This window comes from Alosa pseudoharengus, unplaced genomic scaffold (genome assembly GCF_046254945.1).
Source record: "Alosa pseudoharengus isolate Yale_2024_CS ecotype anadromous, Long Island Sound unplaced genomic scaffold, YU_APseudo_1.1 YU_APseudo_1.1_scf_24, whole genome shotgun sequence".
In the NCBI taxonomy this organism is placed as follows: Eukaryota; Metazoa; Chordata; class Actinopteri; order Clupeiformes; family Clupeidae; genus Alosa; species Alosa pseudoharengus.
Window position 1 is genome coordinate 32776999 of NW_027468689.1, and position 131415 is coordinate 32908413.

The 131415-nt window shown below is 40.1% G+C and overlaps 2 protein-coding genes and 2 long non-coding RNA genes across 5 annotated transcripts; 2 read left to right on the top strand and 2 right to left on the bottom strand.

The window, feature by feature from the left end:
- The first annotated feature begins 6922 nt into the window (after nucleotides 1-6922).
- LOC143142065 (uncharacterized) lies at nucleotides 6923-8048 on the top strand. The gene is made up of 3 exons (XR_012990877.1): nucleotides 6923-7110; nucleotides 7654-7750; nucleotides 7958-8048. It is a non-coding gene; the product is annotated as an uncharacterized LOC143142065 (long non-coding RNA).
- Nucleotides 8049-8147: 99 nt separating this feature from the next.
- LOC143142066 (uncharacterized) lies at nucleotides 8148-9557 on the bottom strand. Its single transcript, XR_012990878.1, has 3 exons — nucleotides 9389-9557; nucleotides 8457-8604; nucleotides 8148-8241 (listed from the first exon to the last, which is right to left on the bottom strand). It is a non-coding gene; the product is annotated as an uncharacterized LOC143142066 (long non-coding RNA).
- Nucleotides 9558-32511: 22954 nt separating this feature from the next.
- On the top strand, nucleotides 32512-70747 carry fdx1 (ferredoxin 1). The gene is made up of 4 exons (XM_076303760.1): nucleotides 32512-33193; nucleotides 35080-35204; nucleotides 61558-61687; nucleotides 70226-70747. Exons 1-4 carry the CDS (start codon nucleotides 33030-33032, stop codon nucleotides 70329-70331), a joined length of 525 nt encoding a protein of 174 aa, XP_076159875.1. The 5' UTR covers nucleotides 32512-33029; the 3' UTR covers nucleotides 70332-70747.
- Nucleotides 70748-72962: 2215 nt separating this feature from the next.
- On the bottom strand, nucleotides 72963-117355 carry arhgap20 (Rho GTPase activating protein 20). Of its 2 annotated transcripts, none has more exons than XM_076303762.1 (15): nucleotides 116718-117355; nucleotides 111204-111289; nucleotides 98385-98555; nucleotides 95404-95553; nucleotides 93670-93711; nucleotides 93468-93552; nucleotides 93293-93370; nucleotides 92534-92600; nucleotides 91902-92090; nucleotides 91525-91703; nucleotides 90646-90810; nucleotides 82664-82779; nucleotides 79021-79210; nucleotides 74849-74963; nucleotides 72963-74719 (listed from the first exon to the last, which is right to left on the bottom strand). In XM_076303762.1, exons 1-15 carry the CDS (start codon nucleotides 116814-116816, stop codon nucleotides 72963-72965), a joined length of 3489 nt encoding a protein of 1162 aa, XP_076159877.1. In that variant the 5' UTR covers nucleotides 116817-117355. The 2 variants fall into 2 exon arrangements, with proteins under 2 accessions (XP_076159877.1, XP_076159876.1); XM_076303761.1 differs by having other exon boundaries at nucleotides 91525-91706.
- Between the last annotated feature and the right edge of the window lie 14060 nt (nucleotides 117356-131415).

Genomic DNA, 131415 nt, shown 5'->3' on the forward strand with positions numbered 1-131415 from the left:
ATGCCAATTTCCTACTGTGTCCTCACAATCAGATACCAAGTCCCTGTACCAAGTTTGGACTTCATACATCAAAGCGTTGCTGAGATACAAGCTCACTTCCTGTATTGCAGCGCCCCCTGTAGAGGCCAAATGACGCCAATTTCCTAGTGCATCCCCACAATCAGGTACCAAGTCTCTATACCAAGTTTGGACTTCGTACATCAAAGCATTGCTGAGATACAAGCTCACTTCCTGTATTGCAGCGCCCCCTATAGAGGCCAAATGATGCCAATTTCCTAGTGCGTCCTCACAATCAGATACCAAGTCCCTGTACCAAGTTTGGACTTCATACATTAAAGCGTAGCCGAGATGTTAGCCCACTTCCTGTTAGGCGGCATCGTCGCCATGTGTGATTTGCTGTCACGGGCAAATAAACTTAAAATTAAAAAATCTGACAAGTATCGTTTGTGCGGCTCGGTCTGAAGATCATCTCCGCCAAGTTCTGAGAAAATCGGAAGAAATTTGTAACCGCTGAAACTTTTCGTAGAGTTTGGACTAAATCCAACATGGCGGAGGTCCAATATGGCGGAAAGTGACGGGATAGGGGTCGATGAACTTGGGATGTTCCAAGGATTAAGACGCTACCTCAATTGTGAAAATCAGACAAAAGAGTCAAGGATCACGCGCATGAACGCATGTCCAGCATTGAACTGGTGGTGGCGCTAGAGTGTTCAATGTATATGCATAAAAATTGCTGTGAGTGATTGGGACAGTGTCCTGACTAATGGTATCGAGTTTTGTTATGTTAACTCAAAGCGTCACGGAGATGTTAGTCCACTTCCTGTTTGGCGGCTTCATCACCATATTTGATTGGCTGTTACAGGCAAACAAAAATGAAATTGAAAAATCTGACAAGTATCGTTTTTGCGGCTCGGGCAGAAGATCATCTCCGCCAAGTTCTGTGAAAATCGGATGAAATTTGTAACCGCTGAAACTTTTCGTAGAGTTTGGACTAAATCCAATATGTCGGAGGTCCAATATTGCAGAAAGTGACGGGATAGGAGTCGATGAACTCGGGATGGTCCAGGGATTCAGACGCTACCTCAATTGTGAAAATCAGACAAAAGAGTCAAGGAATACGCGCATGAACGCATGTCCAGCATTAAACTGGTGGTGGCGCTAGAGTATTCAATGTATGCATAAAAATTGCTGTGAGAGATTGGGACAGTGTCCTGACTAATGGTACCGAGTTTTGTTATGTTAGCTCAAAATGCCACAGAGATGTTAGTCCACTTCCTGTTTGGCAGCTTCATCGCCATATTTGATTGGCTGTCACGGGCAAACAAAAATGAAATTGAAAAATCTGACAAGTATCTTTTGTGCGGCTCGGGAAGAAGATCATCTCCGCCAAGTTCCATGAAAATCGGATGAAATTTCTGACCGCTGAAACTTTTTGTAGAGTTTGGACTAAATCCAATATGACGGAGGTCCAATATGGCGGAAAGTGACGTAATAGGGTTCATTGAAATTAGGTCGGTCCAGGGATTCCAACGGTGCCTGATATGTGAAAATCGGACGCACCGTTCAATGGTCACATGCGTGAATGCAATCCAGGTTCGACCCATTGGTGGCGCTAGAGTGTTGGGCATAGAGTTCTGTAAATTGGTGAGAGTCATCATGGGACAGTGCTGAATCAGTGTGCCAAATGTCATAACTTTAGACCCAGCGGTTCAATTTTCGGCCAGATTTTGACCTGTTGGTGGCGCTAGATGGCTGGGTTTAGAGGTCCGTAAATGAGTGTGAGTGGTCAGTGGAGTGTCCCGAAACTTTCTGCCAAAAAATCTGAACTTTTTAGCCAGGCGTTCTATGGGCTGCCATAGACTCCAATGGCAGAAGTGTAATAATAGGAAAAGCTAGTAACTCAATGGGTGCCTTCGCAGCTTCGCTGCTTGGCCCCCAAATATAACCGCAAGCGGTGATTTACGGGGTCCGAGCAAAACGAACATGATGGCATAGCTTTTTAGTTTTACATATGCTTTGATTGTTTGGGCACAATTGTTCAAAAGAAACGTGATCGGATTTCGGTTATCGGATTTCAGTTACCGGATTTCAGCTATCGGATTGGATCAAATCTTGAAAATGGGTTGTTCAAAGGGAAACAAGGATCCTGAAATTGGATTAGATCACATAATCTATTCTTGGTTTTGATCTGGATAAAACCTTCACTTTGTGTCGTTTAAAACTTTTGAGTTGGATTGGAATAAATTTGATGAATAAAATTAGGATTACCCTGTGCTGTAACATTATAGTGTGCTAACCTCCACAACCCAACAGTATTCTAACAATACTTGATTCTACAGGACTATTTATTTGTTGTGGATAAGATGAAGGGTTTGATAATGGAAGGCAGTGTTTCCCACAGAATTGAATTGTATTTGTGGTGGTGGGTTCTGTGTCGGAGTCAATAAGATAAACAGCGTATAATTATACAGTTATACTTGCCTTGCACTACAAGTCCATATTGACAAGTAGCTGTAATGTTATAGTGTGCTAACCTCCACAACCCAACAGCATTCTATTCTAGTATGCTAACCTCCACAACCCAACAGTATTTTAACACTAATGCTTCAGGTGGGATTTGAACACTCAACATAAGGATGACCAGTACAAGGCATTATCCCACTAAGCCACTGTCAATCCTACATCTTTGCCAGTCACATTCACATGGTGAAAATGTGTATTGGTAAACACACAAGAAAAACTCCAAGTATACATTTGACAATAAAATGAAGGGCTTTCCTGAAAGAGAACACCTGAAAACGTTTGGAAATTCTGGGACAATTAGACATTTGTAGAGAAGAACAGTAATGGATGAAATATAAATATGATAGACTTAATGATGAAGGAAAAATAGTAAACAAAGAAGTTCCCCTATATGTCTTCGAGTGTGTCGGCATTCTGATTCTTGGCAACTAATGAGTGTGAATGTGGATTGTCTGATGTCATTCAGGTGCTGTTCAATGGTGTGACTCTTCAATAACCAATAGCATGTGCATCTTGAGCCTAAAGCTCTAGCAGGATTCGAACTCTCAACCTAACAAACACGAGCACTAGGCATTATCCCTCTGAGCCACTAACAATCCGACATAATAGCCAGTCACATTCACATGGTGAAAATGTGTGTTGGTAAACACACAAGAAAAACTCCAAGTATACATTTGACAATAAAATGAAGGGCTTTCCTGAAAGAGTACACCTGAAAACTTTTGGATATTCTGGGGCAATTAGACATTTATAGAGAAGAACAGTAATGGATGAAATATAAATATGATAAGACTTAATGATGAAGGAAAAATAGTAAACAAAGAAGTTCCCCTATATGTCATAGAGTGTGTCGGCATTCTGATTCTTGGCAACTAATGAGTGTGAATGTTAATTGCCTGATGTCATTCAGGTGCTGTTCAATGGTGTCAATCTTCAATAACCAATAGCATGTGCATCTTGAGCTTCAAGCTCTAGCAGGATTTGAACTCTCAACCTAACAAACACCAGCAGTGTGTAATGAGTGTGAATGTTAATAGCCTGATGTCATTCAGGTGCTGTTCAATGGTGTGACTCAGAAGGCTCAATGGTATGGAGTGATGACACGGAGATGGCAGGTTTCGGTGCAACACAAGTTAACTTTATTTGAGTTTCAATTCATCTGTTCTTTTGTTCTTTACTTGTATGTGTGCTGCATCAAAGAGGAAACAAACAGAAAATGGAGTAATCAGTGAAATGGGGTAAATCAGTACAGATCCCAACTCACAAACAAACCAATTGACATTTGAACAATAAACTGAAATCATAAGGCTATATAAGGTACAACTAAACAATACTTGACATCCCAAGTCAACCAACATCACCTAATCATCTCTCACATGGGACTCCAACACACCAAACCAACAAACAAAGACCTTAACTTTACACATGATGGCAGAGCTACTCTACAAACTGATAAACATCACAAAAGTCATAGTGAGGGTGATTAAAGTGATGACTTACGTTAACTCAAAGACGCACACAGAGCAGGACACACTGGAGTGCTGGGTTGAGATGAACAAAAGAGCGAACTGAGGGCGAGCTAACAATTTATCCTGGTCTGAGCCCCTGCTCCGGAGCTACAGGATTTCCCAGCGGGTAAACTTTGGAAAGATTTGCAAAGATTTGGAAAAGATTTTTGAAAGACTACAGTCTCAGACCCTCTCACATCTAAAGACAAGTAGTAGAGTTTTAAGTCACAGACTATGATTTTGCAATGACTAGGGATCTTGCAGGGTCACTATTTACAAGACTGCAACATGATTCCTTTAAATTATTACCCATTGTGCAATAGATAAACAGGAACTGAAAATTATAGCCTACTAAACTCAAAGTCGTATTTTCATGTTTCTGCAGCATTGTTTCATGCGTGACATCCTTAACCGATATAGAGTTGTTCTGTCAAGTGGAAGAGCCGACTAAATATGTATAAGAAATGACAAAAATTATAAGAATAACAAATAATTATAGGCTACAGCTTATAATTATACAGTAATACTTGCCTTGCACTACAAGTTCATATTGACAAGTAGCTGTAATGTTATAGTGTGTTATCCTCCACAACCCAACAGCATTCTATTGTAGTATGCTAACATCCACAACCCACTAATGCTTCAAGTGGGATTTGAACTCTCAACCTAAGGATCACCAGTACAAGGCATTATCCCACTGAGCCACTGACAATCCTACATGTTGGCCAGTCACATTCACATGGTGAAAATGTGTATTGGTAAACACACAAGAAAAACTCCAAGCATGGAGGGGCGATTAGACATTTGTAGAGATGAACACTAATAGATTAAATATAAATATGATAGACTTAATGATGAAGGAAAAATAGTAAACAAAGAAGTTCCCCTGAATGTCATAGAGTGTCTCGGCATTCTGATTCTTGGCAACTGATGAGTGTGAATGTTGATTGCCTGATGTCATTCAGGTGCTGTTCAATGGTGTGAATCTTCAATAACCAATAGTATTCGAGGTAGAGCTTAAAGCACTACCGGGGATTCGAACCCTCAACCTAACAAACACCAGCACTAGGCATTATCCCACTGAGCCACTGACAATCCTACATATTGGGTAGTCACATTCACATGGTGAAAATGTGTGTTGGTAAACACACAAGAAAAACTCCAAGTATATATTTGACAATAAAATGAAGGGCTTTCCTGAAAAAATACACCTGAAAACTTTTGGATATTCTGGGGCAATTAGACATTTATAGAGAAGAACAGTAATGGATGAAATATAAATATGATAGACTTAATGATGAAGGAAAAATAGTAAACAAAGAAGTTCCCCTATATGTCATAGAGTGTGTCGGCATTCTGATTCTTGGCAACTAATGAGTGTGAATGTTAATTGTCTGATGTCATTCAGGTGCTGTTCAATAGTGTGAATCTTCAATAACCAATAGCATGTGCATCTTGAGCCTAAAGCTCTAGCAGGATTCGAACTCTCAACCTAACAAACACCAGCACTTGGCATTATCCCACTCTGCCACTGACAATCATACACATTCAGCAGTCACATTCAAATGGTGAAAATATGTGTTGGTAAACACACAAGAAAAACTCCAAGTATACATTTGACAATAAAATGAAGGGCTTTCCTGAAAGAGTACACCTGAAAACTTTTGGATATTCTGGGGCAATTAGACATTTATAGAGAAGAACAGTAATGGATGAAATATAAATATGATAGACTTAATGATGAAGGAAAAATAGTAAACAAAGAAGTTCCCCTATATGTCATAGAGTGTGTCGGCATTCTGATTCTTGGCAACTAATGAGTGTGAATGTTAATTGTCTGATGTCATTCAGGTGCTGTTCAATAGTGTGAATCTTCAATAACCAAGAGCATGTGCATCTTGAGCCTAAAGCTCTAGCAGGATTCGAACTCTCAACCTAACAAACACCAGCACTTGGCATTATCCCACTCTGCCACTGACAATCATACACATTCAGCAGTCACATTCAAATGGTGAAAATATGTGTTGGTAAACACACAAGAAAAACTCCAAGTATACATTTGACAATAAAATGAAGGGCTTTCCTGAAAGAGTACACCTGAAAACTTTTGGATATTCTGGGGCAATTAGACATTTATAGAGAAGAACAGTAATGGATGAAATATAAATATGATAGACTTAATGATGAAGGAAAAATAGTAAACAAAGAAGTTCCCCTATATGTCATAGAGTGTGTCGGCATTCTGATTCTTGGCAACTAATGAGTGTGAATGTTAATTGTCTGATGTCATTCAGGTGCTGTTCAATAGTGTGAATCTTCAATAACCAATAGCATGTGCATCTTGAGCCTAAAGCTCTAGCAGGATTCGAACTCTCAACCTAACAAACACCAGCACTAGGCATTATCCCACTCAGCCACTGACAATCATACACATTGAGCAGTCACATTCAAATGGTGAAAATGTGTGTTGGCAAACACACAACATCAAGAAAATTCCTAGCATACATTTGACAATAGAATTAAAGGGGTCATAGAATGCAAAACCGAGTTTACCTTGTCATAGATGAATAGCGATAGTTCAGTGGGTGAAATGGAGATACAGAGAACTTCAAAACCCCATCGACACCTCCTTCCTATGCAAATCTCACAATTCGAAACTCCCGCCATAAAACGGGCGAATCCAAAAGAAGCTGCGAGTTAACGCAAACTCGCAGGTGGTACCTTATTTGGCTCTGGCCTGTACATTTGTCACGCCTCAAAATTTACATACAGACCAGCCCACTGGTGCTCTGAGCCCAGGAACGTGAATGGAGGGAGAAGATGAGACAAACACTAGTTTAGCTGCCTGCTCGTTTACATCCACAGGAATGTAGGAAGGAAGGATTCGAAGTTCGAGGGGCATGGATAATGTTTTTCTACCAGAAGATCCCTGCAAAGTTCGACACTCCGTTATTAATTTGCAAAACATTTCACCGAAGGCAGTTTTCAAAACCTTGGACAGTTTAAAGATGGATTTGCTAAGCTGCTGTTACTGAAACGAGGGGCTGTTCCCACCGTAAGGTCATCACAACCGCATGCTGTAAGTATTATTTTGTCGCTAAGCAGTTATGCTAACGTGTATCTAGCAAGTAGAATGTGTGATTTAGTTCATTGGCAAGGCTATTTAATTTTCCTGTGTGTCATTCGGATAAAACCTGTTTTGTCATGTTAACCTACATTTTACTATGCATGTTTGTCGAGATCTCTGACAGGTTATGTTCTCAGCAAGATAGCTAACTGAAGCGGAGTAACACGATAGTTTGGTTGCTAAGTTGTAATATAACCCTATACGTTTTTGAAATCAGAAGTGGAAACAACTTCACGTTATCAATTCAAATGATATCTAGTCGATATGTTGAAAACTGTGTTGTCTAAATACAATGGATTTATTTGCACGTTCTTATTTTAGAATATTGCAAGAATGACAACATGACAAACGCAGCATGCCAAACAGATGCTCCAAGTGTGGCATCTTGTGGGGCTTAGAATATTAGCAAATGCTTTTGCTGTGAGTTAACAGCTTGTTGTGTGCATGCAAAAGTGACTTTCACTTGTGTTACAACATTTCTGTTGTTTGGTTTAGGTTTTTATCTTGCAGCCATGCACTTCAATGAGAATGCTGAGTCCCCACAACAGAAGACAGCCAAGGAGAAACTATGTACAGACTTGCCAAACAATTTGTAAGTTTAATAAAATATACTTTTTTATTACAAACAAATCAAAATGTGCAACAGTATAGGCACTAAAAATAACTTGGTGTCAATCATCAGTACTGTAAACAAAGCACAATGTTCAGGGCCATATAATTTGTTTATTGTACAGTATACAGCCTACAATGCACTGTATTACAGTATCCAATATAAGTCCTCTTTCTTGTCCTCTTCGAGATCATCAAAGACCCTCTTCCTGATTGGGATGCCGTCCAGCGGATTCCTGTGCCCCAAGACTGGTGTGCTCAGCATGACAGACCTTCTATGGAGGATGCTGTTGCTGAACATGAGTCACGGTTCAGTCGACAAGGGGTCTGAATCCAACGTACTGTCCTGAAGTATCCGGACGCTCCCTCCATATACGTAGCACCACACACGAGGGGATCATGACACGGACGCTTCTTCTAAGGAAACCCCAGCACCTGCTCACAAAAGACCTGTAGGCCAAGTCACTTCATTGCCTGCAGCGAGAACAGGGTGGAAAAGCAAATTTTTTACTATACATACATTAGAGTATCACTGGACGATTGTTGAAAAAAAAAATAAAGTTTGTCATTTTGTGGTGTTGATCAAACTGTGTTTTTGCAATATGCTGAACCAATAATGAATGTGTATTGGTTAAACATATTTTATTTATATACTGTAACTGCTAACACTTGTATCAAATTGTCCTCACCTTTCCATCCCTCTGATTCTCAAACGGCCATGGTCAGCTCTGTAAATATTCATTGCATTTTGCAAAGAATAAATATAGAGGCACAACGGATCGAGGCCATGATGGTCATTCAGGTCAGCTCCTCAGGAACCTGAGCCATTCTCATAACCTGTAAAAACAAACATAATTTCCCTGCTGTTATTTCGTAATTTTGAATGAGCAGGAAGCACAAAGTAGCTTAAGTAAATGTCTCCAGTTTTAGTTACCAGAGTTGTAAGATCACATATTAGGCTACTACATGGAAAGAAGGTAATAATCTCAATCAGATGTCAATAGGATAGTTACAAGATTACATTAGACCTACTGACTGTACCTACTGTATTTTAAACAGTGATATTTATAGGATTTTTGATTATTGTACTCTACTCCATGGTATGTAAATGGGGATAAATAAAAGTGTTTTTGAATTGACACAAACGAGAGTAGGCCTAGTAATATTTTTGTTGACCTCGTTTCACTTCAGCCATAGGCTGCAAACTGCACAGAGCTCCTGCCCAGCTAACTGGACGTCCTGTTGTAAGATCGCATATTACCACTACAATAATGTATGTAACTCCTAATCAGATTACCTATTCAGCAGGAGAATATACTTACTGACTAAAACGAGTAGCAGCTACTTTCCTTGCAAGCAGCACTCCTTTCACTACAGCATAGCCTGAACTGCCCACGACTGGCTACGAACTTTTCAGCTAGCTTCTAACTGGACATCTTGACAAAAATTGCACAAGGGTACAAGTTGTAAAACATTTGTTTGTGTGCAAATAAATAACTTCTGTTGCTTACAATGCTAAAAATTAACCTAATGTTTAGCTTAGTCTACGACACTAACGTGCACTAGTATTACAGCTAGCTAACTGGGCTACGTGTGGCAAAAAGTAAATGACAAAACTTACCACTCTGAAGTAGTCATTTCCAATCTATGGGCGACTGGTTGCTCCTCTATTTCAGATTCTTCCTCTGATTCAGGGTCAAATATGCTGTTCAACACCTATGTCTCCATAGTATTTCCACCTTGGCTGTTTCAGTGAGTGCTGTCGGCCATGTTTGCGTCTTTGCTCGGGAGCTTCGCTTGTTGTAAACCAACCAATCAGCACGCAGTTCATCTAAATATTCATGAGCATACCATACAAGGAAGAAAACCTCTCGTTTCATTCTAGGGCTTTCAACCAGGCTGGCATTAGGGCACATAGAACAGCACATATGCCATTTTCAGCCCAACCAATGTTACACACCCTATTCAGAGACCTTAAGGACCAGCACAAAATACCCTATATCATCATTCTATCACCCCTTTAAGGGCTTTATAAAAAAGAGTACATATCTGAAAATGTGCACTGTTAATGGTATCCACCTAATGATGGTTGTATGGTTGTTATCCAAGAAAAAAAAATTACTCATATAGGAATATAGGTGATATAGGAGAAATGGGCTGAGTGGTCGAACTTTATTGGCCTATATCTCTGAAATGGAACAACGTATCCAAATTCTTTTGATAACTTTTGTGAGGCTTTGTCTAAACATTGTCTGTGAGAATTTTGGTGAAGATTTGATAATTTTTGAAGCCTGTGAAACTTTTTATGATGTTTGGCTTTTCTCTGAAATTGTGGCAAAAGTAAACATTTTTAGAGCATAAGACCAGGGTGAAAAAGATGCATCTGAATGTAGAGATTAATATGATGAAAGAATTTTGAGTCTAGGTGAATCTGGTAAGGAGAAATAAGCGTTTTTGACAAGAGCGCCACCTTTGGGTGCAGTACCCCAAATTTGGGTTATGGGTAGTGGGGGGTACTGGTAACAATACTTGAAAATGTCAAGTTTCTAGGACTTACGGTTTATAGGAATATAGGTGATCTAGGAAAAAAGGCCTAAGTGGTCTAACTTTATTGGCCTATATCTCTGAAATGGAACAAAATATCAAAATTCTGAGCGATAACTTTTGTGAGGCTTGGTCTAAACATTGTCTGTGAGAATTTTGGTGAAGATTCGATTATTTTTGAAGAGTGTGAAACTTTTTATAATGTTTGGCTTTTCCATGAAATTGTGGAAAAAGTAAACATTTGTAGACCATAAGACCAGGGCCAAAAAGATGCATCTGAGTTTAGAGATTAATATTCTGAAAGAATTTTGAGTCTAGGTGAATCTGGTAAGGAGAAATAAGCATAATTAACTTTTTTTTTCAATAGCGCCACCTTTGGGTGCAGTACCCCAAATTTTGGGTTATGGGTAGAGGGGGGTACTGGTAACCATACCTGAAAATTTCAAGAGTTTTGGAGTTACGGTTTAGGCTGCAGTATGATTTTTACAGAATTTTGGCCAAAAAATGAACGGTACAGAAACAATAGGGTTCCTGCAGCTACGCTGCTCGGACCCCTAAATAAGTGTGCTGCTTTGCAAGCACACTTAATAATAAATATAACCGCAAGCGGTGATTTACGGGGTCCGAGCAAAACGAACATGATGGCATAGCTTTTTAGTTTTACATATGCTTTGATTGTTTGGGCACAATTGTTCAAAAGAAACGTGATCGGATTTCGGTTATCGGATTTCAGTTACCGGATTTCAGCTATCGGATTGGATCAAATCTTGAAAATGGGTTGTTCAAAGGGAAACAAGGATACTGAAATTGGATTAGATCACATAATCTATTCTTGGTTTTGATCTGGATAAAACCTTCACTTTGTGTCGTTCAAAACTTTTGAGTTGGATTGGAATAAATTTGATGCATAAAATTAGGATTACCCTGTGCTGTAACATTATAGTGTGCTAACCTCCACAACCCAACAGTATTCTAACAATACTTGATTCTACAGGACTATTTATTTGTTGTGGATAAGATGAAGGGTTTGATAATGGAAGGCAGTGTTTCCCACAGAATTGAATTGTATTTGTGGTGGTGGGTTCTGTGTCGGAGTCAATAAGATAAACAGCGTATAATTATACAGTTATACTTGCCTTGCACTACAAGTCCATATTGACAAGTAGCTGTAATGCTGTAATGTTATAGTGTGCTAACCTCCACAACCCAACAGCATTCTATTCTAGTATGCTAACCTCCACAACCCAACAGTATTTTAACACTAATGCTTCAGGTGGGATTTGAACACTCAACATAAGGATGACCAGTACAAGGCATTATCCCACTAAGCCACTGTCAATCCTACATCTTTACCAGTCACATTCACATGGTGAAAATGTGTATTGGTAAACACACAAGAAAAACTCCAAGTATACATTTGACAATAAAATGAAGGGCTTTCCTGAAAGAGAACACCTGAAAACGTTTGGAAATTCTGGGACAATTAGACATTTGTAGAGAAGAACAGTAATGGATGAAATATAAATATGATAGACTTAATGATGAAGGAAAAATAGTAAACAAAGAAGTTCCCCTATATGTCTTCGAGTGTGTCGGCATTCTGATTCTTGGCAACTAATGAGTGTGAATGTTGATTGCCTGATGTCATTCAGGTGCTGTTCAATGGTGTGACTCTTCAATAACCAATAGCATGTGCATCTTGAACCTAAAGCTCTAGCAGGATTCGAACTCTCAACCTAACAAACACCAGCACTAGGCATTATCCCTCTGAGCCACTAACAATCCGACATATTAGGCAGTCACATTCACATGGTGAAAATGTGTGTTGGTAAACACACAAGAAAAACTCCAAGTATACATTTGACAATAAAATGAAGGGCTTTCCTGAAAGAGTACACCTGAAAACTTTTGGATATTCTGGGGCAATTAGACATTTATAGAGAAGAACAGTAATGGATGAAATATAAATATGATAGACTTAATGATGAAGGAAAAATAGTAAACAAAGAAGTTCCCCTATATGTCATAGAGTGTGTCGGCATTCTGATTCTTGGCAACTAATGAGTGTGAATGTTAATTGCCTGATGTCATTCAGGTGCTGTTCAATAGTGTGAATCTTCAATAACCAATAGCATGTGCATCTTGAGCCTAAAGCTCTAGCAGGATTCGAACTCTCAACCTAACAAACACCAGCACTAGGCATTATCCCACTCAGCCACTGACAATCATATACATTGAGCAGTCACATTCAAATGGTGAAAATGTGTGTTGGCAAACACACAACATCAAGAAAATTCCTAGCATACATTTGACAATAGAATTAAGGGCTTTATAAAAAAGAGTACATATCTGAAAATGTGCACTGTTAATGGTATCCACCTAATGATGGTTGTTATCCAAGAAAAAACAATTACTCATATAGGAATATAGGTGATATAGGAGAAATGGGCTGAGTGGTCGAACTTTATTGGCCTATATCTCTGAAATGGAACAACGTATCCAAATTCTTTTGATAACTTTTGTGAGGCTTTGTCTAAACATTGTCTGTGAGAATTTTGGTGAAGATTTGATAATTTTTGAAGCCTGTGAAACTTTTTATGATGTTTGGCTTTTCTCTGAAATTGTGGCAAAAGTAAACATTTTTAGAGCATAAGACCAGGGTGAAAAAGATGCATCTGAATGTAGAGATTAATATGATGAAAGAATTTTGAGTCTAGGTGAATCTGGTAAGGAGAAATAAGCGTTTTTGACAAGAGCGCCACCTTTGGATGCAGTACCCCAAATTTGGGTTATGGGTAGTGGGGGGTACTGGTAACAATACTTGAAAATGTCAAGTTTCTAGGACTTACGGTTTATAGGAATATAGGTGATCTAGGAAAAAAGGCCTAAGTGGTCTAACTTTATTGGCCTATATCTCTGAAATGGAACAAAATATCAAAATTCTGAGCGATAACTTTTGTGAGGCTTGGTCTAAACATTGTCTGTGAGAATTTTGGTGAAGATTCGATTATTTTTTAAGAGTGTGAAACTTTTTATAATGTTTGGCTTTTCCATGAAATTGTGGAAAAAGTAAACATTTGTAGACCATAAGACCAGGGCCAAAAAGATGCATCTGAGTTTAGAGATTAATATTCTGAAAGAATTTTGAGTCTAGGTGAATCTGGTAAGGAGAAATAAGCATAATTAACTTTTTTTTTCAATAGCGCCACCTTTGGGTGCAGTACCCCAAATTTTGGGTTATGGGTAGAGGGGGGTACTGGTAACCATACCTGAAAATTTCAAGAGTTTTGGAGTTACGGTTTAGGCTGCAGTATGACTTTTACAGAATTTTGACCAAAAAATGAACGGTACAGAAACAATAGGGTTCCTGCAGCTACGCTGCTCGGACCCCTAATAATAAGAAAACTTAAGAAGAACAATAAGTGTGCTGCTTTGCAAGCACACTTAACTATACATATTCTAAAAGCATATGCCCTGTACATGAAATATAGCATTAATCAACTTATGTCCCATCTTCCTCCATACCATGCATAATACATACTCCTCTATTCTGATAGGCGAATCAAATGGACAGCTGATACATTTTGGCCTGCACTATTAAGGGAAACAAATTAAACATCATTAAACTATATATTTTCTAAAAGCATATAACCTCTAGAAGTGATGTGACACCAATTAGGACATGTCCCATCTTCCTCCATGCAATGCACAATACATTGCCATCTATTCTGTATAGGCGAATCTAGTGTAAAGCGGACACATTTTAACATATACTGTCTAGGGAAAGCAAATTAAACACTCTAAACTATACATTTTCTGAAAGCATAAACCCTCCAGAGGAGATATAACACCATTTAAGATATTTCCCCATCTTCCTCCATGCCATGCACATACATTGCCCTATATTCTGTATAGGTGAATCTAGTGTAAAGCGGATACATTTTAGCCTATACTGTCTATGAAAAACAGATTAAATACCCTAAACTATATATTTTCTGAAAGCATATTACTTGTAGATGAGATATAAAACCAGTTAAGACATGTCTCATCTTCCTCCATGCCATGCACAACACATTGCCCTCTATTCTGCAAAGACGAATCTAGTGTACAGTGGATACATTTTGGCCTGTACAGTCAAGGGAAAACAAATTAAACACCCTAAACTATATATTTTCCGAAAGCATATACCCTCTAGAAGAGATATTACACAATTTCAGACATTTCCCATCTTCCTCCATGCCATGCACAATACATTGCCCTCTATTCTGTAAAGCTGAATCTAGTGTAAAGTGGATACATTTTGGCCTATAATGTCCAGGGAAAACATATTAACCACCCTAAACTATATATTTTCTAAAAGCATATGCCCTCTAGATGAGATATAATACCAGTTAAGTATTATCTTCCTCCATGCCTTGGACATGGTACATATTCCTGTATTGCATTTACTCTTTGCAATTATTAAAACACATAGATTTTAATATATCACTGAAAAAGGTAGAGCATTCCAAAATGTCCAATGTTAACATTTAAAATCATATTATTGTTTAATTTGACCATCATTTGTCCTCAGATTCACCCCTGTGGGCTGAAAAGTAATTGAGATATAAGGCTATATTTGTCTAATAGGCATGGTCACTAGCAAATAGCTTAGGGGTTTGTCCAGTCCACATTGGGTGTGGTTTTGTTTTCAAAAGTCCGGCATAAAGGTGGATCTTATGTTTCTTAATTAGTCATGGGTGTGTTTTGGGCGTAACATCCTTTAAACCAATGAGAGTGACATCTGTCATTCCCTTTAACAGCAAGCAGTGCGACTTCAAAAAGCGCATCGATATTTTGATAGTCAGTGGTGCATTTGAAGGAATCTGCTTGCATGCGAGACCGTATGGAACAGGTATTCCACTAAAATATGCTTTACTAAAACCTAGCAGAGTATAGCCTACAAAAATCTGCACTTGTGTATTATTTGAACTCATTGTCAGAGTGAAACTAACTTCTCTGTGGTGTCATAGTCAACGACAAAACAGTTATACACAGTTAAATACTTTCACTATTGACTGACAATATGTTACCATTGACAAAATAGCCTGAAAAAGGCAAAACTTACCCCAATAGTGTTTAAATAAATAAGAAACCTAAGGACATTTATCCTGCAGAGGAGTTGCTTACATCTCGTGACAGTGCGTCTTCAGATGTGCTCTGTATGTGCCTCTCGCCTATTCACTTTTAACCGTCATTATCAATTTGCAAATGATGGTGAATAATTACTCATTGTGAGACGTATTTCCTGATATCTTTATTATAATTATGTTCCCCATTGTAATCGTGTAATTTGTAATGTTTTGCATGGATGTGCGCTGGTGCACGTTCCTGTGGACGAGAAAAGCAGGGTGTAATTGTGCACTCGCCCATCACTGTTGATAATGCACTCTTAAAGGGACACCAGGCAATGTTTCCGTGTTAATTACTCATCTTCGTAAGTCGGTATATGGTTAATTGACTCATTACAGAGCGAATGAAGACTCTCTCGCCTGCCCCTACTGCCTGTAGGAAAAATATCCCGCTTGCAAGTTCAATATATCGTACCCGCCGACCAAAGCAGGATCAGTTTACATCCTGCATCCACAGCACAGAGGCAGGCTAACGAAACGCAATTGTTGCAAACGTGTGTATAATGGCAGAGCCGGCGAAGAAGCAGCGAAAACCCTTGACGGAAGATGCAAACAAAAAGGAAAAGAGCTTCAGACCGAGCGTGGGGGAGTTTCGTAGAGAAAAATCATCAGGCTTTTATGACATATAAACAACTCGCCATGGATTTCTGACCAGGTATTTCTTGGTCAGTGGCGTAATGCGTTTTAGGTAGTGTAAGATAGCGATTTTTAGATAATGCGCTAGACCCCTCCTTAGGTCATTAATTGCCACACCCCTTGGTGCGTTGCTCAATAAAAGAGACGGGCATGACAAAAAACTTAATAGAAATACGTGTACAATAGTGTACAATATTCTAAAGTAGAATAGTGTTGCATCGTGATGATTATACGCTTTGCGCTGTGCTGTTGACTGTCATGATGGGGCCCATATTCTAACCTCTTGGCAGCCATTTTGGTGGCCATCTTGAAAATGACCCCTTTCTCAAAGTCAGATTTTACTAGATTTTTAGTATGTTATTTAACATGTCTAACAGTACCAGAATCCATAAAAAAACTTTTTGTATCATTTTTTTTATGTTGAACCCTATATTGACCCGCCTAAAGTTACTCAACTTAAATGTTACTCAAATCATCTTCCTGAATGCCCATAAGTGTGGGCAAAATTCTAAGTAAGCACTAGTAAGATTCAATGGTTTGCACTTTTATGTCATCACATAACCAAAAGTATTGGTTTTTTATCAAAAGTATTTGTCAATATTTTAAACTACAAAAATACATACCTATAAAGTATTTTGATACAAAAATAAAAGCCATTTTATTCAACCCAGACAAATACAAATTACGAATATACAATATATTTTGTATTTGAAATATGGAATACATGTACCATAAATACTGCTCATCCCTGAGGTCATCACTTGTTCTGAGATATCATGTTTGGTTCAGGAGATATAATGAAGAATATAGGCGTAATTCAGTTATAGTGGAACATTTAATGGTTGCCACGGCGACCCTTAGGGTTTTTTGATAATGGTTTTATATCTGAAAATGTTCAGGGCTCCAAACTGACGTGTTGCCAGGAAACCGACCGTATGGACCACAGAGCGGTAGCACAAAACCAATACGTCTAACAAGGCGAAAACGCAGAAAGGCTAGATTCAGCGCTAGCTATCAAGGTAATCTCTCTGATCTAGAAAATATGATTAGACAAATTAGGAAAGAAACTGACCAGGAATTGAATCGTAATGTTAAACCAATTACCTTGCAACCTACTCTTGAATTAAGATCACCTGAAAGCGTGGAAGTGAATGAATGTGTTGAAGCAGATGTTGAACAATGTGCAGGATTATTAAACCAGATCACCCTGACCTCAGAAATAGTTGATGATTATTGAATGTGAATGAAAGAATGGAAAATAAACCATAACTGCAAACAATGACCTCATAATAAATAATAAAGTGCGATGAATGAAATGTATCATTACAAGTATTTTAGTAGCATGACTTTGTAAAGTCTAGGGAGTTATGTATGTAAAAGAATTGTATGTCTCAAAACTGTGAAATGAGTAAAGTGCCTTAAACTGTTTAAATGAATGTATTCAGATTGCATTGTGTGAAGGTTAATGCCATAAGTGTTTGTAACCTGTAAGAATGTAACCGATCTCTTGATGACTGTAAAGTGTATGTTGCTAAATGTAATGTGTCACATGGATATAATAGCCATTGAATGTAAACTGTTTGTGTAACCTCTGGAAACTATCTGTAAACCTGAATGTGATGTATCGTCTCCGAAATGTAACCCGGAGAAGGATGTGAATGCGTGTCATCTTAAATTGTTGGTTAAGATCAGTGACTTCTAGAATGTATTAGCTATTGTGAGAATATTCCCAGCTATGTTCTCAGCTAACGTGAGAATATTCCCAGCTATATTCCCAGCTAACGTGAGAATATTCCCAGCCCTCGTGGGAACTTCTAGAAGTTTCTAAACTGTCGTGGGAAAATAGGATTGATTTGTCTCAGGAATGTGTGGGGGAGGTCAAGTCTACCTAGTATAAATAAGGGCTGAACTAGACAATCGGGGCTGCTTCTTCTTTTTTCTTCTACTGCTACGTGCTTTTTGCTGTTACGCTTGATTGTTAGGAATCGTTGTCCGTACTTCGTTGAGAAACCAAGTGTTGGAACTTTGTGCCAGGCTGAAGCCGCGGATCGGAACTCCGCACCACCTGTTGCCGGGATCGCACTGTTACTCCGACAGTAAAGAGACTGCCGAACGACTATCAGCGGATTTTTTCCTTTTTTTATACCTTTTCCTCCATTTGTGGATTTACTATTGTATTCTCTTCTCCATCTGTGGATTACTATTTTTATTGTACTCTCTTTTGTGGATTTACTCTTTTTATATTCTCTACAACATTGTAACCTGCAAGTGGATATTACGCCGCATTTTGTTATCATCTCCAAAGTGCTGAAAAGTAAAGAACTCTTTTAACCTTGGCATCTAATTCTTCAAGCAGTATTTTTTGTCCTTTCTTGGTTTTTCTACGAATTCCAGCAGGAGGGTAAGATAACTGGTTTCTTCTGTGGTTATTCATCTGCTCTTTCTAAGACTTGGGTTAGTTGGACTTAGGTGCTGCTGGACGGTAACTAAATCTCCATCCTTATAAAACCTGAGCAAGAAGTAGCCTATAACCTGTGTCTCTAGATAAACTCTAGGGTCAAACATCTTCGCACGTTAGCCAACTGTTCGAGACCTAGGCATAGTCGCTCCTTATTTCATAAACATCTCAATAAATCCACCACGGAAGCCTGATCAACTTCCAAGGGGGATATTTAAAAATAGGAGCTTTAGGTTATCTGCGCCGCAGAGGGAAGTCGTGCGACTGCACTCGACAGTAGGTCCCTGCTATCTACAATAACCTCCAGGGAGGTATCGTAGGTTTTAACTGCTTAGGCCTGGGGTTACGTCTGAGAAACGGCTGACGTTGACTAGGTTCTGGGGGTTCTTTTCTTAGCCAACACCGCGCTCTCCCAATTATTCTCGTTTCTTTGTGGGTGCGTAATCCAGGGAACTCATAGAAAATAACAAATGGTCGCACTCCAAAAAGTCTTTTCTTGCTTTTAATTCATTTTAGCACAGGGGTTAATTGACAAACGTTTCGGCCTGATGGCCTTCGTCAGTGTGTTACATCCCTATGGCTACTTCCTAGTTTTAAATAGACAATTTTATTCAATTAGTAGCACCTGTCCTCATTAGCTCCGTGAATTCAACAGGCGCTCCTACACATCAGGCCTCACCGGCCGTTCATCAGTCGGAGCGCTTGGTGTCTCCAAAATGCAACACAATAATTTACATTTTAACAACGCATCACCACATATCGTATAGTCAGACAATGATAAATACATAAGACAATAACATGTCAGTGACACTCAGAATGACACAATCACAGAAATGACGACAGATCAAAGTCTTCATTCATTCCCTCTGGTGACATAGAACGTAGGCGATACATCCAGAAAGACTCCCTCTGAAGGAGCTTTTTGTCTGTATCTCCTCCTCTTCGAGGTCTTTGTACGTGCTCTATACCAGTGCATTTCAGATCTTCTAAAGTGTGATTTTTTTCTATGAAGTGTCTTGCTACAGGTGAAGTTATATCATTCCTACGGATGGCTGATTTATGTTCACTCAGTCTTGTTCTTAATTGTCGCGATGTTTTCCCAACATATAATAAATGGCAAGGGCATTGCAAAAGATAAATTACGTTTCTCGTAGAACAATTTATTAATGAATCTATTTTGTACAATTCTCCCGTGTGAAAGCAGCTGAACGTATTGGTTTTTAGCATGTGTGGACAAGCAGCACAATTTCTGCAAGGGAAGCACCCCTTGATGAAGGAGGGCTTCCCTGTGCGAATGACGTCCGACCTTACCAATAGATTATTTAAGTTACTCGACCTTTTATGAGTGAAGAGAGGTGGTGCAGCAAATGTGTTATTCAAAGAGGTGTCTGTTGTTAGAATATGCCAATGTGTATTCACAATTGATTTGATAGGTCTTGATAATTTGTTGTATGTGAGTGCGAGTGTGAGTTCACTGAAATAGTGGTGTGAGATCCTCAATCACTGCTCAATGAACCTCATGCTCTTAGTTGTAGAGCAGGCAACCAAAGATCTACATACTACAAAAAGCTCCATCCAAGACTGCATGAAAGAAATTGAGGAAAGCCACAGCAAGAAAGACCTTGAAGGGATGCAGAAGAAACTAAAAGAACAAGTGGACACCTTTCGGGATGAGCTATTGAAATTCAAACTCCGACAATTTCGTCGTGACACGATGGATTACAAAGACAACAACATCTACAGATGGCTATCCAACAGACCAGCAAGACCTCCGCGTGATCCACGCCACCATGGCCGGCGACACACAGCTTCCATCTCTTCAATGGCATCCTCCTCCTCTTCTGCGGTATCTTTTTTGGAATCCGAACGATCCATGAGAAGCAAATCAAGGACCAAAAGACCCGGTCGCGACCCACCAGGAGGGGCTCAAGGGGGCAGCGGAAGAGGCAAGTGATTTCCAACCATATTCAGTGCATTGAAGCTAATAAAGAGAATGATCAGCTAGTGTTTAACCTATCGGAAAAAACACTCACTATTGAACAAGAAGACGTCCTTAAGAAGGGTTTATCATTTGTTCCATCTCCAAAGATCAACCCATTCTTAGTTAAGATTGAACTGTTTAAATTTCTAAGAAACATCAAGCTGAAAGGCTTTTTTGGCTCTGCTCCACAAAATCCAATAACACAAGCACCAAGATTTAAACCCAAGAGTACATTCACACCCCAGATACAAAACCCATCAGTGAACACGTTCTGCCGTCTGGTTGAACACGACATTGACTGTTTGCTCAAAGAAAAGAAGACATTTGAAAGGGAACAAAAGAACAATCTGACTATCTCTCAAAGGGACGCCTTGAAGAACCTGCAAAAAGACGCAACTATCATCATCCAAAAAGCAGACAAAGGCGGCGGGATAGTCATTCAAGACACCGCAACATATGTACAAAAAATAAAGAACATGTTAAGTGATGTCACTTGCTACAAGAAACTGACTCTGAACCCTGTATGCTCATACAAAGATAGAATTGATCGCATGATAAATCAAGGGCTAGCCATGAAATGGTTAACAGAAAAAGAATCTAAGTTTCTGACCAACAATAATCCAGTCACACCATTATTGTATGCGTTACCTAAAATACACAAATCCGTGACGAACCCTCCATACCGTCCTATTGTGTCAGGGATTAATTCCCTCACCGAGAAAGTGTCAGAATTTGTTGATTACCACTTACAACCTCTTGTTAGGAAGTTACCATCTTATTTGAAGGACACAACTGACCTTTTGAACAGATTACAACTAATACAAAATGTGGATGAACATGATTGGTTTGTGACATTGGATGTGTCTTCCCTATACACTTCTATCCCTCACAAAGATGGTCTAGAAGCTTTAAATCACTACTTACTTGAAACCCCAATAGACATACCTACGAACTTTATCACGGATTTAACAGAGTTTATCCTCACCCACAATTACTTTCTATTTGAGAACGACTATTATCTACAACTGCAGGGTACAGCCATGGGCACCCCATTGGCACCAAGCTATGCTAACCTGTTCATGGGGAAATTTGAACTGGATTTTGTGTACAACAACAATCCTTTTAAACATCTTATAAAACTTTGGGTAAGATACATTGACGACTGTTTTTTGATTTGGAAAGGTAATGAGACCGAGCTATTGGAGTTCACAAATTTTTTGAACTCAAGACTAGAGACTATCACATTTTCATCAGAGAGGGATTTGGAGTCAATACATTTTTTAGATGTTTTAATATTGAAACAACACAATCAGATATCCACCACAGTTTTTCGTAAAGAGACCGATAAAAACACGTTGTTGAGTGCAGACAGCCACCATCCAGTGCCACTGAAACGAGGGTTGCCGCTTAGCCAATTATACCGGTGTTCCAGTTTAGATGGTGAGCAGTTTAACTGGTGATATTTGCATAAAATCAGTGAATATTCAACAAGACCCTGCCTAGGCTACTTCTTAATCTGCTCTGCCTCCGATAGTGCAGGTTTATATTAGGCTACATTTTCACGAAGTGTTTGCAAGTGAGACAATATAACGGATATCGCTGAAAACATCACCAGTGTATGTCTAATACATGTCCGTTTAAGCATTATCCACAAATATGACACATATGGAAAAAATAAAACTAGCGATCTAGCAGGGATTCGAACCACGCATGGACAAGAAAGTTGATTGGATTAGCTTCTACATCGTCTATACCACTACACTACCAGCCGCTGAAATCAATGCCAGATTTCTATGTATATATTGAACTGTTAGTCAAAGTTAACACAGGTTAACATAAGTGAGAAATATACGCCCATGTTAACTGGTGCCATCACAATTTAACATGGGCATATGCAAGCCTCAAAACAACAAAATAGGTTCATCTTTGCCTCACATACCAAAACCTGAACTGATGTACAACAAACTGGCATGTCCCACTAACACTTTATTCCGTTTTGGGGGTTAATAATATGAAATACGTCAGTCATGGGCAAAAATGATCATAACTTAGTGTCATGTCTCGGTGAAGTTATGCAGTGAGCCGTCTAATGATTTGAAGTGAACACATGAAACTTATTTTCTCCGAGTTAAATATTATTTAATTTGTTGGTCCTAATTTGACGACACAAAATGGTTATCATGGTAGCTTACAAAACTTTGATGAGAGAGTTTGATGACAGATGTTGCTGTTTCAGATTCCCACATAGCCTAAATTAGAAAATAGTTTAGCCTACTTACTGCTCGTTCAGCAGCCTGTTGCAAAACATTCACTTAGCCTAGATGTTTGCTATAATGAATATCTTGATCGATTGACAAATAAGCTGTCACAAGACAACATAGACCTACATTCATTTAATAGGAACACTATGCTATTGCATAGATACAAAATAACCAGTGGTGTAATTGGTTAGCAGGGTGGACTATTGCTGCTAGCTTGCTATTTTAGTGAGCAGTTCGAGGCACAAAAAATGAGCAACGTCTGATGGGGTCATTTGTTACTGTTTGTGATGCAAAATTACTGAGGCAAAATGAATCTGCATTATTCAAGGCATGCATTCGCTGTGTTTGCTCATGTTATAGGCTATCACTAGTTAACATAGACATCAGGATAGCTAAGTTAGTAGACTAGTCTAATAGACTAAGTGTTGCTCTCTGTGGTGTAGTGCATAGTCCTTACTGCTTAGAACATTTTGCCTCAGTGAGACTCATGTTCGAAACCCAACAAAACCTTCGCTGATTTACTTTGACACATTTCCTGTTTGCACAACATTTTGTGTGGATGCTTAAGCAGACATGCATTATACATAGCGATTCCCGCATGTTTTCGGCAAGATCTTGCTTCATATTCTGTCATGCACTGTAGGCTTGTGAAAATGTGAATCTCCAGCACTGGAAGGGCGGAGGCAGAGCAAAGCGTTGTTAACAAGTAGGCAGGGTCTTGTTGAATATTCACAGATTTTATGCAAATATCACAAGTTAACCTGCTCACCATCTAAACTGGAACACCGGGTCCGACGTATCTGCGATACTGACAAGGAATTTGAAAAACAGTCAGTAACTTTGCTTAACCGATTTCGATCACGGGGGTACCCTGAAGAATGGTTGACCCCAGCTTATGAGAAAGTAAGATCATCGCAAAGATCAGAACTACTATCGAAGAAAGGAAAAAAACAGACACGTCCTTTTTCAGTGAACTACGCACTCATATACAACAAATTATCAAGACCTATCAAATCAATTGTGAATACACATTGGCATATTCTAACAACAGACACCTCTTTGAATAACACATTTGCTGCACCACCTCTCTTCACTCATAAAAGGTCGAGTAACTTAAATAATCTATTGGTAAGGTCGGACGTCATTCGCACAGGGAAGCCCTCCTTCATCAAGGGGTGCTTCCCTTGCAGAAATTGTGCTGCTTGTCCACACACACTGTAATCCCACATTTTGTTTGAACCTATAAAAAGTTGTACATTGCACACAAATCTCAGAATATCCCACATATTACACGCCAATTTTGAGTGAGGAGAATGGTTTTCATGAATTTGTAGAATCAAATGGGATCTTTCAGTTGTATCAACATTCTGAGCAACAGGTGGCCCAGGAAACGACAGTTGAGCCTGGAGGCACTGGCAGGCTTCGCAACAAAGGAATCAACTGTAAACAAGCTAACTGTCCATGCTATCAACGAAAGTTGTACAACAAGCTGAATTAGTGGGCTTCTTTTTAAACGGAGCCGTGTGTTTCCTTTGCTTGCTATAAAGGCATGGCTTTACAGTGGCAACCGGGGGATACACGGGATAACGGCCTTCTAGGTGTGTCCAGTTATAAGGTATTAACAGAGAATGTCTAATAAGGGGAGAACTGCCACTCTCGGAAAACTTCCGGTTTCTGAACTGGTTGCAGTTTCTTCTGTGGTTCCACATGAGGGCGCTCGTCCACGAGTGCAGAATGCATGGAGGTCTATGGAGCTGTACATCTCGGGATATAATTTTTTTCTTTCAAGTAATTTGAATATTGTATTCGAAAGGGGAGGCAAAGAAAATACACTTGGTGGAGTATTATATTTTTTAAAGTCACTTAATTGTTCTAAAAAGCCTTTCAAACGTGTCAATGACGTCACTCATTAGCACAATGCTAGCGTGTTATGGGCAACAACGACCCAAACTGTAAGAAATCAAAAGGACATAAGTATTCGTTCATTCAACTTTTGACCTATAACCCATGTTGAAGTTATACAAACTACAATCAAATCTGAGATTTGTCAACGACAATCAGGTGAAAGAGACAAATTTAGCCGTCTAGCTCCATTGACTCCCATTCATTCTGCACTCATGGCGATCGCCCCCAGTGGAAATCTGGTGGAACTGCAAACAAAATTCGGTACAATGGGACTTAATACGGGGTGGCAAGGCTCTCCGTAGACGGGCTCTGGTATTAATGGACTCGGGTGGAGGCAACTCCGTTGCGCGTCGGGGAGTTCTTTGCCCCTTGCCTACCTTGGTGGCCGTTATCCCTTACATAACGTTCCGTCTTTCTGAAAACATGCTAAATTATGCAGCAACATTAAAATAATGGAAATGCAAGTATCGCGCATTTAATTGCGAGAAGAGAGGACAAATATTAAAGCATTAAGTTACAGGCTGAAGCATGGTAGCTGTACTAGTACGGTAGTGTTTGTGCACTTTAAGTTGGCACGCTTAGGACTCACATGTCCCGGTTTCATTTGCCAGGTCGGTCACAGCAATCTGCCCTTCACGTTGTCTTTTAAAAGAAAGGAGGTTGTGGACAAGCCTCCTGTGAGCCAGATGATACAGCGTTGGCCAGCACTCTTTGTTAAAATTCAGGTAAGGTTTGATTGTCTCTGTTAATGTCTCTAAAATTCTAATATAATGCAGCCATGTGAAGTTAACATAATGTTACTGTAGCCTTTGATGTCACCCACCCACACACACACACCCTCACATACACACAGGTATGCCCTCCGCCCCCCCTCACACACAGGTAGGCTACATCCCCCCCCATCATTTCATCACCCCAATTCCTTTTATGAGTACATGACAAACAAAAAACAGAGTAGATGGGACAGCCCTGTAATATGAAGTGTCAAGCGAACTACATAAATGATTGTTCACAGTGTCTTGATAAACATGATTTATTTCTGTCTCTGTTTCAGGTCTCCCAGGAAATTCAGCAGAGTGGTAGGGAAAAACGGAAACAGGAATTATATGAGTCTCTGGATCGTCTTTGCCCTAAACTTGTTGAAATCATCAGGTCAAAGAGAGGTCTAAAGGGACAACTTCTGGATGGTCTGTTGCGCCAAACAAAGGTTTGTAAGATGAAGTGATACTACTGATGTTGGTGTATGGATGTCTTGAATGATAGCTGTCTGTAATGTCACTGTCTCTTATGTTACTGTGTTAATGTCTCTAATGTCTCTGCTTTCACTGCAATCCAGACATCGGACACTGCTGACATCAGATGCCTTGTCCTGAGGGCTTCCAATACTCTTTGATGACAACTCAGCTGATTTCTTCAATACTTGCTTTGTAAGTAGTATCACTGAAGTATAATTCTTTAGTAGTTAGATATAGGCTATAACTAAGGCCAATAATGCCATGAAGAGTGAGTTAATTTGCTGTAAGACATTTGTGGTTCATCCTAATGGGACACGAAATTACAATTTATATTATAATAAACATAAACATAAATATGTTACTGTGTGCTCTGATTTTGAGCGTGAGTGTGGGAGACGGGGATAGAGCAGTTGTATTGTGTACCTAGCTGTTTGCAGGCTGGTATTGTGGGGATGCTAAAAAGGAAAGTTTTAACGCTGACAAATCAGCTGTAAAGTGTGAATATGAGTGAGTTTGTCTGAGTGAATGTGAGTGAGTGTGTCTGAGTGTTTGCAGGGTTGGATATTGTGGTGGATAATGTTTATAATAATATCTCAGTGTTTGTGTGTGTGCACGTATCCAGTGTTTGATAGTGGTACTTTTTGACTGCCTTGTCAATGCCCATGTTCATTTTTTGCATAAAGGTGCATTTTGATTATCATTACTTATCATAGTATACTCTGAGCTGTAATATAATTCCTTTGTGGATGTGTGTGGGGTCTGGCCCATTTTGCCTTTTACCATTTTGGGTATCAGCTGACACTTATAAATATAGTGTGTTCTTGAAATTGTATTGATGGTGTATTCTACATCTGTGTGTGTATGTAGAGTTTCTATAGAGCCTGTATTTCTATTCTCTGTGATTTTGATCAGGTGTATTTTGAAATTGTTGAGTTGAGTAACAATTGAATAAACACTCAAGTGTTCTGAATAAAGACTGTTTCTTTTACTTTCATATCTTAAGCCCCTTAAAACACATTTAACTATAAGAAATGTCTAATGAACTTTTAATTAAATTAAAAATACATTTTATGCTCACTTAATTAAAAGTTTAAGTTAAAATAGTAAATATTTATAAGTTACATAAACATACATTGAAGGTATTCTTTCATCGCAAGTTTACGTTGTTGTAACATGCAAAACTAGTTCATTGTAGGCTACTAAAATTCATCATGCATTACTATTTGGCACATGTCAGTACACTTGACGTAAATTTGTTCGTTTATTGAACAATACATAACATAAAATATTTAGGGCAACGTGTTACCTCAAAAATGTTATGTTTATTGAACGAATTAGGGTTTACAGTGCATGCTAAAAACCAATACGTTCAGCTGCTTTCACACGGGAGAATTGTACAAAATAGATTCATTAATAAATTGTTCTACGAGAAACGTAATTTATCTTTTGCAATGCCCTTGCCATTTACTATATGTTGGGAAAACATCGCGACAATTAAGAACAAGACTGAGTGAACATAAATCAGCCATCCGTAGGAATGATATAACTTCACCTGTAGCAAGACACTTCATAGAAAAAAATCACACTTTAGAAGATCTGAAATGCACTGGTATAGAGCACGGACAAAGACCTCGAAGAGGAGGAGATACAGACAAAAAGCTCCTTCAGAGGGAATGAATGAAATCGCCTACGTTCTATGTCACCAGAGGGAATGAATGAAGACTTTGATCTGTCGTCATTTCTGTGATTGTGTCATTCTGAGTGTCACTGACATGTTATTGTCTTATGTATTTATCATTGTCTGACTATACGATATGTGGTGATGCGTTGTTAAAATGTAAATTATTGTGTTGCATTTTGGAGACACCAAGCGCTCCGACTGATGAACGGCCGGTGAGGCCTGATGTGTAGGAGCGCCTGTTGAATTCACGGAGCTAATGAGGACAGGTGCTACTAATTGAATAAACTTGTCTATTTAAAACTAGGAAGTAGCCATAGGGATGTAACACACTGACGAAGGCCATCAGGCCGAAACGTTTGTCAATTAACCCCTGTGCTAAAATGAATTAAAAGCAAGAAAATACTTTTTGGAGTGCGACCATTTGTTATTTTCTATAGGTTCTGGGGGTTACCTGCAGGGGGCAACACAAAACTGTACAAGTTCACCAAGTTTCATGCTTATATGAAAGAATTTGACCTAATTTTCACATATCCCCTGTACTATGAAAGTTCAATAAAACTGCCAAAGGTGCAGCTTTTCGCCATTGACCTATGCAGAAATAATTCCAATTTTGACAATGTTCCACCACTTGGATTTTTATGGACTTTTGGTATGTGATATGGGACGGTTTCATGAACTGAATACAACAAAAATCATTTCTGTTGCAATTAGTTTTGGGTTGGGTGATTTTTTTTCTTATAGATTGCCTGGACTATCAGACGAAGAATATAAATAGCCAACATGGAACGCAAGATTACGTCCACAGCCACATGGTTCAGTGGTTAACACACTTGCATTCGGCCGGAGCGGCCGGTGTTCGACTCCCTGCCGGTGCTTAAAAAGTTCAGACTAGTATATGCCTTCAGTTACAGATGTTTTGTTATTTCAGTTTCATAGTACATTATCCTTTGGAATATGCTGGAGAGGAACATGCTACAATGGTTTTAAAATGTAGGCTATACTTATGGCCCAGGGTTTTTTTTGGGATACATGAATGAAGCAGGTTAGACTAATCAGGTTCAACATGGGAAAAATAAACAACAAATTTTTTGTATGTCAACATAATTTTTTATTTAGGAATAACAGTTGTTCTGCCGTCTTGCCATTTAATCTGTTTCTTGTTTTTGAATAAACCTCCCCAGCCTTGGAAAAAAATCTTTCACAAGGCACACTTGTTGCTGGCATGCACAAATATTTTTTTGCCATCACACTTAGGTTTGGATAAACCACTCTCCTCTGCTGCCAGTATTTCAAAGGGTCACTAGACTATATCTATCTAATCGCTCACTGTCGGTCTCTAGCCTGTCAATTAATCTATATCACTAACCTACCAATCATGCACTATCAATCGCTATATGTCGCTATATCTCTCAAAATCTCTCTCCTCACAAAAAACCCACAAAGATAGGATGTGTTTGAATGACTTTTAAGCATTCTGGGACTTAGTAATTTAGATCAAACAGGTGTTTACTCGGGTAATTGGCTCGCGCGGTAGGCCACCTGTCCAAACCAAATTGAAACACCACGAAGCCTCACTTAGCCATGGTCACGTGACATGGGCGTTTTGAACCACACTTCGAAACACTTTTCGAAATAGTAGGGTAGGAAGGTGGGGTTCACCTGCACTCGAAAGGTATATTTTTTTAACCTAGTTTTTTGTAATCCTTAAGGTGTCTAGAAAAGTAATTTTGATGTATCATCTTTTGTGTCCGTGCTTGATTTTCGGCTGTAAAAAATAAAAACTTTACATCTACATAGAATCTGAACAATACATCCTACAGACACAATCCACCCCAATTTCTTTTCGTCTTTCCATGAGGAATTGATAGATATGAGGATTGTCATGATTAGATGATGTATGGTGGTATTAAAACTCAAATAAACACCAAAAAATGTAAAAAATCGGTGACATTGGATCACTGGAACTCCTCCCCTATGGACCCTATTGATATATGTTTTCTAACTTTTGTATTTTTACAGTCTTTAAGATGTCTAATAAGCAAATGTTGATGATCCCTACTTGAAATATTGTCACATGTTTGTCCAAATGAACATCTCCCATAGTAAGGAGTTACTATTCAAACCATTATATTGGTATTATATGTATTGAAACAAAACAGAAAACCACTCATATAGTCAAATATGTGTGTATATAGGGTATAACAAATCCCCATTAGAATAAACTGAAATAGAAAAGAGTGATTCTAATCAAAGGTCAAAAGGTCAAGGGCAATGATGTCTATACATAATACGACAGGTCTTCATAATCAATCTCTTGCTCCTTGTCTTCTTCACCATCTCCATCCATCTCCTCGACTGTTTCCTCTAGAAAGTCAGTGAGTGAAGTGGGGAGGATAGGTCCAGAAGACCACACTGGTTCCAGGGTACCCTCTTCAGTCTTTTCCCAGCCTTGACCAGGATCATGGGGCTTGGGACACCAGAATATCGGTGTGGCTGCTCTCTTGTAGATGGCCAGACGGTGGTTGACACGGTTGATCTGTGGAACCAAGTTGTCTCTGCAGTGCGGGAGCTGGGAGAGATCCACCTTGGATCTGGTGGTAAGCGTCTCATCCTCTCCAATAATTTTTTTTCAGCATGATGCTGCGCACGTTGTTTAGATTTTTCATGGGCCTGGCCATACATTACACAATCTAAATGCCTCGATGTCCTCCACCACATCTGGCTCCTCAGACCACTGATCACCAAGTTTTCTGAGGACATAAATAATTACAGTATTACAAAGTCACAATGTATCAATATCTATGTTCAGCATTAATTGCCATTACATGCTACAGAATATCTGACTAAAACTATTTCATTGAAGGCTGCATGGTACTTTGGATTACTCTGTAGCTTTTTCAGAGGCTCAACGTTCCCTTTGCCTCTAAAGGCACTTGTAACGTCTTCCCCTGTGAAGACGTACAGGCCGAGTATTGTTGTGCAGTAGTCTGCCCCCTAACATTCTGCCAGTTCGCTGACATTTACGATCCGCCTGTGCTTTCTGGTCCCAATGTCGACGTAGATGGTCAGTGGGATGGATTAGGCGTGGTGTAGGAGGATGAAGAAAATGTCTGTGTCTGGAGTCCTCACCACAGCCACCTTGTGCGCCAGTTGAGCGGCATACAGCAGGTGCAGAACAATCTGGGTGTCAGTCTGTTCCTGGGTTGACTCCACCTGAGGTATCTCACATGTGGTCACCTGAAACAAGTTATTGAGTAAGGTGTGATAGTATATAGTAATACAACATTTGACCAGTTTCTCATGTATAACTGGGCTTGGCTAAATATTTCCCAAAAGTTTCTAAAAAAGAATAGTGAGAAAGACTGTCAAAGACTGTCACTCATTGACTTTCTAGAGGAAACAGTCGAGGAGATGGATGGAGATGGTGAAGAAGACAAGGAGCAAGAGATTGATTATGAAGACCTGTCGTATTATGTATAGACATCATTGCCCTTGACCTTTGATTAGAATCACTCTTTTCTATTTCAGTTTATTCTAATGGGGATTTGTTATACCCTATATATCCACATATTAGACTATATGAGTGGTTTTCTGTTTTGTTTCAATAAATATGGTTATGGTTATGGTTATGGTTATGGATTTAGCAGACGCCTTTGTCCAAAGCGACATATAAATACAAAACAACATAATAATATTTAAAAATGAACAGGGAACAGATTAAAATCTAGGTCAAATATAGTAAGGAGAATAGTTGTAGTACACAATAATATCAATTCAATCAATAGCCTAATAAAAAAAGCAATGTAAAAAAGGGGAAAGGCAATAATAAAACAATAATGTCAATTCAATCAATAATATAAAAACAATAACATGCTAAGACTACATTAAGGAGAATATCAATAATAAACAATAATGTCAAATTAATTAACAGCCCAATTAAAATAAAAACAACATTATATAAACCATAACACATAAGCGCTTAAACAACTAAGTATATGTTGAATAGGAATGTCTTTAGACCCCTCTTAAACAACCCAAAACTACCACAGGAACGGAGAGCACTGGGCAGTTCATTCCACCAACATGGAACCACTGAAGAAAAGAGTCTGGAATTAGACCCAGTTTTTATGACTGGTCGACACAACATACGCTCACCAGAAGACCGCAGTGGGCGGTTGGGCATGTAAGGCTTGATTATTGAATTAAAATAACTAGGAGCAGATCTAGTTAGTGTCCTATAGGCCAAAGTGAGAGATTTAAATTTAATTCTGGCTACTATAGGGAGCCAATGGAGACTAGGAGAGGAGTGTATATAATATAAGTAGGAAATATAATACAAATATAACGGTTTGAATAGTAACTAACTCCTTACTATGGGAGATGTTCATTTGGACCAACATGTGACAATATTTCAAGTAGGGATCATCAACATTTGCTTATTAGACATCTTAAAGACTGTAAAAATACAAAAGTTAGAAAACATATATCAATAGGGTCCATATGGGAGGAGTTCCAGTGATCCAATATCACCGATTTTTTACATTTTTTGGTGTTTATTTGAGTTTTAATACCACCATACATCATCTAATCATGACGATTGTGTCTGTAGGATGTATTGTTCAGATTCTATGTAGATTTAAAGTTTTCATTTTTTACAGCCGAAAATCAAGCACGGACACAAAAGATGATACAAAAAAACACATATGGGACAATAATTTGCGTGGGGAACATCACAATTCCTTTTCTAGACACTTTAAGGATTACAAAAAACTAGGTTAAAAAAATATACCTTTCGGGTGCAGGTGACCCCCTCCTTCCTACCAGACTAGAAACACTTGCGTTTCGGAAGCTCGAAACGTCAGCTTCGACCGTCACATCCCTACGTTACAGCATTTACAGCCTCTCAAACTCAATCATTATCAAACGTTATGTCTTTGGTTCAGGGCCTAGACCTAGGGGGACATCGATATTTAAGTTAGTGGTACATATTTTGATATCATATTTGCCTAGTCTGCTGTCGCTTTGCTCTTTTATTAGAAGCGTATGTGGGTTTTTATTATTAATATTTTTGCGCTGTATTGTCATCGTGGTATTATGTAATAAGGTAACGTTAGGCTACGGAAAGGGCTAACGTTAAGTGAAGCAATAGCTGCTAAATCGTTGACAGGCGTTATGTAAAACAGCTCGTTTGCTTGCACAGACGTAGGCTGGGGTAACTGGCTCACACACCAGAATTTTTAACGTTAAACCAAACCAACTGTGTGCATGTTACAACTAGACTAAGTGTAGTTAGCAGCTAGGCCAGGGGGTTGAACTCAGAAACTCCTGTTACGTTAGTTTGAAAGGTCGTCTGCGCAGAACTATAGGATAGCTAACTTGTCCACCTAGTCATGTCTTTTATGTCGGCTTCAAAGCGACTGTTAATGTTATCCGCGTCACAAAGTTCAGCACTCTGCAGATATGCCACAACTAATATTTCTTCAAAAAGTTCCTTCGCATGTGTACAAGCTCGGGCTTTCCGTCGAGGAATATGTACGAGTGTCACCCAACCTAGGTAAGAGACTGTGTGAGGTTGGCTTGAATGGATGTCTCCAATAATCTGGGCATTTTTATTTTCTTTTCTCAACCACTTTCTTTTCTTGGTTTACCACACGAATGGTACAGTTACACGAATATATAAGAAAGATAGACATTAATAAGTTATCTAACCTTAGGTAGGATAAACAGCTAACGTTACGTTATCTTGATCACGTTAGCTATGTGCCTCGACCTTGTCCATTTCATAACGAATGCCCTCTCATCTCGGCAGTGAAAGGAGTGAGAGTGCAGCATCGACTTGTATATGAATGAATAGTATATGTTGGTGCTGTAAAATCAGAAACTAAAACCCCAGACGTTAAGCCACCATTTCAAGACAGCCGCCGCCAGCCACCTTTTGCCACAGCGCAAGCTAAGTTAGAACAAGCTAGCTAGAAGGGTTCATGTAACGTCATGAAGTTTGAAACGATAACGTAACGTTAGGGTGGAAAGCCTTGTTGCTACTGTCTTGAGGGCTAATTTATCACAATGGTGTAAAGCTTCGGGCGAGTAACACATTTGTTACCGTAATTGTTTGATAATGTAAGCAGTATCTATGCTAGCATAGCTGACGTATTTGATGTCTGTCTCTTAAACGCCATCCGTAGCTCCGCATTCGTTAGTTGGAGGCACGGCCTCCGAGGGTGGGAAAGCACGTTAATAAGAAAGATTTGATTTTAATAAAATGACCTTTGCGAGGCATCCAGATTAGCCTACTCTATCTTTTCATATGACCCTTGGTTACCTTTTACCTTTGTTCATGTTACAGTGTGTGTACCCAAGAGCCGGTGTTACGGATCTCCCTTTCTCACAGGAGGGATTTTTGCTAGAACCCTTTTTTTCTCGACCAATTTGGGATATTATTGAGTTCCTCTGACCACAGTTCCTCTTTCAGCTCTTACCTCAGGGCAGGGTCTTTCCTCTTGTCATAGGAACCCTTAATGCTAGGTCTACGTGATTGGTCTAACTCGTAAGCCAAACCCACTGTCAAACTGCGCTGTCTTTAAAATCCGAGCTGCCTTGTGTAAGCAAAATATACAGAAACATGCTACTGTCAGAGACTTTATTTATGAGAATGGACGGCATGCAGAAGCACTCTGCTCCAGTCCAGACCCAAATGGATGGTGAACAGCTGTGCAATGACATTTATAACGTCTGCTACGCAAACAATACATCATTTTCTGTTACAATTCTGTTACAATGTAATGTAATGTAACAATTCGAATGCGGGCCACATACGAATACAACTCGCTAATGTTAGAGCTAGTTAAACTTCATTTCAGTTTAATTGGCCCTGTCCTTGATCTGTTAATTAATTTATTATTTAAGGAGCCGGGACAACTGTCTAATGTTAAAGCTAGTTAAACTTCTCCATCGTTCCAGTTTCATTCGCCCTGTCCATGATCTTTTTTTTCTGAGTTCACGCTGAAAATGCGTAACTAACTGGATAAACGCGAAGAAGCCCTCAAAATATCAGACGTTTGCACAAAGGGTTGTCGAGAGGGGGGGAGGGGGTTATAGACAGGACAATTTTAACTGCTAAAACATTAAATATTTTCATTTCAATGTATTGCGAGACATATGAAAAAAGACGATGGCAATGTCACAATTAGGAATTATTTGAATAAGATGGTAGTTTCACATAGATAAGTCCTTCATTTTTAAGGCAGAACATGTCTTCTCTTATAAGTATAGGCTATGCAACATCTCAACATCAAAGGCATTATGTCAATGGCAGCCTTTGACTAAAAACCTTTACAAAAATGTCTTTAATGCAAATCATTTTGCGACCCCTCCAATATTTTTGGCTTGAATGTTCCACGGACGATCAGTATGTGTATTTTATTGGCTCTTTTTTGACAGGTCAGAAAATAAGGTAACGGTAAACTTCATCAATCGTGATGGAGAGAAGATTACAGTAAGGGGCAACCCTGGAGACACCTTACTGGATGTAATCGTTGACCAAGACCTGGATTTTGATGGATTTGGTGAGCTAAATTTGTGTGCATTTGTTTACACTCTCCTCTAACCAGGTTAAAGTTAAAAAAAATACTGCGATGTAACCTACAGTCTTCTTTCTTCTGACTGCCTCCAATGAATGTAGTTTCTTTTTCAGTGACAGTTTAATTTACCCTTAGACTTAAATGTGTAGGGCCTACTACATGTGCTTAAAATGTAGGGCTGCAACTAAGCTTAATGATCATTTTCATAATCGATTAATCTATCAAGTATTTTCTTGATCATTAACAAAATATAGCTTATAATCTTTATATAATTTCTAAAATATATGAAATAGAAACATGACATTTAGCCATAATCTTATGTGTGTGTGTGGAGGGTGGAGCAGAATTTAGGATGTTCTCTAGATCAGTGTTTCCCAAAGTCTGGGTCGCGACCCACAGGTGGGTCGCAGGAGATTTTATTTGGGTCGCCAGCACAATTTATGTTGTGTTATAGGCCTAACAAATTTGTCATTTGATACCAGGAAAGCTAACAGTTTTCTATTAGGATGTAGTTTGTTAACTACCACAGTCACAGTTTTGTCATAAAAGCTCATGAAACTGGTGCATGAAACTATAGGACGAATGCATCGCAGAGGGGGTGCCAGAGCATGGATATCTACCTCTCAAAATGAAACCGTTCTGTGGGGCGCCTGCCATGTACCTCGCAGTTGCAAACTACAAGGGACATGAATCCGCCTATTTGCACGGACATTAACAGATACCAGCTCCTCAACTTTACAGATTAAAATCTAGTGACCGTGCTGTCAACTAAAACAGACATCCATAGACAATCCATTCAATTTGCATGTAGATAGTTTCGATTGTAGATGCAATCTTTAAAGTTAATAGCAACCTCCTCACATTCTTATTTCTGATTTAAAATGCACAACAGTGCATTAGGCTACAATTTAAATGGACATTTTAAACACTATTCCTCTCGTTTTCTACCTCGCTAACTCCAAAGTAAAGGCGCATTCTTCCGGCTATTGCGCAAAAAGCCTCTTGTTCTGATATAACGACTATACAATATAATATAATACAACAATGCAATATAACGACTTGAGTTATTTCCTGTTTACATCGGAATTGATGTCCACAGTGTTATGGACCCATTTGTCTGCAACGCAACGTAGCCTACAACATTTTTTTTTAGAAATACAGGAACAGCTTACTTAGCTGACGAATGACGACCGCGTATCTTTTCAGTAGTCATTTCCCATTTTTCACGCTGATGGTGCTCAAAATGCAACACAACCGTGTTCAAAGCAGGATCTATCTATCTAGATCAGGGGTGGGCAACTAATTTCCCCAAGGGGCCACATGACAAACTGGGACTGTTGAGGAGGGCCGGACCGAAAATACCGAACTCAAGTCTGAACTCAATTCTGTTCAATTCTATTCTGTTCTTGTATAACATTAAGTAAATCATATGGTTTTGTTTACTAGTCGTAAGAACAGATGAAAATGTGAGGGAGACAAAGGAAAAATATTTAATCTATGTCCAGTATTTAATCCTCATTATCGAAAAAGATTTTTTGACATTGACATTTTTTTTCAGTTTTCAAAGACTGATATAAAAAAGTACTACAATATTCTATATAACTAGAGAATGTAATTCCAGGGAATTACAAGTGCATGAAAATGACGCTAGGACAGACATGGTGGTTGCACAGCTTAATAAAAGTTGATAGTTTAAAAGTAGACAGTTTAAAAGTTGAATGTAGATTGGGAGTTGATCACACTAGTTGACTGAAAAGCCCAGGCTGCCAAACAGTTGTGGGCAGAGGACACAATTGGCGGGAGTCATAGCTGATGATGACAGTTGGATTGGCTGAACAGTTAAATAGTTGGATAGTTTAAATGGTTCAAATATTTCATAGGGAATTATTGTAGTGAGGACTTTTATTTTGAAACAGCTTTGGGCAGAGGAAACAGTTGACGGGAGTCAAAGTTGATGACAACTGACTGTTGCTAGAGTAGTTATGGTGGTTGCTATGCTGGTTGCTAGGTTAATGATGTTGGTTGCTAGGTTTTAATGGAATGTGGTTGCTAGGCTGTTGCTAGGGTACTTGAAGTCATTGCTAGGTTGTTGCTAGGGTGTCCATGGTGGCTACTATCAGAAATAAAGGAGTTACTACAGTGGTTTGCTTGTATAATCATCTTGGTTGCTATGGAAACTGACATAGATGCTTAATTTCAATGGTTGCTAAATTGGTTGCTAGGTAGGTGGTGGTTTAATATAGTAGGCTAGAGGCATAGTTGATGATAACTGACAGTTGGAATAGTTGAACAGTTAAATAGTTGGATAGTTTAAATGGTTAAATTATTTAATAGGGAATTATTGTAGTGGAGACTTTTATTTTTAAACAGTTGTGGGCAGAGGAAACAGTTGAACAGGATCTGTAGTCTTAAGAGAGCCAGATTGTATGCTTAAAGCCTGAGACAGACAGTTGCTGGAGGTGGCTGGAACCATATGGCTCTGGCCGGAACACCTGGCATAGGATTCTAAGAGCCCTATTGTGATGCCATAATCGCCAGTGTTAAGTCTATGGGGAAAATGTTAATAGTTTTTAATTAATAGTTCAAAAAGTATAAAAGTTACAAATATGAAAAATACATTCCCCACCTGTCCTAAGTAAGACCTACGTAACACAGTTTGAATGAAGTTTCTACATTAAACGGTTGAAGCCGCATTAAATGCAGAAAAAGCGTTAGAAGAAGAATAATAACTAGAAAAGCATTTCCTGAAGGAAATACAGTGCATGAAAATGCAAAAATATGATGAGTTCATATGGTTAAATTATTTGCTTGGTAGATAAGGTTTACTATAGTTGGAATGACTGAACAGTTAAATAGGTTGATAATTGAAATGGTTAAATTATTTAGGCAGATAGTTGACGATAACTAACAGTTGGAATGGCTCCAATGTTTGCTAGTAGTTATGCTAACTATGTTAAAGATAATAATGCTAACCAAGTAACTATGCTAACTAGAATGCTAACAATGTTAAAATGTTAACTATGCTAACCATATGACTTAGCTAACCTAGCTAATCATTTTTATTAGTTATGATAACTATGCTAATTAGCATGTTAACATGCTAATTATGTTAACCATGTGACTTAGCTAACTTAGCTAATCATTTTTAGCAGTTTTATAAAAAATGCTAACTAGCATGCTAACATGTTAGCATGCTAACTATGCTAACCATGTGACTTAGCTAACTTAGCTAATCATTTTTAGCAGTTTTGCTAAAAATGCTAACTAGCATGCTAACATGTTAGCATGCTAACTATGCTAACCATGTGACTTAGCTAACTTAGCTAATCATTTTTAACAGTTTTGCTAAAAATGCTAACTAGCATGCTAACTAACATGTTAGCATGCTAACTATGCTAACCAAGTTACTTAGCTAACTTAGCTAACTAGCTACAGTGGGTAGGAGTCATAGTTGATGACAAGTAACAGTTACAATGGCTGAACAGTTAAAAAGTTCAGTAGTTTAAAGGGTTAAATTGTTTAACAGTGAAATATTGTAGTGAGGACTTTTATTTTGAAACAGTTTTTGGCAGAGGAAGCAGTTGAACAGGATGTGTAGTCTTAATAGGGCCAGTTTGTATGCTTAAAGCCTGAGACTGGCAGTTGATGCAGGTGGCCCGAACACCTGCCATAGGATTCAAATGGTTAAATTATTTGCTAGGTAGATGAGGTTTAATATAGTTGGAATGACTGAACTAGGTAGATGAGGTTTAATATAGTTGGAATGACTGAACGGTTAAATAGGTGGATAGTGTAAAAGGTTAAATTATTTGCTAGGTAGATGAGGTTTAATATAGTTGGAATGACTGAACTAGGTAGATGAGGTTTAATATAGTTGGACTGACTGAACAGTCAAATAGGTGGATAGTGTAAAAGGTTAGCCTGAGAAACTGATAGGGTGCAGGTGGCCTGGCCACCTGGCCTAGGATTCTAATTGCTTAACGGCAGTCTTAATAGAGCCATATTGTATGCTTAAAGCCTGAGACAGAGTATATAGTTTAAAAGTTAAATGTAGATAGTGTAATGGATGTTGATAGGCAGATTGTTTAATGGATGTTGATGGATAGTTCAATGGGTGGATGAGTGAATGGTTTGAAGAGGATGAATGGATAGAAAGTTGGATGAAATGTGTCTTATATCCTTGTAGAATGGAGAAACACAGAGAGAGTTGGTCTAGTTCAGTAGAAAGCAGTTGATACAGGTGCAATCAGTTGAACTGATTCTTTGATGGGGCCTAGATGAGCAGCTGGAAGATGATACCAGGTGCAAATCAAGTTAATTAGTCCATTGTGATGTCATCAGCCCATGTTAAGTCTATGGGGAAATTTTGAGTAGTTTTTAATTAATAGTTTAAAAAGTATAAAAGTTACAAAGCTGAAAAATACATAGCCCACATGTCCTAAGTAAGACCTACGCAACATAGTTTGAATGAAGTTTCTACGTTAAACGGTTGAAGCTGCATTAACTGCGTTAGAAGAAGACGAATAAGAAGAAGAAGAAGAAGAAGCCTAGGAAGAACAGTACAGTGCATTTTCATGCACTGTAACTAGAAAAGCATTTCCTGAAGGAAATACAGTGCATGAAAATGCAAAAATATGATGCGTTCATATGGTTAAATTATTTGCTTGGTAGATAAGGTTTAATATAGTTGGAATGACTGAACAGTTAAATAGGTTGATAATTGAAATGGTTAAATTATTTAGGCAGATAGTTGACGATAACTAACAGTTGGAATGGCTCCAATTTTTGCTAGTAGTTATGCTAACTATGTTAACAAAGATAATAATGTTAACCAAGTTACTATGCTAACTAGCATGCTAACAATGTTAAAATGTTAACTATGCTAACCATATGACTTAGCTAACCTAGCTAATCATTTTTTATTAGTTATGATAACTATGCTAATTAGCATGTTAATATGCTAATTATGTTAACCATGAGACTTAGCTAACTTCGCTAATCATTTTTAGCAGTTATGCTAACTATGTTAACATGCTAGCATACTAACTATGTGACTTAGCTAACTTAGCTAATCATTTTTAGCAGTTATGTTAATGTTAACTAGCATGTTAGCATGCTAACTATGCTAACCATGTGACTTAGTGAACTTAGCTGATCATTTTTAGCAGTTTTACTAAAAATGCTAACTAGCATGCTAACATACTAACATGCTAACTATGTTAACCATGTGACTTAGCTAACTTAGCTTATCATTTTTAACAGTTTTGCTAAAAATGCTAACTAACATGTTAGCATGCTAACTATGCTAACCATGTGACTTAGCTAACTTAGCTGATCATTTTTAGCAGTTTTGCTAAAAATGCTAACTAGCATGCTAACATGTTAGCATGCTAACTATGCTAACCATGTGACTTAGTTAACTTAGCTAATCATTTGTAGCAGTTTTGCTAAAAATGCTAACTAGCATGCTAACTATGTTAACCATGTGACTTAGCTAACTTAGCTAACTAGCTACAGTGGGTAGGAGTCATAGTTGATGACAAGTAACAGTTACAATGGCTGAACAGTTAAAAAGTTCAGTAGTTTAAAGGGTTAAATTGTTTAACAGTGAAATATTGTAGTGAGGACTTTTATTTTGAAACAGTTTTTGGCAGAGGAAGCAGTTGAACAGGATGTGTAGTCTTAATAGGGCCAGTTTATATGCTTAAAGCCTGAGAATGGCAGTTGATGCAGGTGGCCCGAACACCTGCCACAGGATTCTAATTGCTTAACGGCTCTATTGTGATGTCATCAGCCCATGTTAAGTCTATGGGGAAATTTTGAACAGTTTTTAATTAATAGTTTAAAAAGTATAAAAGTTACAAAGCTAAAAAATACAAAGCACCCATGTCCTAAGTAAGACCTACGTAACATAGTTTGAATGAAGTTTCTACGTTAAACGGTTGAAGCTGCATTAAACGCGTTAGAAGAAGAACTAGAAAAGCATTTCCTAAAGGAAATACAGTGCATGAAAATGCAAAAAATATGATGTAAAATATCATACAGAGTAAAAACAAACTATACTGGTTGCTAAGTAGATGAGGTTTAATATAGTTGGAATGACTGAACAGTTAAATAGGTGGATAGTTTAAATGGTTAAATTATTTAGGTACATAGTTGACGATAACTGACAGTTGGAATGGCTCTAATGTTTGCTAGTAGTTATGCTAACTATGTTATCAAAGATAATAATGTTAACCAAGTTACTATGCTAACTAGCACGCTAGCAATGTTAAAATGCTAATTATGCTAACCATGTGACTTAGCTAACCTAGCTAATAATTTTTAGTAGTTATGCTAACTATGCTAACTAGCATGCTAACTATGTTAACCATGTTACTTAGCTAACTTAGCTAATCATTTTTAAGAGTTTTGCTAAAAATGCTAACTAGCATGCTAACTATGCTAACCATGTTACTTAGCTAACTTAGCTAATCAATTTTAGCAGTTTTACTAAAAATGCTAACTAGCATGCTAACATGCTAACTAACAGTTAAAAAGTTCAGTAGTTTAAAGGGTTAAATTGTTTAACAGTGAAATATTGTAGTGAGGACTTTTATTTTGAAACAGTTTTTGGCAGAGGAAGCAGTTGGACAGGATGTGTAGTCTTAATAGGGCCAGTTTGTATGCTTAAAGACTGAGACTGGCAGTTGAGATCCAGGTGGCCCGAACACCTGCCATAGGATTCTAATTGCTTAACGGCTCTATTATGATGTCATCAGCCCATGTTAAGTCTATGGGGAAATTTTGAACAGTTTTTAATTAATAGTTTAAAAAGTATGAAAGTTACAAAGATGAAAAATACAAAGCCCACATGTCCTAAGTAAGACCTACGCAACGCAGTTTGAATGAAGTTTCTACGTTAAACGGTTGAAGCTACATTAACTGCGTTAGAAGAAGAAGAAGAAGAAGCCTAGGAAGAACAGTACAGTGCATTTTCATGCACTGTAATAAGAAGAAGCCTAGGAAGAACAGTACAGTGCATTTTCATGCACTGTAATAAAAAGCCTAGGAAGAACAGTACAGTGCATTTTCATGCACTGTAATAAGAAGAAATCGGATAACAGTAGATTGCATTTTCATGCACTCTAATTAGGCTCATGAAAATGTGAAGGAGTCAGTACAACCGATAGGCCTGTGCCACCATTTCATCAACACTCAGCAATATTTCATCATTAAATCATTACCATCATTAAATTAACTCTATGCAGAATTAGACTACGAAAATGTGGAGCATACAATAGTAGGCTGTCATTAGTTAATCAACATGCACAAAGAAAACTATTTTAAAAATGTAGGCTATGATTTTGCTTTAACTTGTCTGCACATAACTGTGATTGGTCAACTCGCTCTGTGTGTTGAGCCGGCTGCTTCAAGCAACCTGTGGGTAGTAGCATCATACTAGTTCGCTAACATAAGCTTTGCAAATAAACTCAGACATATTTTGGTTACAATTACGGGGTTATCCGATTGTAAACTGTCTATCTGCCAGTAACTTTTTGAAATGAACACTTCGTATCGCCAACGAGCAGCAGTAGGTGTTCGTTCTCACAACCTTTGCGGTGGTGAGCAACGCAAACATAAGAGACACAAAACTTTGAAAGGTTTACGCCGACGTAAAGGCAACTGCATTGTGTCGACGCAGAAGCATAAATTCACCAGCACATCAGTGAGGGTGTTTACGTCGTATGCATCCACGCACAAATGTATGGGCGTACAAATAGCAGTCGCTTTCAAAATAAAAACAACGATATTGATTTGCATGCATTATCTGATGCTAGGCTCTTGACTATTGTTCTTTTACGGACCTTACGCGGGACGGTCAGGGAAAGCCCACGGGCCGGATGTGGCCCGCGGGTCGTATGTTGCCCATGTATGATCTAGATCCATAGAAAAGTTGGAGAACCTGGTGGTTGCAGGGATGGGTCGCGATGGTCTGTCATTTTCTAAAAAGTGGGTCCCCAGAAAAAAAGTTTGGGAAACACTGCTCTAGATGTTCTCAATTCAATTTTTATCTAGCCTATTCCATGTTTCCATTATCTACCTCCAAAACAAATGTTGAAAGAATGCACAAACTGGAAATACTAGAACACTTTCTAATTGTGTTAAACTAGATGTACCGCATAGCGGTACAAAATATAACCGCTGTTCAGTCCTGTACATCCATTCGGCGAAAAATAAATCACATTAATCAATTTGTCTCCAACTTCTACTCCATCCCCCACTCTTGAAACTTTTGTGTATGCTTGTTTGGCATGTGTGTTTGCAGCCCGCACAGAAAGTAACCTACTGATGCTGCAAAGGTGAATAGATTTGTAGCACTTGCCCAAAAATTAGCATTTTTAGGTTGAGCATTGTTATAAAACCTTTAAAATCTCTAAACAATCACAAGTAGGGCAGTTCATCACAGTCCATCCATTGCAACTGGACTGATGAAAGGTACACCTGTAGGCTACATTGTATTTGGGAAAAGCAGAAGGTAGCAGCATAATGTATTTATTTATTATTAAACAAAACAATCCCTGTCAGCTCCATGCAGTTTTCAACAGCTATCAAGAAGAGAGGTCATGTCATCTAGTTTAGAGTTTAGTCATCTAGTTCATATGATATTCAACTTTATTGTCAATTCACAAATGAAATACCAGCAGTCTAAAACAAAATGCAGTTTTACCCAGTGGTGCAAATAACGGACATGTCAGGGCTCCAGACTAACTTTTTGCACTGGTTGCACTGGTGCGCCTAACTTTTTTTTCTAAGGTGCACCAGCACAAAAGTTAGGTGCACCCAAATTTTCAACCACATCGCATTTAACACCGCAGCAGGTTCACTTTTTTTCCTTAATTACTGTCCTATATAGGTTGTCCTATGACTTATGATTTACAATTCTACAAGAAAAGTAACTTAATGAAGTGTTGGTGCTTTAAGTGCTTCACTGAGCTGAAATTTAAACTTAAAACATCTCAAGATGTATTAAATAAAAATAACAGTGAGTAAATTAACAGTGCACATCTTTTAAGGGCTTCAAACTGCACATCTCATGGCTCAATGTTTTACATACTATCCTTCATGATCTTTAGGCCTTGGCTAAACCAGCTCGCCATGCTAGCATCTTACATAGAATTGAGCACAATTTAAAGAGATGTTCCAAGTAGCCTGGGGGATTTTTATGTGACTTTGCAATGATGATTGCAATAATCATTTGACAGCCCCACAATGCAATTTACTTTTTAATTTTAGTATTTTTAAATTTTCAATAAGAACATGGTTAATGCAGTAACGAAATGGTAGGCCTATTATTATAGGCTATTGCAATGACTTGCCATGCTCGATCTAAATGTGTCCTTTCAATTCACTGTACACAATGACCACTGTATACATGCAGGGAATATTCGGGCTTTAAATGTAGCAGCGATATTCGGTTTGCGCCAAATACCGGATTAAATTGATTGATGCCATCAGAATGAGTTTACACAACTCGCGCTCAAAACGAATATTGCTGTTGAAAACCGGGTTACTCCCTGCATGTAACTGCGGTCAATGACGCACTCCTTTTCTGCGATATCTGTATCTCTGTCGTTCAGTCGTTGTATGCATTGTTCGCAATTTTAAGACGTCTTTTCATCTGCAATGACTATAAATTTGGCGCAAGTGGCATTCCTGTACGTCGGGTTTACGTTCAAACAATTTTTCTGGTGAATAATTATTTCGGACTGAACTTGGTGAAGGGAAGTTTCACTAGGCCTATCGTAGGCAACGATAAACTTGATCATCATCTTGGGCTCGTCTGATCGGTTTGCTGCTGCCAGCCGCTGAAAGGCAGTGGGGAGAGGGGACATTTATCTCGGCCTATGTGACCACACTGTAATGCAACTACATCCACTCTGTTTATCTGACGGGTCTCTGACCTCCCTCTCTCTCTCTCTCTCTCTCTCTGCAGCACACGCATTTTCAAATTTACGCATAGGCACTGGGCCACGGCCAATCAGAGGGGAGGTCCCGCCCTTCACTATCTGTGATTTGTTTAAACCACGATATTGGCCAAAAATGTGTCTGTTATTGAACCAAAGGTAGAGTTTCAATGCAGACACTTTTTCCTCTCTCGAATAGCTGGTCGCACCGGTGCGACCTCTGATTTTTTTTAGTCGCACTTTTGAAAAATTAGGTCGCATATGCGACCAAATTGGTCGCACTCTGGAGCCCTGCATGTGCAAAAGGGCCTTCATGAAATGCGTCGCTAGACTGTTCATACACATTTTAACGGGCCAAGTTGAAGAGCTGCTGTCCGTTATGGTTTGTGCAAATATACTGTAGGCTGATTCATGTTCCCTTGCATTTTGCAACTGTGAGGTCATGGTTAGTTAGAAATCGAAAAAGAAATCGCCGGCAGATCAGGCTAGTCCATGGTAGGCGGCCAAAAGAAATATTGTTTAAATTTGTGATCGAAATATCCACGCACTGGCGCCCCCTCTGCGACGTGTTCACCTCCCCTCCCCCGGTTTCAGAGCTATTCTAAATGCAAAAATGCATAGAGGGAGTTATGACAAAACCGTGACTGTTAACAAACTATAAGCTATATAAGGTAGACCTATTACACAACATAAATTGTCACTAGGCTATGCTGGCGACCCAAATAAAATCTCCTTTGGGAACCAATGACTTACAGGATCAAGCGGACATAAGCTACCACCTCTTGGCGAAAATTTAATAGTTTTGATTATCAGTAGTAATACATTTCACGCAGCTGCGTGAATCACGGAAAGCGCGAATTAAGTGGACACTTCTAAATGGGACCCATTGTACAGTAGTTGAAGGTCTGTGGCTAAAGCAGCCATAATGAAAGTGTTATCATTGTTTGGATACTTCACACACGTGCTTTTTAATCGCATAGACTACAACTACCAACCTGGAATCAAAGCACATCGACTCCCCTCTCACACCCTAACCACGCACTTCGAACAAACAAAAAGCGTCTCAGTCTCACAGTATAGCCATAGGCAAAACTGTATCGGACCGGTGTAACGTTGGTAGCCTACTGAATCATCCATCGCAAATAATGATTTTTGTAGCACGTGCAACAAATGTGTAGGTACAGCCCTGCCCTGGATACATCTCTCAACATGCGCTCTAAAACATTTGGTTTAAATGGAGATGTAGATCATCACGGGTGCGTTAATAAATCTAGCCTACATTGCGGCGAGTTGACACAAATTATTCACTTTGACGAATTTATGTAGTTTCAGTAGTCAGTGTTTCCCACAGAATTGGATTCAATTTGTGGCGGTAGCTGACTTTGACAAGGGGGGAGGGGGTGGGGTCACTTTAAGACGTTTGAGGGAACCCTTGCGATTGTAACACAGTTGAAAGGCTGCTGATGTGTGGATGCAATTCATAACGTTTTCTACATAGTTAAAATGAAGGTTCGTACTTCTCCTTGGGACAAGCACTTTTGAGTTTTGGAATTTTTTGCAAACATTCAGTGTCAGAGTCAATAAAATGAGCCCTTCAACGAAATTGACAAGCAGCTGTAAGTAGGCTAAGCATGCTAAATTCGACATCCAAACAGTATTCTAACGTTAGCTTTGAGATACTGCTTGATTTCATAACTTAACTTAGTTTAGTCTCTTCACTGTAGCCTACTATGTTGTCATCAGACCTTAGCAGAGTTAACTTTAATGCAGCAGTTTTGAACAAATTTGCGCAGCATGGTCACGATGCTAAGCGGATTTAATAGCAATTTAGCCAGACGTCTTCTATGCAATGCTTCTATGTGGCAACAACAATCCTTCAACAATCGTGAATATTTTGTTAAATGCACATGCAGAGGAGTGGCAGCGGGCTACGAGAGAGAGGGGCGGGGCAAGGAAAGGCTGCGTGAGTAAAAAGCGCAGCTCAATGGCAATGCAAGGATTTGACCTTATATTTAAATTAAATTAAACATAGAATATTCATCTGTGGCGGCCGATTTTTATTTTGTGGCGCCCCGCCACAGATTAGTCAATGTATGGGAAACACTGGTAGTTACTTTACTTTGAGCCATGCTCTTCCTTACTTGAATCACCTTTGAAAATAGAGGATTGAAGTAGCCTAGTGGGTGTTTGGGAATGAACGTTGACTCAGATGCTTTTTGAGCCCGGTGTTGCATCATAGACAGGTTATCTTTCAGGTATATATTTATTATATTAGAAAACCATCACGTTAGCGAACGTGTTGTGGCTAACTTACTTAGCTCTGTTAGTAGCCTAGGTTATGGTCAGAAGAGAATGAGATGACAGTCGAAAGATACAATTAGTGCTGTTATCAATTTGCTCGGTAGCCTATAACCGCATTTATGGTTTTCTACAAATAGCCTACATCAATAATCAAATTGGCCTCCATCACTCAACCAATGCTAACGGTAACATTATTTTACCTACGTCCTAGGCTATTGATATAACTTGTATAAGATTAACGTAGCCTACCTGCAGTAAAAACCAAGCATGTCCGATAAACATTCTCAGATTTATTTCGGCTTCAAGAAGAAATGGGAATTACATTTCATGTGGAAATCATCCTACCCTTATTAGACGTTCTCTGCGGTAAACTGTTGTCCTTGTAGGAAGCGTCTATTGTCTTTCCAACCCACTTTAGATTAACTTCCAACAAAATAACGTCTCACTGCAATGATGCGCCATCTGGTGGACAAACGACTACGTAACGCCAATCCTGGAAATGCAGCCAAATTATGATGAATATTTGGTTTTCCTTTAATCCTACTGAATTTGTAATTATGTATCGCCGTTCTAATTGCCGATACCGATAGTATGTGCGTTAGGGTGCATCATCCGCCTTGACATATGCAAATTAATCTGTCCCTATGCTTATTATGTTCCAATGAGCAAAACAACATTCCTAGTAAATTGGATAATATTTAGGTGGCCCACCATTAACCTTTATGAATGGTCAAAATTGTTGCCAAATTCAGGAAATCGCCTGGCAATATGGGGGACTATGGGGGTATATTTCACATTATTTCACTATTATCAATTTGTTAGCCAGTAGTTATTTGAATAATAACTGTATTAAGGGCATAAAGCACACAGCTCACTGGATAAACATTGGGTTTCTTTATGTTGTCATACATATTTTGGTGATTTTTCTCAGAAAAACGTTTTCTGAAAAACACCTTAATGTACTGTAACACTTGTCATTAATCTTTTATTTTAACTGTCATTGCTATGGTGTTATAAAAATCTCATACCAGTAATTCCAAATCAGATATAGGCTACATGTGTGGGAATGTTTTGTTTAGTGTAGAGTAGTAGTTGTATCACACAGGATTACATGAACTTTCTTGCAACATGGCTTTTAGTGGAGAGTGTATTAGTAGCCTAATGCCAATCCACAGTCTTCAAAATGTACTCTGTCTACAAGACAATCGTCTGGGATATTTGGTTTGGGCAGTGGCCTTGTTCAGGATGACTCGATTATCACTGGATCCCATCTTCCAAACTGTTGCCAAGTTCTCAGGTGCTTCATGTGGTATCTTTCGGATGGTTCATCAGAAAACAGAACAAAGTGGGAATCAGCAAATATTGTGTGAATGTGAAGTAATAATGACTGATCGGATTAAAGTATAAACGGCAACTTTCAAATATGATACATATTTTACATCGACTTGGTGGGCCACACATATATTGTTTTCCAGCCTTCAAATTTGGTACTGGGCAAACCCATGACAGCAAGCTTTTATTGAGTTTACTTTCATGCTGTTTATTGAAAATGCCTGGCAAAGGCCATTTTTATGGCATCTTACAACAACAACAACACGTTACATTTATATAGCACTTTTCTCAACACTCAAAGCGCTTCACATGGAAAGGGGGACCTCACTAACCACCACCAATGTGTAGCACCCACCTGGGTGATGCACGGCAGCCATTGTGCGCCAGAACACTCACCACACACTAGATTGAGGTGGAGTGAGGGAGTGAATGAGCCAATTACAGTGGGGGATGATTAGTGGGCCAGATTGAATGAGTCAGGTTGGAAATTTAGCCAGGACATCGGGGAATCCCCTACTCTTTGCCGTGGGATCTTTAATGACCACAGGGAGTCAGGACCTCAGTTTAACGTCTCATCCGAAGGACGGCATCTCCTACAGTACAGTATCCCCGTCACTGCACTGGGGCATTGGAATCGATCTTTTTGGGAAGAGTGCCACCTACTGACCACCCACCAACACCACTTCCAGCAGCAACCTAGTTTTCCCAAGGAGGCTTCCCATCCAAGTACTAACCGGGCCCACACCTGCTTAGCTTCAGTAATTCAGCTAAGACAAGGAATCCGTTGGTCTGGCTGCTTCCCCCAAAAAGTACACTACTGCCATATCTCAGGAAGTAATAAAGATAGAGACACACAACCCACACCAAATGATGCGGAAAGTCCATATTTATATTTAACTTCCATTGACATTATAGGGCTAGACCCATTAGTTTTGCCGTTATTTAAGAAAAAATGATATTTTCAGCCTAGCTTTATGGACGTCTTTAATTGGAAACTTCAGAGGCTCGGTGGGCCACTTAAACATCAATAGCATTCAATAACATTTCTCATGGAAGTTTTATTTGGTTAATGGAACAAAATTATTCTATGGACAGATTGATTTTCAAATTTTTTTTCAAAAAGTGAGGCGGATGATGCACCCTAATGTGCGTGCCTGTGTGTGTGCATGTGTATATGTGTGCACCACCATCTACAGGCCAATGAGTGTACAGTCACTAAATGTACACATAACTTAATTTTTTTAGACCCCCCCATGGATGAAATTCTACGAAACTTGGCATACCCCCAGAGAATGTCAGGTTAATCATACACACAAAATTTGGTGCAGTTCTGACCATCTTAACTGAAGAGAGGGGCGATTAAAGCAGAATGATATTGCATTTTCATTTTTTACCAGGGTGGTGCAAATGAGTGATTATGGGCTAGGTTGATGTGGGCCCTTGAGACCAACATACCATAAAAATGGGGCCCAGCGCGGAGGGGGGGGGGGAGTGGCCCCCGGGGACCAAACTAATTTTTTCCGTAAAAGTCTAGTGGGGCTACAAACCCACCAAATTTCATGTGCCCCGGTGTTTCGGTGTCCCGGGTATCGTTGACCAAAAATTCAGGAAGTAGATGACGGGGGAAAAAAAAAAAAAAAAAACTTTGACAATCCCTATATGACCGCTTCACTAGCTTCGCTAGCGGCGGTCATAATTATCAGGAGAGACCACAGCCTTTGACTTAATTTTTTCCTAAAAGGGAAATGCGTATATATTTTACAAAGCAGAGTGATTATTTTATTATTATTATGCAGTGTCTTACTGTGTTTAAAAAACAACAATAAATAACCTTTAAAGATCAAAACCTCTAAGCCTGCAGTCATTAGGCTAGTTAGCCTAAAAGATGATTTTGTCCATCTAATCATTTACTTGCAAGAATGTAGCCCCTACCAAACTTGTACACGCTGTATAGACATAGGCTTACTTCTGACTTTTTTTTTGTCATATGGGCCTGCTGGTTAATGTCTGTCACTCATCTGATAATATTTGATCATGTAGCAAAGGAGCGGTAGCCTATCGTTCTGATAGCAGCTAAGAAAATATAGGCTACATTCACTCCGTTAGGAGGCAACTCTCTCAGTTCGCGCTCTTACCTCCGCAGTATAGCTACTTCAGCTGGAAGTGTTAACATGCAACTGTGGACTTGATTAGTGTGTAAGCTTTCGTTCAGCTGAAGCTGGAACTGCCATCTGACTGTGATCATCCAGAACAGTAGGCTACAATAATAACATTATTCCGCCTATCAGTAACGAAGTTCGAAATAGTCAATGTAACTAGATGTACCGCATTGCGGTACAAAATATGACCGCCGCTCAGTCCTGTACATCAGTTCCGCGAAAATAAATCACACTTCAATTTGTCTCCATATTTTACTCCATCCCCCACTCTTGAAACTTTTGTGTATGCTTATTTGGCATGGCTGAGTGTGTGTGTGCGGCTGCACAGGAAGTAGCCTACTGGTGCTGAAAAGGTGAATAGATTGTAGAATAGCCAAAGAAGATGTAGCATTGTTATAAAACCTTTAAAATCTCTAAACAATCACAAGTAGGGCAGTTCATCACAGTTCATCCATTGCAACTGGATTGATGAAAGGTCACTTACACCTGTAGGCTACATTGTATTTGGGAAAAGCAAAAGGTATCAGCATAATGTTATTTATTTATTTATGTATTTATTTATTTGTTTATTTATGAACAAAAACATCTCTGTCAGTTCCATGCCGTTTTCAGCAGCTATCAAAAACAAAGGTCATTTTTGGATGGATGGATTTTTTGTGAATGTTTCTTCTTCTACATAAGATTTTAGTCATCTTTAGTTCATGTAATACTTTATTGTCAATGCACAAATTAAGTAACAGTAGTCTGAAACGTTATTGTTAATGCACAAATTAAGTAACAGTAGTCTGAAACGAAATGCTGTTTTACATCTAACCAGTGGTGCAAATAACTGACATGTCCAAATGGGCCTTGATGAAATGCGTCGCTAGACTGTTCATACACATTTTAACGGGCCAAAGTTGAAGAGCTGTTGTCCGTTATTGTTCGTGCAAATATAGGCTGATTCATGTTCCCTTGCATTGTGTAACTGAGGTCCATGGGTAGTCTGGCTTTTACCAGACCAAGCTCAATCTTTTAAGAAATCAAAAAATAAATAGCGGGCAGATCAGGCTGGGTTCACCCAGCCTAGTCCATAGGCACCCGATATTGTTTAATTTTCCGATTGAGATATCCACGCTCTGGCTATTCTAAATGCAAAAATGCATCAGGGAGTTATGACAAAACTGTAACTAACAAACTAGATCCTAATAGAAAGCTGTTAGCTTCCCTAAGCTACAGGTAGGCTTATAAGGTAGGCCTATTTACAACATAAATTGTCAATAGGCTATGCTGGCGACACAAATAAAATCTCCTTTGGAAACCAATGGCTTACGCCTTACAGTATCAAGCGGACTTAAACTGCCATATCATGGCGAAAAGTTGTAATAAAATTCACGCAGCTCCATGAGTCAAGGAAAGCGCGAATGAAGTAGCCACTTCTAAATGGGACCCACTACACAGTAGCTTAAGGTGTGTTGCTAAAGCAGCCATAATGAAATGAAGGTGTCATTGTTTGGATACTTCACACACACGTGCTTTTTAATTTCACAAACTACAACTACCCAGCTGGAATCAAAGCACATCGATTCCCCTCTCACACCCTGCACGCACTTAAAACAAAATAAACAGGTGTCTCAGTCTCACGCATGTATAGGCAAAACTGTATCAGACCGGTGTAACGTTGGTAAATCTTCCATTGCGCAGAATGATTTTTGTAGCATGTGGAACAAATGACAGTCGAAAGATACAATTACAGTGCTGCTATCAATTTGCTTGGTATAACCGCATTTATAGTTATCTACATAATCAAATTGGCCTCCATCACTCAACCAACGCTAACGGTAACATTACCTAGGTCCTTATTGATATTATAAGATTAACGTACCTGCAGTAAAAACTAGGCATGTCCGATAAACATCCTCAGATTTATTTCGGCTTCAAGAAGAAATGGGAATTACATTTCATGTGAACATTGTCCTATCTAGAGCCCGACCGATAAAGGATTTTGAAGGCCGATACCGATATAAATATTTGTTGATTTAAAAATCCGATATTCCGATATATCGGCCGATATATATATTTTTTTTTTCAGAAACGCGCAAGAAAACATTAACAGATTTCCCTAACATTAGTTATTTGTAGTTATTTATGAGTATTGACTAAAATAATATGATAATGCATTTCAAAAACAAACTTGTTTATTTTTAAATAATATTGTCACAGTGGAACAGAGGAACATCGAAATATATTAAAGTTCTGATAAATAAAATGTATAAAAATAGAAACTTAAGATATGAAACTTAGTCTTTTGAACAAAAACATAACAACAACAACCAAATCAAAGTTACCAATAATGATGACATTATTACTAGGCTATCATCATTTGTATTATCATTAAACAAGATAAAGGTCACTCCTAAATGTTTGAGTGTGCGTGTGTAATAATTAGTCTAGGGCTGGGACAACGCGTCGACGTAATCGATGACGTCGACGCAAAATATGCGCGTCGATTCGTTAAGCATAATGTGTTGCGCTAAATATTTTTAATTTTACACCTTCAGTGTTTCCCATACGTTGACTAATCTGTGGCTGGGGGCCACGAAATCATTGAGCTGTGCTTTTCACGCACGCAGCCTTTCCTTGCCCCAGTCACTCTCTCTTGTAACGAGCCCGCTGCCCCTCCTCTGCATGTGCATTTAACAAAATATTCACGATTGTTGTTGCCACATAGCTAGAAGCATTGCATAGAACACGGCCGGCTAAATTGCTATTAAATCCGCTTAGCATCATGACCATGCTGCGCAAATTTGTTCAAAACTGCTGCATTAAAGTTAACTCTGCTAAGGTCTCATCACAACATAGTACATTGAGGAGACCAAACTAAGTTAAGTTATACAATCAAGCAGTATCTCAAAGCTAACGTTAGAATACTGTTCGGATGTCAAGTTTAGCATGCTTACTTACATCTGCTTGTCAATTTCGTTACTCATGTAGGGCTCATTTTATTGACTCTGAATGTTTGCAGATGTAAATGGAAAAGTGTTTTCCAAGACTCAAAAGTGTTTGTCCCAAGGAGAAGTACGAACCGTTATTTGAACTACGTTATGAATTGCATCCACACATCAGCAGCGTTTTAACCATAGACAGTAAAAGGTTTTAACTGTGTTAAATTGCAAGGATTCCCTCGTGAACGTCGTCTTAAAGTGACAGGCACTCAATTAGATCTATACACTACTGAACTGAGCTGAATACCTCTGACTAAGAATGCATTACTTTGCACTTGTAGAGAGATGATACGTCGGGGAGAGATGATACGTGTCTCTGCTATAACTGTCACGCTATTAAAGAAATACATCTTCAGTCAAAAGTTAAAAGGACAGACAGTCAACTACACTGTAACAACGTAACGTAATTACTAGCTAATTCCTCTTCACTCTCGGCTTATTTAACAGCAGCAAAACTGGACATTGTTTTCACGAATTTTGTCATGCTTATTTGAGTTAAGAGAACTGATGGGGATGTTCTTTTAATTGTTATTTCAAGCAATGTATGTCTCGTGACCAAATCACCATGAACACACTTCACTGATGATCTCACTCGCGGATAACTGGTTCTCTCTGCCCGACTCTGGCTGGATCAGCAGGTTGCAGGATGTGTGGCGCGTTATACACGAGTTTTGCCAGCAGGGACGGTGTAGAGTGCCCTCTGGTGGACAAACTATACAACGCTAACACTCATGACATGGTTGAAGGGTGTTTCGTCCCTTTTTATATTTTATTTTTAAAATATTAATTTATCGGCCATTATAAATGCCGATACCGATAGTTTGGAAAATGCCTAATATCGGCCCGCCGATAAATCGCCATCTAGTGGACAAACGACTACTTATCGCCAATACTGGAAATGCAGCCATGATGATGATGATTATTTATTTTGGCTTTCTTTTAATCCTACTGAATTTGTAATTATGTATCAGCCGTTCTAATACCGATAGTATGTGGGTGCTTGTGTGTGTGTGCATGTGTATGTGTGCACCGCCATCTACAGGCCAATGAGTGTACAGTCACTAAATGTACACATAACCTAATTTTTTTTAGGACCCCCCCATGGATGAAATTCTATGAAACTTGGCATACTCCCAGAGAATGCCAGGTCAATCATACACATAAAATTTGGTGCAGTTCTGAACATCTTAACTGAAGATTGAAGCAGAATAATATCGCGTTTTCATTTGTTACCGGGGGGGGTGCAAATCACAAATGAGTGATTATGGGCCAGGTTGATGTGGGCCCATGAGACCAACATACCATAAAAGATTCTTCATCCTCAGTGCCACGGTTCCGGTAGTTATTTAGGAAAAACTGCTTTTTTTGCGGTTCGGGGGGCCCAGCACAGAGAGGGAGTGGCCCCCGGGGACGAAACGAAATTTTCCCGTAAAAGTCTAGTGGGGCTACATACCCACCAAATTTAATGTGCCCCGGTGGTTCGGTGTCCCGGATATCGTTGACCAAAAATGCAGGAAGTAGATGACGGGAAAAAAAAAAAAAAAAAAAAACCTTTGACAATCCCTATATGACCGCTTCGCTAGCGGCAGTCATAATAAATATGCAGGAAAGACTATAATACTAACAATACTTTGGACCATATAACTATTTACCATTTAAAAATAGACCTTAAATGTGGTATTTACGACATACTATAGGGAGGGAAAGTAATCTCATCGCCACCTAGTGGTTGCGTTCCTAGAGTTTAGCGGAGTGGATGGGATTTTTTTTTTAGAAAAAATATATCTCGGTGCACATTGGGATCTTAATTTAATGCCTTCCATTTGCTAGGGACTAGGGTCACCTCTATTGCTTCTAGTGGTCATACCTTATTTTTAGGATCAGTTGAATTGATTTGAGTTTTTGTCGTAACATGGTGATAACGAACTACAGTTGCATGTGACGTCACAGGTTTGGGCGCTTAATCTCTAACTGATCAATACGGCGATTTGCTTAACTGGCTTAACATATTTTTGTAATAACAGAACGTGATGTAAACCGCGTGGTGATTACCTTTATGTCTGGATAACTGGTGTTGTGCTTCTACTCACATGAAGAACTGGCAGTAAGTGTTAAGTGTCAATGCTAACCAGGCTAATAAACAAACCATGCTACCGTGAGTAACGTTGAAGGGTAAAGTCACGTGACTTCTTTTGTAGTCTGTTTATGAAACAAAAGGAGCAATTTCGATTTTTTTAAATAAGGCAAAATAGGGCCTGACATTTTCACAGTTAGAAGATTATTACTGTATAGACATTGAAAAATATTTTTGGTGGATAACTTCTCTGATTTGGCTTCACAATATTTTTTTTTAAAATAAGTCTATGGGACTTAACATTGGAGCTGCTCTTCGATAGGAACGCTACCACTTGGGGCGCTGGCTTTCACTTTCCCTCCCTATTGTTTTAAAGCTATCCAAGTGGGAATAGCCTACTCGAAAGGCAAATGCCAATGAAGACGTCATTAAAGGAATGCATCATGTTCTGAAACATTCATTAACAATGTTCCCATCCAAAGATACAGTTTGAACGGTGAACACAAGAACATTAACAACAAGAACATTATTTAATAATTGTTCAGTTAAGGCATATCTTGGATGATTATAACACATAAATATCCAATTTTTTTGTATCAACAAATCCCTGAACTACTCACGCTTGTGACAGGCCAGGGGCCTGTACTACGAAGGGAGCTTAACCTACCCAGATGTAACCCAGGGTTACTTTGTTAAACCGGGGTTGACAAAACCTGGTTATCTTTAGTGGTGTTAATCGGTACTACGACGCTGATTATGAAGTTGATTTGTTGAGCCGGGGTTAACCTCATTGGAGTTTGTGCGCGTTCACATAAAAGGGGCGGGTTTCAGTGATGTCGCGTTCACCTTATTTTACGGATGAGGAATGCACAATTATTATGACAAGTTATGAGGAATTAAAACCCACTCTACGACAAAAATCAAATACGTCGGCAGTGAACAAAGCAAGGCAAGGCTGTTGGCAACGTATTGCAGATCCTAAATGCCTAAAAGTAAAGTTTTATTTCCACATGTTCTTAAAATACGGAGGATTAATAGCTTGCGGAATGTATTTAATGAGTTGAAATTCAATTGCTTATTTTGAGTTCATAGAAATGCCTACAGATGCAACACAATTTAGAAGTGGGCATATAGATTACAGTAATAAGGATAATTGAATGTTTAAGTAGCCCCATTGACTGATTTAGTGTATGCCTAATCCTGTGAACATTTCAGATGCAACACCATTGCCAAACGCACATGGCAGCAGGTGAAAATGAAACACAAACACATTATTCAGAATAGTGGTTTATATAGTCATAGCTTGCATTAATATTTCTTAATTATGAAAACATGTAGGCCTATGCTTATAGCCTATATATCCGATTTATTCTTGCTCAGATGTTCAGCATACTGTAGGCCTATGTCCGATTTATTTTCGGACATACAGTAGGCTATTCTTGCTCAGATGTTAAGCATCACCGATGGAATACATGAATGTCCACGTACGGGCATTGCTATGAGACGTCTTCCTTGATCATCTGACAAAGATAACGAATTTCCTCGGCTGAAAATCTATGGGCTGTATTTTGGGTCACCAGCGCATGGCGTAAAGTTCGTTATTCACCGGCGCGAAGTTGAATTCGTTATTTTGCACCTTTATTTTCACCTTTATTAATTGCCACAGGGGTGTGGCAATTAACAACCTAGGGAGGGACCTGGCGCATTGTCTAAAAATCGCTATCATACACCACCTAAACCTGGTCAGAAGTCAATGGCGAGTTGTTCATATGCTATTTTAAGAGCGCATGTCAACAGTCATATTGGCAGGTGCACGCACCATCCTTCTATCATTCATGAACGCACACCAGCGCACGTCCATGCAAAGCATTACAAATTGCACGATTACAATGGGAAACATAATTAAAATAAAGATATTACGAAATACTGTACATCTCATGATGAGTAGTTATTCACCATCATTTGCAAATTGGTAATGACGGTTAAAAGTGATTAGGGGAGAGGCGAGAGACACGTATGGAGCACAGCTGAAGACGCACTGTCACGAGATATAAGCAACTCCTCTGCAGGATAAATGTTGTTTTATTCAGTCATTTGAGCAACATTAGGGTAAGTGTTGCTTTTTCCAGCCTATGTTTTCGATGGTAACCCATTGTCAGTCAATAGTGAAAGTAACTGCATATAACTGTCTTGTCGTTGACTGACTCCTTGGTGAAGTTAGTTTCACTTTGCCAATGAGTTCAAATAATAGACGAGTGCAAATGCGTGAAGGCTATGCTAGGTTTTAGTAAAGCATGGTTTAAGAATGACTATTCCATACGGTCTCGCAAGCAGCCTCCTTCAAATGCGCCGTTGAATGCCAAAATACCGATGCATTTATTTGACATATCGCGCGTTGCGCCGTTAAAGGGAATGACAGATGTCATTCTCATTGGTTTAAAATGATGTTACGCCCCAAACACACCCATATGACTGATTAAAAGACCTAGGAACACCTTGTTACGCCATGCGCTCCACTTTTGAGAACGAAACCCCTCCCAATGTGAACTGGACATCCTACTAAATTTGAATAGACTTTTGACAAGTGACGATGCACTTTAGAATGTCATGATAGGGCCCTATATCTTCATAGAGAATATCGTCCGGGTAGGCTATATATATTTTCTGGCGGTCTCTAAAACCCCTCGCCCTGCGAAGAGAGTCTCTCACGATTTGCGCTCCAATGTCGTATGGATCATCCAGGTACGCCGACATGTCTCGGGAGAAATTGTTAGTGGAGGGGTGGGACTTATAAAGGGTGTGGTTAACGGAAACCTCGGGTTAACCAAGAACATAACCTGCTCGGAGCAGGTTTGAGATGCAGCGTAAATTGCCATGGCAGCATACCTCGGTTAAAACCTATCCACCTTTCGTAGTACGGGTTAATCGGGAAGTTACGCCACACGTGATCAAGTTACTCTCGATGTTACCCAGATAAGCCAGTAACCCCGCTTCGTAGTACAGGCCCCAGCAGTAGCCGATTGTTTTCTGTGCTACCAGTTAGCCGTGTATTATACCACGTACATGTACCATGTAGCATGCAGTATACTAGCCTTACCATCTTTTTTTGGAATATGAATTTTTGGAACTGCTCTTCCTGCTGCTTTGATCCTAACACTGTAGTTGGATGTATAAAATGCTTTGTTCAATAAAACATGGACAATGTCCTCTTTGACCTAGGGGAACGATTTTTGTTCATTCAAAGTTTTCAAATAGTAATACCAACAGTAATTGATCAGATTAGCAATTCACTTTATATATTTTTTATTTTTCTCTGAAGTTTTAGGGAGGGTGTTCCTCCCTTTCCTCAATGAAGGAGCCTCCTCTTGTATACAGTTGGTTTACAGAAGGTGGTTTAGAGTAGTATAAATTAAGTATAAATATTTGCAGTGTATTAGCAGTTACCTTATAAGAGCAGAATAAATATGGCTATGTAATATGAACAATGTATGAACAACATGTACAGATATAATGTAGTGGCAGTACCATTATAGTAGTATTAAGAACAATATAGATATGCAGTGCATATTACAGAAAAACTGAATATGGATATTCAGTATGGACCATATAGACAGTATGTACAGCTATGTGCAGTGTGGTAACCACACCATTGTAGTGCAGAAACAGTAACATTATAATAGTATTAAGAAAAAATATGCAGGATGATGAATGGCTAAGTGTAATTACAGTATGTACATTTGTAAATAGAATACTATTTAGAATAGAATACTGTAGAATACAGGCACAGGCAAGAAGGCATCAGGCGGGGGGTGATGGGGCCTAGTTCGTTGGATGTCACCGGGATGCTAGCGTTCAGTAGGGTGACAGCCAGAGCTAGTGAGCGGAGCTGAGCGGTGCGAATAACCTGCTCCTCGGTCAGGTGGCTGTTCACTCGGCCGCTCCTCCGCTCAAATTCACGTCAGGCCGCTCCGCTCAATTTCGCTCCCCACTCCACTTCAAAATCCTCCCGCTCCAGTGAAATCGCTCCACGCTCGCTCCAATTTAAAAGAGGGAGAAATAATCTACAAGCCGAATTGTCACCTTAGAAAACTAAGAACTAAGAGAAACGGCAATGTCACTCATAGAACATGTATTGTAAAAGATAGCCTATTGCAACACCGACAGTGCAACAACGAACAAGCTTGGCAACGTACACATAAGCCTCAAACTAAAGGGATCAGTGGGATTAATTGCCTAAATAATACAGGTTTAGCGTCTAAGTTTTACTTCAGCCTTACTTAAAGCATAGGTGATTCAAATTTCCTTTTCTCTCCGCAGCACACTCATGTTTCCGCGAAATATGTCTTCTTAAATTCTAAGTGTCACGACATAGGCTAGTTGTTCTTGCTCTACATTGTTTGTATCTAGTTGTTTTGTAGGAATAGTACGCTTGTAAACCCTATGACTTTCAGTTTCCTTTCTAAAATATTTAGCGACTTCATCCCTAACGAACTCACTGTAACGTTGGCAAGCTGGACTATGTGCTACGGACTCTTGGACAATGCATTCTGGGATACGGGGGAGAACTCTGGGGGTTGTTTGTGTGTGTTAATGTCTTTATTTACTGTTTTAATGTCCGTGTTTTAGTGTAGCGTGTTACCCTTTTAGGTCTTCCTCGTGTGTGATCCTTTTTATGTGGGGGGCTGCGTCCACCCCTGTATGTGTAGTGTGTGTGCGTTTGATCTGCCTAGAGTGTGCGCTATTTGAGGCCTGCGTCCCTGCTCCTGTTTCTGAATGTTAGGCACTGAACGCGGCCTCTGCACCTAGCTGCAGCAACGAATCCGTTACATCACTATGACAAGTGTCTTCATTTTGAAATGTAATGGTCTTAGTTTCATTATGAAGACGTGAGTTTGCAGGTGGATTTGGGCATGTTTCAGACTCGTGGTGTGAGCGGCGCCGGAGCGAAATTGGAGTGGAACAGAGCGGCCGCTCCGGTCTCTGAATTAAAAAGCGCTCCAACAAAATTCCATCCGCTCCGCTCCTTGCTCACTCGCGCTCCGCTCACTAGCTCTGGTGACAGCCTCAGTTTAATTTAATGAAATGCCTATGAATATGCATGATAACCCCAGTAAAAGACTCTTGAAGGCTGTTCTGTTGGTGATGTTTTGTTAGTGATTTGTTAGTAATTTTGGTTTTGAAGGTAAATAGGCTTGGTTTTTGATTGGCCGTGTAAAATTTGTGGCTGTGTAAAATCCCCTAACTATAGCACTAGGAATTTAACATGTGCAATATATATATATATATATAATATGTGTGTGTGTGTATATGAAATTACCTTTAATTGTCGGATTATTGTGGGTTGGATGTATAAAAAGTGATTAGCCTCACACTAATTTTAATCGCAAAGGGCTACTTGCCTATCCTGATAAGTTTTCATGATTCTAGACTTTTATCCTTTGAGTGTGCATCTCGCTTTGACTTATTGGTTGCAAGTGAGCGCACACAATGTTTGTAATTTGTATATCACTAAAACCTATTCCTTTTCTCTGACACTCTCAGGAGCCTGTGAAGGGACTCTGGCCTGCTCCACCTGCCATCTCATTTTTGACGAGGAAGTGTTCAAGCAACTGGGTTCGATAACAGATGAGGAGATGGATATGCTGGACCTTGCTTATGGCTTGACTGAAACGTGAGTAGCACCCTATGTCTCTCTTCCATTTCGTGTTTAGTGTGGGGTTTGGCAGTTATTTTGTGTGGGAGTGGACGAATCTTCACAGCATTGTGGGTACAGTATGTCACACTTCACTTGAAGCAAGAACAACCCATCATGTTCGTATCACAGAAACAAACACCAGTTTTTGCTACTACACAAGCCCATTAGAGACGATTTACGTCCCTGCAAAGTAATCACTTTTCGGTGAAAATCACTGTTTTGAATCAAAATATGTCATTCACGTGAATTGTGTACAGGCCTGATAGCGCTCCGGCGCCACGCCGGATTTCCGGCGAACCGACATGTCTGCGAAAAAAAAAAATCAGGCTCGCGTGATCTGACAATTCCCAAGATCTGAGAAGCCTACTTAAGCCAATCGGCAATAGGTAGGAGCTGGTCTTGGGTTTTGGCCAATTAGAATGATTCAGCAGTCACTCCACGTGCAAATTTGTTTTGTGTTTCCCATACACTACGAATGTGTTTCCCACACTGGCAACGGGAAACGTAGCCAAAGTCATGGAGTGCAACTTTATGAAGCCAGGGGAAGACGCCAAACTTGTCGATAAAGGTATAAAGAATAAATGGCGCTGGTCTTGGATAGAGGAGGTGGGTAGAGACGAAAAGCCCTTTGGAGTGTCAAAAACTCCGGCAACCAGGAGCATGTTTCTGCACTTTGTGCGCAAGGAAAATATTATACGGAACTAGCGGGAATAAAGTGCTGCCACGGCACAAGTTAGACCCTAGTCATCAAGCAGCTGTCCTAGCAATTCAACACACCTCACGTTTGCCGGGCACTTTGTGTCAGAAATTAGCGAGGATAAACTCGCCCTTAAGCATCTGTCTGTTTCGAGGCAGCATGCGGGCTATCTTATTTGCACACGGCATCTCGCCAGAATTTAAAAGAACTCTGTCCGACAAGTTTGAGAATAACATGTTTTCACTTAAGGCCACGGACAAAAGCATGGATACGATTCTAAATGTACTGGTCCGATTTTATGACGAGGATGCAGGCAGTCAGTGTGAAAACAGCACCTTGCAAAAAGGTTAATGTTGCAAATGCCTCAGCACTTTTTAAAAAAATATTTAAAATAAATTATGCATTTGCAGAAAAATGAATGTCTCCTTGTTCATATCCTTTAGTCAATGGTTAGGCTACTAATCAATTCCTAGTTTACTTTGGAGTATTATAATTGCCACCCACTGACCTTTCTTGGTATGGCTGTAGTATCTGTAGTCTCAGTATGCTATACAAGCAATAAGTATGCAGGTAAATGACTAGTTAAAAGCAGGGATGGATTAATGAACAGGCCTACCAGGCCAAGGGTCCCAGGAGCTCTGGTGCTCTACACAAAGATGCTACTGTAATATAGGCTTGTATTGGGTTTGTTCATCTCATGTCTGAATGATGTCCATTTATATCCACAAAAGTCACCAGAATCTATCATTTAAGGGACTATTTATCAAAATGTTCTCCCAGGGGAGCATGCCCCTGGATCCCGCTTGACAATTATGTTGATCAGGGCATAAATCTTGGCTTAGGTGCCCGCTTACCTCCCAGGGAAAAACGTTCAGGCTCAGGATTGTTTTCTACTATCACCCCTGTGCAGTAACCTGACTCTCGCCAGATTAATTTCGTTCCGCCTAGCTCCACTCATCCATCTGGAACTGATCCATTGGAATGGTGTTTCAGAAGGCTGGGCCTAATCAAAAAATGCTTGCATATGATTGAATAAGCCACTTGTCCGTCATCTATTGACGTGCTACTTCAACCACTCACATCAAAGCCAACCCGTGACGCTGATAAGTCTCACAGTTGCTTCTACGCTATGTCACATCTATGAAACTCCCGCCCTGCGTCCTGATTGGCTCAACCATACAATCTCGTGCTGAAATCACTCTCAATGGAGGTCCCAGATGGATGTGAGTGAAGCTAGGCGGAGGTAAGCGGAACAAAATTCATCTGGCGAGAGTCAGGTTACCTGTGCAGGTCTTTGTACCAGATTTTTTTCCCAATTGGTTCGTTCCGAACAGAAACAGTATTTTAACGTTTCCGGTTTTCGGTTCAACCTTAAAATTGACGTTCCTGAACCGGTTAGAACAAAAAAATAAGGTTTAATAACGTTCCATGTCAGCTGTGGGACATACAAATACTGTAAGTAGGCTGATCATTTGGACATTAAAATTATATTGTTAGTCTACATAATTTTCCTTAAAGGAACACTGCACCCAAAATCAGTAGTAATATATGTTCTTACCTTAACTTTCACGAGTTGAGTCGTACCTCTCCCGCGTCGGTATGTGCACTCAAACGCTCTGGCGTGCGGGGCGAATGTGTTAGCATGTTGCTATGCTAGCGGGCTCTGCCGTGGCTGTAGAGAGAGTAAGATGGCATTAATCAAACACATCCACATTTTCCCTACTTAAATACAGTTGCACAAGTAGTTGATTAAAAATGTTAGGGCACACAACATGAAACGTGACGATTTTCCAAGCGAATAAACAGGAGAACTACAATGTCTGGCGCAATAGCACTTGGGAGTACTTCGACCTAGGTAGTAATATTAATTAACACCTAATTGTAGATCCTATCCACCACAGAGTTTAGAATCCATGCTTGATCGACCCCTCAGCCTCCCCCTCCCCTCTGAGCGAGAGAGAGGCACACACACTAGAGATGCGCTGATGGGCTATATTATAACATTGCTGTGTTTATAATGTAGCCTATATGGGATGTTTTTAATGTAGCCTATATGGGATGCGGCGCTGCTGAGGTGAGGCTAGAAAGCTCTTGCCTGTTCTTTCTAGAAAGACTGATCCAATGCAGCAAATATATTAAAAGGCTAAAGTCCTACATTGGCTATGTTGTAGCCTATATCCCCAGAATATCATCAGCAAACTCAGTCGCCGTCTGGCAAAACAGTCTCCAAATAAAACGCACATCGGCCTGTTGCCTAGCCTATTCTGTGTGCCAATATAGCCTATCGTCCAAAATGCTTGATTGCATTGCATTCTCCACATTTTTAGCTAAATTCTCATGTACCATATCAGCGTTTTTGTTCAGTGAATCTTTTGTAAATTGCTTTACAATAGCGTCGGGCCCTTGTCAGCAGCCTTCGGCTTGACTCTTGCCACTCCTTCGTCTTCAACATTCCCTGTAGAATTCTCAATATTTTTGGCCTCAACGTGTCCAGTTACATAGTCTATCTGTTCTTAGTCTTGGATTTTGTGAAATAAATGTCTAAATATCACCTGTTTGCTGCAGCTTCGGTCTGCACGTCCTTTTAAAACAGCATATTTTTCTCTCTCGAGCATTTAATCTGCTGCCGGCTTGTCTCTCCACGTCGTCCAAAATGCTTGATTGCATTGCATTCTCCAATTTTTAGCTAAATTTTCATGTAGGCTACCAAATTTTCATGTACCACAACTTGTCAGCAGCCTTCGGCTTGCCTCTTGCCACTATTCACTCCTTCTTCTTCCGATGTAATTTCTGAGTCATCTACAAGATGTTTACACACACACACACTCACCTCAGTAAATAGAACCAACTTGACGTTGACTTCAACCTGTGCTATAACCTAGATGAGACTGCCTGGGTTATTTTGTTTCAATATCAAACACATAGTAATTGTAGCCTTCAGGGAATAGGCATTTAAAAGAGAGACAGAGAGTGATATGACTCGTATGACTTCTACAAGCTATTGCGCTGTCTGTCTGAAAAAGATGCGCTCTCTTCCCATGCAGTCAAAATGAATGGGAGTCTTATGAACAGGCTTGTCATAGTGTCACCCTGATATGCCAATGCGTAAAGTAATGTGAATGACTTATTTTATCAAGGATTTCTTTCTTTTTGCAAAAAATAAAGTACAATAGGCATTAATTAGTAGGCCAGCAGCATGTTGAAAGTATGTGCCAAATTGCGTTTTTTATTACAATTGCAAAATTGTAAAAGGACGTGACCGAAGCTGAGGCAAGCCTGGCAATAGGCCTAGGCCCGACGGTAATTGTAAAGCAATTTACAAAAGATTCACTGAACAAAAACGCTGATGTGGTACATGAAAATTTAGCTAAAAATGTGGAGAATGCAATGCAATCAAGCATTTTGGATGACGTGGAGAGACAAGCCGGCAGCAGATTAAATGCTCGAGAGAGAAAAAGATGCTGTTTTAAAAGGACGTGCAGACCGAAGCTGCAGCAAACAGGTGATATTTAGACATTTATTTCACAAAATCCAAGACAGACAGACTATGTAACTGGACACATTGAGGCCAAAAATATTGAGAATTCTACAGGGAATGTTGAAGACGAAGGAGTGAATAGTGGCAAGAGTCAAGCCGAAGGCTGCTGACAAGGGCCCGACGCTATTGTAAAGCAATTTACAAAAGATTCACTGAACAAAAACGCTGATATGGTACATGAGAATTTAGCTAAAAATGTGGAGAATGCAATGCAATCAAGCATTTTGGACGATAGGCTATATTGGCACACAGAATAGGCTAGGCAACAGGCCGATGTGCGTTTTATTTGGAGACTGTTTTGCAAGACGGAGACTGAGTTTGCTGCTGATATTCTGGGGATATAGGCTACAACATAGCCAATGTAGGACTTTAGCCTTTTAATATATTTGCTGCATTGGATCAGTCTTTCTAGAAAGAACAGGCAAGAGCTTTCTAGGCTCACGTCAGCAGCGCCGCATCCCATATAGGCTACATTAAAAACATCCCATATACATTATAAACACAGCAATGTTATAATATAGCCCATCAGCGCATCTCTAGTGTGTGTGCCTCTCTCTCGCTCAGAGGGGAGGGGGAGGCTGAGGGGTCGATCAAGCATGGATTCTAAACTCTGTGGTGGATAGGATCTACAATTAGGTGTTAATTAATATTTCTACCTAGGTCGAAGTTCTCCCAAGTGCTATTGCGCCAGACATTGTAGTTCTCCTGTTTATTCGCTTGGAAAATCGTCACATTTCATGTTGTGTGCCCTAACATTTTTAATCAACTACTTGTGCAACTGTATTTAAGTAGGGAAAATGTGGATGTGTTTGATTAATGCCATCTTACTCTCTCTACGGCCACGGCAGAGCCCGCTAGCATAGCAACATGCTAACACATTCGCGCCGCGCGCCAGAGCGTTTGAGTGCACATAACGACGCGGGAGAGGTACGACTCAACTCGTGAAAGTTAAGGTAAGAACATATATTACTACTGATTTTGGGTGGCGTGTTCCTTTAAGTCTCTATCTTGTCATCAAACATTAAAAAAGGCATTATGTAAGTGGCATAACTGTAATTCTGACATGCCTGCATTTGTTTCAGCATTATACATGAATTAAGACAAGGACAATTTCTGCCATGTCATTTATTGGCAAACAACTTAACACATATCCATTGTACATAGCTCAATCTGCAAATAACTGAAATATGGCTACATAGCTGCCATTATGAACATCAAAGACTAGGCCTATGCCAGTACAGCAACAACAATTGGCCTTATTCATGTGGGAAAAAAAGATTCTGCCTACAGGTACAGCAATAAAAATATGCGATATTCATGAATGCAAAAAAAAGATTAGGCCTATGCCTGTGGAGCAACAACAATTGGCCATATTCATGTGGGAAAAAAAGATTGCCTACAGGTACAGCAATGAGAATTTGCAATATTCATGAATGCAAAAAAAGATTAGGCCTATGCCTGTACAGCAAAGAAAACTGACAATAATCATAACATCAGGCAGTGAACCTACTGTTAATAGTATGAACATACTGTAGGCATCATAAAAACATCATAGTTCATACTATTAACAGTAGGTTCACTAAGTTGAAAGTAAATTAGGCTGTATTGATTACCATAATGGCCTACTACAGTATGTTATAAGCACATTGTAGCACTGCCACATAATTTTAGGATTCACTTTTCTTAAGACTGTGTTATGAAATGATAACCAACATAAAAGTGTTCTACATTTTAGTTTAGGGCTGAAACGATTCTTCGAGTTACTCGAATAACTCGATTACAAAAATTACTCGAGGCAAAAACCCTGCCTCGAAGCCTCGTTAAATTCCTATGACGCGCACTATACGCGCAGGGATCTGATTGTTCCACACAGACAGTTGTTCAGGAAGCACATTCTGAATTTAGCTGGCGCGATGGCGAAGTCAAGATGTCCATAAATGGCAGAGAATGTCTAAAGTTTTCAAGTAAAGTTTTGGGATCATTACATACTCATAAAGGTAAAGAACAAGCATCTGAACCGAAAACATCCACTCCATGCTGTTTCACCAAGCGTCAATAAAGTAGGCTATCTATCTATCTACGTAGCCTATAGCCTACATTGATGTTGGCTGATTTTAATCACAAACTGTATTTGTAGCGATGTCGTGATGTAATCAATGTTTAGCTTTGATGTTTTTAAGTAGCAAACTTATTCACGTTCAATTGCAAGACAGTATGCCTAAAAAAGAACCCCTTCTTATACACATGCATGCACCCTCATCTTTCCTCACGCACAGCACGCGTGTACACACACACAGGTTGCTAGGTTACCATAGCAAATAGGCTCACCCCAGAAATTATTTTTTAGTAGCCTAATGGTAAAATTATTTGTTAGTAGCCTAATGGTAGGCTATTTTTTAATAATGGTAAAATTATTTGTTAGTAACCTAATGCCAAATGCTGCAGGTGTAGAAATCTATATAAAACAGATATTTCCTTTGATGTCAGATCTAGATTACAGCATAAAACTCATTGTGCATATTAATACATTACATTGCTTTCCCTCTTCTCCCTCCCAGCACTTCACAACATAGCTGGGCGAACAGCTGTCCATACTAAGTCATGCACAAGAGGTTGCAATTTTATAGAGAGCATTTTGAACATTATTTAATTGTTGGCACTGGCACTTATAAACACTAAATGGGTAAATTGCAATAAATGGGCTTAGTTTTGGAGCCAAATGTTGGAGTTAGAATAAATACCTCTGTGCCAATTGCTTGATCATTTTACAGCAATGTAATTTTTGTTATCCATTATTTGTTTTGGTTGTTTAAAAATGCAAATAAAAATTATCCGATTAATCGATCGATAAAGTGCTAGATTAATCGATTACAAAAAGAATCGATAGCTGCAGCCCTATTTTAGTTCTCCATATTATGTAAGTCTGTAGCCCTATAGTGAACACCATTATTCTGTTGTCTACGTCTTAGCTCTGATCAGCTGATTGTAAGTGTCAGGTGACGCAAGGGACCTGTCAAGCGTCAGCTGATGTGATTAAAGTTTAAAACGCGGAAGTGCGTGAGGAGCGGGGGAGTTTTTGAACAGTAGCCCTACCCAGGGAGTCTACGTGAGACCTGGACAAACAGTTTGTGTGGATTTGCCAACTAAAGGTGGTTTTAGCTCGGAACCACAGACATACCGGAGAGACAGCACTGAGCTCGGAGATCTCCGTTGTCGAGTCGGTGGTATCCGGTAAGAAGGATCCTATTTTTTTGTTTGTCACCGAAAGCCTCGTTGGATTCAATGTTTTCTTTGTGGATTATATGGGTTGCACTGGACGTGGATTATTCAGACTGTTTTCTTCTTTTCGGTGGATTTATGTCGTGGAGTCTCTGTTAGTTTTCGTTTGGATGGACTGTTAGAGCGCATGAAGTGCGTAGGCCGCGTGGACACTTTGGTTGCGTTGCTTGCGATATGAACTGTGTGGAAAAAAGTGTTTGTTTTCAAGCGTATTTCTGCTCACATAAAATCTACATGTTAACTGTATTTGTGGTGTCTTTCCTGATGTCAGTGAAAAGCATTATTATTTATCTAGGCCACGGCTGCCCACTAGTAGTGATGCACCGATATTGAAATTCTGGGCCGATTCTGGGCCCTTCCTTTCTCCCTCCCTACAGTCTTAGCCCTTCCTTCTAATTAATTTTGTGAAGGAACAATAGGAGGATGGTCTCTCCTCCTCCTATCGTTCCTTCACAAAATTAATTAGAAGGAGGGGCTAAGACTGGAGGGAGGAAGGAAGGGAGGGAGGATAGACAAAAAGACAGATGAGAAAACCCTATACAGGAAAGTGTTGCTGAGATGTGAGCCTACTTCCAGTGATTATAGCACCCCCCTTTGTGTGAAAAACAAGGATTAGTCATTATGTTGTAAGATCTCATGTGTCTGTTTTGAAGTGTGTGTACCTGCATGCTTCGCTTTCTACTCACATAGATTCCTCTTAGTAGTGGGATAGACAAGGATTCTTGTGTGCAAATGTTGGAAATGGTATTACGGAAGAAAGTCTTGGAGATAGTGTCAGCTTGCACCATCGTCATAGTATAACATTTTGTTACTGATGGCAAAAGCACAAAGCTGAATTGTGGTATTTTTAATAACCTGTTGAGTTGTATCAGTGTGTAAAATTCAGGCTTAAAATACATAATCATGCTTAGTCTGCATATATTTTTGACTGCAACTAGGCAGGTAATTAATTGGTTCGCTGCTATGTGTCTCTCCCATCTAACCTCTCTTTCTCCTGCAGGTCCCGTCTGGGTTGTCAGATCTGCCTGACAAAGGCGCTAGATGGCATGACTGCACGGGTGCCGGAGAGTGTGGCTGACATCAGACAGTCTGACGGCTCTGCCTAGTCTTGCTCCCCCTGTCGATCATCCTGTGGAACTGCTATCATCTATTAGCAAACAATGTCATGAACAGAACTAATGGAAAGGCATAACACCAGAATTGGTGTGTGTGTGTGTGTTGCCATGCCACCCTGACTTCTGTCCAGTGAGTTGAGGCATAAACATCATGTGGGTTTACTCAAGCTGAAATTTGAATCAAAATAGGTGTTGTTCCTGAAATGCAGAGTAAATTCACCTTAAGGGAAGTGAATGTTTCAAACTTGAACTAACCAACTTTTAAATTAAAAATGTATCCATCAAGTGATTCACTGTACTCCAGTAGGCTGTTATCTGATATTGACTAATGTATATCCTTCCAATTAAAATAGAATATCAATTATACTTTTCAACTTTATTGAAATAAATAGATGCATTTGTAATTACTCTTGCCTCTTTTTTTAAAATATGGATTCCCCTAGAGGACAGAGCAGAGAATGCAGTGCCCTAGTATAACATTATTCCTTAAACAGGAAGTAATGTGCGTGTTCTGGGCAAATGTCAGCTGCCTGGGAAGACCAAACAGATGACTTCTGAAGATGGAAGTTCGTAGAGATCAGTGCCTTCTTCACAGCGGACTTTAACCAACAAAGTGCTGTTGCAGCATAAAATCACCTGAACAGCTACACTTTTTTTCATGTGCTACACACTTTCATTTCACCAAGCAGAAATTTACCTATTGCGTTGCTATTAATTACCTGCAGAGCCATACCATACTGTGTGTGTCTGGGTAGTTGGTAAAAACAATGACTCAGTTCACAGATAAAGCATCTCTCTACCACATAAATTCTAAATGCAATTTTTGGTCATCACTGACTGATAATGGAACATTTGAGCACTGCAGCATTTCATTGTGTGTTGCACTCATCTGTGTCATGCAGACATCAAATAGCATTTCCTATAAATGTCATGACCCTTTGAAAGCAGGGATGCTTTAACCACATGCAGAGAACGGGGGGGGGGGGGGGGGGGCTACATGAGTGCACACACAAACTGAGCCTGAACATCTTTGGTCCTTTGAGCTTCAGTGGAGATGCAAACAAATCATGGTGACTGAGGAGTAGGCCTACACCAATGTAAAATAAAATCACTGAATTGGGTCTTAGATAAGAACAAGCCTTGTCTCACGTTTAGTGCCAGGTTGCACCGAGTATACGATATAGCCCTCAGATTTGTCTGATTCTCAGGCTACAGCACTGAAGAAACTTCAATTATTTGGATTGGAATGGTACTTCAATCAGGCACATTATAACTATTTCACAGTTCTTTATCAATTCTTTATTTTTTTTTACTTGCTAGGAAAGGAGATAATGTAAAACTAACCATGCAAATTTGCAGTACTTACATCACAACTATGATGGCAATGATGGCAAAGTATGGTTTAATTTCAATGGTCACAAATTGTCTTCATATGAAATAAGAGTTTGATATACACATTAAAAATAGACATTACCAGCTTTAAAAGCATATACTTAAAAAACAACAGCAGCAATATTGGCATGTACGAAAATCTTAAAGTTACAAATAATATATAAAGCATATAAACTGAGCTATTAACACAAATTCATTTTGGATTTGCTGTAATTATCACAGACCAAAATACTTAGTGTTGGCAGCATCAATACTTCTTAACATGGTAAAAGAAACAATATACTGCATTTAACAATATTAACTGTAGAATTTAACCTTACATAACTGTACACATACACCTTACTGACAACTTTGACTCTAATTTGCACCTATACATTATAATTTGTACATAAAATGCTCCATCTATCCCATAAAGCATATATTCACAAAAAATGATTGTACGCATACATACACATACATAACATACTCATGTAATAAATCTCTTCTACTTATTTGGCCTAAGCAGATTTCCTTTTGAAAGCTGTTCTAAAAGCTGTTCAGTTAAATCAAGCCAAGTTTATAAGAGGCTATTCATAGGTTGCTTAAGACGCCTAATATTTGAGCCTGTGTCACACCTGGTTTTATTGTTATTATATCGACTCAATTTACATACATAGTGGCAATGTATATTCAAGTGCAGAAAATGTCAACATAACCGCAGTCTATTAATACTTACCATATGAAACATGGCAATATGAAGCTATACTGCCGAATACTGCCTACATGGCCCTGAATTCCACAGGTGTCAGAGAGGACGAGTTACACATAATGTACCAACAATACTTATCTACTGATCCAATATGTAAGGACTAAACCATTTGGACTGATTAAATTGGAAACTATGAATTCATAGTGAGAGCTCAGGTTCACTAATATAACCACATACGATAAGTAACATTACCTATAATTTGCATTAAGTAGCAGTATGCATGGGGTTTGTTCAAGGCAAGTATTCTAGCAAACTCCAATAGAAAATAACTAGTTCTGCTTTAAAACATATTGCAAACTCACTTACTGGCAATGTGACATGCACTGACTTTCCAAAATTGGAATATAAAGTGGCAACACAGATTTAGGTGCAGGGAAAATGAAAACATAAAGAATCATGATTCAGTGAGCAGTTCTTGTGAACAAAAAGAAGGCCATATTCTGCCCAGCCTCATGAGTCAAGTCTTTGGGCCTTTGGTCTGGTCAGACATAAGACTCTTCAGCAAAAAGCAACTGATCAAAGTCCTCCAGCCTGGGATCACTGCATCTTCGACTCCATTCTCTCTTACCTTGAACGATGGCCAGGGCCACCTCTTGACTCTTCTTTAATGAGCTGTGTGGATCTTCGTGAGTGTGCAATGAGAAGTAGTCCCTCACAGCCTTTGTGGCTGCAGGCGAAAGGCAGAACCTGGGCTCTGTTTGTTCCCCACTGGGCTCAATGTCAGATATCCTCAGGCCATGACTTTGGGACGCGCTGTCCTGGTCTGTTGTCTGCCTAAGAGCCTGCCTGTGGAGCCTCTCCAGACCTATAGTGGATTCTCGATCCAGGCCCAAGCTTGTTGCGATTGGCTCAGAGGCACGGCGGGCAGGGTTGGGGAGAAGAACCTTCTCTGCAGTAGGGATGAGCGAGTGAGATTTGCGTCGGTGCAACGCCAAGTTGTGAGCACTCTGAATGTAGAACATGGCCTGAGGAAGATCCAAGTGGTCACCTCCCGAGACCAGGTTCCTCTGGGCTGGCCTCCTTGAGCGGGCAGGGGGAAGTGCACTGGTAGAGGCAGATATTGGAAGAGTGCAAGCCTGCTGATGGAGTTCCCTCAGCTCCCTCACTGTGAGTGGCTGGTCCGAGGGGGAGTACAACATGCTCTTGCAGTGCTGAGCCTGAAGCAGTGCCTGCTGGTAGGACGGGGGGCTGACGGATCTCCTTCTCGCGCCTGGTTCAGCTGATTCCTGGGATCTCCTCTCCCTCCTCTGGCTGACCGTAGCCAAGCCGTCCGATGGGCCATCCTGTAAATCTATGTCATCCTCATGCTGACGCGAGAGTGAGAGTCGGCGGTCCCGCTTGAGCCAGGAGTTTGGGTGCAGCCCGTGACTGCTCTTCAGGTGGCCCCAATCGAAGGGCTCCTTGGTTGGGGACTCTCTGGATGATTGGATCAGTGGCCCAGGGCAGAAAAGAGACGCCTGGGTTTGGGAGCATGGAGAGAGATGTCCTACTGAACATGGGGAGACATTCCCCGACATTCTCAAAGTGCCCCTTTGTGGGGGGCAGGGCGTGGTGTAGTCGGCAGAGTGCTGGGAGAAGGCGCTGTCTAGGGAACTAATGGAGGATCGAGTGGGGGAGGCGGCGGGGGAATACAGGTTGGAGAAGCTGGCGTCCAGATGGAGTGGAGGAGGCTTTTTGGTCGCCTCCTTCTGTCTCTGCGTATCCCTGCCGGCATGCCAATCAGGTGAGGCACCCTCACGTTCCAGTGTGGTTGGCTTATCCAACTGGAGAATGCTCAGGTGTCTTGTGAACACCTCATTGGCCTCGCTGTCCCGGGCGCTGTCTACAGTGTCATCGTAACTACCTTTGTGGTCTACTTGCCGTTCCAGGCACTGGAGTAGGGAGAAGGTGGAATTACGTATCGAGGGTTCGGAGCAGCGACGCAAGCGACAGGAACCTGGCAGGAGAATGGGTCCTTCCGAGGGGCTCCGGGTTCGAGAGGAGGATGGTCGAGAGACCTGGTGCACCCTTGAGGGAGGGGTCGGAGGTGGATGGAGGAGATTCGTTGAGAACGGTGTCTTGGGGTCAGCGTCTGTCTGATCCAGGTCACAGTCACTCAGGGTGATTACAGAATCCCTGCTCCGGCTGTCTGGCTGGGCTGCTGGACGCTGGATGGCCGGGAATGGTGATCCCAAGTCATTTTCCAGTTCATTTTCCAGACTGTCATAGGAGGAATCAGTCATCTGATATGAAGACACATCTGTGCATAGAAAGAGAAAGAGGAGATGTATTTTGAACTCTAAAGCAATAAACACAGGATATTAAATTAAGTAACATCAGGTGTTCTTCCTGACATTTTTTATAAGGACTGTTAGAGGCATGTGTTTACCAGATCCAAGGTCGCTGTTGGTGCATCTCTGTGGGAATCCACTGAATAGTGACATGACATCCTCTCTCATCACGACGTTACAATTCTCTATCATCAGTCGCACCAACTCACAAGCCTGCCAAACAGGGTTATGGCACCAAATATGAATGGGTCCAGGTCAAGCTTATTCAGAACTAGTTCATTTATGTAATGACAATAATGGATAGATTAGGTCTTGCTTAATTCACTACTTTATACACAAACAGAAGGGACGAACAATAGTGCTTTTAAATAGGTATTTTTTTCCTGAAAACCTTTTCCCAGCTGAGTTATTCTGTGTCAGACAAAATCCAGACAAAATCTGTGTCAGACAAAATCCAGGAATATAGTTGCTGTACCATCTCAGATTTTGCTCAAAGTTTGTCTACCTAATATTTACATCCCAAAAATAAGACATGTACAATATTTCTGTTAAATTCCAATGTTTTCATAATTTTTTCACCCTTGATTTTGTATAATTTTTACACTCAGAAATGCCTAATCTTGGAGGCCATGTATGGGGATTAACATCTTGTCTTCTTCTTAGTCTGCCCAAACATTGTAGGGTGGAAGATTGGGCCATTAAAAGTTTGTACTGCATGGCCATTAGTTTTATATAAGGCGCTAGATATAGAAAAAAAAGTGCAAAACTGGTGATATTGAGGGTCTTGTATACTCATTCTTTGTATCCACGTCATCATCAATCATTATTTTGTCTGCAAATACAATACTTTATTAATGTTGAGCCAATATTTGGGGTCTCTGCAACAAATACACGAGGATAAAACAAGGTGTAATTGCATTTTTTGGTAATGTTTAGAGCCCGACCGATAAAGGATTTTGAAGGCCGATACCGATACAAATATTTGTTGAGTTAAAAATCCGATATTCCGATATATCGGCCGATATATTTGTTTTTTTTTCAGAAACGCGCAACAAAACATTAACAGATTTCCCTAACATTAGTTATTTGTAGTTATTTATGAGTATTGACTAAAATAATATGATAATGCATTTCAAAAACAAACTTGTTTATTTTTAAATAATATTGTCAGAGTGGAACATCGAAATATATTAAACTTCTGATAAATAAAATGTATAAAAATAGAAACTTAAGAAATGAAACTTAGTTTTTTAAACAAAAACACAATAACAACAAGTTTCATAAATATAACTTTGAACTAAGACTTAACAATTACAAAAAATAATGATGACATTATTACTATCATCATCATTTGTATTATTATTAAACAAGATAAAGGTCACTCTTAAATGTTTGAGTGTGCGTGTGTAATAATTAGTCCCTATTGCCTTATAAGCTACCTTATAATTACAATGTCAGCTTGCTTATCCCTTTACCTGCACTTTTTAAATTATTTCCATCAAGCTACATCAAACCATTTTCCATCATCAGTTGCTGCCTGCCTTCTAAAACCTACTATTTAGTGATCTAAATCCATTATGTAACTCTGCTGCGGCTGAACGACAGTCTGAAGCGCACCCTTGGCGTCATTTCACACACGTGTAAAAGAAAAGCTAACTTTTATGCACAAGCTACGTTTTGCACAAGCTACGTTTGATACTTTTTCTCTATGTCTAAATGTTCACTCCTCTCACGTCTAATTTACATTTTACAATGCAGGGACTGTAACTACAGATATACTAGTAATAAATCATTACTTTATTTAGGCAGAATAAGTTCGTTGTGGTTTCCAAGCTCATTAATGTTAACGTTAGCGGTCTTCCACTGATATTCATAACATTAGCTAGCTTTGTGGTTAGCTAGTCTATGATGAGCCCTAATTTAGCAATGGATAACGTCATACTGCAAATCGTAAAACATACGCTTTCAAAATAACAGGCCGGGGAGAGATGATACCTCTCACTGCTATAACTGTCACGCTATTAAATAAATACATCTTCAGTCACATTGTCAAGTTAAAAGGACAGACAGTCAACTACACTGTAACAACGTAACGTAATTACTAGCTAATCCCGCTTCACTCTTGGCTTATTTAACAGCAGCAAAACTGGACATTGTTTTCACGAATTTTGTCATGCTTATTTGAGTTAAGAGAACTGGTGGGGATGTTCTTTTAATTGTTATTTCAAGCAATGTATGTCTCGTGACCAAATCACCATGAACACACTTCACTGATGATCTCACTCGCGGATGGATAACTGGTTCTCTCTGCCCGACTCTGGCTGGATCAGCAGGTTGCAGGACGTGTGGCGCGTTATACACGAGTGTTGCTAGCAGGGACGGTGTAGAGTGCCCTCTGGAGGACAAACTATACAACGCCAACACTCATGACATGGTTGAAGGGTGTTTCGTCCGTTTTTATTTTATTTTTAAAATATTCATTTATCGGCCATTATAAATGCCGATACCGATAGTTTGGAAAATGCCTAATATCGGCTGATAATATCGGCCCGCCGATAGATCGGTCGGGCTCTAGTAATGTTCATAGAACTAAAATGGGTAACACTTTATAATAACTACAAACAATTCATAATTTATTAAGCTTTTGTAAACTATTAGTAAATGGTTAGTTCATCATTAGTAAAGTATTGCTCATACATTATTTCTCATCAATAAAGCATTTGTACTAGGGGTGTCACGATTCTCAAAATCCTCGATTCGATTTTCGATCTTTTTTAATATTACTATTAATGCATTCCTTATATGTTATTTACTCTTTTTGGCCTTTTCCTTTTCTGTTTCGGCGGGCTTTTATTTTGAAACCGTTCCAACTGCGAGGTTGTAATGTAAACAGAACTAACATTAGGCTAAAACAGAGACGTGAACATAGTGAAATGAAACAACACAGAATGATAATTTGATTGTTTCAGCACACTCCGAAGAGAACCAAGGTTAGTGTTCATGGAATATGTACTTATCAATGTGCATTTTAAGCCTTAAAGTAACTTTGGACTGTAACTAGATCACCTTTTCACTTGCTAAGTTGAGTAGGCTAAGTTAGTTTTAATTGACGTGAATGAATGAATACTTCCACACCGGTTATTTCAAAGTAGCAAGAGGAGCTTTGATTTCGGTAGGTTGATGTGTATATTTTAACTGGCTGCAGCCTAAAATTAGATTAGTGTTAACGCTGCAGTTCAGCACGTGTTTGTGCGTCTCGGCATACATGCTGGACGTGACATTGGGGGTGTGGCTGCATCGCCGATTCTACTTTTAAGTTCAAAGTTCGAGATTGAGATGTAATTTCGATCGATTTCGATATAAAATCGATTTCGAAATGTGTTAATAAATTACTTTTAATATTTAATAAATGATGATCTAGGGCCTTTTAATGGTTCATAGTCATGGTTCATGGTCATACTGAGAACAACATGTTGTTAAAAATATTTATTTCTTTATGAGATGTTCCTTTTTCTCAGAATAAGTTTGCTTCCCTTCAAGGGTGGATTTTTCCTCATTGTTTTCATTGTGAAATTACAATAAATCACCAACAGATACCTGTTTATACCTGTTTTTAGTCAACTTTACCAAAGGTGCCAATAATTCTGGAGGGTACTGTATCTGTGCAAGAACCATAGTCTGTAACACTAATATTAAGGTGATACTGAGAAAAAACAGAAGGACAGATTAAAAAAAAGATTTAAAAGAGCTTAAAAGAGACAGGATGCAAAACAAGACTACATTTTTCTTTTTGACTGAGTATAGCTCATAGTGCCAAGGTGGTTTGTCATTATGCTGGTAGGATTTCCTCTGTGCAGCCTGTGGTGTATACCATGGGGCTTGTTGGCCCAAGTAGAAATGTACAGGCTGCAACATACATATCTAAGCAAACAAACCGCCAGTGAGCAGAAAACAGCACACTGGGTTGATGGTGAGTATGAGGGGCGGCTGACCTCAGGAATCTGAAGGAAATGCTTAGAATATTTCCCAGTGAACCTCAGCCTCATTTAAAAAAAAAATACCCCCCTCCTTCCATAAAGTGTCAGAATCTTTAACAATATATTTGGGATAGTGGGAGGTTGCTTTCACATTACTGATGCTGCCACAATAGACATGATATCAGTGGGCACCATAATTCTATAGCCTACTTAATTGCACAAACTCTCAGAAAGCATCAACTACAGAACCTAGTGTCAGATGGTGTGTTAGTGTGTATGACTGTTTATCCCACCTTCTTGGCTCCATCGCCCTCCAACTCGGGGCTGCTGAAAGCAGGACCTGAGAGCATACTGGGAGTGATACAGACGGCCAGGTTGAAGGCGTTCATCTGGTTGTCATGGGAATGAAGGTGGACTCGGTGCAGCACCGCAAGCACATGACTCAGCAACAACGAGTTTTCGCTGGGCAGGCAGCCCACCAATCTGTTACAATGGGTAGAGGGTAAGGGTTAAAGGTTGTAATCTTAACACTCCAAAGTCGTGACTTTGAGATTAGATTGGAACTGACTCCTTAATTGACAAAAAAAAGTGGTTCATTTGGTATAGGCTACAAACTAGTGTAGCACGGTGCACCGATCCTACAAAAGTATCGCAATACCCTGAAATTAAAAATGTCACGATACCTAATTTTATTAGTATCGATACTTTTAAGAATGACCGGGTTCTTTTGAAGTAACATGCGTGTGCACAAGGCATGCTTCTAGCGCCTCCTCCCCTAGCCTGTGGCTGTGCATCTTTTCTCCTCACACACACATATGGTATGCGCAGCTGTCGCGCCAAACAGCGAGACATGGCTGCTAGTTTAAGTGATGCTATGGTAACACATAATAATAGGCTAATATCAAGTTGATTTGCTCACTTACATCTCAATTTTGTGTTGCTAACCTACCTAGGCTATGGAATTTAGGTAATTTAGGCCTACTATTTGGGTTTAATGTAATTTAGAAATAGGCTACGCAATCATGGCAAACTTTTACATCTGGTGAGAGCTCCTTGCTAACTATACCGCTAGCTCAGGTCACGACGTGTGTCAGTAGTGCTCAATTTCATTGTGGCAACCTGGGACGTGTGCGGCTCTTATTATGAACTGGTAGCTGGCTGCTGTCCAGATCAAACGCCTAATAATAGGAGAAAGCGTAGGAGAATTTGAGCGCGATTTATTGATGGCATGCAATACGGCTTCGTTGTCGCTATGAATTAGCACACTCTCGGAGGTCCACTCCTTCGCCCAGAGGAGGGCCGCGATGACTACAGGATATAGTTTGAACATGGCTGAAGATTCCTTTTCAGTTGTTAGCTCTCTAAATCTAGTGGCCACGGGGATGCGTCAGTGTACAACTAGAGGTCTTCTGGGGATGAAAGGCAGTCGTCATAGAACATGCACAGACCATTCCATTCATCTAAGAGTTTTAGATCGGCCAGACACTGGGCATCTAGCAATACGATATCTTCAAGAGATGGGGTTGTTGAGGCGCAGTTTAGAAGATGCGAAATAAAAGGGCGGCCCTGGGGGATGATTCACATAGCGAATTGAGGTGGCCTAGAAGAATGAGGACTTTTGTTTGGTGTGAGATTGGGAGGTTAGAAAATTGTTCAACAGTAAAGAGATTCAGTCTTTTTCCTCTTTAGGGAGTGTTATTGATATTTTTAAGTGCGGAATAGACCGACTTGGCATGGGCGCCTGCACAGTAGCTGCACACATGGAGGTAACGGCAGGATGATTGAGGGCACTCCGAATAGTTGAATCTTCGACAGATTTCTTGACCTTTCCAAAAAAGCTCATCCTCTTCCTTGGCTTCTCTTGCCGTAGCATCAGGGATGCGGAGAACGTAGGATGAGAATTTAAGGACGCTGGAGCTGGCGCTGGGAAGTCGATGTTCTGGGCTGACTAGTGGACATTCAGCCGCGCCGTGGCTGGGACTGTTGCAGAGGGGACAAGCAGGCTTAAGCCCGAGGAACACGCAATTATGAAGCTCCGTATCGAGCGCGCCCGAGTAAGGGGTTAATTCCAGAGGCTCGCCTTTTGCTGAAAACAGCCGGTGGAAGGTATAGAAGTGGGCGCCACCGTAGGACATGGCTAGGCCAGCGATTATAGATAAATAGTCATTTAGCTCTTTACGTTGGCTGGGGAAGACGGAACAAATTAATCGGTGTATTTGGAAAAAGCTACTGTGAACTCGGGGAAGGACAACATTTTTGTAGCTGGGCCAGAGTGTTTTAAAGACAGAATAAGTTCGCTGCAAACTAAATCCCGGCTATGAGAGGGGATGGGAAGGGAGGGTAAAATCGTGGAAAGGTCTATGTCTGCACCTGACAAGATGAGGCTCTTGGTGGACGCTGTGACGGGTGGTGGCTCGAACGTTACGAAGTGAGGAGGCGGTGGGAGGGCCTTTGCTGTGGCTAGTGAATAGCTGGGGAGCCGGAACGTGACATTGTGAACCGAAGCAATCGCGGAGTGCTGATGACCCGCTGCGGCGGGCTGGTCTAGAGTATAGAGGGGGTGGAGGGAGTAGCGGCCCTACACCGGCGGCGAGGGGAACGAATTGGATTGTTTTCACCCTATGGGCCCTGGGTGTCGGGTGTTTTGGCGGGACGAGGTTGTCCTCCAGATCACTGGAAGAGGCGTGGATCTCCAGTTCCATGGAAGTGTCTTGTCTGCGAGAAGCAAAACTCAGAGGTCCGTAGCGTGTGACATGTGGTAGGATCTATTTATAGAGCGTGTGACGTGGGGAAAAGGATTACTATTTATATAAACTGTGTGGGAGAGAATGTCCAACATGCATCTGTCCATTTTTATGCAGAAGACACTTATTTATCGTTGTGCAGCTACCATTAGGAAGGCGTTTGAGTGTTTGCAAATTGCTTCTGACAGAATGCAAGCACAGCTTTATCAACTAAAGCTTGTGCTTAATGCTGAGAAGACCAAATTAATGTTTTTTTCAAACTCAAGGAAGGAGTTACTCAAGGAAATATTCAGGTATTTTAATTGATGATTGATCTTCTTTTAAGCCTCATATAAAGAACCTAGAAAACAGTTGAAACTGAAGCTAACTTTTTATTTTAGGAACAAGTCTTGTTTTACTTTTTCTGCCAGAAGAAGGTTAGTCGATGCCACATTTCTCCATATTATTGATCATGGTGATCTGTTGTAGATGAATGCCCCCATCATAGTGTCTGAAGATGTTGGATGCTGTATATCTTGGAGCTTTAAGGTTCATTTCAAATTGCAATTAATTTTTAAAATCCCCTCACTCATCACTGTACACTTTAAACTACTCCAAAGCGAATTTGCCCTCTCTGTTAAATCACTGGCTTACTCACCTTTATATCTTCATATATAAGGCCATTATAGGCAGGCTCCCATGTCACATATCCAAATTTCTTTCATTTATACAGAGTACTTATGGCTTAAGGTCTCAGAACACTATTTTATTGAATATACCTCAAGCCCGAACAGTTCAAAAAGGCTTTCATGTTTGCTGCACCTTCTACTTGGAATGACCTACAGAAAAACTCTCAAACTACAGTGTCTAATTTCCTTAACTTCCCTTGCACTAGAATGCACTTGAGTTGTCTTTGCCTCGTTTGTGTTTGTTTTGTGATTGTTAAATGTTGTATATGAAACTATAGTTCTGCTATCTTGGCTAGGTCTCTCTTGAAAAAGATATTTATATATCTACGAGACTAACCTTGTTAAACCTTGCTTTAAGTAAAGGTTATAACAATAAAATGACACAGAGCAGAACTAGTATCTTTGTGAACATACATAACTACAAACATAAAAGGCCATAATTCAGTTATTTGACAACTTCAACTGGAATCACAACAGCAGTAATTTCCAGTATGATGGATGGGATTGTTTGTTGGCCACTGTACCTCCGAATGGCGTCCAATTGGCTCTCCTCCCCCTCCGTGGGCCCATCCATGGCACCCATCCATAGCTCGTACAGATCAAACGACAGCAAGCTGCCTGGAATGTTCCGCAGGAAGTCCTGAATCATAATGACAGCCACTAGTCAAGGCACAGCCCATACAGCGTAGTCACTGATTAGTGAAATGCTTTTGGATGTATCATGTACATTCTGTTGCTAAAAAAACTCCACTTCCACTCTGCCATTGCTACACCTTGGAGACTTTAAAGGGTTGCCCTGTGTTACTGAGGTGACCACCATGAAAGTAAACTGCTACACTAGAAACTCTGAAGTGGTAAGTAAGCCTTTAACTTACTTGCAACTTGCATGCGTCTAACCAAAGTAATCAGTGAGCATGTTATTTAGAAGCTAGTTGGGCAGGTGATGTGAGAGCAATGAACTTAAAATTAGAGACAAACTGCAAACATGTGAACACCTTTCATATGGGACGGAGAAGTAGTGTCTCAACATCCACAGTTGCATAAACATCAGAATGGCTAATTAAAAACAAATAAGACTTGTCATGTTTTGCATGCGTCACTGACAGAAACACTGTGAAATGAGATATCATGGTGACTAATGACGTGACCGAGGGGACCGAGGGGCAGCCGTGGCCTACTGGTTAACGCTTCGGACTTGTTACCGGAGGGTTGCCGGCTCGAACCCCGACTAGTAGGCACGGCTGAAGTGCCCTTGAGCAAGGCACTTAACCCCTCACTGCTCCCCGAGCACCGCTGTTGTTGCAGGCAGCTCACTGTGCCGGGACTAGTGTGTGCTTCACCGCACTGTGTGTTCACTGTGTGCTGAGTGTGTTTCACTAATTCACGGATTGGGATAAATGCAGAGAGCAAATTTCCCTCACAGGATCAAAAGAGTATACTTATAGAATGAAGAGGAGGGGGCCAAAGACTGACCCCTGGAGGACCCCACAGGTGACAGTGTGCAACCGTGATTTAGCATTTCCAGGGAGATGTGTTCTGTCGCTGATATGTATCAGTGTCAGTGAATGCAGTCAAAGTCAAATGCAGCAGACAGGTCAAGGAAGGTGTGGGCGGAACGGAAACCAGACTGACATTTTTCAAAAAGGTGGTTGGATTTGAGATGGTCCTGAAGGTGGGCGGCAACTACTTTTTCCATTATTTTGGAGAGAAATGGAAGATTGGAAAGGATCTGTAATTGGCCAGGACTTCAGGATCAAGGGGGGTTTTTTTGAGAAGTGGTCTAATAATGGCGTTTTTTAAGGCAGGTGGAACGTGACCAGCTTGGATGGAGAGGTTCATTGCAGAGGTGTAATAAACCTCTCCAGCCTAGATCCATGTATACTAGAGCGTGACACTAGTCGCCGTCTTCTCCTGAACAAATGCATCACTGCTGTGGAAAGGCTATCCCACCGACTCCACACCATTTAAGAAGAAAACGTAAACAATAAGACCAGCTGAGCAGTGTCATACTTCGCATTTGTTCAGACTTGGAGTGGTACTAATATCTGTTTGTTTTGATGATTTTAAAAGTTGTGTTTTATTTTCATAGTCCTTGTTCAGTGAATACATACAACCGTCAGTTTGTTGGTTAGCAGCAATCACATGATTATGGCGGCCAGGTCTAAATTTGCCTGCAAACTCCAAACAGTATGTGGAAACATAGAGAAGTGGTTAGTGCAACGGTATGGCACTCGGGAGTCCGGGGTTCGATTCCCATGAGAAGAGTTTTGGCCAGAGCGGTTGACAAAAGTAGCAAAGAGAACTACTAAGAAAATTTGCATCTCTAAAAAGGGTGTAAATTGCACACATTGCTATCTACACCAGGGTACAAATAGCATCCAAGGCCGTAGTCATGATGTCAACATTGGGGGGACCAAATCCCTCAAACAGAATTTCAATACATTCCCTGCCATGCAAAATTAAAAATGCTAGATGGATAGGTCTGGGGGCATGCTCCCCCAGAAGATTTTTTTTTAAATGACAATGACTTCTGGTGGAAAGAGAAGAGAAGGGTGGAGAAGAAGCAACTTCACGCAGAGGCTTGGGCTTCATGGCCCCCTGAGCTCTTGGGCCCAGTAGGCCCATTTAGTAATCCATCCCTGGACACAGACCTGTGGTATGACTCCAGTTGTCTCCAAACTTTATGAGTATCTTATGAGTAGAGTTTCTTTGTTTATGTCTATATTACACATATTTTAAACTAATGCTTAGATTCATAGGTTTGGACCTATAGCCATTTTTTGTTTTTGTATTTTATTTTATTATGCTGGCGGCTAATCACACAATTTTAATGTAGTTTGAAAGTGACAAGATTCAGGAATAGGCTACAAAGACAAGCCCCTCTTCTGTCTGACTCGCCTCACGTTACTCCATGCATTATAGGCTGGTTTCTGACAAAAATTATGTTTTGTTCCAACATGTAGAAACACTACTACAGCCTTTATTTCATGAATAGAGGTGCAAATTCCTTTCTTTGGTTATTGTCCACGATTCACATTAACTGTAGGCTATCACCGCCAGTGCATTGTAAACATTTTTTCCAACTTGTGTGCCGTCGCCACATTTGAGTCCTATGTTTTGCCTGCATGGATGCGCGATTGAGTGTGCATCTAAATAAAACATGCAAGATGCAACAACCATTTCTAAGAGGCCTATAAACAGGTTCATTTCTGACATTACTACTAGCATATTGTAGAATTCTTACTGTATTCTGATGTGTTCATATATTACTTCTGTGTGTAGTATACAACGGGAGAGGTCCATACTATTGTACATAACATAACTGTGCCTTAGGCCTGTGCACCAGCAGGAAGGTCAGACAGGCCGATGTTTGGGAACATCCGAGGAACATCAGACATAACATGGGCCATTCGGGCTGGTATCCATCCGGCCAGAGCCTGGTTTTGTACACCTGTGGGCATCTGCCACGTTGGCATGATTTTCGTTTGTATGTTTTAGTATAACAGGCTTTGTCTTAGGTTTTGACTCTGAGACGGATCGAGGAAGCGACCAAGGAGCATCTTCTGTCGGAAGGCTCAGCCGCCGCTTCTAATAACAACCACAACTGTTAGACTCTGCACAGTTTTACTGTTCGAGACTTAGCCTGTGTTCTGTTATTCATTGTCGTACCATCTACAATAAATCATCATCTAATCGCCGATCCTGATCCCGCCGTCAAGCTTTATTGACCATCTTCAATACAACCATTAGAACTAAAACACAACGCAACAACCAGAGAATCCTACAATCCTTCAACTGAATGCATTATTTATGTTGTAAGACATGTGAAAGAAATGAATGACACATATTCATTTAAAATAAAAGGGCACTAAGTTTCTCTTTCGCTATCATTGCGAGAAAATAGTAGCCTGGAAAATCCAGACCCTGATAATCTAGAAAGATTAAGGGTCTGGCAAAGAACAATGTAATGGTCCAACTCGGGGGGGGGCGGCAACAAGCATGCATTTAAAAATCTCACTGCACGCAATTGGATAACACTAGACCATGTTTACTCTGAATGATTTTGGACTTCGCCGCAATCGGATAACACTACGACCAATGTGTACTGTCCTCCCACGTTGCAGCGCTGTCTTCATCAGTTTAGCTGGTTCCCGGAATGTTGGGGTAAAAGTAACGTGCATCATTGCTCTTTGCCAGTGTGTCTTGCAGAGACAATTCCATTGTGCTCTCGCGAGAACTCTGGATTTCCAGGGTAAGAAAATAGGCTACAATATGGAAAATGCTTCAAAGTTCCCTTTGAGTCTGATCGGCTCCAAAAATTAATGAGGCTTCCTTAGCCTGTGCTAGTTACCATAGTTAGTATAACTGCTAAAAATGATTAGCTAAGTTAGCTAAGTAACATAGTTAGCATGTTAGCATGCTAGTTAGAATAGTTAGCATAACTACTAAAAATGAAAACATTAGCTAAGTTAACTAAGTTAGGTAACTTGGTTAACATTATTATCCTTGATAACATAGTTAGCATAACTGCTAGCAAACATTAGAGCCATTCCAAATGTCAGTTATCGTCAATTATCTACCTAAATAATTTAACCATTTAAATTATCCACCTATTTAACCGTTCAATCATTCCAACTATATTAAACCTTATCTACCAAGCAAATCATTTAACTATATAAACTATCCACCTATTTAACTGTTCAGTCATTCCAACTATATTAAACCTCATCTACCTAGCAACCAATATAGTTTGTTTTTACTCTGTATGATATTTTACCAATGTGTACTGTCCTCCCACGTTGCAGCGCTGTCTTCATCAGTTTAGCTGGTTCCCGGAATGTTGGGGTAAAAGTAACGTGCATCATTGCTCTTTGCCAGTGTGTCTTGCAGAGACAATTCCATTGTGCTCTCGCGAGAACTCTGGATTTCCAGGGTAAGAAAATAGGCTACAATATGGAAAATGCTTCAAAGTTCCCTTTGAGTCTGATCGGCTCCAAAAATTAATGAGGCTTCCTTAGCCTGTGCTACACCTTTCCAACTAAGTATATATACTTTTTTGATCCCGTGAGGGAAATTTGGTCTGCATTTATCCCAATCCGCGAATTAGTGAAAAGCACACAGTGTACACACAGTGAGGTGAAGCACACACTAATCCCGGCGCAGTGAGCTGCCTGCATCAACAGCGGTGCTCAGGGAGCAGTGAGGGGTTAGGTGCCTTGCTCAAGGGCACTTCAGCCGTGCCTACTGGTCGGGGTTCGAACCAGCAACCCTCCGGTTACAGGTCCGAAGTGCTAACCAGTAGGCCACGGCTGCCCCGGTTGGGACCCCCCCCCCCCCACCCCACATATTCAGATATGACCAAAATGCCCCCCCCCCCCAAAAAACAAAAAAAAGAAAGAAAGAAAAAAACGTTATACTACAGGAGACCAACACCACCATTTGAAATGTAATCAAATGTGAATAACGCACACTGAGTGGTTTGTCCAGGTGGTTTTGTGTTTTTCGTTAGTGGCGTGTACTATCAAAAGCTTCCATTTACTGCACCATACTGCGGTGCTGTAGGGCTGAATTCTCACAAAACTTGTTGGAATGGCAGGTGTTCGGGCCACCTGCATCAACTGCCAGTCTCAGGCTTTAAGCATACAAACTGGCCCTATTAAGACTACACATCCTGTTCAACTGCTTCCTCTGCCAAAAACTGTTTCAAAATAAAAGTCCTCACTGCAATATTTGACTGTTAAACAATTTAAGCCTTTAAACTACTGAACTTTTTAACTGTTCAGCCATTGTAACTGTTACTTGTCATCAACTATGACTCCTACCCACTGTAGCTAGTTAGCATGGTTAACATAGTTAGCATGCTAACATGTTAGCATACTAGCATGTTAGCATGCTAGTTAGCATTTTTAGCAAAACTGCTAAAAATGATTAGCTAAGTTAGCTAAGTCACATGGTTAGCATAGTTAGCATGCTAACATGTTAGCATGCTAGTTAACATTTTTAGCAAAACTGCTAAAAATGATTAGCTAAGTTAGCTAAGTAACATGGTTAGCATAGTTAGCATGCTAGCATGTTAGCATGCTAGTTACCATAGTTAGTATAACTGCTAAAAATGATTAGCTAAGTTAGCTAAGTAACATAGTTAGCATGTTAGCATGCTAGTTAGAATAGTTAGCATAACTACTAAAAATGAAAACATTAGCTAAGTTAACTAAGTTAGGTAACTTGGTTAACATTATTATCCTTGATAACATAGTTAGCATAACTGCTAGCAAACATTAGAGCCATTCCAAATGTCAGTTATCGTCAATTATCTACCTAAATAATTTAACCATTTAAATTATCCACCTATTTAACCGTTCAATCATTCCAACTATATTAAACCTTATCTACCAAGCAAATCATTTAACTATATAAACTATCCACCTATTTAACTGTTCAGTCATTCCAACTATATTAAACCTCATCTACCTAGCAACCAATATAGTTTGTTTTTACTCTGTATGATATTTTACATCATATTTTTTGCATTTTCATGCACTGTATTTCCTTCAGGAAATGCTTTTCTAGTTCAAACTTAACGACTCTACAGTCCACAAATCAGCTTGAATTCTAACACAAACCACATAGCCTAGCCCAGATCTGGGGCCGTATTCACAAAGAATTGTAAGGCTAAAAGTAGCTCCTAAGTGGCGAATTTAGGAGTAACTCCTAAAAATAATGGGCGTGTCACTCCTAACTTTAGGACTCCTAATTTTTTTCACTAAAAGTAATTCACGAAGCATTTTACACCTAAAAGTAGCACCTGGGACAGCTTAAAAGAAGTCGAGAGGACTCCTAACTCACTAAGACCTATTCACAAACAGCTTTTTGTGGCATTTCACGTTGCGATGTTTTGAAATGCGTAGCCTATGCGGCAACAGGAGCTTCCAATCGCGAGGGAACAATTTTGCATTCATAAAAGGGATGCAATAACGCCACCAACAACAACCAAAACTACTCATTGTTGACATGTAAATTAAATGTAACGTTTCATTGTGAATCAAATTCAAATGTTCTCTTTGCAAACGTAGGCATATGGTGACAGATTAATTTAATAATGTTGCAAAGATACTGCATCAATCCTTAGGCCTATGTTTCATTAGGCTACTAGGCTATTTGTTTTGCCTTACACTTTATTCATTTAGGCTAGGCCTTTTTATTCAGTTATTCATCATCTTCCGTCCTTCGCACTATTTTTGTAGCGCACACATTCTCAGACCTGTCACTTGTCACTCATCATCGTAAGGGAGGTGTTTGGAATCATTCCCGCGTTACAATCATCAGCCAATCAAGGTGGTCACTTCAGTCAAGCTTGTGCATGAGTAATGACGTCATCCATAGCAACGAAGACTCACTCTTAGTTTAGGAGTTGTCATTTTTCCTTACTAAGAGTAGGTCTGAAAAGCTTTGTGAATAACTTTTAAGAATACGGCCCCTGATCCCCATTTTTCAATTTCGTTTTCAAAATGATTTATCGTTGTAATTTTATGTTGTGTGTGAGTTAATTAGCCTAGGGTGTGAGCTACATGGAATCTCAACATGTCGGGCTACTATTCTTTAATGTTGTCCTCCTCTGTTGATTTATGAATAAATTTAGCAAAACTATACTCACTATATAAGCTCCACCCAAAGATCATTTTATGTGTATAATTCATCCCTTTTTCTACTTGATAAGACGTTTGCATGTTTTTCTAAAATGGCTGGGACAGAAGACTGCTGCAGAAGACTGTATGCCTGTTAGTAATACCATTAACATCACGGTGGTGTGGACTATTGAACTTCAGTTTGGCTTAGCACATAGAGTATTTAGCGAGTATTTGGCAAGCAGTTTACGTAAGTTATACTGAAAATGATTGGTCATGATTTGAGCAATGAGGATCATCCAAAGGCAAAATACACAGTTAGCCAAGTAAATGAATTTACTAAAGCCAGTACAGAGATAAGCCACAACATAATTTTCCTAGACAGAGGCTTATGCAACATATCACATATAATCTCTGATTAAATGGATCTAAATGAGGCATGTCTCTAATCTTCAATAGCAGCCTTTTTGCAAAATATATTCAAACCAATATACGTAAATCAATAGATGGCTTGTGGAACTTTAATGCACTCATATTCACTGATGTTACACTTCACAATAGAGGCCATTTGCGCACAACATTGTTGTTATATGGTCTCCAAATGACAACTGCATACCTTAGCAATACAAAAGTATTTTGCACCCACCTATTACTGCCTTTGGTGTACATTACTACAGAAATGTGCAATTTGTTAAGCTAATACTATTTCTCATCCAGTATTTTGTTTAGTTGTATTTTCTGCATCTAGACAGCACATAGTAAAGGAAAGGGCAAATGACAAGTGCTTCACTGGATCTTTTCACTGTAATTGAAATTTGACCCAAATGCTGTAAATGGACACAAAGCAGACAAAATCAGTGGTGCCTAAAAGACAAACAGACCTTCAGGACAGCAGCGATGACAAAGATGGACTCGTGCACAAGTGAGACGTCTTGGGAGCCGGAGTCCAGCCGATCCCTCAGGTCCCGGCACGCTTTGGCTCCAGCAGAGCGCCGGAAGATCCCTCTAGTGAATGGAGCCTCCTGGTACAAGAACACCAGGATGTCCTGGATAGAGACACAATAAGGGCAAGGACAGAAAAAAAGAGACAGATATGGAAAGAATGTTGAGATAATTTCAGAAAAGTACACTTTGCAAAGTATACTGCATTATTCTTGAGAGCGGACAGTACATACAATACTCACAAAAAGTTAGGGATATCTGATATCTGGCCTTCGGGTGATATTTAATGTTTCAGTTCAGAAAGTACTGAAACATTGAACTGTCACATGTCACATCCTGACCATGGACTTTTCAAAAGACTGAGGTCCGGCAAACATCTCTGCTGCTACAAGACCAGAACAGAGAGACTGAGGAGGAGCTTCTATCCTCAAGCAATCTGCATCCTGAACACACACAAGACTATATAAACTTTTTTATTTTTTACACACTTGCACATGGACTGTACACACACTGCACTTTTTATTCTCTCTTGCTATTAATTGAAATATTTCTTGATCTTTCTTTCTTCACACTTGCACAGAAAAAGCTAAACACCAAAGAAATTTCACTACATGCTTTACGTTAGCATTGCGATGTATGTGACAAATAAACCTCCTTGTATCCTTGTTGGACATGCGCATTCAAAAGTTTAGAGAGGATCACATTAAGTTCACCTGTAAAGGTTATAATGAATTTTAGGTTCATCCTGAAATTTCACCGAAAGCCAAATATCCCTGACTTTTTGTGATTACTGTATTCTATTCTGTGTCCAACTTTACCATAATTGGCCTTGGCAGAGCATCATCATGGCACACTGCATTGAGTGGCAGACCAAAAAGCTGACCAGGTGCAGAGAAGAGTGGGTTTAGGGGTGGGTCATCCAGCTGATTGGTGGATCCTCTCCAAAAAGCCCAGCTGATGAGGGAACGTCTCCTCTTGTAAGACTTCTGACCAGGCTCTGCTATAGCAGAGTACAGGGAGAAGGGCCCAACAGATAGCAGGAGAAAAGAGTTGACAAAAAAGATGATGACTTGAGTAACTCAACTGAGTACATATTCACTGAACAGCATTCAGAAAAATCTGAGATGTCCATGTCTTAAGTGTTAGACTCAATTACTCAAACAAATCTTTAGTTAAACCAAAACAGTCCTCTCACCCATGAAAGACTGCCCCATGACCACACGACTTGGCTTGAGGATGAATTGGCAATGGTTATCACTCTGGAGCTGATCTAGGAGCAGTTTCACCTGTGTGTCAGTGTGCGTGCTAGCATCTTTGGGGTCGCCCAAACAGGCTGATGGTTTTTGGAGATGACTCATCTGGATGCTAAAAGGGAACTCATGACCTGTTAAAGAAGGGAAATGGTGTGAAAGGGATGTGCTTGTCCCCTGAGGAATTATTTGCTTTTCATCCCACCCTCCCTTAAGAGCACCTTTGAACAGCCCACCCCCCACCCACACCCACACCCACACACACACACACACACACACAGTGGTCATACTACTGACCAGACTCATCTGTTGCTGTTTCTTGCTAACATGTGGCACAGATTGGATAAGTATTATGAACATGGAAAAAGCACAAATGGAAAAAATAGGGATAGGCAAAAGAAAAATCTGAACTCAGCAACAAGCCCTGCAGTGAAACGGCAGCCATAAATGTATGCCTACTGTACGAAACAGCTATATGAATTCTGTGTTCTTTCCCATGGGTTTGAGATAGCAGCCTAGGAGTTGTGTGATTGTTAAGGCTGAGGTGGAGTATGAAGGACACCGACTGTGATCTTACCAATGAGAGGATAGGGGGCATTATCCCTCTTAGAGCTCACCCACAGTTGATAATCCTTCACACTACCCTGCAGGAGCAACAACAGTGACACAGAGGTTTTAGCCTAGTTTCACCATCATAAGCAATTATAATAATAGCAACATGGTAGACTACAAACACAAAGTAGACTGTGTGTGTAGACCCCAGAGTGTAACAAATTATACTACATTGAAGTAACTTTACTTATTAATTAATTAAGTATAAGTATAAGTAAGTATATATACTCTTTTGATCCCGTGAGGGAAATTTGGTCTCTGCATTTATCCCAATCCGTGAATTAGTGAAACACACACAGCACACAGTGTACACACAGTGAGGTGAAGCACACACTAATCCCGGCGCAGTGAGCTGCCTGCATCAACAGCGGCGCTTAGGGAGCAGTGAGGGGTTAGGTGCCTTGCTCAAGGGCACTTCAGCCGTGCCTACTGGTCGGGGTTCGAACCGGCAACCCTCCGGTTACAGGTCCGAAGTGCTAACCAGTAGGCCACGGCATCCCCCACAACAACCATCCCAATTAAAGTATATTCATATTCACCTTTCACATTGTGTGAAACACCTGAAGCTTTTAAAAGAAATAAAAAGCATGCAAATAACAATGGAACAGAAAAGCCAAATAAAAGTCAAATCAACTATTAGTGGGATCAGTCAGAACCAGCAGACTTGGCCACGCCCACCGCCACAGCCAAGTGGGCATGTGAGTGGCACACAAACAACACTCACCACGATGCCAAACTGCTGCAGGGCCAATCGGATGACCTCACTGGCACTGTCAGAGTTGCTAACAGCTAAGGTTTTAGTCTGAAGAGAGAGGAGAGCAGAGCAGAGGGAGTCGGTTAGAGGTGAACATGTGACCCCACGTGCACTTCAGGAGAAGGTTAACCAGAGGTAAGCTTACATATGCACAGTTCCCGATGTCTTTCGCAAACACTTTCAGTGGGATGGTTGTTGGGTTATCCTTCTCTTTCTCTTCTCGCATTTGACTATCATGGAATAGGAGAGGGTTGTGTTTTACTGGAAAATATACTAACATGAAAAGCATATTTTATTGTGTTTAATGCTTTAAAAAGATAACTTGAGGTGCGTGGCATGGCGTTTACCTTTTAATAAGAGACAACCACTTCTCTTTCTGTTCCACGGTGCTGCAAAAGAAAATGTATATATGTATATGATGTGGATCTATTGAGATGTAGCGGTTGACATCATAAACCAGTATTGGCAGGAAAGTTCAGAGCGGCACCAGTCTTTTAAAGGTGCTCTAAGCAATGTTACACGGTTTCTAAGCTAAAACATTTTTTGTCACATACAGCAAACATCCCCTCACCATCTGCTACAGTAGCTGCCTGTGCCCTGAATACACTGTAAAAACGCACAAAAAAAGACCTTCCTCGACACCAACAGATGTTAAAGGGACACCAGGCAACGTTTTCGTGTTAATTAATCATCTTCGTAAGTCAGTATATGATTAAATGACTCATTACGGGGCGAATGAAGGCTCTCTCGCCCGCCCCTACTGCCTGTAGGAAGAATATCCCACTTGCAAGTTCGGTGTATCCTACCCGCCGACCGAAGCAGGATCAGTTTACAGCACAGAGGCAGGCTAACAAAACGCTAGAGATTGTTGCAAACGTGTGTATAATGGCAGAGCCGGCGAAGAAGCAGCGAAAACCCTTGATGGAAGATGCAAAGAAAAGGAAAAGAGCTTCAGACCGAGCGAGGGGGAGTTTCGTAGAGAAAAAGCATCAGGCTTGCCTGGTGTCCCTTTAACCAACACCCCACCTTTCCACCGAGGGTAGCCTATTACTCCACGTTACGAGTCAGCTATCAAGCAAGAGCCAATGTTGATTGTTATGGGCACAGCAATCTACAGCAAAATAACTACATCTACAGCAAAATAAAATAACTAGCCTAATGATGATGAATCTTAGCTTTTTGTGTTTCCATTGAAAATTATAATCGTGCCCCCTGTTTGGTTTATTCAGTAATGAATGTGGCTGCTGTGCTAAACCTGACGACCAGAAAAGGCTAATTTTATATTACTTTGGCCAAAGATGTGACTTTCACAAAAGTCACAAAACATGGAAACTGATCCATATAGAAACTATTAAATACTCTTTGACCATTTTAAATACACGTACCGCCATTAAGACATTTCTAAAACTAGAAATGCAATATTTGACAGCTAAATGCACTGGGACAATGTACTGTAGCACCCAATCAATGAATCGCAGCATAGTGGCCTAATGTAGGCGAATGCATTTTCTCCCCTCGCTGTCCCTTCACGCAGTGTTTTTACATTTCTCTGAAGTCAGAGGTGAAGTCAGATTTTGTGACATGTATATTTATCTAAAATAATTGATTCTTCATACATTGTGTTTTGGTAGTGGGTTAAGTGGTGAGGGGATCCACTAATACATGCTACTGTTCAGAACGTAATTTTTCCTGCTTGTGGGTCAACATTCTGTTTTTGTGACGTAACCACTACATCTCTATACAGTAAAAATACACATAAATGCCATTATTAACATACATATCTTATCAAATAAGGGTATGTAAGCCATGTCTAACTAATGACAAATGTCCAAACACTGAGCCCTTCAACAGAATTGCCCACTGACATGTACTTGATAGCCCTTAATATTCAGTAAGTAAACCATTGTAACATGGTATTTCAGTATTTCAATGACAAAAGAACACTACACAGGAAAAATAGTCTATAGCTTTGGCCTGAGTAGTTGCAACTTCATAAGGAGCTGTTGCTCTGTTAACCTGGATTCGATATACATGATAAAGAACATACTTCCTAGATATGTTGACAATGAGACCACTACTACCTGAAGGTGGCCACAGAGTTGCAGGTGGGCCAGCCCATGACGAAGCTCCTCTCCTGGCTGGTGCTGCCCTCACACACCTCGTCCATACAATTGGCGATCCACATTTGAGACACGTAGGCCTGTGCTTTCATCTTAAAGTGGGTGGATGATCTGAGGTGGAGGCACAACACTCTTACACACTTATTTACACATAACAACATTGCAGTCAAACTCAGTCAAACACATCAAATAAAATAACTCAAACACACATTCCTGTGCACTGAATTTACATTATTAGTGTTTCAAAGAATGCCTACTTCTCTCCCCCTTTGTCATTGTCAGACACACACATTCACACAGTGAAACATTTTGTCACACTCAGTACGTTTACATGCCCAGTTAAGTCAACCTAAAGTTATATCTCGGCTAGGGGATTTGACTGGACACTGTCTCATATCTCTCTGGCTGAGTATAAATGCACTTAAGAGAAATCCATGTATTGACCAAAGTCAGAATGTCTTACTCCGCTACACTAGATGGTAGCCTGTTAGCTTAAAAGGCTGAAGACTGAAGTGTTATCCAGAGACATGTATGTGTGATTACCACAGTCCAGGAGTCCGCTTGACCGTGTACAGCAGTGTTTCCCAAACTTTTTTTCTGGGGACCCACTTTTTAGAAAATGACAGACCCTCGCGACCCATCCCTGCAACCACCAGGTTCTCCAACTTTTCTATGCCTTCCCCAACCATACATTGCTATAGGATCTAGATAGATAGATCCTGCTTTGAACACGGTTGTGTTGCATTTTGAGCACCATCAGCGTGAAAAATTGGAAATGACTACTGAAAAGATACGCGTCGTCATTCGTCAGCATAGTAAGCTGTTCCTGTATTTCTAAAAGAAAATGTTGTAGGCTTCGTTGCGTTGCAGACAAATGGGTCCATAACACTGTGGACGTCAATTCCGATGTAAACAGGAAATAACTCAAATCGTTATATTGCATTGTTGTATTATATTATATTGTATAGTCGTTATATCAGAACAAGAGGCTTTTTGCGCAATAGCCGGAAGAATGCGCCTTTACTTTGGAGTTAGCGAGGTAGAAAACGAGAGGAATAGTGTTTAAAATGTCCATTTAAATTGTAGCCTAATGCACTGTTGTGCATTTTAAATCAGAAATAAGAATGTGAGGAGGTTGCTTTTAACTTTAAAGATTGCATCTACAATCGAAACTATCTACATGCAAATTGAATGGCCTCATGTCCAGTCTATGGATGTCTGCTTTAGTTGACAGCACGGTCACTAGATTTTAATCGGTAAAGTTGAGGAGCTGGTATCTGTTAATGTTCGTGCAAATAGGCGGATTCATGTTCCTTGTAGTTTGCAACTGCGAGGTACATGGCAGGCGCCCCACAGAATGGTTTCATTTTGAGAGGTAGATATCCATGCTCTGGCACCCCCTCTGCGATGCATTCGTCCTATAGTTTCATGCACCAGTTCCATGAGCTTTTATGACAAAACTGTGACTGTGGTAGTTAACAAACTACATCCTAATAGAAAACTTTCCTGGTATCAAATGACAAATGGTATCAGTTAGGCCTATAACACAACATAAATTGTGCTGGCGACCCAAATGAAATCTCCTGCGACCCACCCGTGGGTCGCGACCCAGACTTTGGGAAACACTGGTGTACAGTACATGCAGGAGTTACTCAGGCTAATATCGCATTATTTGAGTGTGTTAGTCCGGCTAAAAGAACTTTGATTATGTCCATTTTCAGTCTGACTAACAGGTTTACATGCATTTAAAAAGTTTGGTTTTGATTGTCATACTAAACATACTGACTGTGCTTTTAGATCATGTGCAGTTCACTGCCAGCCCTCTTCTCTCTATATTTGAACTTAATCCAAATCTCTAAAGCTATGAGAGATCAATGGGGCAGGGGTGTGTGTGTGCTTGTGCAGAAAGGGAGCAAGGGAGTGGAAATCAATGGTTTGGCAAACTCTCACGGTCACACAATATTGACCCTTCTCTCTCTCTCATCTGACACTGCCAGCCTCCATGCGGTACGATGTGTCGTGCACGTGAAAGGGGGCAGCCCTCTCCCTCTTCCACGACACTCGTGACAGCAGATGTAGGTCATCCCAGCCAAAAGCTGACCGGTGAGCGGCAGCGCCCAAATCTACACATGACCTAGCCATCACCACATCCCCCACACCCTCATCCTCCACTCACCACCATCCCCCACTCACTTTTCCTTTCTCTCTACTTCCACTCCACACAGTCCCAAATCCTGTTTCGGGGGAAGAGGACAGTTGTGAGGAACATTGTGTGTGTGTGTGTGTGTGTGTGTGTGTGACAGTCAGAGGCTTTCAGGCAGTGCCTTCAGGCCCGCTACCTAAACACTGCGTGTGTGATAAGCTCACCGGGTTGGGGGCCTCTCTGACTTCATAGGCAGGCGACGGCTTTGATCCCGTGCCGTGCGCAGATCGAGTTAATTAGCCTACTGGGTGGTAATTACCACACTGGGAGCACGCGGGCCAAGAGGAGGCACCATGGGAAGGGGATAAAAGGGGATGTGGACCGCTGATTCCATGAGCACTATCAAGCAGGGGAAGAGAGAGGAGGGTGGAGGTGCTACGGGTATCGCCTCACTTTCCCCTCTTGCGCTCTCTGTTTCTTTATTTTTTCTGGGGCATCTCCTGACTTGATGTCTGTTTGCTTTTCTAATCATAATTCGCCCCTTTTCACTGCTTACAGTTTATGTATATATCTGTTACTTCCCGTCTCCCTCTCTCTCTCTCTCTCTCTCTTTCAATGTCCGTCATCCTTCAATTATCCATCCACTTGGAGGGAGATATTCTATTGTGCGGCCATCCCATGGGGAAACAAACGTTTGGGAGTCCGGGTTAGAATGAAATCACCACTGAAACTCAATTTATATGCACTTCTATCTCTCCTTCTCTCTCTCTTTCTCCCTCCCCCTGTTCATCTCACTTACTTTGCCTTTGTGATGAGGAGAATGTCGTTGAAGAGGAAGAGGTGCCTCTCTTGTGTCTGCAGGCCAGTCTTGAGCTGAGCGTAGGCATGAGCAACAAAGTGGCGCGAGGGCATCAGGTAGGACTGCACCAGCAGGCACGTCTCTGGACTCACTGGCATCAGGCAGTTCTCCCTGGGACATATAGAGTCAGACGGGACAGGGTCACAAATCCATGCAAGTCATGAAACACAGACTGATCTAGCAACATAGCAGTGTTTTTTTTTTACTTTTTTGTGCCACTGCACTAGCCTGGGTGCCAGCCGAACTTAGCCCCGCCCACAACATTTGAGGTTGGGAAGTTCGGTCTGGCATTGCTCCTTTGTGGAGCAACTATGCTCGAATCAGAGCTGTTTGGACCAATCAAATTGGGCTTTACGAAGATGGACAGGTGAGCAACAGTGTCTCGTCTATCACGTCATTTGAGCATGCTTAGGTTGATTTTGTTTGCAAGAAAAACGCTGTGGCTAGAAGGAGACAGATGGCATCTAAGACCCCATATGGAAAAATGCATATTATTTCAATGAGGTTTTATCACTGAAAACGATCATTTCTGAAAACTTTGGCCAAAGTTCATACGTGGGAAAACTCATGGTTTCACTTTCATCAAGGCAAAACAGCGTGTTGAATTGTGACATGTTGTTCCCTCGTTCGTTTGAAATTTCTGATTGGCCAAAGACTCATATTCTGACTAGAATTTTGAACGCCAGGCTACCACTGCACATTTTTGACACCCAAAAAAATCACACTGCACACCAACATCCAAAATGTGACAAAAATGAAACATACAGCGGGGAAAATAAGTATTGAACACATCAACATTTTTTTCAGTTAGTATACTTCCAGTGTGGCTATTCACATTAAATTTTCTCCAGACATTAGTATTAACTTAGATAATCCACACATATTAAAAAATCCAAACATTAATGTCCATACGTAGAGTTATGAGTAAAAAAGTGGAATGCCACAGGTAAAAAGTATTGAACACGCCTACTGGAATTTCTTAAATACTTTGTGGAAAACCCTTTATTTGTAATGAGAGTTCAACGCATTTCCTGTATGACTAAACTAATCAGTTGCAGTATTCAGGTATGATTTTGGCCCATTCTTTTAAACAGATAGTCTTTTAATATTGAAGATTCCAGGGGTCCCACTTGTAAATCCTGATCTTTAGGTAACTTCCAAAATTGTTCAATTGGATTAAAGTCAGGGCCTTGATTTCCTTTCTCTGAAACCAATTGAGAGTTTCCTTTGCTGAATGCTTTAGATCATTGTCCTGCTGGAAGGTCTAGCCACGTCTCATACTCATCGTCCTGGTGGATGGCAAAATTCTCCCAGGAAAAATCGCTCTGTGAAACGTTGTGAAGTCTGCCAGTACTATGAGATGAAAAACAGCCCCACACCTTAATGCCTCCACCTCCAAACCTCACTGTTAGTATGGTATTAGGGTGATGCACAGTGCAATTTCTCCTCCAAATATGGTGTGTAGTATGAAATCCAAAAAGTTAACATTTTATTTCGCCTGACCAGAATACATTCTCTCAGTATTTAATAGGCTTGTCCAAATGTTGTGTAGCAAACTTTCAACGAGTTTTGACATGTTTTTCTTCAGTAATAGAGTCATGCGGGGTGAGCGTGCATAGAGGCCATGGCGGTGGAGTGCACTGGAGCTTTCTCCAAGTGGTCCTTGGCTCTTAGGCTACACTTCTGACTATCCTTCTGACTTCCTGGTCAGAAATCTTGTGAGGAGATCCTGTGCATGGCCGATTGATGATGCAGTGATGTTCCTTCTACTTGCAGATAATGGCTCCAATACTGCTTACTGGATGATTCTTAAGTTTTGAAATGCATCTGTAACCAGTTCCACTGATATGTTTTGCAACAATAATGTTGCAAAGGTCTTGGAAGAGCTCTTTGTTTTTACCCATTATGAAATGTTTCTTGTGTGACACCTTGGTAATGAAAAACCCTTTTATAGCTCATTAATATGTACTAATCCATCTTAAATTAATTTGCACAGATATGAGGGATAATTACTCTCTAACTGCGTATAGATTCCAGCTCGTTCCTGGCCATTCCTTGCCTTGGTGCACTGCTTTTTCTTAGCGTGTTCAATACTTTTTCCCTGTGCTATTCCACTTTTTTGCTCATAACTCTACTTATGGACATTAATGTTTGGATTTTTTATATGTGTGGATTACCTAAGTTAATACTAATGTCTGGTGAAAATTTCAATAGCCAATAGAAAATTTCAATGCAAATAGCCTCACTGGAAGTATACTTACTGAAAAAAATGTTGACGTGTTCAATACTTATTTTCCCCGCTGTATTAGGTAGAGAGGAGCCTGCACACCTTGATAGATTATACTGCAATATTTCTTTCTGTTACAAAAATGAAACATAGCATAGCCTAAAACATCTAACAATATCCAAGATGCAGGTAATAAATGCAGGTCCCTTGTAACCGCCATCATACAAAACCCTTTCAGTGAAATAAACACCTGGAAAATGATATGTAAATAAGATGCTTATAGCTGTCCTATTTATTTATGTTTTGTGCCAAACACAAAATTACACATGTAGCCCTGTTGTTTTTCAACTATAAAAAAGGAACAGACATTGGCTGAGGACCACATCATCCATTTGTTCCAAGGTGAGCAAACTCATCAGGGAGAGGTTAATGTTACTAAACAGCTAGCCTCCATGAAATTGTGTTTGAGCTGTTTTTTTGTCTGTAAATTAACAATAGGATAGGGTATTTCTAAACATTTCATTCCATTGACTGTATACAACCATCAAATACGCTCAACAGGAACAATATGATTATGAATACTTTTTTGACACAATTTAAGATTAATTTTTTTGGACCAATTAAGTTCAATTGGATTATTTTTCCATGGCACACTATGTGTCACAGTGGTTGAAAAAAACAAGAACATAGTGGTTTAGTTACTGTATTTTCCGGACTATAAGTCGCTCCTGAGTATAAGTCGCATTAGTCAAAAAATGCGTCATGAACAGGAAAAAAACATATATAAGTCGCATTTATTTAGAAATGTATTTCACAAAATCCAAAACCAAAAACAGAGACGATGTAACTGGATTATTGAGGCCAAAAAGATTAATGTTAATGAAGACGAAGGAGTGAAGGCAGCCAAGAGGAGGGCAGGAAGGTCATTGCAAAGCAAAAGATTCACTGAAAGAAAATACCATGTGGTACACCAAAAGGTATCTAAAATGCAATCAAGCATTTTGGGCGATGTGGAGTCACAGGCTGGCAGCAGATTAAATGCTCACAAGAGAGAAAAAGATGTAGTTTTAGACGTGACTGAAGCAAGCCAGGCGATAGGCCAGGCCCAACGGTAATTGTAAAGCAATTTACAAAAGATTCACTGAACAAAAATGCTGATATGATACATGAACATTTTGCTAAAAATGTGGAGAATGCAATGCAATCAAGCATTTTGGGCGATGTGGAGTCACAAGCTGGCAGCAGATTAAATGCTCACGATAGAAAAAAAGACGGTTTTAAAAGGACGTGACCGAAGCTGAGGCAAGCCAGGCAATAGGCATATAGGCCCGACGGTAATTGTAAAGCAATTTACAAAAGATTCACTGAACAAAAATGCTTATATGGTACATGAAAATTTAGCTAAAAATGTGGAGAATGCAATGCAATCAAGCATTTTGGACGATGTGGAGAGACAAGCCGGCAGCAGATTAAATGCTCGAGAGAGAAAAATATGCGGTTTTAAAAGGACGTGCAGACCGAAGCTACAGCAAGCAGGTGATATTTAGAAATTTATTTCACAAAATCCAAGACTAAGAACAGACAGACTATGTAACTGAACACATTGAGGCCAAAAATATTGAGAATTCTACAGGGAATCTTGAAGACAGTGTGAAGTGGGAGTGAAGTGGCAAGAGGCAAGCCGAAGGCTGCTGACAAGTGCCCGACGCTATTGTAAAGCAATTTACAAAAGATTCACTGAACAAAAATGCTGATGTGGTACATGAAATTTTAGCTAAAAATGTGGAGAATGCAATGCAATCAAGCATTTTGGACGATATAGCGTATTGGTACAAGCTGGCAGCAGAAAAAATGCTCGCCGAGAGAGCGAGAGAAAAAAAGATGCACATTTAAAACCAGGGCCTAAATTTCAGCGCGGGATTGCGCATAAATTATTACTAAGTATTGAGCATACTAATAAAAGTCCCGCAACGCTAGCCATTATAATGCGAGAAATTCCTACACATTTTACAGCGCTGTCTGACGTTAATCTAATAATGGAGCGGCCTGAAAGCGGACCAACTCTGACTTTAATTGAATTGAACCCCATGCAGAGACACACACACGCGCCATAGGCCTACTTTCACTTTCTGTGCGTATTCACGTGAAAGATAATTAGTAGCAAAACAGCGATCAAATATTACATGGCAGTGAGTTTTGTTTTCAAATGTTTTCATGCATGTCCAGATAACGGGTGAGGAATGTTTAGGGGACAGACTATCGTGAATCCTGAATTTATGGCTGGGTAAAGCACAGCACCTTTATTTGGACCATGGCTTGTAGCCTTCGAGTCAGCTATAGGCCTTCATTTCTTGCGTTTTACTGTGAGACATAGGCCTATACTTTTCGTTTGGAGCAGCATACCGGTAGGCTATCAATGGCATTGGGTCACTATTAAGTTTCATGTATGAAAGAGTGTCGGGATGTCCATCCGCTTATTGCGAGATAAGGCATCCACTTTCATTCATTCATTCATGGAAAGTGTGCTGTGCTGCAAGGGAAACCTTATTCCGTATAGCCAAAGAGGTCTAAGATAGCCTAAATTTAGTTATTTTTTAAATTATGCATGATTTACTTTTGATAAAATTCGTAGGCTGATGCCTGGCAGCAACAATTGTGTTTAAATGTAGGTTAACCTGGGGCTGCGTGCTACTGGTAGCTTGAGAGCAATTTGTTGGAGACTCATTAAACCAACCAACAATATAAATTATTAAGAAGAGCTATTTTATGAGTTAAATTGAAACAAAATTATACTGGCTTTTATTTGTCCGAATCTGAGGCCCAGCTATAAATAGAATCCCGGCAGTAATTTGAGGATTTAAGTAGGCTATGCACGTGTGTTTCACGACTTGTGCATTTGAGAGCGCTCTCTCAAGGCTGTAGATGATAATGTTTCACGTAGGGTTCATGTCAGTTAATATAAATTAACATTTAAAAACATGTTCAATTATATAATTTTTTTCATATATAAGTCGCACCTGACTATAAGTCGCAGGACCAGCCAAACTATGAAAGAAAGTGCGACTTATAGTCCGGAAAATACGGTACTTGTTGGTTTGAGTGTCAGCTTTGAATCGTCTAACCACATCCTCACCCTATGGGCTCTATTATGATGGTCAAAAGCGCAGCACAACGCATATTCTCATCAAGACGCAAAGCGTATTCCTATTGTACACTCTAGTTTTTCACCATGCCCGTTTTTTTTATTGATCAATGCGCTCAGTGGTGTGGCAATTAACGACCAAAGGTGGGGTCTGGCACATTATCTAAAATCGCTATCTTACACCATCTAAAAAGCATTACACCACTGACCAAGAAAACCTTGGTATAGCGAAAGGCGCATATGAAGCACAGCTGAACACGCACTATCACAAGATGTAAGCAGCAACTCCTCTGCAGGATAAATGTTTTTTATTCAGTCATTCGAACATTGTTGGGGTAAGTGTTTCTCTTTTCAGGCTATTTGTTCGATGGTAACCCATTGTCAGTCAATAGTGAAAGTAATAGGCCCATACACATAGTCACATACAATTAATTATACAGAGTATATGTAGTAAATGCTTTGCCCACTGTCTCCATGGCTGTGCAATGTGTAAATAAATAAGGAAATAAATAGAAAAAGAAGAGGAGAAGAACAAGAAATATCTAAAGTGCATGAGGTGTTTCCAACATGCTTGTGCTCCTGCTACACTCATTGAGTATCTGGATAGCTTGGGGATAAAAACTTTTCCGCATTCTCTGTCTGTGTTGGCCCTCAGGCAGCGATAACGTTTCCCAGAGCATAGGGCAGAGAAGAGGCAGTTGTTGGGGTGACTGGGATCTCTGGTGATTTTCTTTACTCTGAACCATGGGTAGGAATTTCACGGCGGCCATGACAGCCATGGCCGTCGTAGCCCCTTGCGTTGGCCGTGACGCCCTTTTGAAAATCAGAGGTGTACAGGCCACGGTGGCCTTGGTGCCCCCATATTCTGCGTTGCGTCCTACTAATAGGGATATATATTAAATCTATGGCCTGTCAAAACAATCTTAGCATTTACAGCGCAAATTACGCAGTGGAGAAAGTGACAGCGCAAGAAAGACAGTGCGTCCAAATTCACCCATTCTTCTCAGTTGAACTACTCGCGAAGTAGCCTCATCACACAGACATCACAAGTATCACATGAAAGAGCTTTTTCTCAGCTTTTAAACGATGTTAGCCGCTAATTGCTGTGGTGAACGGTTCGCGAGAAAAGTAAATAATATTCAATTTAATCATAAATTCTACTGAAGGTTTTGCGTCCATCTCCCTACCCATTCATCTCGGTGGAATACTTCACGAACCCTTCGTTTAACATATGACAAACCATATATCAGAATAAACAGCAGACCTTACCGAACAGAAAGGTGTAAAGCAGTCCCCTGTACAGTTAGCCGTTCCAGAGTAATCCCGTTTTGAATTTGCAGTACATTTCAACATACATGGATGTCTCCAAATTTGGGATTGAAGGTTTACACTGTGTTTAAATTGTTCCACATTATTTCATAAAGGGCCAAATACAAAATAAATATTACAAATGTCGCCTAGATATCGGATAATCAGAGGACAGCTGACTAAGAGTTTGTGAAAGTAGCCTTAATGATCACAAAATGCTAAGCATGCATCTAGGCTATTTGAGTTTCTTAAAGCTGAGCTGTGCTTAAATTGTTCAATACATGATTTCATAACAGGCCAAATATAAAATAAATGTTAAATATAGCCTAGATATCTGTAAATATTAGATGATCAGATGAGTTACAGTTATATGTAATATGTCATGTTTCATGTTTTTGTAATGTTTCATACAGTGATGCAGGTCTACTGCAGTGAAACTTTGATCATTTTTATAGCCTACTACTGTATAGTTAACTTTGGCCTTGGTGCCCTGACATGTGGCCTTTGTGCCCCCCACCAAATATGCCCAACTGAAGGCCAAGTGGCCTTGCCCCCAGAATGGTGAAATTCCAAGCCTGCTCTGAACTCTCCTGATGTATATTTCCTTTAGGTTGGGTAGAGCACTCCTGGTGGTATGTTCAGCTGATGTCACTACTCTCTTTAGGGCTTTACGGTTTAGATTGTGCACACAAGTGACATTGGCATTATGAACTAACCCCATACATTTCTATGGATGATTCTTTAAGTATTGCGTCTCCTCATTAAAAAATCTCTGCTATAGGCCTACATGTCAACTCTATTAATTCGGATTCAAGGGTTCATCTTTAACTTTCACAAACAGATGAAATAAAAACAAGAGAAATGTCACAGTTCACAGATGCATTGCTGACGCAGAGGCAGACTATTTGCTGTATATGAGTGTGTCATCTTCAGCTTTTTCATTGCCTTGTCATTTGTTTCACAGATGCCATACATAAATCTGCCTTCAAAATCCCATTTCTAAAAATAATCGAAGTGCCACACTAAACCTACACCAAACTGTAGATAACCATGAAGAAAAAACAAACAAAAAACAAAAACAGTGTATAGTGATTATGTATAGACCAGACAATAATTTCTTCCAAGAATTTAATACAATTTGATGACTGCACCATTATTCTCTGATTATCTACAGTAAAGGTACAGTAGTACTTAAAGATAGTACTTGAAGTAGCTTGAGTGTTTTATAGATTCTGATATAGGTATTGGATGACTCCCAGCGACCCCCATGGACCTCCCACCCCAGTGTGTTTGCAGGCCACCTGCGCCTGTAGTCTGTGGGGAATGGGTCCACTGGGTCTGGTGGGGGTCACAGGAGCATGAGAAGGTGGCACTTTAACAAGGTTATCCTGCTCCTGAGACGCCCTGGGCAAAGCCCTGTGGGTATTTTTAGCATTCTGATCCTCCTGAGATTGGTGTGTATAATCCCTAATAGCCACTAAGAGACTACTGAGGCAGTCACTGTGCTGAATGGGAGAGAGTGAGTAAGTAGGAAATAATTGAAGAAACAAACAATGAACAAAACAAAGCAAACACGTGAGAGAGATAGAGTGTGTGTGTTTGTGTATATGTGAAAGAGAGGGGGTGGGTGGAAATACTTTGTACCTGTACCGCAACCATTATCTACAAGATTCACCAGTTTACCATATATGCCATACAATTTCCGACACAGCATAAACAGTGGCATAATAATCATAGCGATTTCCAAAGTGCCTTTCCAATGAACCCAACACAGGGGTTAAAAGTAATCTAATACCCGCCTGTAATGACTGCCACCTCTGACAATGACATTCTTTCAGCAGACCGTAAACACACATTGGAAATCAATGCTGTTCTATTTGCAGAGAGATGTGAGAAAGTGACTGCACAATCCACAGGGTGCAACATATCTCATTCTTAATATTATATGCAACCTTTCCATATTGTGTGCTTTAAATGGGTCACCATCAACACCAACAAATGGTTAGAAAAGCCCACTCACAATACAATACACCAAACACAAACAAGCAGCACAGATAACAAAAAAAAAAAAAAAAAAAACACATAAACACACACAGAGACATTGGTCCAGCTACTGTAAGCGGATGGCTTTAATTATGTTGGTCACCATCAGAATGGATAAATGGGCCTGTGGTATCACTCTCCCCAGATCAGAGACCAAGAGGAAACATCACGAAAAATAACATCCTGCCTCTCTAGATGAGCTCCTCTCACTGTCAAAAAGGACTTCTGCTATCGGCCCAGGGCTTCCTCTGAGACAAACGGACCCTAAGCAGGGAGGGGGAACAGAGAGGGCTGAGGGACCACGTTTAAGAAGAATAGAGAAAAACAAAGGGCAAAGAATGAGAAGAAGAGAGAAGGAAGGACAGAGAGAGGCAAGTACTGGAGGGCTGAGTGACTCAAATCTTCAGTTGATCACAAAGTATACAGTTACAGTATTGTCCCTAAAGCGTGGTTGTGTAATTTACAATTCTCCACATAAATATCACAATTTAACAATCTGAGCATGACATTTCAGATTTAGGCAATTGTCAAGCTTAAGGTCTAAGCACTCTGCCCCTTGGCAGACCTGTTGTAATTCATCTTTAAGCAGGAAGTTGGCCATGACGGTGATTACTGTAATCACACAGTCTAATACTGATGAAAATGAAAGAACTGACATGCTACTGTTTCACACTAATTGTAAGGAACTGAAGACCAACCTGATTCAGTGTAACAAAGAATTACCCCTCAGTCACAAACCAACTGCATCAGTGATGCCCTTCATTCAGCCTGGTATTAAAGGAAAATTCCGGTATTTAGTACTTTGAGTCCCTTTTCTGGTTCGTTTTGGATGAACTAGAGTGGTGGACACAGACATTTTGACGATTGGTCCTGTCTCGACTTTTCTGACTCGTTTTGAATCGCCTTTGACTAGTCAGAGTGGCTGCCTACAGTCATGCTCAAACATGTCCTAAAACAACCCTTAACGTTCGTTTTCAAAACTGTGCAACTCACCGAGTGGTTAGTGGTGTTAGTTAATTATTAAAATCAAATATATATCGGCGCAATGTATGATTTCCAGCCGTCTTACAGTATTTGCTATTGTGGAACTATTTTTTCAGACACCTCACAACCGCGTATAAACTTCGACTCAATATTTGAGCCTGAAGCATAGACGGTGGCGCAGTAATATCAACGTGCAATGAGTCTTCCAACAGAAATCAATGGGATTTTACAAAATGCCCAATAAAACACGACAGAAACTGTATTTCGCTACGCTACTTGTTTTGGAACATCAACGAACACCACTAACCACTCGGTGAGTTGCACAGTTTTGAAAACAAACGTTAAGGGTTGTTTTAGTACTTTTAGGAAACTTTAACCTCAGAAATTATTTCTGACTTTGTTTCTCGAAAATTTTGACTTTTCTTCTCGGAAATTCTGACTTTAATCTCAGAAATTATTTCTGACTTTGTTTCAAAAAAATGTTGACTTTTATCTCGAAAACTTTGACTTTTATCTCGGAATTTTCAAAAATATTTTACCTTCATGTGGCCCTAATATGCTTCCGTAATACATAGATAGCCGAGTAAAAGAAAACAACAAGTAGCCTAGTTGCGTGCCTGCGTGCGTATTCTCTCTCCTGCTCAAACAAAATGCGTGCACGTTAATTTTGATAACGTGTTCATTAACTTTACATAATAGAAAATTGTAAATAGCCTGGTGTCATGCAGCTAATGGGATACTGTGCATAGTTGTGAAGGTATGGTAGGCCAATTTGGTGTGAATACATATAAATGCGCTATACTAAATAAAACTGACTTGACTTGACACAAAGGAAATGCACACTCATTGTTGAGTAGCCTGATGGTACGCACAGTGCGTACGGACGTACACCTGCAGGCGCGCCTGGCAGCCACATCTGATCATCTCCAAAATCTAGTCTGGTGCAAGTTTGACATTTTCTGATAGACTGGTTGGGCTCAGTAACGAATCAATGAATCCTTCTTCAAATGGAAGTTGAATTTCCAACTGAAGTAGCATTCCTCTGTTTCAGGCTGTGAACTGTGTACCAAACTAAAAACTCTCACTTTAATATCCAAGTATAAATACTATGTCAACTAGGGATGGGAATTTAAATATTTCAGTCAAATCAAAAATCAAATGAATTTTTTTTTAAATAATTTTGTTTTTAATTAGTCAGACTGACCTGTGTGTATTATTAGGCCTTAGTATTTTAATGCATGTCTATGGATCAGTACTTAAAAATGTACTTCTACTTAAGCCGACCAATATTTGTCATTATTTGTGTTAAATATCTGTGTTCGAAAAAGTACAGCCTGGAAAAATTTCAAGTTATCGCATCTTTGCATTGTCCATCTCGTGGCTCATTGGTAGCACGTTGGTACTCTGCGCACGCGACCAGAATTCGCATCTTATCTCTCCTTTTCACTTTGAAATATTTATAGTTACTCTACATCAAGAGACCATTAGGAACATGACATAAGTTAAAAATAATAGTTTCAAATAAAGAAGCACAGTATTAATATCCCTCACCGAATAAGGGATAAGGGAACCTACAGTACAACAAACTTTTGTGATCGAACTACCCTTTCTAGAAACACCAAATCTAAGAACGATGGATGATTGAGCTTTCTGGCTGATTGAGCTTTCTGGTGGCCCAACATTCTTGCCAATAATGTGTGTGTATGGAGAGGGGGTGAACAATGCAGACGTCTCACCATGGTGACCTCTGACCTCTAGCTGAGACTCAAACTAGAGCCTGCTGGCCACACATGACAGTGATTGCTCTCACACCCACTATCTTATTGCTGATTGTTTCTCTCACAGCAAGAAGAGTTTACTGCTGGATCACCTATTAGCACACATTAGAATAATAGGTAAGTTTGTATGACGCACATGAATTGCTGCAAAAGCATCAGGGATGGTAAGCTATAACTGTTGTACACTAGAGCTGTAAAAGTTAGGCCTTAAAAGTTAGGCGCGACAAGGCCCGAGCCCGACAGAAATCAGCCCAAGCCCGAGACTGACAGCTTTTTAAAAGCCCGAACCCGTTTACAGCTCGACATTATTCAAATGTTCGCACACACGATTTTTTAACATCATTTATTCATCATGACTAACGTAGGCTAGGCCACTTGGAAGTTGGAACAAAGAAATAAAATAGCCTAAGTCCTCTGTAACATCATAACATCTCAGCGGGAATCCTCCCATACACAGCCCCGACATTAGTTCTTGCGCCAGCTCTTTAAACCCCTCGCCATTTACGATATTAAAAGACCTAATGTCTTTAGAGCGAAAGCGGACACACTTCTCCTCCATAACCATTTGTTTCACCTTTGCAGGGTTGGGTTTTGTTACTGTAACAAACTATGTGATGTAGGTTGATCCTGGGCACTGGCAGATGTGGACAAGCTTTAAACAACATGCCTTATCAGCAACGAATTCCCTGTCGTTCTGCAGAATGTTGCATCCTTTGGATTTCACATAGGCTAACCCACTGGCTCATTATTCTCATTATGCACATGGTCAAAACTTTTCCACACCACAGACTTTGCTTTCTTTGCCGGTGCGAATCGCTAGAGGCCAGCCTCCGTTTCACCTCCTCAGCATCCATTTTTGCATTTTTCTCGCAGCTAATCGAAACGCATCACCTGACCGCTCATTTAGCCTTCCACGCAAGCCGGAACGCAAGCCTGAGCCCGGCCCGAGCCCGCGTGAAATGATAGAAATGAAGCCTGAACCCGACCGAACCCATCAGGTTCGGGCAAACATCTTCAGCTCTATTGTACACTCCATTCACAGTATGCATCTTACATCTAAAGCACTTTTACTTTTTGAGAAAATCATACTGGATATGGCAACACTGGTCCATTTGGATCAACTGAATCCAGCATCATTGTTTGAAAGAAAAAGTAAACATTTATGTTGCAGAAGTTTTCTAACTAAATAGCTCCTATCAAATAGATAAAAAAAACTAAAACAAGATAACATGAATCCATCCATTTTAAGCTTACCACTGCTTTGACAACAACATTACCTGGACAGGGTTCTGGATCGGGTAAGTGCTTTACTGATTACCAGCGATGGAGCGGACTGCCTGCGATGCATCATAGACTTCATCCTCTAAGAGAGAGAGAGAGAAAGAGAATGAGTGGTGTGTGAGCAAAGAAAAACATTTCAGCAATCCTTCAGAATGTTCCAAAGTTCCACTTGGGAACCTTGAAAAAAGGGTTCAAAGCGTGGCTTGGACAGGAGAGCAAAGACTGTATTTGGGCCCAAATGCATAGACCCTGCTGACAGGTATAAATATATATTTCTTAAAAGACATCCAACTCTTACTTAAAATGTATGACTGTACAGTATACAGCATGGAAACTGTGTGCACAAAGTGATTCAATCTAAAGCCTGTGTGCATCACAAGCTGTTTAATATGGGCAAATCCTTGGTGTGTCTTTACCTTTGACTAATGACGGGTGTGAGTACATTTGCACAGAGGGCCGGTTGTATCATGAAGAATGCAGTGGAGACAAAATGTACACAGGAGTTTTGTGCAGTGGTTGCCTTAGAAGCATGTGTTCCTTATGTGATACAATGAGGACCCCCTCCCCAATCAATTTACTAGTCAGCCCACAGCCGATTACACAGCCTTCACATGCCAGCCAACCATATTTAAGGAAATTCAATTTTAACAGGCGTCCATTACATAACATGCATGTGTGTGTGTGTGTGTGTGTGTGCGCATGTTATTTGTGTTTGCTCTATGCTTAATTGAGGACACAGAAACTTCCCAGCAAACACCCGACGTTCGGGGAACGTTCCCTAAAGGTTCGCTGAAGGTCACACAAAATAAACCTTTAGAACACGTTCCAAGGATGTCCTCTAAGGCAGTGTTTCCCAACCTTTTTTCCTTGAAGGCCCCCTTGCCTGTGTCTAAGACAAGCCAGGGCCCCCTACCCAAACTCCTACCCGCATACACACACAAAAAGAATAAACTGATTAATTACAAACTTATAAGTTCAGAAGTCAGAGGTAATAAATAGCTACATGAATTTAAATGGAACAAAAATATGTTTTAATTTGGATTATACAGAATTTTGATTATCCAATTGTGTGTTATTGGGATTTTATAGGCTACATTTAATGTGTGCAAATATAATTTTGGTAACCTTACAATAGGGCTGTCAATCTTCTTCCATAACCCAATTCGAATTTCATTCATTATTATTTTTAATAGCCTAATCAAATTATATTCGAATATTTAATGCTCAAATTTTGCCTATTATTAATATTTACGGTGCATCTCTATACACTGTATAAACGGGCTTATGCATTGCCAATGCCACTATAAACGAGTGGTTGACTTGTTATATTAAACAAAAGCTCAGTCTACCAACAATATCTGTACAACTTGTGTGGTTTCAATTTCTTTTGCACAGACGCGCACACACACTATGAACGCCCATACCACTACCACTTTATTGAATGCCTCTATGTTTGATAATGCCAAATTAGCAATTACCACTGCTCTATGTATGGTTTTGTGTAACCTTAAGCGAACGTTCCCGGAACGTCATCTTACAGCTGTTTTATACAACCGTCAGGGCACTTTTAGGGAATGTTCCCTGACGGTAATAATAAAGATACATTTTTTTATCTATTGTAGTGTCGGCGCATAAAGACTGTGTTAGCGTTCTCTAGCGAAAGGCATGCTGGGACACGAGGGTGAACAATCGGGGGGTTTATGTCGTATTTCCCCTAAGTTAGAAGTGTAAAGTTGGTGTTTTTATCGTAACCTGTTTCCCTTTTTAGTTATCCCTCATGTGTGTTCCTTTTCGTGTGGGGGGCTGGACCTCCCCTGTTGGTGTAGTATGTGTGTTTCCTTGACCTGCCCTGTGTGTATTGTAATCTGTGTCTGAGTCCCTGCCCTCGTTCGTGAGCCAATAAAGCTGCCATTGAACAACGTTGGTGTCGTGTGCATTAAACGTTACACTATTAAGGAACGTCTCCAGAACGTTGCCTTTAGGTCTTAATGCTTATTTTTGTCAAACCATAAAATCACCTTTAGAACGTTACCTGACGGATTAATTAAGGTCGAATTTTGTATCATCAGTGGAGTAGATCTGTCATCGTGTCATACGGAGCTGATTTTGCCTAACGTGCATGTGTGTTTGTGAAAGTGAGAGAGAAAGAGAGACAGAAAGAAAGAGAGAGAGAGAGAGAGAGTGAATCATTGTGGGGGTTGCCTGGCAACAATAAACTTATGTTAGTTCGACCCAAAGATAGGCTAGCATTATACTTTAAGCTTTCCATCTAGTTTGGCCACGGATTCAATAAAGCACCGGAGCTGTGCTGATCTGGAAGCGTCTTTCATGTTGAGGTTGCAACGTAATTTAGCTTTAGGTCTATTTGCTTAGTTCCCAGCATGCATTGGAACTCGGTTGCCGCATTTATTATTGTTTTGATTTTAAACAATATGGTTGAAACAGTTTAGCCTTCTTTTGCTGGTGTTTTGAACAATAACATGACGGGATATGCCCATTAAAAATGATTTAAGAAGTGAAGAAAGACACTGTAAACGTGAAAGTACTAGGTAACCCAGTATAAATATCCAGCTGAATCTTTACTTTATTATCTCGTTGGAGGATGCAGGTATCGCTATTGCTGGCACAAGGTAGGCTAAGCCTAAATGGTCACACACAGATAGTAGGAAAACTAATGATAATAATAATTAGATATTATGTACACTACCAGTCAAAAGTTTGGAGACACTTTGAGATTTCCATTGTTTTTTTACTCAGGGCAGCAGTTTTCAGATTACATTATGTGCTTACATCATTGCAAAAGGGTTCCCTAACTAATCATTAATGTATTTTGTTTACTGGCAACTGATGAGTGACTGAGTTATGGCAAACATATAGACAATAGTACAGTACTTAAATCATACGACTCCTTTTCCTGGCTCTGGTTGCAAACATGTTTGCTGGATTTTAACATGTTTACTAGATATTTTCAAATGCTTATCATACATGAAATCTGTACAGTATGTGTTTATCCATATGATAAATGAGATACAAATTCTCACAGATAATGCATTTCTCTAAAGAATGCCAACCCATTAAATCCATAACCATTTCTGCATCTGCTTACATTTGCTTACCATGTACTTCAACATCTAAAGTTCTATGATTTTAAACAGCAGACCTATCAACACTTAAAAGCTTTGATTTTGCAAATGTACACTGATGTGTGTGATGAGGCTCTGATGTACCAGAAAAGTTGAAATGAAATGCAGGGCGGTCCAATTTAACCAGTTTATTCAGCTAAAGTTTACATCTGATATGAGACAAGGGGAGCATTATCTTACCAGGTCGATCATGTGAATGAACAGAACTCTCTCTCATAAACCTTGAAGGGAGATCTGGTTACTGCTTAGAGTACAACTAATAATAAAGTCTGTATCATAATTGGCCAAACGTACAGTGGCGTCGTCACATCAAAAGGATATTTAACTTGGGATAACTCAGAGCAAGTCCAATGAACTGGCAGTGGCACTGCTTGTGTGTGTGTGTGTGTTTCTTTGACTCTGATCTTTGACTTTGATCTTTGCAATTATATACTTTTTACTCTCAGCGGGGAGAAAAGCCGAACAATGAGATTTCTCTCTTTCATTTTTTCTCTTCAAATTCTTGTCAATACATCACACCAGAAAACCATCAGATCCTAAGAGAGGGACAGTCTACCAAATCGTCAAGAAGTGTTTTGCGTTCCTTACAGTAGTTTATAGAAACAAACATTTTTTTCCAGACCGGACAGAGTCCCATCCAAGAGATAAACTACAAAAATCTGTGCACGTGGACATAATAAGTCCCTCCCAGGTAATGGCTATGTAAAAAAATATATAGGCTATGATATGACATAACATTGCCCCAAAAATGAGCAGGGACTGAACCAAAATTCTTGTACATCTGTAAGCTAGGCTATGCGCTCGGTCATTAGAGCGCCGGTTCCGCGCACCATGACGTGATGCCCCAGATAGCAAGAGGCTGGCGGACCACTGTCGGCCCACTGGGAGAAGATCTGGCGGTTCTCTGGCGGGTTGCAGATAAATGGCCCAATATTTTGCCACTATTGGTCTAAAATATTTTTCATTTGTTCAGTTATACTCCATACATCATTTTAATAACATTTCATGTCTTTTCTTAATATTCCTGAAAAGTTAAATTTAAAGAGATGGTGGTCCAACGGTGGACCATAGTGGCAATCCACAGGCGGCATAGCACCAGCGGTCCGCTGCCAATCTGATTTTGCTATCTGGGTGCAGCGGCAGTGGATACTGTACTTGACAAACATTGCAATTAGTAGCCTACAGGCTACCAGGGATAGCAGAACAGAACTATAAGACTTTGTTCTAACTGGCCCTATACGTGTTAACCACAGTCAAATCAATAAGGAGTGTGAATGGAAAGCAAGCAATCAAACAAACTATTACAAACAGGATGATCCGACCACTGGTATTCAAGGCGGGGATGAATGCTCAAAATAACTTTCCTCTGCATAAACATGGAATTACGTTAAATACAGCACAGTTCAGACAGACCTTAGCAATCAAAGGCGCCAGTGACTGCGGCCCTGACCACGAGCCATGCGGAACTCTGTTGACAAGACTTTTCCTTTTACCGATTATATTACGTTGTATGAGTCTGACTGGCGTTACAGCCACCAATATTGAAATGTCGATCCTATGAAAAATGCAATCTATCTGCGGGATGAAGGCGACATAGAGCCTTCGAGGTTTTCAGTGCAAACGGTTACAATAGCCTAACTAACTCAGAGACTCACTGTAGCTTACAAAAAAAACTGAAATAGGCTACCATTATTCGTTTTCCAGCCAGTATACTGTAGCTCCTGAGATCAAGCGCCTTTAACACTCAGTAGGCTATTCTATGGTTCAATAAAAGTAGCCTACAGGGCTTTATTATTTAATCTTAAACCGCTCTTTTATGCCTAGTTGCGTGTAATATGTGAGCATATAGCCTACTGACACGGTGTCCGAAGCTGAAGTTAAAAACCGAGGTGCCTGAATCACATCACTTCGTGCATGCTTGTGTCATACGTGCACCTGGTCCCACAGTGGTTGATTCACTAAGGAACAGATACAAGTAGGCTATGCTACCCTAGCAGTAGGCTACGGTGTTTCAAAGTGCATTCCCTCAATGAATACCTGCGCTACCGACTATCCTAAATTTGCTTTCCATTCTCATAGCCTAGGCTACAGATAATAAAATATCGCTAAATGTTGTGGACTGAATATAGTAGGCTAGCCCTATGTCAAAATTTCACATTTTGACAATGTAGACTACCAATGTCAGAAGTAAAATGAATGTGAACAGTAGGATACATGACCGTGAAAAGTACATTATATGTCCAATAAAATGCAAGAAAGTCATATTGCCCTGTGTCTTTTGTATTTATTTACGTGGAAACAGCTTTCCCAAAATTTGCACGGAATTTCTGTTAGGTTGCATAATGTTAGGCTACTCAACACGCCTACCTTTTTCTCTAACTGGGGACACATTTTTGGTTCCCCTGTCAGTGATGGGCATCGGGTTGGATTGATACTCTCTTGCTGCTGTGGCGACATGGTTTCCATTCAGACAGCTTGTTGAATAATCCACGGGCAGGGGAGCTTCAATGCGCGTTTGACACGCCTAACAGAAGTTGTTTTGAGGTGTGCAGTATTCCCATGAAATTAAGAAAATTCATTTTTTTCTATAAGTACGCCTAGATTTCACTCCATGCTTAAATCAACCCACTAAAATAAGATGCGACCAGCTATCAATAATCCCTCTCCAGTTGCGTCTCAGGTCGCTAAACCCACTGCTTGCTCTGAGCGGCAACACTGTGTTACCCATTGCTTCATCATAGAGGGAAATCTGCGCCCCTGGGTCCTAGAGCTGACATGTAGGCCTCCGAAGAATGCTGCTTGGCCGAGAGAGCTGAGGGGGTACGAAAATGGATGCACTGACTGAGATGTGTCCTGGGTGAGATTAGCAGTCCAATCTCATGTGACAATATAGCATTGTTAACGATTGACATATTCAGTATACATCCATAAAACATTTTGCAATTGTAAAATTATACAATGCAGCAGGGGCGTCGGAGTGGGGGTAAACCAGTGTTGATTAAGGGGAGAAAGGGGCCCTAGTAATAATATATTTAATAATATGTAGTAATAATATATTTTATTATATTTATTATGGGGGCCCATCTGTCTATGCATAGGGCCCAGGATCTTGTACTACGCCCCTGCAATGCAGCTATGTGCAGTCGTGCACATGACTGGTGTGCCACACTTATAATACCACAAGATCACATGCGAAACCTACCCATAGGCTTTCTACCTGGTGAAAACACATGTACGTTTAGATATACTGAAAAAATGCAACGCTGTGTTCTTTCATAGCCTAATAATATAGAATCATTTGAACACCAACAGTCAACAATCGCACTAATGCCAAAGTTGAACCTGCACCCAAAACTGATTGTTTGAACTCAAAAAGGTGCTTGCTTGCCGACACCAGTTGCAATGTATTAGTTGCAAGTGTTTGTGGAAAACAACAGGGGGCACTCTTCAAGGTATCCTGTCCATACATTTTATATGATTAACCAGTAACATTGGATACACATACAATTAGTATCACAAATATTAAGTGGTCTTGATTTACATCTCACTCACTAAACATGTTGATGATGGGCTTTATTCATGTCTTCTAAAAATAACTTCCATCCAGATTGAGGAATTCATTAAGAGTTAATCTGAGTCCTAGTCTCATGGAATTCATGGGAAACTCCCACATTTCTCATCCACTTTTGACTGATCTCTGAAGACAAGCAATTTAAATCTCACAACTTCTCACAGTCATTTACAGCTTTGTGTTAGAACACACTGTGCACCCTAAATCTCTGAGAGAGGGTCATTGGGGTTGCATGCAATGGGAAGCCTGATGATGCAGTTGCATGCAGATGCATGATGATGTCGACAGACAAGCAGAAACAGGCCTCTAGACTTTTGTTATCACATGATCTTGCAAACAATAACAAACTAATCTACCTAAGGTATGTAAGACAAGCCAACCCAAACCTGAACTGCTCACTGCCACAGCTGCCACACAGGATAGACACAGTCATTTTTCAAGTCATTTGAAGGTAATAAATCAGGAATGTGAATTATTTTGTATGAACAGTCATGTTGGTTATGATTTGAGGTCCCATTTTAAGGTCATGTGACAATGAACTATGTCTGTTTATTGTAAACTCAATTCAGCCCATTTTAATGGTTATCATAAAGAATTAACATTATGTAACTTTATGTAAGCTATAATATAACATATGAGTTCATGAGCTAAAATTAAAAGTTTCTAAAACACTGCTGAAAGTTACGTTGTACTCAAAAGTAAGAAGTGGGTGACAGAAAAGTTAGAGAAAACTGGGCCATACTTTGAATTGTGTTGAATTTGGCAGAAGTAGCACAGACGCTGCACTGGGCGCAGAATATAAATGGGGGTGGGGGTGGTCGGCTATGTCTTTCCATACGCAAATAATTAAGACAGCTAAACTCATTCGGGGAGTTGGAAGATTCTTGCAATGAATACAGTCCAGTGCCTTGGGCAAGGACGGGGCAGTACTCCTTTATGATCAGTATAGAGGATAATCAGTGATGAAGTTCCACATGTCTTTTTTTGTAAAACTTGTAGAAAGTCTCTATAAAATGTCATGATAGCAAAATAAGCAAAGTGTACAACCCACTTAGGGAAAATAACTTGTGTTAGTGTATATACAAAAAGTATATCAGACTGTAAACATTCATAACATTTTTAATGTTAACCAAGTTCAGATGAATTCTCTCTAATTTGAAAAAGCCAGTCAGTGAAGTCACTTCATGATGAGGTCACAATATAGCCTTCAAGGTCAGAGACAGAGATGATGTGTTTATTGTGCAAGAAAGGCTACCTGACCTATATGGCCTGTCAAAATGACGCCAATCACCCACCCCAACACTTTTTCTCTGTAAATGTGCATTCATGTGTATAATGAAAAGTCAGCATTAAAGGTGGTAAAAAGCATAGAACTTTCGACTATTCTGTCTACAGCCTTGTTTCAACAGGACATTTGATCAATACAGAGGCCATCAGCGTGTTAGTGTTTTTTGATCAGTGTTAAGTGTTTTTTGATCACAGAGCTGATTGCTATCCAACTGATGGTCTGCTTTAGGCATTAGAAGGGTCATTTGACAGTGCACCTGGCAACCGAATCGTTATCTCCATGTTCAGCAGGGATGGGCAACTGGCGGCCAGCGGGCCGCATGCGGCCCTCCACCTCACTCAGTGCGGCCCGCGGATCAATTTTGAAATGTCATTAAAATGTTTGTTTCACATGGTTTTTGCCACATCTGAACTGGATCCTTATTGTAATGATACGATATAGCGATAGGGGCGCTTCCTATATTAAAAAAATCCAGCGGAGTCGAGCTTTCTTCACTACAGCAAGCGAGGAAGAGATACAGAGAGTGGTTTATAAAGAAAACTCAGACTCGTACATTTCAGACAAGGTGGGAAACAGCTGATTTTATCACAGAATTCAAAGTCAACTTATGTGTTTAGTAGGCTATGTTTAGAAACAAAATCAGCCGTGAAAGATTTCAACTTAAGTCACCACTACAACACCATGCACGAAGATAACTAAAAGTATAGGCTACATCGGAGCTGCTAGAGCCGCTGTCAAAGCCGACCTCAAAGTAAAGCAGGGTTCCCACGGGTCATGGAATTTCAGGAATATCATCAGCATTTTAATAAAGTGTAGAGAATTATATCTTTGGGGGGCAAAGTCATGGAATATCAGGGGCTTTTGTTGTAGGAGTTTAACATTTGCCAAAATACATTAAATATTGTAACGTCGGCGCACAAGACATTGCATAGCGTTCTCCCACGCAGGGCATGCTGGGATGCGGGAGCGAACATTTGGGGTTTATGTCTGTATTTCTCCTTAGTTTTGAGCGTAATGTTAGCGTCTTTGTTGTAACATGTTTCCCTTTTAGTTCTCCCTTGTGTGTGATCCTCTTTGTGTGGGGGGCTGCGTCCACCCCTGTATGTGTAGCGTGTGTACTTGACCTGCTCCGTGTGTATTGTGTTCTGTGTCTGTGTCCCTGCTCTCGTTCTCAGCTAATAAACCTTTTGATTGGACAACTGTGTGTCGCTATCAAATCGTTACAATATATACACGCAGCATTGGTGTTTATTGAGTTATTAGCTTTTTTCCATTACTACTTGATTGCGTGGTTGTAGTACCCTACCTGTTTTGTCAATGCCCATTTTTTAAATTTCCCGAAAAAAAGATTTTTGTCATGGAAAAGTCATGGAATTTTACATTTGACTTAGAGTGGGAACCCTGGAAAGATACACTAACAACAGAGCCTTTTTACAAGTCACTATTACCCATTACAGTGGAAAAAGGTTTATTGTGAATGTGTAATATTTTTTAGTTTATTTCAAGTTCATTGATGAATAGAAGCAATATTAAAAATGCATTTGAGTATAGAAAAGGTTACATTAATGCAACCGTACAGACATACTGTGTGTGTGTGTGTGTGTATATATATAAAATACTCCTGATTCCTGATATCCCAGTGGTGGATGTGTCATGCGCGGTCACATCTGGGCCTCTGACAGCGACAAGAACATTTTGTGGCCCTCTCTATCATCAAAGTTGCCCATCCCTGGTCTGACATATGGAGCAATTTGATGACTATTGAATTGACCGGGGATGCATAAAATATATGTCAAAAGAAAGGCATTATTAAAGACAAGACAAACAAGCAAAAAATGTTCATCGTGCCCCACCTGTCATGTCTCTATTCCCCACACTCTAAGTGTCCAGGACCAACAGGACTGATCTGAACTCATGCTGCATGTCATTCAACAGCTCAAGGAAGGACAATACCTGGTGGTTAATATGTCTATGTTTTAGTTTGGTATAAGGAGAGTTCTATACTTTCTTAGCCACCAACTTGTTTGAAAAAAATATATCACAACCATCTGATGGCCAATACAATTTTGATGCACAATAGATAAATGCCTGGTCTCAGATTTGAGGAGGCCTAGGGAAAACATATTTTGTGCAATTTAGAAGTAGGTTGCTTCAGTGCCGACAATTACATGCATATAGTATAAAACATATGCTACATATATGTAAACTGTGATATAAATTATTAAAAACCTCTCATGCAATTGCCTAAAAGTGGACCAATATGTGTTTTGAGGGACAACAATGGACAGTGAAGCCCAGCTGCAAGTAGCCTGAGCAGACGATGATGCCCCCACCCCCAAGATCGTAATCTAGTCAGACATGCCTTTAAAGATGGAAGGTCTATCTCCAGAGGAAGAAAATATTGGGGAAGACTGAGGTCGGTGGCTAAGGCAAGCTAGGATGGCTAATAAAAAACATGTTTTAAATGGATGAATGGCAGACACGCCCTCCATTGCACACTCAGTGGTGAGCGATAGAAATAGCAGCAAAGCCCCAAGTCACAGGCACTGAGGTTTTCTTCCTCTCCCCGCCTCTATAATTAGTCAGATCAGTCACAACATGAAACCATCCAAAAAGTTGCTTCTCCTCTGGATCCAGTCACCAGATCCCCCTATCATTACCAAGCCTTGGCTAAGCTTGATGGGTGGGGAGTATGGTCAACAGAAAGTCTGAATCCATTAAACTATCTACCAAGGTTTTCTTGCTTGTAGGGGACTAGCATTGAGCACTGTGGGACACAACATGTTTTCCCTCTGCATGAAGGAATCTTAAGAAGGATGACAGAGGTTCCCAACTGTGGCCCACCAAAACATCTTCCTTCACCCAGATATGAGCAAATGGCACAGAAGTTTCTCAAAAGTGCAAGGGAGTAATCTACTTTCTTTTCCCAAGGAGGGTAGAGAATGATGCCTGAATGTCAGAAAGCACAGAGGGGTTTCAAACATCGCCCAGACGTGAGCCTGACAAATAATCTGAATCTGGTCTTCCTTAAAGTAAAAAAAGAAAAAGAAAAATGGCAGCATAAGCGGTCATGTCAGAGGAGCTGGAGAGGGTCACGAAGGTCACTTTGGCCCATCAGTCTTCAGATGAATGAAACGTCAGTCTGGAATGCTAACAGGCCAAGCAAGAGACTGGGGGAAATAGAGTCTGTGCATACCACAATTTAACTCCCCATCATCCCGCTGCAAATGCTCAAATGACATGGGCTTCTGGGAGAACTGTTTGGAGTGGCTGTTAGGAAAACCTTCGAATCAATAATTGAAGAATTCAATGATTGGAGGACTAGGCCTGTCCTAACCTCTTATGGATTCTCTATTTCTGAACTGTCTCACAACTTAGGTTAAAGCACTTTTTTGTCAGTAACCTATGTGAACTGTCTAGGGAAACTGCTCTTAGCCACCAAAAATCCAAAGGAGATGCACCATTGAGTTAAATTATTACCCACATGGGATCATACTGATGAGTACCAATGTTCTAAATTGAAGCCCTGAATGACATGTAGTCACCAAAGGCTTATACCAGTACTGTATATGAGTTTTGTCCCAAATCGTTATATCATTTTTAAAAAGCATTAATAAGTCATGCTATTTAATCGTATTTCAGGTGATATTAATGTAATTGCAGTTGTGTTGTTTTAATTGAGTAAAAATAAATCAAATAACAATACCCAATTACAGTTCTACTGAAACTACTTGGAAACCAAAATGTAAAAACAATATTTATGAAAATTCATTAAAATGGAGGATACTGTTTTGGAACCAAATTCTTCATATGTAGCCTATTATATCAATTAAAGATTCTGGAACACACTGGTCGTATTATTATAACAGTTTTTTTCAACTGCTTACACACTAAATCTTTGCTTGTCACACAATTTTCTGAACATGTCTTCCAAACATCATAACCACATACCAAATCTGCAAAACCATACACTAATTCTCAGTGTTTAGCTTTACTTCAATTTACTAAAACACATTTAGCAAAACACCACACACAATTTTCTACTTAACACGCAAATATCCAACAGGAAGTAACTTGATTTCATTTTTCAAACACAACCCATCAAAATGCCACACTAAATCACCAGTGCTTCACTCTCTCTCTTCACGTGTAAACACTCATTACTTTACTGAACACCATCCAATCATTGCCTTAGTATAGGCCTATGATGGACCCTTTCAATCTGCTCCTAGAGGATTTCCGGTTGAAATGTTCAGAAGCAATTCAGATACTTTGAAAGGAACATTAAAGTAATCGGACTATAGCTTCGGGTAATGTTCTACAAAACTAAAGTCGACTTTATGTAAAAAATTTTGCTGTAAAGTGACGCCAAAATTAACGGGGGTCAATGGAATGCTAACTCCAGGTGAAGCCTTATTAGCTTCAGAGCCTCACTAGGGTAACCTACGCCTTCCGAACGTTCACTTACCCCCTTGGATATGGCATCCGCAGTTTTAAAGAGACGGCAATCGTCCGCCTCAATTTTGATAAGGAAAAAAGCCTTAGACGCTAAATAATAGCCTATACACTAGGCTAAATAAAATGTTAACATTAGAGCTACTAACCACAGCCATCTAGACTGCACAATCTCACTTTCACTCTGCTACTAACAGTTGGATATATGAAGTGTTTGATCAGTTTATCTACTAACAACCATCATAAACTAAACCAGGCTACTTGCTTCTAGGCCAGTGGTTCTCAAAGTGTGGGGCGGGCCCCACTAGTGGGGAATAGAGACATGACAGGTGGGGCACGATGAACATTTTTTGCTTGTTTGTCTTGTCTTTAATAATACCTTTCTTTTGACATATATTTTATGCATCCCCAGTCAATTCAATAGTCATCAAATTTCTCCATATGTCAGAAAGCATGTTCCATGCATTTATGCATATGACAGCATTTTTTAATTGGGAAATTATTTAGCCTAAATGAAAGCGATAGCTTTGCATTTGTCTGAAGTGATGTAGCCTAGATATTATGTTTGTTTCAATATTTGACAGACATTTTAAATATTTGTAATATATATTTTAATTAATTCAATGTATTAAGATATTGTTAACAGTTTTTTCTACCTTAACATAATGTTTCCAAAATCCTTTTGATGGCACATAACCTCACAACATGACGAACAGCACTTCTGCGAATAGCCTTGGCCACACAGCTGAGCTATTCACACCCTGTGACATAACAACAAAAAGATGTTGCTCACGTGCTCAAAAAACATGGCGGACATTCGTTTTTTTGTCAGCAGAAAGTGAAAAATTCTGAAAGGTTTCGGCACTAATGTTCAAATTAAGTTTTAGATTGAAAAGTTGTGTTTTATTTTCATAATCTTCGTTCAGTGAACACATACAACCGTCAGTTTGGTAGTTATAACTATATACTACCTTTACAAAGGGGCCCTGCCACACAAAACCGTTTTTACTTGTATTTTTTTAACATGTTAGGTCCATATGTGTTTGTGCTATGTCGTGAATGTGAAAATAAACAGCTACCTCCTCTGTCACCTCTAGCCACTGAAAAGAAATAAGCAGAGAAATTAGGCCAATTGCAAAAGCTCTTCAGATTGACGTGGAATTGATGAGCTCATTACTATTCATGAGCTCGCCCAGTTGAGACCGTGCCCACAAAATTTGGACAATGCTAGCACTCGCTAGCCAAGCTAAGTTCATGCCAAAGATAATTAATGCGTAGTAAGATGGGTCGTCCTAGTTCATGTCTATGAGGGCAAAGTGGAGTTCAGTCAGAGACGGGCTCTGGTTCTGTCCCCACCTGCACAGGGGCGTGTCACTGACGTATGACTGACCTCGGTTCCACGCCAGACAGAAGCCGGAGTACAAAACAAACTTGGTGTGCCTTCATTAATGTTGATTTTCTCTCAGAAAAATAAGGCTAATAAGGCTAAGGGACTGTTCGTTATTTATAAACGGGGCCACCGGAGGGATTTTGAGTGCTTCAATCAAAAGTTGCAAGAAAATTTTCAACGACCCTCCAGCAGCATTTTCAAAAAAGACATGACCTTCCCCGGCCAATTGTCGATACCCTCCGACCACGCTTTTAAGCGCTGTGAAAACACATCGCTGTGAAAACACATCGACTTTGGCTACCGTTCTAAAATGAACCTCTGCTTTCTAATCTTACACATCACACTTCACCAAGATGGTGGTCATTTCAGTAGATTTACTCACTAACATTGTTGTGGAAACACAATAAGCATGGAAACTAAATGCACACTTCCTGCAACTGCATTAGCCTACTTGAAATAAGTTAGTCCTCTAGTAAGTAGGCCTATTCACATGAAATAAAACAATAAAACATTGAGACCATTCAACAAAGCACACTGGGTAATAACAAATTCAACACATGAACTTGTTGCTATGGACTCGTCTCTAGGATTCCTCAGTCATTGTAAAGCTGCCGAAGCTGAACATTATCAAAAACTCAATTTCTCAGACGAGCGTCAATTTGGGAGCTTGCTACACTCCTTCCTTCTCAAATGACTTGAAAAGGCCGTTTGCACAATTTCACAAATAATCACAGGGAACAAAAAATACCTAACATGGCAACTTTTCCGGGTTTATCATTTTAACTTTTCCCCGCTGTCTTGCCGTTTTTATATTTTCCCGTAGGCTAGAATATCCCATATTACTGTAATAGGCTACTCTCAAAACATTAGTCCTGCATTATGGCCTGTCTCTGTGTTGTCCTGTTGTTACCCCTGGCCCTTCCAGTGAAACAGATGTATTCAAATCATCGTTTTGCTTGCTTGAATGCGAACTCAGAGTGATGTTAACCTAGGCCTATTTAAAGGAATTATCCGGAGTAAAATGCACTTTAGATCGATTTCCGGATGATTGGGGGTACATACGTTGAGTTGACATCAAAATTATGTCATTCGGATGTGTTTTGAGAAAGTTCGATTGTACCGTTTTCAGTCACAACTCGTAGCCTGGAAGTGAGCGGGGCATTTCAATTGCGCCGCTACAAAACGCTATTTTTATACCTCTTCTACAGTTCCAAACATAACACTTACGTGGTAGTGAGTAGAGGGTCCCTAAAGCCAAACTGAAGTATCCCGAGGTCTTTATGTGGTCGAATAGAGAGTCCAGAATGAATTTCATCAAGCCAGTACCTTTACAGAAATGTTGCCATCTTTGCCGCCACCTTGAGGGGAAAGTTTGTAGGAGTCTTATTGTTGAGTGTGTTGTAACACGCTCTGGAAATTCACAATTTCGTCGCCGTTTTAAAAAAAAAAAAAAAAAAACATAGTCCAGTATTTCTTTCGAAATTGAAATGTTGTATGGACTGGACTACGTTTTTTTTTTTTTTTAAACGGCGACGAAATTGTGAATTTCCAGAGCGTGTTACACAGCAATAAGACTCCTACGGACTTTCCCCTCAAGGTGGCGGCAAAGATAGCAACATTCCCGGAAAGGTGCTGGCTTGATGAAATTCATTCTGGACTCTCTATTCGACCACATAAAGACCTCGGGATACTTCGGTTTGGCTTTAGGGACCCTCTACTCACTACCACGTAAGTGTTATGTTGTTTGGAACTGTAGAAGAGGTATAAAAATAGCGTTTTGTAGCGGCGCAATTGAAATGCCCCGCTCACTTCCTGGCTACGAGTTGTGACTGAAAACGGTACAATCGAACTTTCTCAAAACACATCCGAATGACATAATTTTGATGTCAACTCATGTACCCCCAATCATCCGGAAATCGATCTAAAGTGCATTTTACTCCGGATAATTCCTTTAAGTTAACGACGTGGTTGTTGTGAGAGCACGATTCATTGGCGCTTGCAGTGTTCGGCCGTAGGCTATGTCTACGTGCGCACCTGCCAGGCTACACAGCTACGAGTAGACAAAGAATTCCCTGTATATTCACTCCAAGTTGGCCTACCATAACTTACCAACTCTACACTGTAGACCATAAACTGGCTATTTATATGACCAATGTATTTGTTGAACTTTATGAAGCAGAATTACACACTGCTACTTGGAACGTAACAAATTTTGTTGGCAGGAGAGAGAATGACAGCGATTAACAAATTGCACTTGTTGCTGGTTACCAATAAATAGGGCCTACAATATATTTTTTTGCAAACAACAAAAACAGAAAGGATGGAGACAGCAAAGCTAGAGATGGGCAGGAACAAGGTCAATTGGTAGAAATGCTTGTCAAAACGTTAGGAGCTGGATGTGTGGATGAATGAAGCACAAGTATGCTTTATGTTAAGCATGCACACTGTTTAAAGTTAGGCTACACGGTAAACTACAAGTAAACCAAAGTTAAATTTAGCTTTTTTAGGGCTGGATAAAGTTGACCAAATGGATATAGGCTGTTAGGCGTGAATAAAGTAGGCTACTTTGTTGCTCCAACCAGAGCCCGTCTACGGAGAGCCTCCCCACTCTCTATTAATCCCATACAAACTTTGGCTGCAGTTCACCAGAGTTCACCTAGATGGCGATCGCGGGCGAGTCCAAAATACATGGGGTCCTATGGTCCTATTTAACAACGGAAACCCTCAGATTTTATTTTATTTTTCGCAAAATGGATATGGATTATCAATCAAAAGTGAAATAATCCGGAAGTCATGTCCTTTCGTTTTCTTACAGGTTGGGTCTTTGTTGCCCATAACACGCTAGCATTGATGCTATGCTATACTCATGCTAATGAATGACGTCATTGACACGTTTGAAAGGCTTTTTAGAACAATTAAGTGACTTTAAAAAATATAATACTCCACCAAGTGTATTGTCTTTGCCTCCCCTTTCGAATACAATATTCAAATTACTTGAAAAAAAATTATATCCCGAGAAAAGTGGATTTTGAGGGGTACAGCTCCATAGACCTCCATGCATTCTGGACTCGCCCGCGAGCGCCCCTAGATGCAGTACCACAACGGAAGAGTTCCGAGAGTGAAGGTTCTCCCCTTATTAGACATTCTCTGCTCCAACCCTTCCAACGTTAATGGGGACGAATGTTGACATTTTAAGTATTTTGCGTGAGAAACCCGGGAAATCTCCCTTATTTTCATTGTTCAATGTTGACAGAGCTATGGAACGAAAGAGAACATTATATGGCGACAGAAATCAACAATCAAACAAGCCACTTTGATTTTTTGCTGTTTTCATTAATACAAAAGATGGGTGACCCCCCCTCCTAGACAAAAAAAAGTTAGGTGACCCTCCCCTCAACAAAGAATAAAAATACATGACCCTCCCCTATTTTCCTCCGGTGAAGTATCTTCGTAATCAACCATCTTTGTTCATGCCATGAAGCTAAAATTTGTTGATAATAGCTGTCATGTTATGGACAAAACCTACTAGCTGTTAGCCAATTAAAGTCAAGCAGCTTTGCTCGTTGAATATTAATGAGAACTGGCGCAAATCGAGTTTAGTCTTCATGCAGGCTTTCAATACCATGCTAGAATGGCTTGAAACAAGGTAACCAAGGCATTTTTTCCACAAAAAATGTTAGAGTCCATGGTAGAACTTCAGACATTACCACAAAGTAATGAAATACGTGTGGCAGGGCATCTTTAACAGAAATTTCGTGAAAATAACGCTCAGGCCTATAAACTATAAGTTTACCTACAGTACAAACACCTATTGAGATGTGGAAGTAGATAGTGCAGTGGTCACAGACATGGGTTAGTATGTGGGAGACCCTGGGTTTGATTCCCGCATGATGTGTTTTGGCAGAGTGAGTGCGCACGTGTACCAACGTCTCTGGAGAGAAGGCGCGCAATTTGAACAAGAAATCGGTTCTCAAACAGAAGTTTTAATTGCAACAATTAGCTAGTTCATGCACCAGGGTGTAAATAGCATACATTACTATATACACCAGAATACGAATAGAATCCACTTCTAACTATACATTGATGCAAACAGCATACCTTATTCAGAGTGTCTATTACACAGCTGAGCTATTCACACCATGTGACGTAAAAAACAAAAACATGTTGCTCGTTTTTTTAATTATTATTACATTGTGTGATCAATATGCCAGAGTAAATGCACAGGGGTGCAAATAGCATACACTGATATTTGTACCAGACGGGGTATTCATAGAACACATTGCTGTGTGCACCGGGGTACGAATAGCATACATTGATATTTGTACCAGACAGGGGTACGAATAGAATTCACTTCTAATTGCACCAGGGTAAGAATAGCATACACTGCTAATTATACCAGGGGTGCAAATAGCCTTACCCATAATATAAACTCTTGTTCATTCATTGCTTCATAAAAGATCAACATCCCATGTATCTTTTAGAGTATTGAACCATTGGCCCAAGCAGTGTGAAATAACTCAAAAATAATACAAGTAGAATTGCATAAACATAAAAGCTAAGACCACCCACATAGCAAGAAGCTGGTCTGAGGGCAGATCTGGTGTTCTTCCCATCAAAACATATTTTGAATACAATCAATGTTATTATTTTAATAGTCTGGCAAGTTTAAAATATTATGATGGTTGACAGTGGGTCAGAAGTGGTGGTCCGATATCTGAAAGCCTGATTTCACTATCTGGGTTTTTGCGCACAATTTGGTCCCCCTCACTTTTAAAATATCTCCTGCGCACCTGTTTTGGACAGACTCGCAATAGATGTAGTAGTAAATGGATAGTGAATGACTACACACCAGCATGGACAGAGTGAAAGAGTGAGGGGAAAGAGAGCAAGATTCACAAACACCCACAAATATTATGCAAGCCTTTGTTTCCACAGCACAAGAGCCTGGACAGAGGGTAAAAGTAAGCGAATCACATCATTAGGCCGCCAAGGCTAAAAATATCTCCACTTAGGTGGGTGGGGGTGGGGACATACCATTGACCAGTGCTATGGTCGTCCTCATTAACTGTTCATCATTAACATTGTCTTTCTGTGCAATCTCATGCTATTGATTATCCTTTGCTTGTTCAAATTATCTTAAATGTATGTTCCCTTTTTCTTTCCGCAGTCCATATATCCAGGAGCTGGGATGATTAAAGTCTTTAAATTCACTGTGCGCAGTCTGCCCTCCTCATCTCTCCTTTCTTTCCCCAGCACTCATGTTGGTTCTTCTCTAATGAGTGAAGCTGAAAAGGGAAACGCTTCAGTTGTCAGTGTCTGTAATTGCCCTTCTTTGCCCCCTATCTCTTCTCATCCCCACATTCACCACTATGTCTTTCTTTCTAAGTTTGATGTTGATAGGAGTTAGCAGCCAAGTTATGGACCTCCCATGTTTCGAATTCCAGCTAATAATGATAATTGGAGAAAAAAAAGAGGGAACAAATGATCATGGACAGTGTTGCTTTAAGCAATCAACCATTCCACTAGTAAAAAAACTGAACATGCCTACTGGACCATACCTCTCAGATTCATGAGATCAGCAGGCATTTCCCATACAAGTTGCTATGGTGCTGGAGCCACTGTTTTATTAATTTGGTGGTTCATGACCGCCTATTAAATACTTTCCTCAATTTTTCCTTGAGCTTCATAGCAGTCCCAGATTGCAATGGAAAACAGAAAGGCATATTAATCAATCTCTCCACTGTCCCTTTAACAACAAGAGAGGTTGAAGACACTTGCACTGCTTCCTATAGTTTTTAAGCACTTCCAATGTCTTAGTGGCGTCTTACTTAAAATACGTAAAATATGAGAAATGTTACAGAACTGACAATGCCAATGAATTTCCTTGTGTTTGCAACAATTACAATAAAGCTCATTCTATTCTAGAAAATGCTCCCCCCTTTTAGTTTAAATGATGAATTTGTGCGTAGTGGCAGTCTCATGCATTTCTTTCACATGTCTCACAACTGCACAACTAATGCATTAGTCTAGTAGCAATGTCAGAAATCATAGGTTGCTGCATGTTATATTCAGATGTGCACTCAGGCATTTCTGCCATGCAGGCAAAACATAGGTAAATGGCATTAATCAAGTCTGTTTATGTGGCGACGGCACACAACTTAGGGAAAACAACTTTAGTATGCACTCACGGTGGTAGCCTACAGCCTATTGTGGACAAGCAAGCAAGGAAAGGAGATGACTCATGAAATGTCTGTTCATCTAGTAGCCTAAATGCTGTGGTAGTGTTTCTACATGTTGGCACAAGTGCATGAGTGCGTTCACACTGAAACTTCTGACAATGTGAAGTGTGCTGCCACAGTCC

Bases quoted from the DNA above. Each gene is read 5' to 3' on its own strand.
- fdx1 (XM_076303760.1), top strand. From the start codon at position 33,030: ATGTCTTTTATGTCGGCTTCAAAGCGACTGTTAATGTTATCCGCGTCA. The intron at 35,205-61,557 runs GTGAGCTAAATT...TGACACTCTCAG, and splicing joins CCTGGATTTTGATGGATTTG to GAGCCTGTGAAGGGACTCTG. The intron at 61,688-70,225 runs GTGAGTAGCACC...TTTCTCCTGCAG, and splicing joins GCTTATGGCTTGACTGAAAC to GTCCCGTCTGGGTTGTCAGA.
- arhgap20 (XM_076303761.1), bottom strand. From the start codon at position 116,816: ATGGAAACCATGTCGCCACAGCAGCAAGAGAGTATCAATCCAACCCGA. The intron at 93,371-93,467 runs GTAAGCTTACCT...CTCTCTCTTCAG, and splicing joins ACATCGGGAACTGTGCATAT to ACTAAAACCTTAGCTGTTAG. The intron at 91,707-91,901 runs GTGAGAGGACTG...ACTCTGCTATAG, and splicing joins CATGGGGCAGTCTTTCATGG to CAGAGCCTGGTCAGAAGTCT.